Source organism: Erythranthe guttata, chromosome 5 (assembly GCF_056151865.1).
Source record: "Erythranthe guttata isolate IM_541 chromosome 5, IM_541, whole genome shotgun sequence".
NCBI classification, from domain to species: Eukaryota; Viridiplantae; Streptophyta; class Magnoliopsida; order Lamiales; family Phrymaceae; genus Erythranthe; species Erythranthe guttata.
In genome coordinates, this window is record NC_142537.1 from 5,563,774 (window position 1) to 5,707,952 (window position 144,179).

The 144,179-nt window shown below is 37.5% G+C and overlaps 10 protein-coding genes and 1 non-coding gene across 14 annotated transcripts; 6 read left to right on the plus strand and 5 right to left on the minus strand.

Moving 5' to 3' along the window:
- The first annotated feature begins 4,030 nt into the window (after positions 1-4,030).
- On the plus strand, positions 4,031-11,237 carry LOC105976479 (cysteine-rich receptor-like protein kinase 29). The gene is made up of 7 exons (XM_013001719.2): positions 4,031-4,929; positions 9,321-9,458; positions 9,557-9,699; positions 9,826-10,036; positions 10,121-10,358; positions 10,444-10,597; positions 10,778-11,237. Exons 1-7 carry the CDS (start codon positions 4,125-4,127, stop codon positions 11,051-11,053), a joined length of 1,965 nt encoding a protein of 654 aa, XP_012857173.2. The 5' UTR covers positions 4,031-4,124; the 3' UTR covers positions 11,054-11,237.
- A 13,717-nt stretch (positions 11,238-24,954) lies between these two features.
- On the plus strand, positions 24,955-27,104 carry LOC105976488 (protein WHAT'S THIS FACTOR 1 homolog, chloroplastic). Its single transcript, XM_013001728.2, has one exon. The coding sequence runs from the start codon at positions 25,192-25,194 to the stop codon at positions 26,362-26,364; it is 1,173 nt and encodes a 390-aa protein (XP_012857182.2). The 5' UTR covers positions 24,955-25,191; the 3' UTR covers positions 26,365-27,104.
- Positions 27,105-32,066: 4,962 nt separating this feature from the next.
- On the minus strand, positions 32,067-81,790 carry LOC105976687 (cysteine-rich receptor-like protein kinase 26). Its single transcript, XM_088818723.1, has 8 exons — positions 80,644-81,790; positions 44,831-44,959; positions 44,601-44,719; positions 44,305-44,515; positions 43,912-44,152; positions 43,630-43,780; positions 43,184-43,507; positions 32,067-32,200 (listed from the first exon to the last, which is right to left on the minus strand). Exons 1-7 carry the CDS (start codon positions 81,554-81,556, stop codon positions 43,199-43,201), a joined length of 2,073 nt encoding a protein of 690 aa, XP_088674849.1. The 5' UTR covers positions 81,557-81,790; the 3' UTR covers positions 32,067-32,200; positions 43,184-43,198.
- LOC148770488 (uncharacterized) lies at positions 32,960-34,633 on the plus strand. Its single transcript, XM_088817870.1, has one exon. It carries the CDS (start codon positions 32,960-32,962, stop codon positions 34,631-34,633), a length of 1,674 nt encoding a protein of 557 aa, XP_088673996.1.
- LOC148770489 (cysteine-rich receptor-like protein kinase 29) lies at positions 46,601-47,510 on the minus strand. Its single transcript, XM_088818279.1, has one exon. It carries the CDS (start codon positions 47,486-47,488, stop codon positions 46,601-46,603), a length of 888 nt encoding a protein of 295 aa, XP_088674405.1. The 5' UTR covers positions 47,489-47,510.
- Positions 63,740-63,846, plus strand: LOC148770490 (small nucleolar RNA R71). Its single transcript, XR_016031473.1, has one exon. It is a non-coding gene; the product is annotated as a small nucleolar RNA R71 (small nucleolar RNA).
- Positions 69,522-77,801, plus strand: LOC148770491 (protein WHAT'S THIS FACTOR 1 homolog, chloroplastic-like). The gene is made up of 2 exons (XM_088818726.1): positions 69,522-71,051; positions 77,618-77,801. Exon 1 carries the CDS (start codon positions 69,791-69,793, stop codon positions 70,964-70,966), a length of 1,176 nt encoding a protein of 391 aa, XP_088674852.1. The 5' UTR covers positions 69,522-69,790; the 3' UTR covers positions 70,967-71,051; positions 77,618-77,801.
- A 1,344-nt stretch (positions 81,791-83,134) lies between the features above and the next one.
- On the minus strand, positions 83,135-85,854 carry LOC105970667 (DNA-directed RNA polymerases II, IV and V subunit 11). Of its 3 annotated transcripts, none has more exons than XR_016031390.1 (7): positions 85,683-85,854; positions 85,257-85,344; positions 85,041-85,130; positions 84,858-84,936; positions 84,403-84,498; positions 83,254-83,443; positions 83,135-83,210 (listed from the first exon to the last, which is right to left on the minus strand). XR_016031390.1 is itself a non-coding variant. In XM_088818722.1 (6 exons), exons 2-6 carry the CDS (start codon positions 85,307-85,309, stop codon positions 83,396-83,398), a joined length of 366 nt encoding a protein of 121 aa, XP_088674848.1. In that variant the 5' UTR covers positions 85,310-85,344; positions 85,683-85,825; the 3' UTR covers positions 83,135-83,395. The 3 variants fall into 3 exon arrangements, 1 of the variants encoding a protein (XP_088674848.1); XR_016031391.1 differs by having other exon boundaries at positions 85,257-85,341; positions 85,683-85,823; XM_088818722.1 differs by having other exon boundaries at positions 83,135-83,443; positions 85,683-85,825.
- Positions 85,855-88,689: 2,835 nt separating this feature from the next.
- On the minus strand, positions 88,690-96,690 carry LOC105970664 (cysteine-rich receptor-like protein kinase 29). Of its 2 annotated transcripts, none has more exons than XM_088818724.1 (8): positions 95,989-96,690; positions 90,934-91,234; positions 90,553-90,687; positions 90,328-90,449; positions 90,015-90,228; positions 89,689-89,926; positions 89,413-89,563; positions 88,690-89,201 (listed from the first exon to the last, which is right to left on the minus strand). In XM_088818724.1, the coding sequence occupies exons 1-8, from the start codon at positions 96,502-96,504 to the stop codon at positions 88,884-88,886; spliced, it is 1,995 nt and encodes a 664-aa protein (XP_088674850.1). In that variant the 5' UTR covers positions 96,505-96,690; the 3' UTR covers positions 88,690-88,883. The 2 variants fall into 2 exon arrangements, with proteins under 2 accessions (XP_088674850.1, XP_088674851.1); XM_088818725.1 differs by having other exon boundaries at positions 90,553-90,701; positions 91,056-91,234; positions 95,989-96,641.
- Positions 96,691-109,553: 12,863 nt separating this feature from the next.
- On the minus strand, positions 109,554-115,181 carry LOC105976706 (cysteine-rich receptor-like protein kinase 15). Its single transcript, XM_088818727.1, has 8 exons — positions 114,636-115,181; positions 111,996-112,320; positions 111,190-111,312; positions 110,945-111,066; positions 110,651-110,864; positions 110,322-110,559; positions 110,024-110,174; positions 109,554-109,908 (listed from the first exon to the last, which is right to left on the minus strand). Exons 1-8 carry the CDS (start codon positions 115,155-115,157, stop codon positions 109,591-109,593), a joined length of 2,013 nt encoding a protein of 670 aa, XP_088674853.1. The 5' UTR covers positions 115,158-115,181; the 3' UTR covers positions 109,554-109,590.
- A 5,838-nt stretch (positions 115,182-121,019) lies between these two features.
- LOC148770492 (uncharacterized) lies at positions 121,020-123,296 on the plus strand. Its single transcript, XM_088817871.1, has one exon. It carries the CDS (start codon positions 121,020-121,022, stop codon positions 123,294-123,296), a length of 2,277 nt encoding a protein of 758 aa, XP_088673997.1.
- The last annotated feature ends 20,883 nt before the right edge of the window (positions 123,297-144,179 follow it).

Consider the following 144,179-nt stretch of genomic DNA (forward strand, 5'->3'; position numbering starts at 1 on the left):
GTAACGTCGTTCTAACAATGGGAGTTACAGGTATCGAGAAAATTGACAATGTGAAGATGCGGATCCTTGCCTGCCAATCCACTAAATAACCCACATCGTCAGAAGGCCGTGCTTGATCTCGAAATTATGCACCTCGATGAGTGGATACTGGATGCTTGGGCTGAATTCATCAAGAGTAGGGACTATGTAGTCTTGTAAAGCCCGATTATCGCCTTCTGGCGGTAGTAATGGACGTCGTGGAATTGGTGGTTGATCATGGATTCGACCTCCCGTAGCATCGAGCAAATTCCATTCTTAATCTCGTAGCTGATTATCTCCCATTATGTTGTTTTCGCGTTGAAGTCTTCTAGTTGCTCGAAATGTTCGTTCGATTTATGGGTCAAACGGTTCTCTGTTGAGATTGAGTCTCCTGCGCATAAAACAGTACCTAAAATTAAAATAAAAAGAAAATTAAAATTAAAATTGGGTGAATCGTGAAAACTGTTCAAATCTAGAGCTAGAATAAAATAAATAATTAAAATAATCCTCGGTAACGACGCCAAAAACTTGTTGATGGTAATACCTACATGCAAGTGCACGTATTGAACAAGTAATATAGTGGACAATTAAGTTCGAATGCCGATCCCACAGAGAATATTTAATTACATAATCCTAGACAATAAATTCTACCAATTATTATCAAGCCCACCCCACACAGTCGAAAGTTGATTAATAATTCTAAATTAAACGAAATTAAATTAAATCAAATTAAAGAAGCAAGAGGAAGAAAGCGACTAAACACGAAGATTTGTCAGAGTAAACAAGCCTAGGATTTTATTCTTCCCCCTATGTGATTATTAATTCCCCAATTCCTTCAATTATGCAATTTATTAAAGCGGATTACTAATCTAAGATGCTAAATTAATCATAAACCGCTTCCGCGTGTATTACGATTCTAATACTCTAGATTTAATTAATGTATTCATACGCAATTAATTCTAGAAAATAACATGAAACACAAATCTCAATAATAGCTACCTAAGAGATTAACTATATTCCTATGTTAATACTACAAATGCTCTTCTACCCAAGTTCTAATTATTAACCCGATCTTCCGATTCATCCGATTAACAATAACAAAAAAACACAAAAAGTGGCCAGCTTCATGCACTTTATAAAACAAGTAGAAGAAATAATCCGGAATTAAAACTTGCATAAAATCATGGAAAATAGTTCATAAATCTCACATAGGGTTCAAAATAAAATCCTAAAATTAAAGAGTTTAACTACTCATGATTAAATTGAAAGCTAAATAAAAATAAGTCATGGAAGATAAAAACTATGCTTGAATCTTCAAAGTCTTCGTTATTGTTTCTTTGCTCTTGAATTTGCGTAAAATATAGGACTCATAATTGTGTGCTTGATATAGCTTTTTATAAGGTGGGAAAAATTGAGGAAAAGACAGTTTCCTTGTAACTTTTGGAAGTTTCTTTTCTTTCGCAGTCTTTCCTTCTCGGATGTTTGACTTCTCCAATTTTTTCCACATTTTCTTCTAAATTGTAGTTTTAGCCCTCAACTTATTCAATTCTTCAATTTGTGCCTGAACACAATAAATCAAAACTTTAAGCACCAATTATCAATAAAATATACTAAAAGCTCCAATTAAAAAATATGATTAAGTGTAAAAATATACACTTAACATCTACCTGGGCAAGTCTCTCGATCTAAAGTTCTCCTCTATTAATTATCTTACTGATGAGATAATTTGATTCAATATGTGTTTGGATTTTTTGATGAGACCTTTTGAAAGCATACACTCAATAGTTGAATGTAATTTCGAATCCAAACTATTACGTTTGTGTCATCTAATGTCGCGGTATATTAAGTTCTGGAGGTGGAATCCATCGTCATGTTTCACTTGGAACTCATACGGCACCTCGTTAATAAGCATGAACATAAATCCCGACGTCTTTTGACTCGTCCACTTCCGATTGAAACACCAAAGTCGACGAACGACTTTATTTTCAACTCGGAATCCCCATAGATTATCTATGAACACATCATTAGTACTTCGCAAGTATTTAAGAAATTCTTTCATAGCTATCAAACTAATTTTGTTGGGATTAGACTGATATGTAAGTGACGCTTCACTGCATACGTTATATCATGTCTATAGTATAGATTAGGATAATTAAACGACATCTTCTATTTATCTCTATAGATACATATTCTCTAGTATGTAGGAAGCTTATCCCGAATTCATTTATTGAGAAATTTGTGGACAACCACGCTTTAGTTGACTGGAGCATCCCTATATCATTCCCAGTGAGTAGGATTGTATCAACACAAAGTACTAAGACACGTAATGGCACTCCCACTAATCTTCTTGTAAACTCAAGGCTCTTTCGAATTCATTACTAAATTAAATTGCTTGAGTTTTGCGTCGAACAAAATATTTTACTCTATTGGATGATAGGTTTAATCCATATATGGATCACTGAAATTACAAATTAATTTGATTTGAAAAGTGGAATGTGGAAATTTGATTTGTTGACGTGTAAAAATGGAATGTGGAAATTAATTTGAAAAGTCTGATTGAAATGGTCAATGGTGTTAAACGCGTCTGGTCCCATTGAGTCCTGTCACATTCGTGTTAATTGTGTGGAAAGTCAATCAAGGAAAACAAAACGATTGCCTTCTTTGAAAGATTGTAAATTTATATGATTTTGGTTTTCTTTTTTTTCCCAGTAAATGAAATCCACTAAAAGCTTATATATTTATTTAATTCTTAGCGCACTAAAGTTTTCAAATACAAGCTCACTCTCTCGATTCACTGAGTGGGTCTTTTGCTGCCACGTGTCTTCTTTTTATTTTTCTAAAACTTTTAAAGGTAAATCCTAGTGGGGGAATATATTATAAAATACAAAAAATGACACGTAGTGGCAGAAGACCCACCCAGTATTTATCACTGAGTGTAGGGTCGAAGAAGTCGACTGTTGACACCATACTTTTTTAAATTCAATGATACAACATTTATTATTATACGGTTATTATTTGTTTTTTGAAATAACGAGTTCATTCATAAAATGTTATAAGCAACACTTCACTCAAAAGAGAATTATCAACTATGTAATATAGAAACTTCAACTTCTTAACATATTCGCGTTTCGGACACGTTCTGTGTCCGACGCTTGAGGTCTCGATGACACATTCCGGACACCTTATGGGCCATTTTATAATTTCTAAAAAGTTAGAAATTAAAATTTCAAATTATTTTGTTGTTTTCCCAATTAATTACATGATTTAATGATCAATTGCAAATTGATAGTTGATAATAATATTTAATTTGAATATATTTGTATGAAATAAATAAAAATTTATATATGTTTATATAGAATATTTATTAATATACCCTTATATTTATATGTTTTCCACAAGTTTTCGTATTCTCATTTTTTGGACATACCGTTTCCTCGTGTATGTTTCCCCGTATCACCGTTTATGTATCTGTGCTATATAGATTATCAGTGATTAAGGGTAGACCGAAGTGAAGTTCACATTCCACGATCGGATGTTTGCAAATACAACATCAAGTATCTCGTAAGTTTTCACATACAAATTACAGTTTATTTAATATACAAAATTTAGACTACTCACACTCATGAATACACACAAACATGATTAATACAGTTCTGCAATGGATGATCTAGATGTTGGAGTAAGTAAGCCCGTGTCAATTGACCTAGATTTTAGTCTCCTCGCCAACGATCGCTAGATCGAGTTTGTCACATATGATTAGCCTAGTGTAGTTTACGTCTCTTATATAGTTTATAATCTATTATACGAGAGTGTATGTTTACTTACTTCATCTATATTATTGGTTGTAATTCCTCAACCACTCGTTCATTCGCAACAAATATTTTCTTTGTGCGTCGGTAAAAAATTCAAACCGCATATAGTTGCCTTCCCATTTCTATGGGGAATTAAGTAGTAGCGAAATAGGGACCACTACATAATTCCAGTCAGACAACAAAACCTTGTTAAATGACACATTTTCTTCTTCCACATTTTCATTCCAATTTTATTTTTATTTTTTTTAAATAAAAAATAAATAAATAAACAGTTAGCAAAACAGGAAAAAAGGCATGAATTCCCAAAATTGGGTGTGGTTCACTCTCATCCTCACGCGCGTTTGCGCACTCGCCACAGCGCAGAACTACTACTGCTTCAACAACGGCAACTACACAAGCAACACCACATACAGCAACAACCTCAACACCCTCCTCTCATCACTCTCCCCAAACCTAAACGACACCGGTTTCTACAGCGCTTCGTCGTCGGGTGGTCAACCGGACCGGGCCTACGCCACGGCCGTATGCAGAACCGACATCCAGCTCGACCCGTGCCGCACGTGCGTCCAAAACGGCACCGTCGAGCTCCTCGGTCTCTGCCCCTACCAAAAACAGGCCATCCTATGGAGAGAGTTCTGCACCATACGGTACTCGGACGAGCCCGTTTTCGGTATCCGGGCCGACAGCCCGGCCGTGTTGATTCACAATTCTATGAACGCGTCGGGCGCCGCTCAGTTTAAGGAGGATCTGAGAACGCTGATCGACGATCTCCGTAGCCAGGCGGCGTCCGGCGGCTCTCTGGTGAAGGTTGCGGCGGGGAATATCTCCGGCCCGGATTTTCAGACGATTTTCGGGATGCTGCAGTGCTCGCCGGATCTCTCCGCCGACGATTGCGACGGATGTCTGATTAGCGCCGCGCAATATATTCCAGGGTGCTGTGATGGTTCGAGAGGAGTGAGAATTCTCGCTCCTAGCTGTAATCTTCGTTACGAGATTTCGCCGTATTACAATATAACTAGGATTCGACAAGTGCAGCAGATTGTATCACCTCCTGTCGCCGCCCCTGCGCCGCCGCCATCAACAGCTTCTCCGACGGCAGGTAAACTAATTCATTTGATTTCAGCTAATCGTTGATTTTTAATTCAGATATCTGTACTGGTTTGGTAAAGTAAATTAACCGTCGATCTTGTAGATAAGATAGGATAAGATTGATATTAGCTAAATTACGGTCACCCATGGTAATTACGAAAAAAAATCAATATTGTTTGCATAATTACAACCACCCATCAATTATATATTGTCTAACATGTCCATTTTTACGATGTCAAATATACCTAGGGGTGTTCGTTCGATCAGTTAACCAATCGAATCGAACTGAACAAAAAATCGTATATGCCGATTATCGAATCGTTACTCCAGTGTGGTATATATATATATATATATATATATATATATATATATATATATATATATATATATATATATATATATATATATATATATATATATATATATTATCTAAACCAGAATTAATGATAAAAATTAAAAAAATTCAAAACATTAAATATTTTCAATAAAATTTGGTAATTCAGTTATTTATCGAAACGATATAAAATTTTGGCGTGCCGCGCAATTTATGAACAATTTACCGAATAAACGCCCATAAATTTATCATCAGGAGGAATTTTTTCGTAAAATAATACATAGTTAAGGGGATACTTGTAATTATGCAAATATGAAGGGGTTTTTTCATAATATGTCCTTACCTTAGAGGTGGTCGTAATTTGCCCTTGATATTATGATATATTCAGGTCTCGTTTGGTTGGCAAGATAAGATTAGCCAATATAAGATTAAATAATCTAATGAGACTCAATTATTTTATTGGAGCTAGAAACGTCCAATAAAAAAAAACTTATTAGAAGGCAAGATAAGCCAAGATAAGGCAAGATAAGTCATGATTATATAATTTTGGCGGGTCGACCCGGCAATTTATTGAGGGTACCAAACACTAAATTAAGTCAATTATTTACTTAATCATGGCTTATCTTGCCAACCAAACGGGGCACACGTCAGACAGGACGGTTTGAGGCCCATTTTATAAATTTTAGCGCCCAATTTTCATTTTTCTTTTTATATATTATATATATTTAATTAAATTAATATTTTTTGTAAATTATTTTTTGGCACATATTTTCAAAAATACCAATAAAAAGATTATAAAATAAACTTTCAAAATCTATTGAGTATTAGGAGCCTGTTTGGTTAAGCTTATAAACTCCTAAAAATATCTTATAAGATGTTTAAGAGCTTATAAGCTGTTAAAAAGTGTGATAAAAAAATTAGAAAATATCTTTTTTTTTCCAAAAATAAGCTGTTAGGGAGCTTATAAGATGTTTTTAAAAAAATACATCCACCACACCTTTTTTCTTTAAGATCTTATTTGCTTCTTTACTAGAACACCCAAAATAAAAAATTACCTCAAATACTTTTTATTATATTACATGAATACTAATAACATTTATATTTTATCAAAACAACTTATTCTTGTAATCAAGATTAATAATTAGTTAAAATATAATTATCATAATTATCATAATAATTGTAAAAAAAATAAAAAAAAAATATGTTCTCTATTTATGAATACCCGAATATTCTTATTATCTCAATAATAAATTATATTTCTTTTATCTATAAAAAATTATATTTCTTTTACAACCTTTATTTTATATTAATATATTAATGGGACAAAAAATTAAAACTTTCACAAATCTGTTTCATTAAAATATTTTATTACACTTCATTTTATTTTAAAAAATTGTCAAATGTCATATCAACATACATAAAAAAAATTATTTAGTTTATTTAATATATAATTTTATATTATTATTTTTATTTGAAAAATTAATTTGTAAATACTATAATAATATTTTAGGAACAAAGTATTCGACTCGAATTAGTTTGACAGTTATAATGGCGTCATGTATTTTTTTGTCATTAAAAAGCGATAAACAGACCTTTCATTTCCAAACGCCTGAACAACTTATAAAAACTAAAATAACTTATAAGTTACATATCCAAACACCTTAAAAAATAATTTTTAAAATAAGATCTAACAGCTTATCAGCTCCTAAAACATCTTATCAGATGTAGTAGCTTATAAGATGTTTTAAATAAGCTTAGCCAAACGGGCTCTAGACTGTTGGCTATATTTGTCTCCGAATTTCAAATCTTTTTCACTCTTTCCGCGAAATGAAATTATTTTTTTTAAAACGTTTTTCCAAAGAAAAAAAACAAATTTTTATGTCTCCTACAAACTTCTACAATAAAAAAATATTTTCACAAATAAAACCAAACAAAAATCACCTTGTTTTTCAAATCATTATTCTAAAATATATTTTTTTCCAACATCTTCAAACATTATTTAATTGCTACCCGTAAATTGTCTCTTTTAAAATACCAACAAATATTACATTATTTTCAAATTCTTCTCCCAAAATAGGAAGAACTACATTTTTGGTCCTTAGTGTTTGGTATGATTTCACTTTTTGTCCCGTCGTTCCAAAGTAGACAAAATACACATTAAAAGGTCATTTTTAACACATTTAGTCAACTATGTCCCACACCTATCAACAACTAACCGGAAAATATCATGTGCATCGCTCGTGACCTCCAGTATGTCTGAATTGGGACAAAACGAGGGAAAATTATACATTTGGTATGATTTCACTTTTAGTCTATGTTGTTCCAATCCGTTGTTCCAATATGTTGTTCCAAGGTTAAACAAAATAAAAAGATTTTTTGCACTCACCACCCTTGTGTAATTAATGTCTAATTGCCGAAAAAAATCTTCGTCGTGCTACAAAAATTAGCGAAGACCCACCTGTAAATTTTAGTTAGAGCCACGAAGCCCCTATCACATGGCATGTGATGCACTCACGTATCGTGTGACTCATTTTATGTTTTAAAACCCAAAAGAAATCAAATACACTTCAAAGTTCAAATTAGCAATTCGAATATTATAGGTTCACGCTAAAAATATGTACGACCCAAAATGAAGTTCTTAAAATTTTCAATTGAGACCCTATAGTACATTATTCAAAAAATCCCTACCTTTCCAATCATCTAAATCAACCAAAATCCGTCACCCCAACAATAAATTTCTTCTAACTTCTCTGCCACACCTAATTCTTGCCAAATTACCCATGGATCTATCATTATAGCCTGAAAACTAGAGTAATCAAACTTCGAGATTTTTTCCGTAAATCTCTTCCAAAAAAACCACCTCATTTGTATACTCGTCCCGAACCGGGTCATTCCCACACAAAAAAAGGGCTAAGAAAATCCATTTGAAAGCAAGTCATGATTCGTTGTACGCCGTCGATAGTAGGTGCACCGACGCCATTCTCTAGAATGCGTCAACCTTTTACTACAGCTACTCCAAAATGGTGAAAACCCATCATCCAGCTGGGAGAAAATACGGATGTGCAAGGGCTTCAAATGTTTGTGTGGAGGTCGAGCGCGGCGCCGATGTTTGAATGAGGTCTTGGCTAACTTTTGCTAATTTTTATAAAACGAGGATTTTTTGGCAATTAGACATTACATAGGGATATTAAGTGCAAAACACCTGTGTATTTTGTACACCTTTGAACAATAGGGACTAAAAGTGAAAATGGGGCAAACATTAGGTACCAATAGTGTAATTTTCCCTCATTTTGCCCTTATTCAGACATATTGGGGGGTCACACTCGTTGCATGTGACATTTTCCATTAGTTGCTGAAGGACGGGAGGGAGTGGACCAAATTTGTTAAAAATTGATCTTTTAATGCGTATTTTGTTCACTTCGGAACAATGAGGACGAAAATAGAATTGGTCCCAACATCAGGGACCAAAAGTGTAATTATCCCCCAAAATATCATTGTCAAAAAAAAATGAAAACGCAAGCCCAAAAACTTACCAAACATAGTTATTCTCACTTCCTCTTTGCTTTATTGTTTGTTCGAATTCAAAATCATAAATTCCAATAAATCATTTAGATCTCTGATGACACCATAATAACTTTTTTATGAAATATGAGTAGTTAGAAAAATTTTGCCTTGAAGAAATGTGATGGATGATAGATTTCTGAATGTTTGGGCTACAAGAACTAATCTAAAGAACCGAACATGTTAAGTACTAACTAAATAATTTAATTAGTCACAAGGAAATTAATCCAATCTCGTCTAATCTAAACTAATTCAATATAGGTAACAAACGAGCCCTATTAATACTAACTATCAAGTAGAAGTTAATAAAGATTAATAAGAATAGTTATATTATATATTGTCTGAATAACATTTTCCGAAAACCTTGGTTGCACTATAATTTACAGCTGGCCCCGAAAATCTCAGGAACGAGACTGCTTTGAAGTACTTACACGTCATGTTTAAAATCAAATAAAGCGTACGTGTATATATATATGTATTATATATTTATATGTTGGTTTATGCAGGAAAAAATGGTGGGAATAAAACTCGAACTGTCATCATCGTTGTGGTTTCAGTTGTTGTGTCTTTAATAATAGTTGCTGCTCTTGTTTGCATCTGTCTAAGAAAGAGAATAAAGAAGCAAGCCGAGGAAACAATTGCCGGTAAAACTTCTATCCCCTACGGTATATAAAAAATCTCATGTATTTATACGACCAGGAATTTGACTATAGTGTTAATTTTTTTGTTAATGCTATGTTAGTTGCCCGACTAGATGATGCGGAAAACGATGACATGAGCACCGCCGAATCTCTGCAATATGATTTGGGCAGAATTAGAGTTGCCACTGATGATTTCTCTGATGCTAACAAGTTGGGAGAAGGAGGATTTGGTATTGTTTACAAGGTATATACATACATAAATATATATATATAATTGGACATATATATGGTCATTATATCGTACACTATATAACAAACAACTTTCATATATTATGAATTAAATCAAGTTTAGTTAATTTATATATATTAGGGAAAACTTCAAAATGGTCAAGAAATAGCAGTGAAAAGGTTGTCGAGGAATTCAGGGCAAGGAGATCTTGAATTCAAGAATGAAGTGTTGTTAGTTGCCAAACTTCAGCACAGAAACTTGGTTAGGCTATTGGGATTTTCTATCGAAGGAACCGAAAGGCTTCTAGTATATGAGTTCGTTCGGAATGCCAGCCTAGACCTCTTCATATTTGGTAATTTATTATTATTTTGTCTCTTGCTTGTTGTAGTTTCGATTTGCTGATTATATAACTTAAATTAATCTTTCGGGCATGTAGATCCGACTAGACGTACGTCTATGGATTGGGACAGACGTTACAAGATCATAGGAGGCATCGCAAAGGGACTTCTTTATCTCCATGAGGATTCCCGTTTTCGTATTATACATCGTGATCTCAAAGCTAGCAATATCTTACTAGATGGAGATATGAATCCGAAAATAGCAGATTTTGGTATGGCGAGATTGTTTCGGCAAGAAGAAAGTGAAGGCAATACCAGCAGAATCGCCGGAACCTAGTAACTACATAACGAAACAACATTTACCCTTAATTCTACTTAATTGTATATATATACATCTAAATATATAACTTATCTATTGCAGTGGATACATGGCGCCAGAGTATGCAATGCATGGTCAGTTCTCGGTGAAATCTGATGTGTTTAGCTTCGGTGTGCTAGTCTTGGAGATTATTACTGGGCAGAAAAATACTGCTTTTCGGAACGAGGACAATAATGTAGAGGATATGCTAAGTTGTGTAAGTAAAATTTATTTATTTTTTGACTCAAAATTTTGTTGCAAATTGGAGAAGTTGGGATGGGGCGGGATTCAAACCCTAAACCTCTACTGTAATAGTAGTAGATGCAGGTACCAATTAAAAAACATATTTCAATGGTGTAAGTTAAAAAAAATAATAATTACTTCATATCTAAATCAGGCATGGAGAAATTGGCGCGAGGGAAGATCGATAAACGTGGTAGATCCGGTTTTGAGGTCGGGTTCGGGTTCAGTGAGGGACATGTTGAGATGCATTCATATTGGCTTGTTGTGCGTTCAAGAAAATGCAGTCGACAGACCTACAATGGCTTCGATTGTTTTGATGCTGCATAGCTTATCCATAACATTGCAAATGCCGTCGGAGCCTGGATTTTTCATGTCTAGTAGGTCTGGACAAGAAACTCCACTTGCTTCACCACAAGGTCGATTCGAGTGAGTCGGAGTTGACTAGGTCTTTAGAGGCTAAGTTTGGTAAATATTCGAGTGAGTCGGATTTATACCCACGCTAATTATTATTTTTTTGAACTTTCACATAGTTTTGTATTCGAACTAAATAATATTTGTTTTATGTCTTTTCATTTTTTCCAATATTTATGTGTATGTGTGTTTTTTTTTTTTTTTTCCTTTTCCTTTTTCTATTTTGAGGAGATTCTTCTCTTGTATGATATCTCGTTGATATTTTACTAGCTAGGTGATCTTGGGCCAACAAAGGAACATATATTATGTACATTGTAATATTGATAGATTTCTTAATTTTTTTTATGTCCAATGACTAAATTAATGTTCAAATACATGATTGTGTGTTATATTTTGAAAAATACATGATTGTGTGTTATTATGTGTAAATCAATGGTACAAAATCCTCCGATATAATTCAATCCATTCTTCTCACCGGGTGTCGCACCTCATAGACCGAGAAGAACTGTTCACGCATTTAAATGAATTTAACTTTCACTTTTAAATATAACTCTCGTGTTTTTCAAAATATAAAAGAACACCTATATGTATATTTCAATGGTTGTTGCAAATTTGAATATTATTTTTGGAATTTGTTAAAAAAAGTTAATCAAACCCACTACCTCTCCCATACAAATCAAGTTTTCTACCACTTCAACTAGAATTGTGTGCACATCCGTCATTGTGTTGATCTACTCCTCAGTTAATCTTCGTCGGTGGTTTTGTGAATTAAAAGAAATGTATGTAACAAATAACGGAAATACATGTTGTAGTTGATTATTTGTTTTACTTCCGCTGCGTCCGATCTCAATTTTGATCGTTTCCAATTTGTTTCACAATTTGATTTTGTTTGATTTGCGATGTGTTTCTTCGTTTCGTTTCTTCATTTTGTGATCCAGTTTTTTTTTCTGTTGATTCCTCGCTTTCTCGATATGACTGGTTTAATGGCGGATAATTGTATTCGTACCATGGTTGATGAACCCCATGGTCCACATTTTCTTCATCCTTCTGATGGCCCATGCCTTATTCTGGTCTCCATGCTGTTTCAAGAAGTCAATTATGACTCGTTGTGTGGAGCTTTTGTCTTTGTCTTTGCAAGTCAAGAACAAATTCGGTTTTGTGGATGGTTCCCTTTCTAAGACTGATGTTGAAGAACCGATTTTTTTGTAGGCGTGGTTGCGCAATAACAATGTTGTTATTTCATGGCTTTTGAATTATGTGTCTAAGGAAATTCAAGGGAGTATTATCTACTAAGTTTCAGCTCATAAAATTTGGGAAGATCTCAAGGCACGGTTTCAACCTTCTGGCCCTCGGGTGATTCAATTGAGGAAAATTATGGCCAATCTTGTGAGAGATTCTCAGTATGTCAACATTTATTTCACCAAGCTTAAGTCCGTGGGATGAGCTTTCCAATTTTAGGCCTAAGTGTTCATGTAGAGGTTGTTCTTGTGGAGAAGTTCTCAAAATTGGATTAGTACTATAATGTTGAGTACATTAGGACTTTTGTTTAATGGCTTTACAAGATTCCTTTCAACACACTTGTGGTCAGATATTGTTAATGGATCATATTCCATATATCAACAAGGTTTTTTCCCTCTTTTTTCAAGAAGAACGAGACAACACATTTCCATGCTCGACCAATCTAATATCATGGCTTTAGCTGAAAGAAATGATTGTTGCATGGACCATCGCAAGCCTGTTAACCAGTACTACAATACCACACTTAAGAAGAAAGACATGCTTTAATGGTCCCACCGTGGACAAATGTTATCGGCTTCATGGTTTTCCACCAAGTTACAAACCTAGGCCTAGGTTCCAGCATCAAGTTGTTGTTGTTCACCAAGTCTCTGGTTCAGATCACCTAGCTCCTGACTCCTTTGGCAATTTGCTTTTCGGGACTCACTCCTTCTCAATGTCAGCAGCAGCTGGTTACTCTCTTCTCTAGTCAAATGCAATCCACTTTACAACAGTCTCCTTCTAATCTTGATCTTTGTGATCTTTCTACTGCTAACATTTCTTATGTTACTGATTTTATGGCTAAACACTGGATCATAGATTCATGTGCTACAAAACACAGTTGTCATGATTTAGCACTCTTTTCCAACATAAGGTACACTGCCACATCACAGGTTATTTTGCCTGATAGTCCAGTTCTTTCTGTTGGACTCATTGGGGGTATTGAGGTTACTTCATATTTACTTATGAAATATGTATTTTACATTCATAGTTTTAAATTCAATCTTATTTCAGTTAGTGCTCTCGTGGCCACTCAAAGGGTTATAATCAGTTTTTTCTATTATGAGTTTCTTATACAGGATATGATGAGCCAGCTGATTGACAAGGGTAATAAATTTTAAGGACTATATTTGCTGGACAATGAAGAAAAAGATTTTTCCAATGCTGCTTTTTGGAATAAAGTTTCTACTATTATTTGGCACAATAGGTTAGGCAATATGCTATTTAGAAAATGTCTTTGATCAAAGATAGTATTAGCGTATATATATTACATATTACGTATATATTATTATTATTATTTATTCTAGTTACCTTGTGTAATAGGTTAGGGTTTCCTACATGTAACTATATATATATGATTAATATACGTGAGAGACATAATTCTCTCTTTCTTCAACTCTATTTCTCCTATATGGTATCAGACACTAGGTTAACCTAGCCGTCACCACCATCCTTCCCTTTTCAGCCGTCGCCCATCTCCTTCTCCATGGCCGGCGACGCTCCTTCTCCCTCCACCACCCCTCTCAATCCTTTCCACCTTACTCATGCCATCTCCAATATCAAATCTCTTATCCTAGTTATTCTAGATCTGAAAAATCCCAACTATCAAAAGTGGAGCCATTTTTCCACAATTACCGTCGGTCGTTTCTGCCTCTCCGATCTTCTCCATGGAAAAACCTGACCGGATTCAATTTCCGCCGATGAATGGCAACGCGCCGACTATCTCCTCCAATCTTGGATCTACGGCACCATCTCCGATGATTTGTCCAGGATGGTTCTCTCCAAAACCTCCACCGCCAGTGATCTATGGATCGCCATCTCTTCTCTCTTCACCGATAATAAAGATTATCGGGCCATTCAACGTGAAGAAAAATTCAAGTCCCTCAAGAAAGGCACTCTCTCCATTCACGATTATTGCCAAATAATCAAAACCACGGCGGACAGCTTGGCCGATGTCGGAAATCCAATCTCCGACAAACAACTCGTCCTACAAACCCTACACGGCCACCCGAAAAATTACGGGACCGTCGCCAATCTCATCTCCTTTCAGAATCCCCTTTCCACTTTTCTACATACTCGATCGCTTCTTCAGATGGAAGAAACAATACTTGCTGAACCTGAGCAGACCGCTGCTGTTTTCTACGCCTCTAACGCGAACTGTCCATCCAACAGTTGCAACAGTTCCTGCAACAGTTCCCGCGGAGGTGGTTCTTCGCGCTATCAGCGCGTGGGTGGCCGATCCAACCGTCGCGGAGGTCGCGATACTAACCGTCACCCCATGCAGCACTACGACTACAATAGTGCTCATAGCGCTTCTCAACTCCGGCACGCACCTTACCGACAACAGTCGTTCCCGTCAATTCTAGGACCCGCTCCAAATACATCGGGCCACTCAAGCGGCTCAAGCCTACTTTACTGGACCACCCGAACCCTACACCGGCCACTTGGTCCCTACTCAGGTTCATCCGCCCCAGCAGCCATGCCACAGCTCCAACAGTTTCATCAACTGTTGCAACAGTTCATGCAACAGTGCCAACGTGGTAGATCTCGCAAATCGTTTGAAAACGGTGACACTTCAGCAGCCTACCGAGTCACAATGGTTCATGGACAGCGGGGCGACCTCTCATATGACACCACACTCAGGTAATTTCAACTTTGTTTTTAATCCTAGCAGTAATTTCCCCAAACATGTCGTCGTCGGTAATGGTTCCACCCTCCCCATCACCCACATAGGCCACACAATTCTTCCCACCACTCATTTCCGCCTCACAAATGTCTATGTCACACCCAATATCATCAAACACCTAATCTCTGTTCGAAAGTTCACCCGCGATAACTCATGTTCGGTTGAATTTGACCCTTTTGGTTTTTCTGTGAAGGATCTTCGGAGTCGAGTCGAGATTTTCAGGTGCAATAGCCCCGGTGACCTATATCCATTTGGCATCCCTCATCCCACCTCATCTCCCGCTGCTTTCCTCACTGTCTCCACACCTTCGTCTCAAATTCTTTGGCATCGGCGTCTAGGCCATCCCGACAAATACGTCATGTCCCGTTTATTTTCTAGCACTTTTCTTTCTCATAATAAAGACCCTAGGGAGTCTCTTTGTAATGCCTGTCAATTAGGCAAATATTTTCGTCTACCATTTTATTCTAAAAAATCTATACTGTTGCTCCATTTCAAATTATTCATGCTGATTTATGGACTTCTCATGTCTCTAGTCTTACGGGTTTCAAATACTATCTTGTCTTAGTTAATGATTTTACCCATTATTTATGGACTTTTCCTCTTTGCAATAAATCTGATGTTTTTACAACCTTTGTCAATTTTCATACACTTCTAAAAACTCAATTCCAACATCCCCTAAAAGCCTTACAAAGTGATAATGGAAGTGAATTAAAAAATGCGGATTTTCAAAACTACTTCACTAAACAAGGCATCCTAAATCGTTTTTCGTGTCCCCACACCTCCCCTCAAAACGGACATGCAGAACGAATGATCCGCACTATAACCAACATGATTCGATCTCTCATCTTTCAAGCTCATCTCCCTCCTACTTATTGGGTTGAAGCCCTTCATATGGCCACCCACCTACTCAATATCTTACCTACCAAAACCACACAAAATCAGACCCCTCACGAAGCTCTTTACCTCACCAAACCTACATACTCTCATATTCGAGTATTCAGCTGTCTTTGTTATCCCAACCTCACCACCACCACACCACATAAACTCGCCCCCCGCTCTACTCTTTGTGTCTATCTCGGTCACCCTTCCTCTCACAAAGGCTATCGTTGCCTTGATAGATCCACTGGAAAAATCATAATTTCTCGTCATGTTACCTTCGACGAAACTCACTTTCCTTTTGCTAAGTCAACTCCACCCACAAACACACTTCCTACCTCTGCCTTGGACGAAAACAGACCCTCCATGTTCTTCCTCCCTCAGAATTCGTCTAACTGTTGCAACAGTTCCTCCAACTGTTCCAACAGTGATCCACCCTGTTCCAACAGTTCGTCCAACAATCCTTTAACACAGCCAACTCCTGTTTCACCTGCAGCACCACCTCTCGACCACAACCCGCTCACAACCCCTTCTCCTACTCCCACATCTCTTTCTCCTAGTCCCACATCTCCTTCCCATACTCCCACACCTTCCCTACCTCCCCCTGCTCACCCAATGGTGACTCGCAGTAAGGCGGACATCCACAAACCCAAAGTCCCTTTCTCTCTAGTTGCGTCATCTACCTCTTCCATTCCCACCAACTATCGCCAAGCTCTTCTTGACCAAAATTGGCGCAACACCATGATTGAGGAATATACTGCTTTAATTAAAAATAATACTTGGAATGTTGTGCCCCGCCCCCGTTCACTAATTTTATTTCTGGTTAGTGGATATACAAACATAAACTCAAGTCTGATGGCTCCCTTGAGCGATACAAAGCACGGTGGGTTGTTCGCGGTTTTCACCAGCAGGCTGGCATCGATTTTGACGAGACTTTTAGCCCAGTAGTCAAAACAGCCATCGTTCGAACAGTTCTCAGTATTGCTCTCTCACGATCATGGCCAATCCACCAACTTGATGTGAAAAATGCCTTCTTACACGGCAATCTCTCCGAAACTGTCTGCTGCAAGCAACCTCCCGGATTCGTCGATCCATCTCGCTCCACTCACGTGTGTCGTCTCAACAAAGCACTCTACGGTCTCAAGCAGGCACCCCGTGCTTGGTATAAGCGTTTTGCCTCTCACATTACTACCATGGGGTTCAGAGAATGCAAGTCAGACACTTCACTCTTTGTGTACTGTCGCAACAGTTCACGCGACTGTCGCAACAGTTCATGCGCCTACCTTCTACTGTATGTCGATGACATTGTACTTACGGCCTCCACACCTGAATTGCTCCGCTCCATCATCGCTGCACTCAATCAGGAGTTCGCAATGAAGGATCTTGGCGATCTTAACTACTTTCTCGGCATCTCAGTTACTCGCTCGTCGAATGGGCTATTTCTCTCTCAACGCAAGTACGCCGACAAGATACTAGAGCGTGCACACATGGCTTCCTGCAACCCTTGTCTTACGCTGGCTGACACAAAGAGCAAGTTGTCTTCAACCACTGGACCCCCCGTTGTTGACCCTACTCTTTATCGCAGCCTTGCCGGTGCACTGCAGTACCTCACGTTTACTCGTCCCGACATTTGCTATGTTGTGCAACAAATATGTCTATTCATGCATGATCCGAGGGAACCTCATATGGCTGCTCTCAAGCATATCCTTCGCTACATTCGTGACACTCTCGACCACGGTCTTCACCTCTCCCCCAATCCGGACCTCTCTCTTATCGCTTACTCCGACGCCGATTGGGGTGGGTGTCCTGACACTCGTCGTTCGACATCGGGCTATTGCGTTTTCCTCGGCAACAACCTCATCTCTTGGTCCTCCAAACGACAGGTCACTACTTCTCGATCAAGTGCGGAGGCTGAATATCGAGCTGTCGCAAACGCCGTCGCTGAAACGACTTGGTTACGCAACCTACTTTCCGAGTTGCTCTGCTCACTTACGAAAGCCACCATTGTCTACTATGACAACGTCAGTGCCGTCTACTTATCCAGCAATCCCATTCAACACTCTCGTACGAAACAAGTGGAGATCGATATCCACTTTGTCCGAGACAAAGTTGCTTTGGGCCACGTCCGAGATAAATCCACTTTGTAAATCTTTTAATATGAAAATTAAATATACGTTATTTCTTAATTAGAGGTATAATGGTGATAATTGTTTTTTTTAATTAATAAAAACTGTTTTGGATTTATCTTAAAAATTTAAAATAAAATTGGGCTCATTGTAATGACACTTGTGTAATGAGGGGTTTTGTCAAATTATCCCTATGAAATAACTTGTCCAACTACCATATTTTGGTTTTGGGTTGGTAAATAGGTACAAGATCCTAGGATTGACTGACAACCGCAGCGTGAGAATTGTAACTCTAATATGGTTGGTTCTTTGTGGGCACCATGCTCAAGTCCGCTACCCTAACGGACCCTTGAGTTACTATAATTTATATCCTTCATCAAAGAAGTCGGACCAGGGGATTAGGGCCGAGCGAGGGGTTTGGACTTTTGGTTAAAATCAATAAAAAAAAAAAAAAAAAAAAAAAAATCAAAACTTGGTCTAGCAAAACAATTACTCAAACATACAACTCCTGATTGTGATAATTTAGTTCTAACTTTTGAAAGTAGTTCAAAAGAATTAAATATTTTACGATGAATGTTATGACTTGTGGGAGTTTGTTAGTTCGGCACTTATTTATTTGGGCATATTACAAATAAGCCCATCAGTGGGAACTTATTCATAAAGAGATCCAGACAATATTCTCCTTTACCAATAAGTCCACACATGGTCCAGATTTATGTAAAGGACTAAAATAACCCCTCTTACTTTAATATGCTCCAATTTCATCCTTAACTTACTTTAACTTCAATTTGACCCCAACTTTCACAAATTATTCAATTTTGACCCAAAACTTTTTTTTTTTCACAAAAATTTTTTTTTTCAAAAACTTTTTTTTCCGCCGGATTCCGGCGTTGACCGGCGGTCAACGCCGGTCTCCGGCGTTGACTTTTTATTTTTTTTTTAATTTTTTTTTTTTTATTTTTTTTTTCTTCCGGATTTTTTTTCCGGATTCCGGCGTTGACCGGCGGTCAACGCCGGTCTCCGGCGTTGACTTTTTAATTTTTTTTTTTTTTTTTTTTTTTTTTTTCCTTCCGGATTTTTTTTCCGGATTCCGGCGTTGACCGGCAGTCAACGCCGGTCTCCGGCGTTGACTTTTTAATTTTAATTTTTTTTTTTTTTTTTTTTTTTTTTCCTGTAACTTTTTTTTCCGTTTAAACAGCAATATTGCTGTGAATGACAATAATATTAACTATATTACTGTTAAACACAGTAAAATTAACTAAACTATAGTTTAACACAGTGATATTGCTATATTAATCTCTAGCACATTAATATTAACACAACAAAATTCATTATCATTGTATAATAAAGTAATATTACTATGTTGTCCGTTCAACAAATGTAAACAAAATAAAAAAAACCAAAAGAATTACTATTACTGTGAGTGACAGTAATATTACTATAGCAACAGTAATATTACAATAGTAGACAGTAATATTATTACGTTACTCCGTGAATAACTCAAACAAACAAAAAATCCAAACAAAATAATAATATTGATGTGGTTGACAGGAATATTACTATAACAACAGTAATATTACCGTCAACCACAGTAATATTATTGTGTTTACAGTAATATTACAATAATAGACAGTAATATTAATACGTTACTCCGTGAATAACTCAAACAAAACAAACACCCCAAAAAAATAATAATATTGATGTTGTTGACAGTAATATTATTGTGTTTACAGTTATTTTACTGTCAACGACAGTAATATAATTACGTTGACTTGTCAACAAATCAAAAAAATAAAAATAAAATAATAATAAATAAAAAAAATATAATATTGCATTAATTTACTGTCAACGGCAGCACAATTACATAAATGTAATGTCAACGGCAGTACAATTACGTTAATTAACTATCATTGACAGTATAATTACGTTAATTTACTGTCAGTGACAGCACAATTACGGTCAACGTTTAGCGGCGGACGTGGAAAAACAAAACAAACCAAACAAAAAAAAAAAACTTTAAAAAACACTAAAGAAAGAGACCGCCGGAAACCGGCGAAAAAATCCGGAAGAAAAGAAAAGAAAAAAAAAAAAAAAAAGTCAACGCCGGAATCCGGAAAAAAAATCCGGAAGGAAAAAAAAAAAAAAAAATTTAAAAAGTCAACGCCGGAGACCGGCGTTGACCGCCGGTCAACGCCGGAATCCGGCGGCAAAAAAAAAGTTTTTGAAAAAAAAATTTTTTTGAAAAAAAAAAAAATTTTGGGTCAAAATTTAATAATTTGTGAAATTTGGGGTCAAATTGAGATTAAATTAAGTTAAGGATGAAATTGGAGCATATTAAATTATACTCCAAAAAAAAGTCAAAATTGAATTTTTGTGGTCAAAATTGAACTTTTATGGACAAAATTGATTAATTGGGGTTACAATTAAGAATTGGGTATAAATGGTTGAGGGTAATATTGGGATATACATGAATGTTTCCTTTAGTTATAATAAATATTAAAGGGATGGGCTTATTGGTGAAAGAGATATGTCCCCTAAACCTAGAATAATAAACATGCTTGGTTGGGGACTTTTGCATAAAAATCCCTATTTATTTTTTTATGAATGTTATGACTTTTCGGAATTCTTTTTTATTTCCTTGGTAATTACTTTCTTTTTGAGAAATAATATTTCCTCTAGGGAATGAAATTTTCGTTTTCCATTTTTTAGGCAAAATTTGGAATTTTTCAATCCTTATCCCAAATTCTCGACATACTAGAATCTAAAAGTTTGGGGGGGGGGGGGGGGGGGGGGGGGGGGGGGGGCAAAAATCATCCCTGTTTAATCTCGAATAGCTAAAAAAGCTCGTGTTAAAACAATTAGCACGAAAACTCCTATAAAAATTAGTCAAAGCCAAAAAAGCCCTGAAAGCATGTTGTGTGACCCACACACGGATTGTGCGACTGAGAGTGTATTTTCTGACATGAAAAGTCAAAAATACCCTATGAATTTCCTCTATAATAAGGGTAAATTACACCCACACCCCTGAGGTATACTTAAATAACTTTAAGGTCCCTGTGGTATCGATAATTACACTCACCCTCTTGAAACGTAGTTATAAACTCTAATGGGATAATGCATTGGATAAGTTATTACGATAGAGTTCTAATGGACTATTAGTTACAGGAAGTGGTGGAGACAACAAAGAGTTATGGGTGATTTAAGAAATATTGGGGGAGCCATGTCACCTCATAATTCCCCATAACTCTATGTTATCTTCACCACAAGCTAAAAGTAATAGTCCATTAGAACCCTATCGGAATAATGTATCCAATGCATTATATATCCCGTTAGAGTTTCTAACTACGTTTCAGGGGGTGAGTGTAATTATCGATACCACAGGGACCTTAAAATTATTTAAGCATACCTCAGGGGTGTGGGGGTAATTTACCCCTATAATAAAGACAAATCTAATTGAGTCTCAATATAAATAATTCAAATTTTTTGATCAAATTGCGATTTTCAAAATTTCTTAAAATAAATAAAAGAATACAGAAAAAAATAAAAAAAATAAAAAAAATCTGAAGGAATATACGTCTTGGGGACGGCTAAAACTAATACCATTTTTTTCTCAATTCAATACCACTAAGTTTAATACCATATTTTATAGAAATTTTTCCATTTTTTTTTCTAAGATTAATACCACAAATATTTTTTTTATTAGCAAAGTACTAAAATACCCTCATCAAACAAAATGCAATTTATACAAACAAATTTTGTTTTTTCTTATTTCAATACCAAATAATAAAAAAACAAACAAACAAACTCTCTTCTTCTCCCCCAAACCCAAACTCATTAAACCCACTCTTCTTCTTCATCTTCTTACAAACCCTCCAAAAAAGTCTCAAAATTCAAAAAAATCAAAACTCACAAAACTTATAAAATGGAGTCACAAGACAACAAAATTGTAGTTTGCATGGTAGGAGAACCCATTAAAGTATGTATGCATTTCTTTTTTGAGCTTGAAGTCGATTTTGAAGTTTTTATTTTTTTAACCCCGTCGACAGTTTTCGACACATACAAATCATTTTTTTGTCAATTTTCGACACCAACATGTCGAAAATTCTCAAAATTTCGACATGTATGTGTCAAAATTCGGTATTTTTTTTAATATATACTTTTGGATAAGTTGTTGTCGAAAATTGACAAAAAATTCGACTTGTATGTGTCGAAAATTGTAGGCGGGTTTAAAAAAAAAACTTCAAAATTGACTTCGAAGCTCAACAAAGACATGGATACATACCTTAATGGGTTCTCCTTGGTCGTAAACTATCATTTTGTTGTCATTTGACTCCATTTTGTAAGTTGTGTGAGGTTTTGATTTCTTTAGTTCTGAGATTATTTAGAATTGTTTGTTGTGAGGAAAAAGGAGGAGGTTGAGGGGTTTTGTGTGTTTGGTATTGAAGAAAGAAAAATGAGATGTTTAATGTTTTTGTGGTATTAATTTTCATTAAGGGTATTTATGTCATTATCTATTTATTATCTAATTTTTATTTTGGTGCTATTGAAGTGAGAAAAAATTGGTATTATTTTTAGTTGCCCCCATACGTCTTCAGTCTTCTTCCCCAAATTTCTTCTTCCACCTCTGCCCCTTTCCTTCCGGCAACCGCCTCCTCCACTCTTGTCGCCGGTGACACCATCCTTAGCAGAGGTTATTCCCTCTTCGCCTCATGACTATCTCCTCCGTTCCAAAATGAGTCCTTCCAAACGAAATGAATCGAGATTCACCTGCTGATCTTGGGCAATACTTTGAAATTCAAAATATTGCTTGGCTTGGAAAATCCATTCCGTTGCGTTTTCCGCGGCAACTTTTGGAATTTGTTGTTTGAGGTTTGTATTTGGGACAAGGTTTGGAGTTGAGTGTGTTGTAGGTATATTATTATTTTTTGCTTGACCGGTAATGATGTTTCTCCCACAACAAAGAGGTTGACATCATTTTCGGGTTTGGAAGAGGCTCTTAGAGCTCGAAGATCGGTGAGAACTGGAGGGTGTTGTGTATTTTGTCGAAATTTGATCTGTGTCGAGCTAGGGTTTCAATAACCTCAGCACGAAACTCAACATCTGATTGGTTACGTGCCTCCATGGAACGTAACGGCTCTGATACCATTGTTACGTGGTAATTTGAGCAAAGAAACATAGTTCGGGAATTAAGAAGAAATCGAGAGATATGAATTAGGAGAATTAGAATTAGGAGAATAATTAGAGAAGACAAAAGGAAGATAATTGGTTCATAAACTTCATAATACGTAACTTTCCAATTACTCTATTTATAATATTCATAAATAATAATTAAACTACCACCCCACTAACGCCTTAACCACACTATCCTACTAATTTAATTCATGCAAACTAATTAAAAACTACCTACTAACATATAATTTGACTAATTCTAACTAAATTAAATAATAAAACATATATTTCCCGCCCGCTCGAAATATCCTTCCTTGTCCTCAAGGATATAGTCTTGATACGTGTATGGGATCATTTTGCGAATTCTGTTGGTCGGGTGATCCATCAATTATTTGAGAGAGTTGCTCGAACTCCTCACGATAAATGGCATCAATGAGTGCTTGTTTCATGAAACGAGTGAGGGCTTCGGAAGGATCGTCAAATTCGGTAAGGCTAAAACGGTAGAACAACGCCTTAGTAAAATCTTCCCCTGCCGACGAGCCCTTGAACTCAATTAACCAGCGATTCCGTTCCAAAGTGAGTCCTTCGAAACGAAATGAAGCGAGGTTCACCTGCTGATCTTGGGCGTACTTTGAAATAAATCAAAACTTGGTCTAGCAAAACAATTACCCAAACATACAACTCCTGATCGTGATAATTTAGTTCGGACTTTTCGAAATAGTACAAAAGAATAAAATATTTTACGATGAATGTTATGACTTGTGGAGTTTGTTAGTTCGACACTTCTTTATTTTTTTTTTTTATGAATGTTGTGACTTTTCGGAGTTATTTTTAATTTTCTTGGTAATTACTTTCTTTTTGTGGAATAATATTTCCTATTTCTAGGGAATGAAAAAAAAAATTTCTCCATTTTTAGGCAAAATTTGGGATTTTTCAATACGTGTCCCAAATTCCTGATGTACCAGAGAATCTAAAAGTTTGGGTTTTCTTTTTTCAAAAATCACCCATGTGTAATCTTGAATGGTTAAAAAAGACCATGTTTTAAAACAATTAGCATTAAACCCCCTATAAAAATTAGTCAAAGCCAAAAAAACCCATGAATGATAAATGAGTTCTTGATGATTTAAATGAAGAACTATCATCTTCTTTTTCATTCTTTTGCAGTCCCTTTTCGTGTTTTTTCCCTTTTTCATTTTTTCTTTTCATTTTTCATTTTTTCTTTTGTAAGGGTAAATTAGTCATTGCATGTAAGTCAACAACCAATTTTGAAGAAAGGGGCGGTACGCTATAATAGATAACATAGGAGGGTATGTGCTAATTTTTTAAACACGGGGGCTTTTTGAGATTACACAGGGGTTATGTGCAATTAACTCAAGTTTGGAACAAAATATTCTACCCCAAATTTCGAAATCCCGATCCGAATATCACGAACACCCGAAATCCCGTTGCAAACTCACCCCTATTTCAAACAACCATTAAAGATAAAAATGTAAACAAACTTCTATCAAATAAATTACATTTTGGACAAATTGCACTTCACCCGCTCAAAAAATGCATTTTTTGCACTTTCCCCCTCAAAATACAAAAATGATACTGTCTTTGAAATATATATTTTGAGGGGGGAAGGTACAAAATAGTCATTTTTTAAGGGGGTGAAGTGCAATTTGCCCTTACATTTTTAACAATATTGACTGAAATTTTGTGATAAACTTTTGTTAAAGTTTCAAGTGATAGAATGTAACACTAAAAATTAATTTTACGGAAAATCAAATAATAATAATTGACAAATGGGCTGAATCTGATACCCTAATTCTCAGTCTCTAACCACAATCACCACTACCAACCGCCCACCAGCAACTCCTACACAGATTCTTGAACAATCAGTCAATCCTCAAAGTAAGGTTTGTTATTCATCTTTTTGCTATTGATTTGGTATGGAAGAAATGAAAATTTTAGTCTGTAATCGATATTAATGGATTGCCGCCGAATCAACGGCGGCGCCACCTTTCTTCCACTACCACCGTCATGGGCCTTCTCCACCACCTCCTCTCCCGAACCATCTCAACCCCGTCAAAATCCCACCATCTATTCACCCAATTCTCCCACCAATTCTCCACCTCCTTCCTCATCACAAAAACCCCCAAAAAATTCAAGAAAAAACGCAAGAAAAAGGAAAGCCCACGAACCAAATTGGTTCAAACCGAACCAAACCTAATCTCCCACTTCGAATCGATCCTAACCAGAGATGCCCATTTCAGATTCCTAACCAAAACCAAAGAATACCTCTCCAAACAGCCCCAACAAATCCTCCGCCTCGACGACGCCGGCAAGCTCCACCAGCCGCTCGGCTTCCCCCGCGGCCGCAAAGTCCTCAAATCCATCCTCCGCCACCCTCTCATTCTCCAGACCTACCGCCACTCCGACAACAAAATATGGGTCGGTTTCACCGACTTCATGGACCGTTTGTTGCTCACCGAATGGGAGATCGCTAACCACTTGGAGCGGCAGAGGGTGGACGTGGTCCGAAAACTATTGATGATGTCGGCGAATAAGAGAATACCATTAAGCAAGATTTACCACAACAGGCTCTTGTTCGGCATACCGGAAGATTTTAGGGATAGAGTCGTGAAATATCCCGATTATTTTAGAGTAGTGGTCGAAGAAGACGGAAAACGAATTCTTGAATTAGTTGATTGGGATAGTTCGTTGGCGGTGAGTGTTTTGGAGAGGGAGTTTTTAGTGGACGAGGACAAAGTTAAAAGGGCTTTCAAATTCCCGGTAAAACACGGCAAGTTATTGGAGTTGGATTTCGAGGACGAACGGAAGTTGAATTTGTTGAACACGTTGCCTTTGGTTTCGCCGTATTCGGACGGGAGTAAGTTGGATTTGTGGACTTTGGAGGCGGAGAAGTATAGGTTGGGCGTCGTGCACGAGTTTTTGAGCTTGACGTTGGAGAAGAGGGCGTACATACATAACATTGTGGAGTTCAAGGAGGAGTTTAGTCTGACGAAGCATACTTATCAGATGCTTTTGAAGCAAGCGCGGACTTTTTATCTGGCCGGTACGGAGATGAATTGGTGCGTGTTTTTAAAGGATGGTTACGGTGGAGACGGAGAGCTTGTGGATAAGGATCCGCAAGTTGTGTTTAACGAGAGGCTTTATGAATATGCGGATATGCAAGAATTGGAATCCCGGTGAAGTTTTGGATTTTTGAAATGAGTTGTGGGAGCATAGTCGTAGAACTGCTCATCGTGCAATTGGTACAATGTGTAGACTAATGTGGGTATGTTTGTTTTATATTGTGTTGCATAAAGAACAGAAGTGTTTTAGAAGGGGGCGGCTATTGGCAATACCATTTTTTCTTTCGTCACTGGCATTTGTGTTTGTGGTCTTGTGTTCGTTAATGATAGGAGTGTAGTTTCTTTTGGATGGTCTCACACTAAGCAAAACTGGTATTTCGAATAGCTGCCCCCCTTTTAGAATGCCGTATTTGTATTTCTCTATAGTAGATAGTATGTTGGTAACCAACGGTCAGTGCCTTGGTTTTTTTAGTTTTTAATACTCAATTCATTCATTAACAATGAGCCCTCATCAAGATCTGCAGCCCATTAACAGTGCGCGTCGAAGAGAGACGAAAATGTAGAATCTGATGTATGCAGCAGAGTTTCGCAACGAGAATCCACACGCAAACAGAACACACATTGGGAAACAACATCATCACAAATGTACATACTCATCCTCAATTTTAAAAATAAACACCATATACTCCCCTCTTTTCATAACAACGGTCTCATTTTAAAAATATGTTGTTCTATATTATATGTCACTTTAGACTTTCAATATTCCATTAAATGCATTTTTTCATGTTTTAACCTTGTTAATTCAACTATAAGTATTAACTCTCTTATCATATCATTTAGTTATTTTAGTCTTTCTAATGTATTTTGCCTAAAATTAAGACACGTTTATTGACATTCTTCTGTAATGCTAAAAACGACAAAAAACGACAGTTAATTAGGAACAGATGGAGTAATAGTTGATAATGAAAAAGACTATTCATTAACAACGGTTCTAGGCTAGTGTTTCAACACAAAATCCTCATTTTGTTATGACGAGACTACAAACAAGAGAATAAGAGTTTTTAGCAAGCGTTACCTCTGTGATAAGTCTAATTGCCGGAAAAGCCCCTATGTAAAAACAATTAGCATTTGCCCTCCTATGTTAACAAGTCAAAAGGCACATGCCCCATTATCAGCAAATCGTGTATTGCACGCGCAGTTTGTGCGGTATGTGTTTGTTTTTATGATGTGAAAAGTCTTAAATGCCCCTTGAAATACTTTTTTTTAATAAATAAAAATCCAATTGAACTTAAATATAAATGATCCAAATTATTGGATCCAATTGCAAATTTTAAAAAAGTCTTCAAAATCCTATTCTACTTCTTCTCAAAGCCTGACCAAGTGCAACAGTGATGCCGCCCCCTTTCTTCCGTCACCGTCTCCATCTCCCCAGGCGGCAGATACAGTGTCGGCACCAAGCACAAAGCATGGTGCACCAATCATTTTTTTCTCTAATTACATTATGCCAATAGAAACTTCGGATCTGCCTTTGTCAGGGATTTCCAAAGGGTTTTTTTTGCTGTCAAAACTCCATATTCAAACCGGTATGAATCTAGAGATTCAAGAGTACATGTTTCTTCAACTGCCGTTCCTCTTTTTTCATTTTCCTCTTAGAATTGATGAAATGAAAATAGAGGGTAAATAATTGAATTTTTTTAAGATTAATGGTTGGCATGGGGCAATGGTGGAGATTGGCAGTATATATATCGGTCGTGATTGAAGAGATCAAATCAATGGCGGAGAGACTTGTTTTTTCAAGAAACACCGTGTAAGTTGCAGGTTGGTGTTGTGGTTTGCAACTTGGGGATTTCATCGGGGCTGAGGACTATGCTCTTGAAGTGAAATGAGCTGGTGGGCGTCTCCGATTTGCAGCGGCAATGGCGGAGGTTGTGGTGAGAGATGAAGAAGATGATGACGTGTTTTTTAAGTATTTTCTGTATTTCTAATGATGGGTAATTTAGTCATTTGATCTAAGTCAACGGGATTATTTTGAATAGGGACTATTAGTCATAACCCCTCTAGTGTTTTTTTAATAATGAGGGATCTAGCCATATTTTCAATATTGGTGGGAAACCCACTATTTTAATTAATCCCGAAAATAGCCTTTTTGGAGCCACGTTATTTCTAAACAAAAAAGTCACACGAAATCAGGAAAATAAACAGCTGAAATCGTGTGAGATTTTATCCCCAAAATCTCGCTCTTCCAAATCTTTCCATAACTCCCACTGGAAAACCTAAATCTGCTAAACGACTACGCCGGTGACATAACCTATGGCTCAAAAATTTGAATTCCTGAAAAATTCCTAAACTCACCCACCAAAATCTGCGAAACGACTATATTGTATCGTTCCCTGGGTAAAAAAAATAGGCGACGAAGCTACAAAATAAGTGAAATTCTTGAAGCAATGGACACCAACGCATCGCAATCGAAAAATAAAGCGACGTCTGCGAGCAGTAAGTATCCGAATGAAATAGTCATGTTCATTAATATTCTATCTTCGATTCTACCAAGAAACACCATCTACAGATGTGTTTGTTTAACATTTTGTTTTTGTGAACAGGAGAACGCAAGACAAAAGCATTGAACGACATTTGGCAAACCGACGCAGGTAATTAATCTGTTATTCTTGCTGGAATTAGTGGGTTTTGTATGTAGAACTTGTTCAGTCAAAAAAACACATAACACGCTGTGAAACACAATAGACTATTTGGCTGTTTGTCTTGAATGTTCCTGGAGCATTAATTCGACTATTTGTTTTGAATGTAAATAGACTATTCTGTAAATAGTTCATTGCGAATTGTTGACTGTGAAAATCGTGGGCTTGAAGTTTATTTATGGGGCAATTAATATAATTTGAAATAGATGAATTTGTTAAATAGTTGTTTTGTAATTAGCTAAAATAGAAATAGTTGAATCTTACATATATGGTTTTGTTGGTATATAGTTAAAATAGATGACTTTGAAAAAAACAGTGTAATCATGTTTGAGTATACTGCAAACAGACTATTTTGTAAACAATTGCTTGTAAATTATGTAATTGTAGAATATATGACTGTATCGTAGATGTTTGTTTAAATAGTTCATTAAGAATTGTTATTAATCTGTTATTCTTGCTGGAATTAGTGGGCATTTGCATGTAGAACTTGTTCAGTCAAAAAATCGCATGACACACTGTGAATCAAAATAGTCTATTTGGCTGTTTGCCTTGACTGTTCTTGGAGTATTAAATGGACTATTTGTGTTGAATATTAATAGACTACTATGTAAATAGTTCATTAGGATGTAAATAGACTATTCTGTAAACAGACTATTCTGTAAATTGACTATTCTGTAAATAATTGGATTTCAAATGAAGCATGTTAATTAGAAAGGTTGATAACTTAAATTGTTTCTTTGTCAATATTGTAACTTAATTGAATTTTTCCATTAGACATTGTTTTTAAATTACAAGAAAATACACCTTTAACTTACATAATGTACAATTTCAGAGAAAGGCCCTGGCAAAAACAGCAGAACATCACAACCTAATACTCGTATGTCCAGAAGAGCAAATCGTTTCACTCGCTGAAGCGCCACAACAAAAGGATGATAGTGTTGACTGCGGTGTGGTGGTTTTGTATGTGATTAAAAAACTTTTCGAGCAACAACCAATCATAAAGGACAAAGCTGAATCAGAATACCCAACAATGCGAACTAGAATTGTGCAAACTTTTCTAGATTGGGGAAGCAAAAAGATGAATTTGAGTAAAAACATCGCTTGATTATTTTAGTTCAATGTAGTTGTAAACTTGCGTATAATCTCTTTTTTGGTATTATATGTTGACATATTATTACTTTTGGGTAAAGTTGTTTTTTTAGCAAACTTTTAGTTTAATGTAGTTGTAAACTTGCGTAGAATGTTTTATTTGGTATTTTATGTTGACGGTGTTTAATTTCTGTAGTGGCTGGTATTGGTTTATAATAGATGTTCATTAATAGTTGTATGTTTTTTTTGTTGCTGAAAGCACAACCGTGTGTTGTAGTGGAAAGGAATAAGCATAAGGATGTTGAAAAACAACTATAGGTTATGTAACCAACTATTTCATAGTTCTCATGTCATGACAAAGTGTAATGTTAGTTATATATGTACGTATTTTATACCTAGTTTTCATCTATACACTTTATGAGAATAATTACTTTGGATACAACTATTATTTATAAAAAAAAAAATAGTTGATAAATTTGTACACTGAACACCATATGTTGAAAACATCACACAAACAAAAGCATATCAGTGAACTGAACTATACTTGAATATAAGGTATATTCGATCTATTTAATCGAACTAAACTGAACTATACTAACAATAGTAAACCAGTCAACAACAACCACAAACTTGAAAAACTTGAAAGGCATATATTCGAATTGTTTCATCAATGTACGAATAAGATTGTAAACAAAACCAACTACAATTAAAAAAACGGATAAATTATAAAAATTCCACCCGCATGCGGCATGTTTTCTTATTATGATTTCCAAATCACGATCTTCCGTATCCTCAACATCTTTGTCATAGCCGATCATTGGCAGCACCATTTGCGCGTGGACATGCCGAATTGGTGAAACCACATGTTGAATTGGTCGAATCACAATGCCAGTTGCACCATTCACCACGGCATTGATACGCACTAAAGATAATTTGCGCATCAATGCAAACATGGATATCAAGTCTTGATCATCCGTAATAATGCATTCTCCACAATCTGCCACCATATATGTGATGCTTATATTAGATACATTCAGACATTACCATTTCGAACACGCAAAATCAACCAATGCTTGGAAAGTATGTACAGAAGATCGCTTCAAAGCAACCAAACCCCCGTACTTCACAAAAATATTAACACTGCTATCCATCTACAACAAACATAAGATTTAAATGAAAATGCAGTTAATAGAGAATACACATGAAACAACCATGATTAGTTACTGCATAAACGACTATAAGTAAAAACGATTATAAGTAAATCAACTATAATAATATTTAAATTACGAACATGTTACTGCAAAAACAATAGTCGTGTTACCTGCATAACACGACTTTAAAATCTCAACATAATCAGCAAAAAAAAAATCCCGCGTTCATACATAACAACATAAACGATCCATATGCTATCGTTCGCACAAACAACAAAACAGCAGTTTGCATTTATGACATCAATTACAAACCACTTTCTGCAATTAGATCGGAATCACTATAGATATGAATCCAAATTAAATGCATCGAATCAGCGCTCAAAACATCTGCGTTGCAAACAAAAAAAAAAAAAAAACTCGCCTTCTTCAATTACAGTCGCCGACTCTCTGAACAGAATCAGATATGAATCTCAACGTGCGCCTTTGAAATGGTTCCAAAATTAACACGATGTTTGAGAGAGATGAGACGGTTCAAAAATTAACACGATGTTTGAGAGAGATAAGACGGTTATGGAATATGCTGATATATCGTGATCTCAGAGATTTTCTTTAAATCACGTGTCTAAAATAAATTAATTACACAGGGGTGAATATGTAAATGTCAATTATCTAATTAATTATTAAAAATTGAATTTAATAAAAGGGGGGTTCTCACTAATTATAAAAAAAAGGGTTATATACACCCTAATATATGTAAATGATGTGGGGGGTTTTCACTAATTATCCCTTTTGAATAAGGAGCGGTGGGGCTAAATAAAACCCATCATAGAGGGTCAATGCTAATTGTTTTAAAATAGGGATTTTTCTGGTAGGGATCTGTGCAATTAACTCAAGAGAATAATTACCTCATTAAATATATAAAAAAAATATATTACAAATAAAACAACAACATTGAAGACGAACGATGAATTTTTGGGCTCCAAAATGATTGGGAAAATACACACTAACAGTTAAGGATGTTGATATACCTAAATGGGCCGGCCCAATGGGCCCTCAAATATATCTACTAATTAGGCTCATTACACGAAAGCCCAAATACCTTCAAAGTAAGGCCTGGGCCCAACAAAGTAAGCCCAATCCAATCACCGAGATATAAATAGGTATTTTACTCATTTGTAAAGGTACGTTCTAATTATTGACAACCAACCACGAGTTTTATTCTCTCTGCTATCTCTACGATCCGTACATCTGACTTGAGCGTCGGAGGGGTTTCCGCCGGATCAACCCCCGGCTTAGTTCACGTGTGCTTATTTTGTAGGGACCTCAGGATCATCGAGTTGACTAGCTACTGATCAGCTTTGCTCTCCCAGCCCGTTTTCTATACTACTCCGGTGAGCTATATTTTAGCATCATCATTTTGGCGCCGTCTGTGGGAACGATGCAAACCAGATCACGTAGCCAACAAGATCCTCCTGAGGCGTCAGCTCGGAGAGAAAATGACACGGCTAATAACCTTCCCGTCCGTGGAGGATCTGGCATACCACCTCCTCCACGCGCCGCGGAGCCGCTTCCTCCACGTGCCGCGGAGCCAGCTCCTCCACGTGCTGCAGATCCACCTCGCGAGGTTCAGGTGATCCCCCATCGGGACCCACCACTCGCCGATCCACCACTCCCTGCTCCTCGAACGGTTCAAATAACCGAGGACGCGCTCCAACGTATGATAGCGGAAGCTTCTACTCGCGCCGCCACGGAGGCCGTAACTCAATATATCGCCACGATGGGAGCAAACGCTCCCAATGCGATACCAGCGCCAGCTCCACCTGTAGCGCCACCCGTGGCCCCACAGCCAATACCGAATCAAATAAGTGTTTCCTCCTCTACCTCGGATCCACGATCCCGAGTGCAATTATCTACCAACCACCGAGGGGCACAGCCCAGACAACAGCGTCAGCGCTCACCCCCAAGGGGGAATGCGTCACCACAGAGAGTCCCTCTCTTTAATGAGGGAGAAGGCGAGGTAAACAGCAGAATGTCTCGCCAAAATCTTTTCCCCCAACCAAATAATCAAATGGGTGAAAGAATGCCTCTCCCAACAAGACGCAGTCCTTTCACCATAGACATTCTCAACGAGGTATTACCTCAAGGAGTGAAGATCTCGGGGTTACCTCAATTTGAAGGGACCACCGACCCACAAGAACATATAGAGAAATTCAGTGCCATGGCGGATTTATATGGCCCGACGGATGCTGCTATGTGCAAAATGTTCCGTACCACTCTCTCCAAGAGAGCAATAATGAACTGGTTCAACTCCCTGCCCATAGGGTCGATTGACACCTTTGCTCGGCTGTCAACCCGGTTCACCAACCAATTCGCCATCAACAAACAATATGCCAAGACCCCAGCTCATCTTTTCTCAGTAGTACAGAGAGATAACGAAACGCTCCGCAACTACATTAAGCGTTTCGTAGAAGCCGTCCATGAAGTCCCCAGTGTGGGGCAAGACATGCTCTCCGGTATTATGCAGCAGAATTTGAAACCGGGTAGATTCAAGGAATCTATTGTCGGAAGACCCCCGGGCAACCTAGAGGAATTGTTAAATCGAGCCGAAAAGTACGTCCGGATAGAGGAAGCCTCTACCCATGCTCCTCCTAAAAGGAAAAGGGAAGATGACCGTCAGGACAATAGGAGACGTGATGACCAACGTCCACCACTTCCACCTCAAAGCCAACCCTCCTCCTCCTACAATAGATTCACTCCGTTAAACGCTCGCCTCACTGAAATCCTTCACGTGATAGAACAGAGAGGTTTAGCGGAGCCTCCACGTCCTATGCAGCCGAATGCAAAGCGAGAAAAGTCGGATCGTTATTGTCGATTCCATAAGGACAAAGGGCATACTACAGAGGAATGTGCACAACTCAAAGCGGCAATTGCGAGACTGATCAAACAGGGCCATTTAGGCGAATACATCGATAAGCCGCGAAATAAACGCCGTGATGATCCCCCACGCCGAGATAACAATCGAGATCAACAACAACGACGAGAAGATGGGGGTCATCGACGTGACCTAGATAACAATGATAACCAGCCTACCCGGGGAATCATCTCATTTATCTCCGGAGGACCGGCGGGAGGCGATTCACAAAACGCAAGACGCACCCTCGCTCGATCAGCACGTATGAATCAAGAACGTGCTTCTCCATCCACACGCATATATCAAATACGAAGATCCGATCACAGCATAGTCTTCAACTCCTCCGACCTCGAAGATCCAGATGAAGACCATGTCGATGCACTGGTAGTAACAACAACGGTGGCCAACTTCTTGGTAAAGAAGATATTAGTGGACGGTGGAAGCTCAGCTGACATCATGTACCTCCACGCTTTTAAGCAGCTAGGCATAGATAATGCCCGGTTTAATCCCGTCTCCACACCCCTGAAAGGATTCACATGAGAAGGCATTTTATCCATGGGAGAAGTAGAGCTGCCCGTCTCCTTAGGGGAAGACCCTTGTCGAATCACAAAATTAATTAAGTTCCTCGTCGTCGACAGGCCATCACCCTACAACATCATTCTGGGGAGGCCAGCAATACACACATTCAAGTCAGTGCCCTCCTCCTATCATCAGAAGTGGAAGTTCCCTACTCCCTATGGAATGGGGGAAGTACTTGGAGACAGGCGTCTCGCTCGAGAGTGCTATGCAAGGGCCCTACGAGAACCTTCCAAGAAGCCTAAACCACCCGGAAAGGGAGACGACACCCAAAAATCCGACAAACGGAAGTGGGTCAATGCGATCATCGAGGATAATAAAGAAATCCTCATCAGCGTACCTGATGACAACATCAAGCTAGCGGCCGTCGAAGAACTTAAGCTCATAGAGCTCACTCCCGGAGATACCTCCAAACTCCTACGCATCGGATCCGATTTAGATCCTGAGATGGAGACGCAATTAGTCAAATTCTTGCGGCACAATGGAGATGTGTTTGCTTGGAAAGCTCAAGATTTGTCGGGCATTCCCCCTCAGGTAGCCCTACATCGGCTTAACGTCGACAAGAGGTTGAAGCCAGTCAAACAGAGGAAACGGACATTTGGTCCCGAGCGCAACAAGCATATCAAAGCGGAAGTGGCAAAACTCCTTGAAGCGGGCCACATACGACCAGTTCAGTATCCTGAATGGTTGTCGAACGTCGTACTCGTTCCCAAACCCGGGGGCAAGTGGAGACTATGCGTAGACTTCACCGACCTCAACAAAGCTTGTCCTAAGGACCCTTTTCCTCTACCTATAATCGATCAACTCATCGATTCGACCTCAGGATGCGAGCTCCTCAGCTTCCTCGATGCATACCAAGGGTATAACCAGATCTTACTTGCGCCAGAAGATCAAGAAAGGGCTAGTTTCATCACTGACCAAGGTATCTACTGCTATCAAGTCATGCCCTTCGGGTTGAAAAATGCGGGAGCCACTTACCAACATCTAGTGAACGCCATGTTCGCGGATCAGATCGGTAAGAATATGGAGGTGTATATCGACGACATGCTCGTCAAAAGTATCAAGGTCTCGGACCACCTAACTGATCTGGATCAATGCTTCGCTACCCTGCGAAAATACAAAATGAAACTCAACCCCCTCAAATGCTCGTTCGGAGTTCGAGGTGGCAAGTTTTTAGGATACATGATTTCACAGCGGGGAATCGAAGCTAATCCCGCAAAAATCGAAGCAATCACCTCCATGGCTCCGCCAACATCGATCAAGAAAGTTCAACAGCTCAACGGCTGTTTGGCATCCCTGAACAGATTCATTTCAAGATCAGCAGACAAGGCTCTCCCCTTTTTCAAGATTTTAAGGGGAGGAAAAAAGTTCGAGTGGGATGAGGCATGTCAAAAGGCCTTCACGGAGTTAAAGTCATATCTCGCATCTCCACCCCTGCTTACAAAACCTCAACCGGGAGACATCCTCATGCTTTACTTGTCTACCTCGGCTGATGCCATCAGCGCAGTCCTCATCCGAGATGGAGGAAAAGGTCATCAACCCATATACTACATAAGTCGCGCTCTCCAAGGAGCCGAACAACGCTATACCAACATGGAGAAGCTCGCTCTCGCCCTCATCAACGCAGCCCGGAAGCTTCGACCTTACTTCCAGTCACATCAAGTGGTGGTTCTCACCAATTATCCACTGAAGCAAATACTAAGGAGTCCCGAAACGTCCGGACGATTAGCAAAATGGGCAATAGAGCTAAGTGAATACGGTGGAATTCAAACCCCGCCCAGCTATCAAAGCGCAAATATTGGCTGACTTTCTAGTCGAAATGACCTCAGTAGAAGAAATCACCTATCTACCTACTTGGTCCGTCAGCGTCGATGGATCTTCCACTGCCACAGGAGGTGGAGCGGGCATCGTACTAACGAACCCCGACGGAGACGAATTCGAGTATGCTCAACGCTTCGAATTCACAGCCTCGAACAACGTCGCTGAGTACGAAGCACTGATAGCGGGAATCCGCCTCGCCCTAGCAGCCGGAGCGCGCAAGCTCCTAATCCAAAGCGACTCTCAACTCGTCGTCAACCAAGTACTTGGAGCTTACGAGGCTAAAGAAGACACCATGGCCAAATACTTAGCTCTCGCGCACACTCTCTTATCTAAATTCGAGAGCTACGAGATAAGACAAGTACCTCGCTCCAATAACGTCCATGCTGACAAATTAGCTAGGCTTGGAAGCTCCATGGCTAGCATCGGAAGTCGGAAGGTGACGCTCCTCACCTCACCTCAGCCAGAGATAACTTCACCCACTGAAGTACAGTACACCGAGGAGGAATCAGCCATGCTGGTTCACTCCAATCCTGAAGTATCTCAAGAAGGGAGAACTTCCAGCGGATTCCACCGAAGCACGAAAGTTAAAAACGAGAGCCGCTCGCTTCATCATAGTGGGAGAAGAGTTATACAAACGAGGGTTCTCATTCCCTTACCTCAAGTGCCTCGACCCGACCACAGCGGATTACGTACTTAGAGAAGTACACGAAGGCATCTGCGGAAATCACTTAAGCGGGAGAACTTTAGCTCTCAAACTACTGAGACAAGGCTACTATTGGCCAACGATGCATGAAGACGCGAAGAAGTTAGTCCGGAAATGTAAGCCCTGCCAAGAGCATGCAAATATCACTCACCTGCCAGCGGCATTAATGCAACCAATTGACAGCCCCATCCCTTTCGCCCAATGGGGGATGGATTTAGTTGGACCATTCCCGCCCGCTACAGGAGGACGCAAATACCTCATTGTAGCAGTGGACTACTTCACCAAATGGGTGGAAGCTGAACCCTTAGCACGCATCCGAGAAAAAGAAGTCATCCAATTCCTATGGAAAAACATCGTGTGTCGCTTTGGAATCCCACGTTCCATTATCTCAGATAATGGAACACAATTTTGCGGTGACAAAGTGAAGAATTGGTGCCTCGGTTTAGACATCAAACAGTTCTTCACATCCGTAGCCAATCCACAGGCTAACGGCCAGACGGAGGTCACGAATCGCACCATACTCCAACACCTTAAGACAAGGCTTGGAAGTGCCAAAGGGAAGTGGGTGGACGAATTGCCTAACGCACTATGGGCTTATCGCACAACCCCACGAGCAGCAACCGGAGAGTCGCCTTTCAATCTAGCTTTCGGAACAGAAGCTATAGCACCCGTTGAAATAGGTGAACCATCTTGGAGAATCACCAACTATGATCCAGCAGCTAATGAAGAAGCTATGCGAGGAAGCCTAGACCTTGTAGATGAGCTACGAGAGATCGCATACATCCGGCAACAGATGTACAAATCACGCATGGCCAAGGCATATAACTCAAAGGTCCGTCCCCGCTCCTTTCAAGTTGGGGATTTAGTCCTCCGGAAAGCTGAAGCCTCTCACCCCATTGGCAAGCTCGACCCAAAGTGGGAAGGACCATATAAAATCACAAAAGTGGTCAACACTGGAGCATATCGCCTCGAGAACATTGATGGACACCCTATACCCAGAACATGGAATATAGGGAACCTCAAACGGTTCTACGCCTAAGGTATACATCTGCCTTACTTCAGATCAGTTGAGGTCACCATCCATACCCCTTCTATATGAAAGATACTTACAAATTGTCACATCTGCAGGCTCCGCGACCTTTCACGTAACTCGTCTTGTAAGTTGTTTCTACATGGTTAGAAATTTTCTACTACATAACTAGGTGCGTTAACATCCTACCTAAACTGGGGGGCTAGTGAATTTATTTTCACCAGCAATTCATCATCACATCCCACCATCTTATTAAAGATTGAGAGCCAATTACGAGGGGATGCATATTACTCAATCAACGGCCCAAAGAGCGAGAACACTCCATACCACATCGCCAAGGGTAACTATACTTCCACTAGCATTCAACACACGGATGATCTTATTTACTCCTACTAACGTGAAAAAATAATTCCACTAGCAGGCATGATCGCATAGTAACTCGCAGCAACTCACGAGTTGATTTCATATCTCGAAGTGCGAGGAAGAAAAAACATCCCCGTAGTATGGTACGTAGATCGGCAATGCACATCCCCTCAGCTTCAATTACTAAGTCTTCAATACAAATGCTTAGAAAAAATTCTTTTTTCTCAATTATATTTGACAGGCATAGAGACGCCAAAGGAATTCATTTTACCATCAGCACAGCAAAACGAACGAGTACAAGGAAGACGGGGAAGAAGAACAAGTGTAGTACAATCACTTAGGACAATTTTTATCAAGTCAAATTTTTTTTTTTTGCTCCACCAGTAGTTATTTACCTTCGCCTCACGTAGGCCTATCGCATTAGTCATTTACTTACATTCGCCTCACATAGGCATGTAACAACTCTCCTTTGCTATCGTTGAATAAATAATACTTTTCGCTTTACTATCTACGCCTTTACGTCTATACAAATTACCTCTTACCATGAGTTCAAGTCAATACCACCCTACAAACACTTAGAGAGATTTAGATAATCCGTATAGCCTGGCCAGCTGGATTAGCTAAGTCCTTTTATTTGTTTCACGAGGTGTTAATTTTAAAACGTGGCCACGGACAAATATATTTAAGACCCAAGCGGTCCGAACAAAGGGCACGACCCTTAACAAAAACCTTGGGAGACTGATCCCCTCCTCAAGTACATCGCGTACAATGCTAAGTGTAAATACATATAAGCAGCGCATTAACTCTTGACAATGTCAAAACAAATAATTCAAGATATCAAACTTCAAATGTCAAACAAGGAAAAAATTCAAACGAAATAGTAGAGGACATACCCATCTACATTAGCGAGAAAAATAAACTAAGACTCCAAACAAAAAAAAAAAATATATAAGTTTAACTATCCTAGCAAATAAATCTAAACTCCCCTACTGCGGGCGGAAGACGTCCCCACAATGGGATCATCTGCAACAATATCAGCCACAAGCTCTGTGCCTGTCCCATCGACATCTACCTCATCATCCTCTCCATCCGAGACACCAGCCTCCATACCTCGAATCACTTTCTCACTGATACCACCCGCATCGCGAAGATATTTGCGACAAGCACGCACTAATGGCTTATAGACCACAACCAACGCATGTTCCTCAATCATAGCAGCACACTCATCACTACCTCGGAAACTAGCCTTGGTCTCCTCCACAATGGACTCCCTATAAGCTGCACCACCAGATGTCGTGAGGAACCTCTTCCCCGTCGCCTTCTCAACTTCATACTTCTCTTTGAGCTGGTCGTAGCGTCGGATAACCTCGAGCTCATCTGTCTTCTGAACAAGCTCATCTGTCCTCCGAGCGTTCAACAAGATCGGCTCGCGCTACCTCCAACTGGCTTAGAAGATTATCCTCACGCGCCTGACTTCGAGCCCGCTCCTCTTCCTTCCTAGCTTCCACGTTCCTACCGTGCTCCATGAGATATCTCCAAGTCGCTACCAACTACAAAAAAAAAAAAAAAAAATTTACACAAGGAAGAGAGGGAGTAACATCTAATCTTGTTCTAAATAAACAAGGACTCACCCGACATATGTCCCCACCGGCTAACTCTAACATGTGAGAAGGGCCCTTACCAGACATCCGAGCACGATCATACTCCCGAACGAATCCCTCGGTACTCAACATAGGCAGATCACGGTCCGACACATCCCAATACGACTCCTTACCGTCGCGATTCACACCATAGGTAAACAATTGTTTCCTTCCCCCACCATGGAAAGCATAAGTCTCCTCTGGGTCTACCCGGGGACGCTTAGGCACAGCCACATACTCGGTATCCACCCTCTTTCCCTTGCCACGACCCCTCGTCGGCGGAACTTCACCAGCACTACTACGATCATCTGCGACTACTCGAGGAGTTTCTACATGGACCTCCCCACGAGGCACACCACTTGAAGAACCTCCCAATGTAGAGGGTACCTTCTTCGATGCCTTCTTCGACGTCCCATTCGCCTTAGCTTGAAGTGCTGCAAAGGTGATACCCCCATCTACAAAAGATAACAAACACATAAGAGACATGAGGTATACACTACCAACGAACTACACAAAAAAAAAAAAAAAAAACACACACACACACACAAGTCAAGGCAACAAAAAGAAATACGGTGCTGACCCTTCGCCTTTGGTATCAAAACCCTCGGGTCAAATTCCACATCACACAATCCCGACTCTTCAATCCTTTTCGCCATATTCGCAGTTATCGTGAAACTCTCGCAAGTAGGATTCCAAACTACGGGAACGACAAAAGTGGGAGCCCTCACATAAAAAAAATGGGTCTTCCATTTCCCCAAAGATAACTTCACACTCTTCACGAATTGGTAAGGAACGCGAGGATGAAAACAAAAGAAAGGCGTCTGGTTGGGCCGATGTAACGTAAATAACGCCTTGAACAAACTCACGGTCATAGGCAAACCCACTAGAGACACCCTATGGTGAAACGCCTCGAACGTCAGAACGGCAGTGGGAGTGAGCTGACTATACCCTATCTTGAACTCTTCGCAAACCTTCAACAAGGTTGGGTGCGGAGTAATCTGAGATGTACACGTCAAGTAACCCAAAAATACCGTATGAAACCCATCGGGTGGCAAGTACAAACGGTCGCCCTTCTGAGGCAACAGCAACTCGACATTACTTGGCGCTCCAGATAAACGCCGAATAGAGTGCAAATGCTCTTCCGTCAACACACTATCAAAATTAACTAAGTCCAAATTAATTGGCTTCTTTTTCTTTTGCCTCCTCTTATCAACCTCAACATCACCAGACGGAATATCATCTTCCTCCCCCTCCTCATCCGTCGGCTCAATTCCACTACTTGACACAGCATGATCACTCGCCAAAGGGGCGTGGTTAGAATCGTCACTATCGCTCCCAAAATCCACAATTTGACGTCGAGAATAACGCCTACTAGCCACAACTCCATCCACTTGCCCACTAACGTGAATACTCGCTTCTACATCGTCACTCCAAGATTCAATGATTTCTCGCCTCTCGGCACTCCGAACATTCACACTATCTTCGACATCAATTTGCTCCTCATGTTGCTCGACTTGATCGAAAAAACCGCGCCGAAAAATAGCTCCGGACGCGCCCTCACGCGCGCGCGTCCCCTCGGATGACGCGCTCTCACGCGCATTCACCCCCCCTTCCGACGCGCGCTCACGCGCCACAACACTTCCCAGCGACGCGCGCGGACGCGCGCCCTCAGAGGGCAGCCCGCGCGCGTCACCAACACCACCACTCTCCTCCGACGCGCGCGCACGCGCCCCTCCATTGGGCAGCGCGCGCGCGTCAGCACTGCCCCCTTCACCAATCCGCACGCGCGCGTCGGGACACGGCCCACTCCCGCGCGCGTCCCCCCAAACCCGACGCGCCATGGACAGCAGCAGGCCCACGTGGCCTGCTCTCTCTCTCCCTCCTCTCCTCGGTCCGAGTGCAAGCCGTCGGCTCCGCGGCTTCACTCGGCTCCGACTGTAAATTGAAGCGCGCGCTCCTACACTGATTTTGCTGCTCGGCTACACGGCTCGAGCCGACTCCGGTCTCCGAGCCACCTACTTTACACCCCTTCCCCATAGTCCGTGCACCTACTACTGCAGATCCGATTTTTGCACACGGTATTACAAACGTCTCGCGTTCCATGCCCACGGAACTAAAAGTTTTCTCGCCCCCTTCTACCGGATCTCGAAGTTTAATTCGCAAGGATTTCGACTTACCCGGATTCGACATGAGTAATAATTTTCCCGAAGAAAAAATCAAGAAACAAAAAATTTCTACTCTACAGCAAAAAAGTTTTCAAGAGAAAAATAGCACAGAAGAATACCTAGTGTTAAAAGTACATACCCATATTTATTACGCAGGAGATGAAGTTTAAATTTTTCCACCGCAAAAGGAGTCTATTTATCTGGCCCTGGTATAATATTTAAAATCCTTAAATATATACCTCGCTGCCAAATAAACACAATTATCCCTTATTTAAATCAAGAAATAAATTCACCGCCAATGGAAACTATTCAATCCACGACGCAATTAACTCTCGACACGACCCGGACCCCTCTACACAAGTCCCCGTCTCGAATCGAGAGTTGGGGGGCTTAATGATATACCTAAATGGGCCGGCCCAATGGGCCCTCAAATATATCTGCTAATTAGGCTCATTACACGAAAGCCCAAATACCTTCAAAGTAAGGCCTGGGCCCAACAAAGTAAGCCCAATCCAATCACCGAGATATAAATAGGTATTTTACTCATTTGTAAAGGTACGTTCTAATTATTGACAACCAACCACGAGTTTTATTCTCTCTGCTATCTCTACGATCCGTACATCTGACTTGAGCGTCGGAGGGGTTTCCGCCGGATCAACCCCCGGCTTAGTTCACGTGTGCTTATTTTGTAGGGACCTCAGGATCATCGAGTTGACTAGCTACTGATCAGCTTTGCTCTCCCAGCCCGTTTTCTATACTACTCCGGTGAGCTATATTTTAGCATCATCAGATGTCTAGCGGTCTTAGCTACCGTGGATATAACTCTGTAATCGATGCTTCGTTTATGGATTGATCTTTACGTTTTTTCAACTCCATGTCTCTTGAATTGGGTACGAAAAATGCAGGTTGTAATGGCTCTGACAAAGTTGTAGAGACGTTGTTGAGCAATTGAACAACCGAAGCCATTATTGGTCTTTCAATTGCATTTTCTTGTACGCACAACAAACCGATATGAATGCATCTAAATATTTCACGCATATAAGAACCCGAACGATTCGTAGTTAATGTCGGATCTATCATTGCTTCCGGTGTCCCCTCTCTCCAATTTCTCCATGCCTGCAAGTATATATATCTTCTTAGCCAATTACACCTTAATTAGCTTATATGAAATTATATGTTTAACACTAAGTTGACTTCAAATTAAATAACATCTTAAATTTGCTATAACTTTTACTTACAAAACTTAGCATGGTCTCCGAGTTCTCTTCGTTTGGGAAAGAGTTATTATTCCGCCCCCTAACAATCTCCAGGACTAGCACACCAAAGTTGTACACATCCAATTTAACAGACAATTCACCACGCCTGGCATACTCGGGCGCTATATATCCACTGCATTATATGATAAATACGTTATATACGTATTTGGACAATATAACAGAGAAATCGTCATTTTCGAAGGGCATAGGTATTGTAGACTTGATATGTTTTTTGAACTATACGTATATAAGTAAAGGACTTACCGGGTTCCAACAATTGTACCGGTATTACCTAATAGAGTTTCGTCTCGTGGAAACAACCTTGCCAACCCAAAATCAGCTATTTTAGGGTTCATTTCAGCATCTAGTAGGATGTTAGCAGCTTTTAGATCACGGTGAATAACACGTAAACGAGAGTCCTCGTGCAGATAAACAAGTCCTTTCGCAATACCCTCTATGATTTTATGACGCATTTTCCAATCAATATCACAATGTCTCGTCGGATCTACATGCCCAACAATTTCAAATTATTATTATTGATAATCTTCCAAAAAACATAGTAGTGGTAATCACAACTAATAAAATATGAAAAAAAAATGAAGAAAGGTTGTTTGTTAATTAAAGAAAAAAAAAAGAAAATCGAAATAGAAACATTACCAAAAATATAACGATCTAGGCTTCCGTTCTCAACGAATTCATATACAAGAAGTCTTTCAGTCCCTTCCTGCGCAGATCCTAAGAGCCTAACCAGATTCCTGTGCTGAAGTTTTGCAACTAACAACACTTCATTATTGAATTGCGAATCTCCTTGTTGTGAACGCACGGACAACCTTTTCACCGCTATTTCTTCGTCATTTTTAAGTTTTCCCTAAGATAAATTAAAAAGAAAAATCCCTGAATTAACAAATCACATTTTTATTTTATTTTTATCTAGTTATACTTTATGTTCCTACCTTGTACACAACACCAAATCCTCCTTGCCCCAATTTGTTAGCAATAGAGAAATTATCAGTTGCAGCACGAATTGTGCCAAAATCATATTTTTGGAATTCTGAGCTGTTATCATCGTCGTCTAATTCAGCAAGTAAAAATGGGGCAAAGACGACATTAATTAGTTAAATTATTTGAAATCGAGTTGAAACATATCGTAAATAGACAAAGAATTTACTGGCAACTGTTTCACCTGGCTTCTTCGTAAATATTTTCTTTCTCAGACAGACGCCGATGCAAGCACCTACTATCAAACACACAACTACAGAAACAACAATGATGATAATGACAGCCCCGTTTGTATTATCGTCAGAAGCGTTTCCTGCAAATTTCATAGAAATAATATTAGCTTGTCTTATAATTTTTTAAATTGTGTTTTAAATAAGGGTAAATTACAACTACCCTTGATGTATGGTTAAATTACGAAAACCCCCCTCCTATTTAGGTAATTATAACCACCCCTCAATTATAAATCTTCTTACATGTCCACCCTTGCGGTTTCAAATTTAGTGGAATTTTCGAGATTATATGGAATATTATCACTTTTGTACTCGATTTAGCCCATTCGAACTCCACTTTTTGAAATAAGATGAACATAAAATGTGTTTTTTGGCTTGTATATATCAGATTGAGGTGCATCAGAAACTGTATTTTTACAAAAAACGAGTACAAATTACTAGAGCACATTCCACGAAATCTAGATGATTATGTTGAATTTGACACCATAAGGGTGGAAGTGTAAGAAAAAATGATAGTTGAGGGGTAGATGTAATTATCCTAACAAGAGGGATTTTTTCATAAATTGACCATACACCAGGGGTGATTGTAATTAACCCTTTAAATAAAGGGGTCATACAAATAAGCCCATCAATGAGTATTTATTCATAAAAAAATCTAGACAAAAAAAAACTCCTTTACAAATAAGTCCATACACATGGTCCAGATTTTTGTAAAACACTAAAATAGCCCCTCATACTTTAATATGCTCCAATTTCATCACTAATTTAATTTAACCTCAATTTGACCCCAAATTTTACAAACCATTCAATTTTGACCCCAAATTTCACGAATTATTCAATTTTGACCCATTTTTTTTTCAAATCTTTTTTTGCTGCCGGATTCCGGCGTTGACTTTTTGATTTTTTTTTTCTTCCGGATTTTTTCGCCGGTTTCCGGCGTTGACATTTTTTTTAAACAACAATATTGCTGTGATTGACAGTAATATTAACTATATTACTGTTAAATACAATAAAATTAACTATACTACAGTTTAACACAGTAATATTGTTATATTAATCTCTAACACGATAATATTAACACAACAAAACTCTTTATTATTGTGTAATAGAGTAATATTACTATGTTGACCGTTTAACAAATGTAAATATAATAAAAAGCCAAAAGAATTAATATTACTGTGAGTGACAGTGATATTACCGTCAACAACAGTAAGATTACAATAATAGACAGTAATATTATTACGTTACTCCGTAAATAACTCAAACAAACAAAAAAATCCAAACAAAATAATAATATTGATGTGGTTGACAGCAATATTACTATAACAACAATAATATTACCATCAACAACAGTAATATTATTGTGTTTACAGTAATATTACAATAATAGATAGTAATATTATTACGTTACTCCGTGAATAACTCAAACAAAACAGAAAACCCAAAAAATAATAATATTGATGTTGTTGACAATAATATTATTGTGTTTACAGTTAGTTATTTTACTGTCAACGACAGTAATATAATTACGTTGACTTGTCAACAAATCAAACAAAATAAAAATGAATAACAAAAAATAAAAAATAATAATATTACGTTAATTTACTGTCAACGGCAGAACAATTACATAAATGTATTGTCAACGGCAATACAATTACGTTAATTAACTGTCATTGACAGTATAATTACTTTAATCATTTAATAGTTATATCTCCAACATGAAATTAATTACCTGGGAGAGGAGGAGACAATAGTGGCATAGGTGGAGGAGAAGACAATAGTGGCATAGGTGGATAAGATGCATGTGCAGGTGGAGATGCAGGTACTGTCGGTACTGGAGGAGGTGGTGGCGGTGGCGATATAATCGCTCGTGCTTCCTGAATCCTACTTATATTGTAAAACGGTCCAATCTCGTACCGAAGATTACAGCTGATGGTAAGAATCTTCACCGACCCACCACTATCACAACATTCCGAGATCTGTCGATCGGCCGCGACCAAGCAAGCATCGCATTCCTCGGAAGATATATCCGGCGTACACTGCAGCAGCGCGAATATCGTCTGGAAATCCGACACGGTACGGTTCCCGGCGGCAACCTTCATCAGATTGCCGCCGGAAGCCGCCTCCCCGCGGAGGTCGTCCATCAGCAGCCCGCGTGCCTGCCTGAACTGATCGGGGTTCGAAACTTCAGTCCCCTTTTGCTTGTTGACGAAGTAACTACCCGTGGGGGTGATCCGGTATATGGGTTCGTCCGAGTACCTTAACGTGCAGAATTCCGCCCAAAGAATCGCCTTGTTCAGGTTCGGGCACGAATCCAAGATCTTCACGGTAGCGTTTCGGACACAAGCACGACACATGTCGAGATTTATGTCGGCTCGGCAGAGAGCAATGGCGTAGGCTGTGTCGACGCCTCGGTTTTGACCAACCGAAGCGCTGTAGAAACCGGTGTCGTTTATGTTCGTGGAGAGCGATGAGAGAAGGGTGCCGAGATTGTCGCTGTAAGTGCTGTTACTTGTGTATTTGCCGCTCTGGAGGAAGCAGATAAAGTCAGAAGAAGTTGTATCTAATGTGATATTTAGCTGGGCAAAGGTGGACATATTTTTCAGTATCATGACCAAATATGCAGGATTTATGATTTTATTTTACCTATATATACTCTAAAATTGCCTTTTCTGCCAAATAAGAATATTAAATGGTACTCTCCCGAATTTCAAATTTATTCATGTTTCTAATTAGGGGTGGTAAACCACCCGAGTAGGGATGGCAATGGGTACGGGTTTGGCGGGTCTTGGACCCGGAACCGACCCGTTTGAGGCGGGTCTGGGTCGAGTTACGGGTCTTATTGGAACCGACCAAAACCGACCCCGAATATATATATATATATATATATATATATATATATATATATATATATATATATATATATATATATATATATATATATATATATATATATATATATATATATATATATATATATAATTTTAGATTTCTATTTTGTCTATTCTCATTTACCTATTTTCACTGCTTTATTTTTCGAATCTCATTTCTCGTGAGTAATATTTATCACTTGTCGACCACCCCTAATTGTCTTGTATTTTGCATTTTACTTATTATCAAAGTTAAATATAATTAATTGTAATTTTATTGTTCATGTTATGTCAATTGTAGAGATTTTTTAAAATATTGTATTTTAGTATTGAGATTATTTCATAAAAATATACAAGCAAAATGTTATAAAAGTTAAAAAATATTAAACTTTTTGTATGTTAATGGGTCCAACGAGTCTGGCGGGTCAGAACCGTTTAGTTAGGGTCTGGGTTGGGGCGGATCTGGGTCTAAGCTAAAGCGGGTTGTGGCGGGTCTTGGGTTTATATATTTTTCGTGGGTCGGGTTTTGGGTTTAGGCGAACCCGGCCCAAAACCGACCCGTTACCATGCCTAGAGCCGAGTGACTCGTGAGCTCGATGAGTCGGCTCGAAAAAAGCTCGAACTCGAACTCGAGCTTTCTGACGAGCCGATCTCGAGCCTGTTTTTAGCCGTTCGTGAGCTCGCGAGCCTTATTTATTATTTTTTATATACTATTTTTTATTTAAATAATGTATTATAATATAAAATATTATACAAATAAATAAAAATAAAATAAAAATATTAAAAAATACATATATATAATTACAATTTATTGTTTATTTTGTGAGTTTTTTTTAAATAATTTTTAATAATATAAGATAATAATTAAGAAAATATTAAAGAAAACAAAAAAAAAACAATAAAATGAGCTTGGGGTCGGGGTCGGGCTCAACAAAATGGCACGAGCTCGATCTCGAGCAAAAAAAGAACGAAGTCGACAAGCTCGAACTCGATCTCGACAAAATCGACTCGAGCTCGAGCTCGAGCCTACCAAAAGAGGCGAGCTCCGCTCGTTCACACCCCTATTTCTAATTTCTTCCGAGCAAATTGTCATATTTAAATATTTATTTTTTTCCACTTGCATAATGCCAGATCATAGATGGCCAAATATAATTATTGAATATTGAATATACACTTTTCCACCCCTTAAGAAAGACTGGCCTTAATAAAATTACGTTTTTGTCTGATTTTTTTCGATTTTCAGTCCTTTTGTGTAGAAATACAGTAGAATATCACGAAATTATTCAAATCGTTTCGTGGTGTTTTGTACGAAATTAACATCATATTCGTGTTTACCGGTAATTTCGTACAAAACACTACGAAATTATAACTAGTATTTAGTGTAAAACCACACGAAAAAGCAATAAACTGTTTTTGTTATGAGTTTGGTACATTACTAGAGAAAAAGAAAAATGACCTTGACTAGAGACCCCCCTGCAGCTGCCTTTCCGCGAAGTTCGTCGGACAGCATCCTCAGATTCTGCTTGTATTGGTCGGGACTGTATACAGCCCCGCGCCGCACCATGACGAAATAACCGTCGGCCCGAACTCCGAATATGGGCTCGTCTGAGTATCGTAAAGTGCATGTACCTTTCCACAGTATCGTAAAGTGCATGTATTCTTTGGCAATATTATAATAATCAAGAACATTATTAATACCAATGGAATAAACCATTTTTGAGAATCCATATATTAATTATAAGGTTCTTTTTGTTTTTTTTAAGGAGAAGAGAAATGGGATGATTTTTTGGTTAACTGAAAGGTATTAGAATATAATTTAAGAAACTTTCCGCGTAAAATTGCCTTGGTCCACTACTTTTCAGTAGAGGAAGAAAAATAAATAAAAGAATTAATGGCGATCGATCTGTGTAATAACACTAGACTTGGATCTTGACTTTGATTATGCATGAGAAATTTCCGAACACTTGATGTGAATGTGACATGAGTCAATAACATCAAGGGGTAAGTTGAAGGATTTAATTCACACCATTCACCACTTCAAAAAGACCTTGCTAATTAATGTAAGTAGCTTACTATTCATAATGCAATTTTTTCCAGTTACAGTACGAAATAAGTCATTTGTCAAGAAACCCTTTAACATTTTTCGAAAGGGGAAATGTAGTCCTATGGATTTTTCTTTCCTAGTCAAAAACCCAAATTCTAATATTAATTTGATAGACCCCCTAAACAAATTGAAATACCCGTTTTGCCCTTTTCATTATAATTTAAAACCCTAAACCCTAGCCTTTTTTTTTCTTTTCCACTCCCACATCTATCTATCACCAGCCGTCCCCTCCCCCACTTAGACACGGCCACGGGCCAGTTCGGGCCGGTTCCGGGCCGGTTCAAACCGGTTCACGGTTCACATTTTCCGGAACCGGAACCGGCCCGTAGTATGGGCGGTTCAGCGGGCCGGGTCGGCCCGCCGGTTCGGGCCGGTTCCGGGTCGGCCCGGAAATTTTGATTTTTTTTTTTTTTTTTGAAATATTTTATGAATAAGTAAATTAAAAGAAGTACTTTTAAATAGAAAAAAGGAAAAGGAAATAAATGAAAAGACTTGAACTTAATTTTAAATTCAAAATTTTAAAGATTTCGAATTTTAAATGATTTTTTGAAATATTTTATGAATAAGTAAATTAAAAGAAGTGATTTTAAATAGAAACAAGGAAAAGGAAATAAATGAAAAGACTCGAACTTAATTTTAAATTCAAAATTTTAAAGATTTCGAATTTTAAATGATTTTTTGAAATATTTTTTGAAAAAATGGGGGGGGGGGGGGGGGGGGGGGGGGAAATTCAAAAATAAATAAATAACGGCCGGTTCGGGCTGGTTCACTAGCCGTTATTTGCTTTTTTTTTGATTTTTTTTTTTTTTTTTTTTTTTTTTTAAATCCGGGTGAACCGCCGGGCCGGCCCGGCGGTTCACGGTTCACCAATTCTCAGAACCGGACCCGTCCCGGGTAGGACGGGCCGGTTCACTCGGTCAACGGGCCGGTTTGGGCCGTCAACGGGCCGGTTCGGGCCGGTTCCGGGCCCAAAACCGGCCCGTGGCCGTGTCTACCCCCACTCTCTTTATTTCTTTCTCTCTCTCTCTCTTCATCTCCCTCTCTCTAACTCTCTCTCTCTTTTCTTTCTTTCTTTCTCTCTCTTCATCTCTCTCTAACTCTCTCTCTCCCCACAGCCCTCCACCGCCGCCGTTGCTTTCCTCACCTCCTTGTGCCGTCGTCGCTGCTCCCCCACCTCCTTGCGCCGCCGCCGTCGCTGCTCCTCTCACCTCCTTGCGTTGCCGCCGGCGCTGTTCTGATCCACCACTGCCTTGCGCCGCTGCTCCGCCGCCGCCTTGCGTCGCTGCTTCGCCACGGCCTTGTGCCGGCCGTCGTTGCTCCTCCCACCGCTTTGAACTCCGTATTAAACCATCCACTTCACATTTTTAAGTTATTTTTTTAATTTATGAATGTCCATCCATTTTTAATTTATTTTTTTAAGCTCTGAATTCTTACTATTTCACCTTTTTTAATTGTTTTTTTTTTTTATGAAAACCAACTTAATTCGAAAATTTCAAATCGTGATTCGACAATTTGTAGTCAGATTTAATGGTGAATTTCAGATATGGAACCGGTGGTGTTTGATTTGTACATATTTACTGCATTTATAAAAAAAAACCCAGATCTACTATGTTTTTGAATTAATTTAAAATCTTTGGATTAATTTAATTTTTTAATTTATTTTTTTGGATTAATTTATCAAAAAAAAAACCAAATCTACTATGTTCTTGAATTAATTTAATTTAAATTTTTTGGATTACTTTATTTTTTTATTATAAATATATGTAAATTCATTTTTGTATTTATTTGAAGATGATTCAAAATGCCTCAAGTGTGAGATGTTTGTTTGTCTGTAGTAGAAATTTAATGAGTAGTGGTTACTTAGTCATATACAGTCATATGTAGTCATGTATAGTCATGGCTACATATAACTATACATGATTATAGGACCTGTACATATACAGTCATATGTAGTCATGTATAGTCATGGCTACATATAACTATACATGACTATAACACTTGTAGTATACTATAGTCATTTGTAGTCAATTTAAGTTCAGCAAATTTATCCAAAAAAAAAATTATTTTCTTTTGTATTTTTCATGTAATCTTACTCGCATGTTCCATTTTGCTATTTAACTCGTATTTTTTTGTCGCAGGTTTTGCTTATATTATAATTTTACACATGCAGAGAATAAGATGCGATGAAGTGTCTTGTGAAGTTGGATTCATACTACAGTAGTCTAGACTTTATGTCACTATATATAACTACAGATAATTGTGGATAACTATAGTCACATGTAGTAACATACAGTATATGTATGCTATATTCATGTTTGAAGAATATATGCATGTGATTGTATTTTTTCATTTTTTGTTTGTTAGTTGATTTATAATATCAAGATCTAAATTGTGAATTTTTTTTGTTGGTGTAGATGAATTTTGGGGTAAAAAGACAGTACATGACTACATATTATACATGACTTTTGAACTTGTAGTACACTGTAGTCATGTGTAGTATACTTTCAGTTCAGTAATATTACCAAAATTTGAATTTAGAAAAAAAAAAAATTAAAAAATTAAAAATTAAAAAAAAATTAAAAAAAAAGTAGAAAAAATAAAAAATCGAAAAATTAAAAAAATCGAAATATTAAAAATTATTTTATAAAAAAATACATATATACAAGAATAAAAATATTAATAAATTAAAAATGATGATATATGCAGTACAAAAATACTAAGTGCAGAATGATAAATGCAGTTGGTGAAAATGTTGAATGCAGTTGGTCGAAAATTGCAAATAAGTGCACAATAGTATTTTTGCCTCTCCAGGGGGCTATCTCAGAGGAATATTTTTAGGGGTGGACCTATCCCTATATATTTTTCATATGAGGGGTGTATATCAAATGGACCCTTTTCGAAATCCTCTCAACCTCCAAGTATACCAACTTTTGTAGATCGTGATTTGTTTTCATTACAATCAGTTAAAACCCAACAATTATCAAGATGGCCAACATCGATCCCGTAAATGAGATAAAAAAATTACGTTTTTGTCTGATTTTTTTCGATTTTCAGTCGTTTCGTGTAGAATATCACGAAATTATTCAAGTCGTTTCGTGGTGTTTTGTACGAAATTAACATCATATTCGTGTTTACGAGTAATTTCGTACAAAACACTACGAAATTATAACTAGTATTTCATGTAAAACCACACGAAAAAACAGTAAACTGTTTTTGTTATGAGTTTCGTACATTACTACACGAAATGTATATACTTATTTCGTGTACTTTTATACGAAATCCCTAGTTATTTTTATGTTTTTTTTTTTTTTTGTGTGCAAGTATCTAACTTCTTTTTTACGCAGCCATATGAAGACAATTTGTATTTTGATCCCTTGATTTTGGAGCGAAACGAATATGAAGATTTCTCTCACTTCTTCCAAGTTGATATTGTGTTCGATTATAGGGAAGAATTAATCAAGTGGGCCAAAGAAACTGCAGTTAGTCATTGTCACCGTTTGATTTGTCAGTCTAGAAGGGAGAATGCACAATACTTGACGTGTGACAAATACGGACATGGCCGATAAACGAATATTGATGTGGAATATCTTAGAAACATTGGAACAAAAAATGTGGTTGTTCGTTCAAATTGATTGGCAAAAAGTCAAGGTTTGATGAATTATGGCGGTTAACTGTCAGCAATGGCAGGCATACTCATCCTCCGGCTTTGTTTCCTCACGGACATGGTACGACTAGTCGTATAACTCCACAACAGAAAGCACGAATTAAAGAATTGAGAAATTCTCACGTAAAGACAATGCTAATCATGGATAGATTGAGGAAAGATGATCCGACGATACAAACCTCTATGAAACATGTTTACAATGAGTTGACCAAGATTAAATCTGAGGAAATGGAGGGCGTGACTGTTATTCAGTTTATGATGCATAACTTTCAACAAGGCGAGTATCGATATTGACATCGCGCCGATAGTGAAACGAGCAACACAATAACAGATGTTATGTTTGCATTACCCGAATCTATTAAGTTACTACGGCTCTTCCCGTATGTTATATTGATGGACTGCACATACAAAACCATTAAGTAAGTAAAAATTACGATTGTTTAAATTATGATTGTTGTGTTTTAATGTATTGTATTGTTTAAATATGTAAAAACCATTGTTGTAAGTATGGAATGCCTCTTTTGGAAATAATTGGGATAACTCCAGTTGGGAGGAATTTTACGATTGTTGTTGCATTTATGTCGCATGAAGATGCAGACACCTACTAGTGGACATTGAATTGTTTGAGAGAGTTGCTAGATGGTGTCGAATTGGAAGCGATCTTGACAAACAGGGAGTTGGATCTTTTGAAAACACTGCCAAATGTCTTCCCAGTTTCGTATCATATGTTGTGTATATTCCATATAAACAGAAATGTTGAGGCAAATGCGACGAAATTTATGGGAGGCAACAAAGACCAATGTCTAATATTCCGACGTGTGTTGTGGGCTAAATTGGTGAAATCAGAAATCGAAGAAGAGTATCATTACAATTACAATGAAATTCTTGGACAATATGCAGGGTATCCTAGACTGATACAATATTTGAATGATAAGTGGTTGATATACAAGGAGAAGTTTGTTCGAGCCTATACCCGCAATGTGTATCATTTTGGCAACACGAGCACCCACAGGTATTACATGTTTTAGTTATTTAAATGATAAAATATATGATATAAAAATAATATTTATTTTGTAATTTGATTGTCGTTGTATACTTTGATTGTTGTTGTAATCGGATAGGGTGGAGAGTGCTCATTCTTCTGCGAATGGTTGGTTAAATGCTTCGACCGGAGGTCTGGATAACGTGCAAGGCAAACTTCGGGACCAAGTTTATATCCAAATTAGTCAGCTGAAGTGTGATTTTTCATTATCATCCAAGATAAGGAAGCATACTGCAGCATGGCCGTGTTTTCAGGGTTTGATTTGTTATGTTACGCATCTGGCATTAGAGAAATTGGATCAAGAGTTGGAGTCCCCGGCGAAGCAAGATCCGAGTATTTGCACACACTATCTTTGGAATACTCATGGGCTCCCTTGCGCATGCAAAATTGTGCAAAAAATGGAAGATAATGACACGTTCGTCATTTCAGACTTGTATCTATTCTGGAGTACCATGGCAGTTGAGCATTCGAAACTACCTGAGTATCAAGTAAAACACGAGGAGATTGTGGATAGACAGATTGATGACCTGAATTGCAATTTGAAGAAGATGAATTGCAGGAGTAAGATAAATGACGTGGCCTCATTGTGTGGCATCATTTATCCGTCTACATCGCATCTGTTTGAGCCATCATTTGTTAAGACCAAAGGACGACCAAAGAATAACTCGACAAAGAGAGACCCTTCCGGATGGCAGTATCATATTGATGAGGAGACAATTAAGTGTCTTGTGATTCCAAGGGTCGCCAAACCTCATCTGGTGCAAAGATTCCTAATGCACTGACGGAACGCGTCAATCGAAGATGAAAGGTCGTGGTTCTTGTATTCCCACACAAGAATCTGATGCCCCTACAATACCTGCACATGAAGGAATTGACTTTTATTCTTTCGTGCCCAGATTTATGGTCTGTCTTATTGAAGATTATGTTAACGTGATGGCAGATGGCAACTGTGGGTACCGGTGCGTTGCTCAAGCCGTGTACGGGGATCAAGAAAGATGGCCGCAAGTGAGAGGGGAATTGCTTATTGAGTTATACGAGCATGCTCATGTGTACACGGCGATGTTTGGCAGTACTGGATACGTTGAGGTCATAAGCAAGTGTGATTGGACCTCAGGGCCTTGTCCACAAGCTTATTGGATGGACATGAATGAAATGGGATTGGGCATTGCTACCGAATACAGTGCATTAGTGGTACTTTTGACCCAAGTCTGACTTACCTTCCTATGTTTGGCAGTGGTCACTTATCATGTATGATTGTTGTGACATTTCACAACAATCATTTAATGTTTGTTAATTTGGTCGCGAATAGTCCTCTACCACCTATCCATCCGGCATGGCTACATCATAGAGCTAAAAACCTGAAGCACTTACTCAAAATGTTCAAACCCCGACTACTCTTGTACGAACAATTAAAGTATGGTCGGTAGTTCAATTTGTATTTGTATTTGAATTTTAGATCAATTTGTAGTTGTATTTGAATTTTAGTTCAATTTGTATTTGTATTTGAATTTTTAGGTCGATTTATTTTTTTTACTTGAGTTTAAGAATATTTATGTTAATGTATTTTATTTATTTGAGTGTCTGAAATAAGTTGGTTAAATTAAAAAAACAAATCAATTAGTGATTTCGTACTAAATTTTACGAAACATTACCTTATATTTCGTGGAAAAATCCACGAATTATAAAGTGTAATTTCGTGGAAAATTCCACGAAATATAATGTGTAATTTCGTGTTTTATGCTACGAAAGAGGAGATTTTTTTCAATCCAACAGTTTCGTCCTTCATATTCTATAATAATAAACACGTACATTTCGTGTAAAAATACACGAAATTCTTGAGTGAATTTTGTAATATAACAAACGAAATAGCGGGCGAATTTGAGTTTATTTTTTAAGAAAAGTTACAAATGAAATAAACCGCACTGCAAGGCGGTAAAAGTTGCACTATGAATAGCATTTCAATTTGGATATTGACACAAGGGACCAAGTAAGAGGTCTCATATCATTGACCATTTCAACAACCCCATGAAATTATGTACACACTCAATTTCATTATGCGAATAAAATTTAAGGAAAAATTAGCAAACCCCTTATTTTGGAAATTCATGTAAGGGACAACCTTCGTTTTCTCATAACTAGTAACTTTATCGGTGCGATGCACGGGATTGAAAAAACTTATCCGAAAGATCAACCGTGAAAGTGCTTACTTTACAAATGAGAGTCGCGTTTTCATCTTTAATTTTTGCAATTGCACTTTGCAGATCTGTGACCTCTTTCTCTAAGCTTGTTTTCTCGAATTCAAGTTGTGCAATTCTGCTGTTAATATTTGAAGTATGTTCTTGTACACTCGAAGGCGATCCATGTTGACGATAACTGAGAGAAAATTGTGTGATGTCATTGTCGGAATCTGCATCTGTTCTACCATATGACTTTTTTTCATTGTTTGACGGTGAGTTGGGCATTTTAGAAACATCTACAGTTGTTGCCAATGCATCCAATCGTCTGGTATTTGCCTCTTCATTATTACCACAATGATTGTCTTCTCCTTAACCAGGGGAATTTTTTTCTGTTTGATCGACTAACTTCTTTTTGCCCTTGACTTTTCTCTTTGAATCAGATTCATCGTTCTTATGGGGCAAAACTCCTTTAGTTATTCTCTTCCTTTTGTTTGCTTTCTTTTTCCCAACTGGTTGTTCTTGTTGCTCGTCACCAACTTCACTATCCTCAATGTCATCAACGTCATCTTCTTCATCTTCAAGTTGTCCCAGAGTAGTAGCTTCGAAATCTATTGGTGCCAAAGTTTTAACAGAAACATGTAATGATACACTAACATTGTTTTATATTACTGTGACTGGCAGAGAAATAGTACTTTTTATTACATCAATGTCAACTACACTGTCACTGACAGTGAAATAATGTTTTTACTATCTTACATGGTATGTTAATACAGAATAATAGATTGTTTTATGGTTTTCTTTTTACCTGGTCTGGTTCTAAATGCTTTATCGAAATTTTGTTGGCTTTGCGACATACATCTTTCAAGTTCCATTTTCGATTTCTTGGAAACCTTTCATTTTTTTCTGGATCAATTGATGATGATCGCTCAAGAAACCAGTACTGTAAACAAGAAAAAATTAATCAGTAATATAAAAAAAATTGGGTTTTTAAATTTCGAATTTTTTATTTTACATACTAGTGAGGGATATGTTGAGATGCATTCATATTGGGTTGTTGTGCGTTCAAGAAAATGCAGTTGACAGACCTACAATGGCTTCGATTATTTTGATGCTGAATAGCTTATCCATAACATTGCAAATGCCGTCAGAGCCTGCATTTTTCATGTCTAGTAGGTCTGGTCAAGAAACTCCACTGCTTCACCACAAAATCGATTCGAGTGAGTCGGAGTTGACTAGGTCTTTAGAGGCTAAGTTTGGTCAATATTCGAGTGAGTCGGATTTATACCCACGCTAATTAATATTTTTTTGAACTTTCACATCGTTTCGTATTGGAACTAAATAATATTTGTTTTATGTCTTCTCATTTTCTCCAATATGTATGTTTATGTGTTTTTTTTTTTTTACTTTTCCTTTTCTGTTTGAGGAGATTCTTCTCTTGTATGATGTCTCGTTGATATATTACTAGCTAGGAGATCTTGGGCCAACAAAGGAACATATATTATGTACATTGTAATATAGATAGATTTCTTAATTATGTTCTATGACTAAAATGATGTTCAAATTAGGAACTACTATTATATTTCGTTTGGGACAGCTGAACTTGTATTCATTTCCGGTTGGAAAAAAATGGTTTTAACGCATTGGTTGGGCTTGAGATTTGACAAAATATTAAATTATATTAAATTAATTGTTGCGTTGTATGTTGTTTATGGTGGATGATGTGCAGAAGTGTGCTATGAAGTGAAATTCATGTTATAGACGACACCATTCGACCATAATTTTGGTTGTAAAGAAGAAACATGATGTTGGAAAAAAAAATCATTGCCCACATAGTACTCTGTTCTTCTCATAATTGATTTTTGAGATTGGTTACCATTAATTCTTTTCCATCATCATGTTCCTTCTTATGAATAATCATCCACTAAACACACATATACAGATTGCGTATTATTATGTCTAGATCAATGGTACAGAATCCTCCGGTATAATTCAATCCATTCTTCTCACCAGGTGTTGCACCTCATGGACCGAGAAGAACTGTTCACGCATTTAAATGAATTTAAGTTTCAGTTTTCAATATAACTCTTGTATTTTTCAAATATAAAAGAATACTGTTGGGTGCTAAATACCTAACACGCAAGTGCACGTATCGCAAACAAGTAGTAAAAGTGGACTCGTGAGAGTCGGATGTCGATCCCACAGGGAATACTCAAATTATCTAATCTTAAGTACCAAATTCTAACAATTATGATTTTTATCCAGCCTACGCAAAGTTGTCAAATTTAATCAACTAAATAATTAAACTAAATTATGAAAGCAAATAAACACGAGAAAATATCAATGAAAACGGACCTAGGATTTTATCTTCCTCCTATGCAAGAATTGCTCACCCAAAACCCCTCAATTATGAAATATATGATTCGTGATTATTAACCCGAGACACTAATTTACTCATAACCCGCTGTCGCGTGTATTATGAGTCTATTATTCATAAACGGTTCACTATATGTCTATGCAAACAAATTATGAATAAAGCATTAACTAACAAGTCTCGTAAATGGCTACCTAAGGTGATATCTGTATGTCTACGACACCACATGCAATTGACACACTCATCCGGTGAAAACTACTCGAAGGTTCTTATACTTACCATCTAATTATCAAAATAACTATGTCGAGTCAATCCCAATAATCACAGATAAAGCACATAAATTGATCAAGTTCATGCACTAACAATCATAACAAGTATAAGAAATAATCATAAAATCATAATTGCATAATCTCAAGAAAACGGGTTCACCATCCCCACATAGGGTTCCAACAAAATCCTAGATTAAAAACTTAGCTACTCATGTTCTCTACGAAAAACATAATAAAAATATAAAAAGACATAGATTAAGAAAAGATAGATAAAAGAAGAATTGTGATGAAGAGTTGTCAATTCTCCGTCTTCGATTCTTCGTTCTCTCGCTCCTCTCGCTCCAAGGTTGTGTCAAAAGTCCTCTAATTCGTGCTTGGTTTGGGCTTAAATAGATGTCCCAACTTGGTAGATGATTTTAGGTTTCCTTGTGTGATTAAAAGTCCAAAATTGTCTCCAGCGTGTGTTGGCACGGCCGCGCGAAAATCAGTGCAATTCTCACACGGCCGCACGAGAATCGCCGAAACCTTCTGCCCAATTTCTGCATTTGGCACGGCCGTCCCATTTTTAGGTGTGAATTTGGGACGGCCGTCCCGTGCCAATTTTTTCAGATTTTTGATTATTTCACTTTTAGCCCATATTTTCTCCAAAATTTCAGTTTTGACCCCAAACTTTTCCAATTCTTCAATTTATACCTAAAATACAATAAATCAACTTTTTAAGCACCAATTATCGTTAAATCACACCAAAAGCTCAAATAAAAAGGTACGATAAAGTATAAAAATATATACTTAATATATACTTAACACACCCCCAAACTTGATCTTTTGTTTGTCCTCAAGCAAAAACTAGCAACTTTCACAGCAACACTCTCAACAAATGCCTCTCATCACATAGATTAATGATCAACTTTCATTTTTTCAGAACTTGCAATTATCATGACAATTCTCAAAAATTTACAAGCTCGTAATTCAAAGATACGTATTCACTCACCATTGCTAAAAACCACAAACCATGCTATCGCTTCAAGTATCCCATATTTGTACGTTAAAAATGGAGAAAATTTATACTTACATAATAATATTCAACTCCAAAGACTCACCAAATTTCTTTACTCGGCTAGTATCAAATAATTGAGCTATTGAGATCATTGGGACTTTTTGGCTTTCAAATGTTGGGCTTTTTGGTTCGAGGTAGAAGATATGGGTAAAGGTGGCTATGCTTCTTGAATTGAGGTGATTACGCCAAATTTTGAAAGATAGGCGTTTGAAACAATGAATTCACCTCTAAGGACTTTAATTAACTCGATTCTTAAGAGTTCAAAAGTCTCCACTTTTGCTCTTAAGACAATGGATCGAGCTTTCAAAATAATTCAACAACTAGTCCTTACTTCCCCTTCTAGTCTCTTCTTCTTCTTTTTCTTTCTCTTTTTTTTTTCTTTTTTTTTTATTTCTTTATTTTTTTTTTTTTTCGAAGAAGAAGAAGGACCTTAGTAAAAAATTTCGACCGAACTTCAAGGGTTAATTTTTCAAAAATCTCCACTTATTCTACCTTATACACATTGGCTAAAAGAAAGAACACCGTTTCTCCAAGGCTCAATCAAGGTTCGAATGATAAAAATTTAAAGGTAGGCTTGAAAGGCTCAAACGGTTCAAAGATGGCCCAAATCACTTCCCAAATTGCTCAACAATGTAATATTTCACTTTGTAAATTCATAAGACAAGTTCTAAAACCGAATAGCATATGATATAACATAAATTAACTCAAATTTTAAAACACAAAACTTTCAACCAAAGCAACGTATAATTCGAGATTCCTAACAATGACTCCTTCTTACGACACTTTGAATCAAAAGCTCACCAAAATTCGATCAAAATCAAGATAAAGCAAGCAATTTCATCATTAAACATCGACCATCTTTCATCATCATGATTCATCGAAGCATTTATCTCAAACACATTTTTTTTTTTCGAAAGCAATCAATAAACTAAAACAACTAAAAAAAAAAAATCCTAAGGCATGCAAACTATTAAATTAAAGCACATAAAAACAAGCAATTTTTCGCATGCAAACTATTAAATTAAAGCACATAAAAACAAGCAATTTTTCACCCCCAAACTTAAAATTTACATTGCCCTCAATGTAATTAGCACGAAGTTCAAGGATAGAATACACCTGAATAAGTCGTTTTGGCCATGTCCGGGCTGCTCTTCCACCCGCGCCTTTATTATGCTTCTGTTGAAGTTCGCACGGCCGTATGAGATTTTGAACTGTTTTCCGCACGGCCGTGCGAAACTTGAATTCTGGGCAGTAGCCTATTGTTTCTCGGACGGCCGTGCGAGAATTTAGTGTAAATTCCGCACGGCCGCGCCCTTCTCAATTTTGGGCAGTAGCCTCTCCGATTTTCCACACGGCCGTGTGAAGTGCGAAATTGCACTTTGACCCCTGAAAATAAAAAAAAATGCTTATTTAATTAGCTTGCATGCTTATAAAATAAATAAATAAAATAAAACAAGAAACATAAATAAATAAATAAAAACGAAAATCTCGGGTTGCCTCCCGAGAAGCGCTAAGTTTACAGTCTTCAGCCAGACTTTGTTCCTGCTCTTCAATTCCTTAGCTTTTGAACCCATCTCCTTACATCCTTTTGGAGAAAGTCTTGAATAAATGGGTTGATCCGATTCTTCTTTCGACTGGTTCGCTTAGGAATGCCCTTGAATTTATTCTTCTTGATGTCATGAGGTTTGCCAACATCGTCTTTTATTACGGTGTTTTGAGTAGGTGTTGTAACCAACTCAACCTTTTTCTCTTGTTCTCCTACATGCACGTTAGTATCCACAAAAAAATTTAAATCATGTAATTTAACAGGAAAAAGTTTAGAATCACTTACCTCATCAAGAAGATAACATCCATTAGCCGTAATAGGCTTTTCATCCACCCGGTACACCTTGAAGATCACCGTTTCGTCCCCCACACTCATTCTTAGCTCTCTCTTTCCTACATCAATAATTGACCTACCGCTCGCTAAGAAGGGGCGTCCTAAGATAAGGGGAATATTTTCATCTTCCTCTATGTCTAGTACTAGAAAATCGGCCGGGAGTATAAACTTGTCTACCTTGACCAATACATCCTCCACTATACCTAAAGGGTGAGTAAAAGATCTATCGGCTAGCTGCAAGGTCACGGAAGTGGGCTTAATTTCTCCTAAATTTAATTTCTCATAAATTGATAAAGGCATTAAATTTACGCTCGCCCCTTGATCACACAATGCCCGCCCAAAATACCTAGTACCTATTGTGCATGGAATGGTACAACTCCCCGGATCTCTAAGCTTCGGTGGATTTTTATTTGAAATGATAGCACTACTTTGCTCATTGAGGTCTACTATTGCTGCACATTCCGGAAGCCTCAGCTTCTTCGATACAACTTTCTTTATAAACTTAACCCAATTCGGCATATGCTTAAGTGCCTCAACAAAAGGAATATTAACATGCAATTTTTTAAGATAATCCAAAAACAACTGAAATTGCATATCAAGCTTAGAATTTTGCAAACGTTGAGGCAATGGTACCTTGGGAGTAGGTTCACTTACTGTGATCTTTGTGTGGCTTGGCTCGACCTCGGTTTTTTCCTTGGGCTCCTCTGCAATAGACGGTGGTGCTACGGCCTTTTTAGGTTGTTCATCTAACTGTCTCCCATTTTGCAAACTTACTGCATTGCACTGCTCGATTTTGCTCTTTCGAGGATCTTCCGTATTCGACGGCAGTGCTCCCAATGGCCTCGCGTTTAGCTGGGTTGCAAGTTGACCCATCTGCGTTTCCAAATTTCGGATGGAGGCTTGAGTGGTTGTCATAAATTGCGCCAATATATTTGCGAGATCTCCACCTTGAGGTTGAGCTTGAGGCGGATTTTGGAATCCGCGGGCCTTTGTCCTTGCTGATTTCCTCCCCATCCAAAGTTGAGGTGATCTTTCCATCCCGGATTATACGTGTTGGAGTACGGGTTCCTCTGTTGTCGGTTGGTGTCATGCACATAATTCAGAGACTCCGTTTCTTCTACGCGCTGGTCGGGAACTTGGTCTGCGTGGACTTGCTGAGTCTGCAATGCCGCTACTTGCTTTGATAGCTTCTCTAACTGGCCGTGATTGCAGTGACACCGTCTAACTCCAAAATTCCTCCCGTCTTGACTGCTCCGCTGTTCGACCGGTCCGATGCCCGCATGTATTTATTTCTGGCGATTCGCTCCAAAAGCTCGTATGCTTCGTCGTAGGTCAAACTCATGAACATGCCTCCAGCTGCAGAGTCGAGCACGGTTCTCGAGTTGTCTTGCAATCCATCGTAAAATATTTGCAGTTGGCGCCACTCTTGAAGTCCATGATTTGGGCACCTCCTTATTAATTGCTTGAACCGCTCCCACGTTTCGAACAATGCTTCACCGGCTTCTTGTATGAAATTTTGAATTTCTCTTCGGATTCTCTCAGTTTTTGTTGGGGAGTTGTATGTGTTCATAAAGAGTTGTGCTAGCTGGGGCCAAGACGAGATGGAGTGCGGTGCTCGAGTTTGTAGCCATTCCCGGGCTGCGCCTTGTAAGGAATGCTTGAACAGGCGGAGTTGCAGTGCTTCGGGTGATACTCCGTTCATCTTGTGCGAATCACACGTCTCGAGAAAATTGACCAAGTGGAGATGTGGATCTTCATGAGCCAATCCGCTGAATAACCCATTGTTTTGGAGCATAGTGAGGAGTCCCGCTCGAATTTCAAAATTGTTGGCTTCAATGGGGGGCTGCTGGATGCTTGATTGAAACCCATTGAGTGTTGGGACGGTGTACTCATGCAGTGCTCGTTGACGGGGTGGTGGATTAATTAGCTGGCGTTGTTCTTGCTCATTGACGATTTCTCCTAGCGCATTCGGTAGGCGTCCTTGACCCTCTCCCTTACGATTAATTTCTTCTTCCATCGTTGCGGGAATGTTGCGAGTTAACCGTTGATTTCTCCTGGCTTGCCTAAACCTTCGCTCAATTTCGGGGTCAAGAGGTAGCAACCTCGTGTCGTATCCTCTTCGCATAAAAAGTACCTAAAGCAAAATAAAATAAAAAAAAATTAAATAAAATAAATAAAACGGTTGAAGTAAGAAAAATTGCTCAAATTTAATATTAGGATAAATAAATAATTTAGCCGTATTCCCCGGCAACGGCGCCAAAAACTTTTTGGGCTGCTAAATACCTAACACGCAAGTGCACGTATCGCAAACAAGTAGTAAAAGTGGACTCGTGAGAGTCGGATGTCGATCCCACAGGGAATACTCAAATTATCTAATCCTAAGTACCAAATTCTAACAATTATGATTTTTATCCAGCCTACGCAAAGTTGTCAAATTTAATCAACTAAATAATTAAACTAAATTATGAAAGCAAATAAACACGAGAAAATATCAATGAAAACGGACCTAGGATTTTATCTTCCTCCTATGCAAGAATTGCTCACCCAAAACCCCTCAATTATGAAATATATGATTCGTGATTATTAACCCGAGACACTAATTTACTCATAACCCGCTATCGCGTGTATTATGAGTCTATTATTCATAAACGGTTCACTATATGTCTATGCAAACAAATTATGAATAAAGCATTAACTAACAAGTCTCGTAAATGGCTACCTAAGGTGATATCTGTATGTCTACGACACCACATGCAATTGACACACTCATCCGGTGAAAACTACTCGAAGGTTCTTACACTTACCGTCTAATTATTAAAATAGCTATGTCGAGTCAATCCCAATAATCACAGATAAAGCACATAAATTGATCAAGTTCATGCACTAACAATCATAACAAGTATAAGAAATAATCATAAAATCATAATTGCATAATCTCAAGAAAACGGGTTCACCATCCCCACATAGGGTTCCAACAAAATCCTAGATTAAAAACTTAGCTACTCATGTTCTCTACGAAAAACATAATAAAAATATAAAAAGACATAGATTAAGAAAAGATAGATAAAAGAAGAATTGTGATGAAGAGTTGTCAATTCTCCGTCTTCGATTCTTCGTTCTCTCGCTCCTCTCGCTCCAAGGTTGTGTCAAAAGTCCTCTAATTCGTGCTTGGTTTGGGCTTAAATAGATGTCCCAACTTGGAGATGATTTTAGGTTTCCTTGTGTGATTAAAAGTCCAAAATTGTCTCCAGCGTGTGTTGGCACGGCCGCGCGAAAATCAGTGCAATTCTCACACGGCCGCACGAGAATCGCCGAAACCTTCTGCCCAATTTCTGCATTTGGCACGGCCGTGCCATTTTTAGGTGTAAATTTGGGACGGCCGTCCCGTGCCAATTTCTTCAGATTTTTGATTATTTCACTTTTGGCCCATATTTTCTCCAAAATTTCAGTTTTGACCCCAAACTTTTCCAATTCTTCAATTTATACCTAAAATACAATAAATCAACTTTTTAAGCACCAATTATCGTTAAATCACACCAAAAGCTCAAATAAAAAGGTACGATAAAGTATAAAAATATATACTTAATATATACTTAACAAATACCCATATGTATATTTCAATGGTTGTTGGAAATTTGAATATTATTTTTGGAATTTGTTAAAGAAGGTGATCAAACCCACTACCTCTCCCATACAAATCAAGTTTTCTACCACTTCAACTAGAAGTATGTGTAGATCTGTCACAGTGTTGATCTACTCCTCAGTTAATCTTCGCCGGTGGTTTTGTGAATTAAAAGAAATATATGTAACAAATAACGGGAATGCACGTTGTAGTTGATTATTTGTTTTACTTCCGCTGCGTCCGATCTCAAATTTGATCGTTTCCAATTTGTTTCACAATTTGATTTTGTTTGATTTGCAATGTGTTTCTTCGTTTCGCGATCTGTTTTTTCATTTCGTGGTCCAGTTTCTTTTCTGTTCATTTCTCGCTTTATCGATATGACTGATTTAATGGCAGATAATCGTATTCGTACCATGGTTGATGATCCCCATGGTCCATATTTTCTTCATCCTTCTGATGGCCCATGCCTTATTTTGGTCTCCATGCCGCTTCAAGAAGACAATTATGACTCGTGGTGTAGAGTTATGTCTTTGTCTTTGCAAGTCAAGAACAAATTCAGTTTTGTGGATGGTTTCCTTTCTAAGCCTGATGCCGAAGAACCGGTTTTGTTGTGGCGTGGTTGGGCAATAACAATGTTGTTATTTCATGGCTTTTGAATTATGTGTCTAAGGAAATTCAAGGGAGTATTATCTTAGTTTCAGCTCATGAAATTTGGCAAGATCTCAAGGCACGGTTTCAACCTTCTACTGGCCCTCGGGTGATTCAATTGAGTAGAAATATGGTCAATCTTATGAAAGATTCTCAGTATGTCAACGTTTATTTCACCAAGCTTAAGTCCCTGTGGGATGAGCTTATCAATTTTAGGCCTAAGTGTTAATGTGGAGGTTGTTCTCATGAAGAAGTTCTCAAATTGGATCAGTACTATAACGTTGAGTACACTACGACCTTTTTTGATGGCTTTACAAGATTCCTTTCTTGAGCACACTTGTGGTCAGATATTGTTAATGGATCATATTCCTTATAAATTCCTTCTCATAGAGATCATAAGTATTTTGCTACCATTCTTGACATTGATGGCCCTGAGCCTATGATGCACAAGCAATGGCTTTGGGCCCCACTTTTTAAGGGGGCCCCCAAATTAAAAAAAAAAAAAAAAAAGTATATATATACATATATAAATAGCCTTGTGTTTTAGTAATTTAAAATTGAATTTTTATAAATCACAATATTGAATTGAGTTTTAGGGTCTATTTTCAGCCCGTTCAAATTAATTGCACAATTTTCTGTCAAGCATTGGGAATGAAAAACAAAATTCCCTACTGCATCAAATTTAATATTTTACTATCCATCATTAACGGGAAAAAAAAGAGAAATAATTCATTTTTTTTGTCATAACTTATGGTGCAACTACAAAAATTATAAAAAATAATATATATATATATATATATATATATATATATATATATATATATATATATATATATATATATATATATATATATATATATATATATATATATATATATATTTCAATGATATTTAGTGTAGGTTTATGCATTTTTATCCTCATTCACTAATGTCATAATATATTTATTTTTGTTTGTTTTATCAAGTTAAATAAGTATTAATTATAAAAGGATCATCTTTTAAAAGTTCGCTGGCCCCGAAATGCCAGGACCGCCCTTGATTCTTGATGATTGCACTAGATATACTTGGATTTGCATGTTAAAAACCAAGTCTGATATTACTACTCTTTTTCCTAAGTTTTTGCAAATGATCAGCACTTTGGTACTCAAGTTAAGTATTTTAGGTATGATAATGCCCATAAATTACAGTTTCATGACCTTTTTTAAAAACTTGGTATTTTATTTTTTGCATCAGTTTCTTATGTCCAAACCTCTCAACAAAATTATGTGGTTGAAAGAAAGCATGAACATTTGTTAAATGTAGCCCCACTTATTCTGTGTTCATGTTTCAATAGACACATATAGGGAATGCAAGTCCTAGTAATTTATGAAATAACTTGTCCAACTACCATATTTTTGGTTTTGGGTTGGTAAATAGGTAATACAAGATCCTAGGACTGTAACTGACAGTCGTAGTGTAAGAATTTTAACTCTAATATGGATTGATTATTTGTGGGCAGCAGACTCAAGTTCACTATCCTAATGGACCCTTGAATCACTATAATTTACATCATTCATCAAACATGTCGCACCAGGGGATTAGGGCCCGGACGAGGGGTTTGGGCTTTTGGTAACAAAAAAAATAAAAAATCAAAACTTGGTATGGCAAAACAATTACTCAAAAATACAACTCCTGATCGTGACAATTTTGTTATGACTTTTGAAAATAGGTCAAAAGAATAAAATATTTTACGATGAATGTATGACTTGTGGGAGTTTGTTAGTTCGACACTTCTTTATTTTTTATGTATGTTATGAATTTTCGGAGTTCTTTTTTATTTCTTCGTAAATTACTTTTGTTTTGTGGAATAATATTTCCTATTTCAAGGGAATGAAATTTTTTTCTCCATTTTTAGGCGAAATTTGGGATTTTTCAATCCTTATCCCAAATTCGAGTCTAAAAGTTTGGTGGTTTTTTGCAAAACCCATCCCATTGTAATCTCGAATGGCTAAAAAAACTCTGTATTAAAATAATTAGCACAAACCCCCTATAAAAATTAGTCAAGACCAAAAAAAGCCCATGAAAGCATGTTGTGTGATCCACACGCGGATTGTGCGACGAAGAATGTATTTTCTGACATGAAAAGTCAAAAATACCCTCTCAATTTCCTCTCTAAATAAAGATAAATCTAATTGAGTCTCAATATAAATAATTCAAATTTTTGGGTCAAATTGCAAATTTTAAAATTTCTTAAAACAAATAAAAAGAATACAGAAAAAAGAAAAAAAAAAAAAAAATCTGAAGGAATACGTCTTCAGTCTTCTTCCAAATTTCTTCTTCTACCGCAGCCCGTTTCCTTCCGCCAACCGCCTCCTCCACTCTTGTCGCCGGTGACACCATCCGTAGCAGAGGTTATTCCCTCTTCGCCTCATGACTATCTCCTCCTCCATCGCCAATTTCTCTTTGTTGCCGCAAAGTTCTTGAAGAACCTAAGCCCTCCGCCATTCGTCGATAATGGAGGATCTTCATATATTCGTGATTACACAGGGGTTATGTGCAATTAGCTCAAGTTTGGGACATGATCGAGATTTAAAATTTCTAACCCAAATTCCGAAATCCTGATATCGAATATCACGAACTCCTGAAATTCCGTCCCTAACTCACCCCTATTTCAAACAACCATGGGTAAAAATTTAAACAAACTCCTATGAAATAAATTACATTTTTAACAATTTGACTGAAAAAATTGGGGTAATCGGGTACCCTTAAATTACATGTCTTTGGCACTTTGCACCCTTAAATTGAAACAATAACACTTTACACCCTGCAACTGCAATTTGTTGGCATTTTGCACCCTTAACTCATGTCTAATTCAAGGATCCAAAGTGCCAATTAACCGAAAATTTGTGATATCTTTTCTTCAATTTAATGTTGCGAGTGATAGAATGCAACACTAAAAATTAATTTTACCGAAAATCAAATAATAATAATTGACAAAAGGGCTGAATCTGATACCCTAATTCTCAGTCTCTAACCACAATCACCACTACCACCCGCCCACCAGCAACTCCTACACAGATTCTTGAACAATCAGTCAATCCTCAAAGTAAGGTTTGTTATTCATCTTTTTGCTATTGATTTGGTATGGAAGAAATGAAAATTTTAGTCTGTAATCGATATTAATGGATTGCCGCCGAATCAACGGCGGCGCCACCATTCTCCGACCACCGTCATGGGCCTTCTCCACCACCTCCTCTCCCGAACCATCTCAACCCCGTCAAAATCCCACCATCTATTATTCACCCAATTCTCCCACCAATTCTCCACCTCCTTCCTCATCACAAAAACCCCCAAAAAATTCAAGAAAAAACGCAAGAAAAAGGAAAGCCCACGAACCAAACTCGTCCAAACCGAACCAAACCTAATCTCCCACTTCGAATCGATCCTAACCAGAGACGCCCATTTCAGATTCCTAACCAAAACCAGAGAATACCTCTCCAAACAGCCCCAACAAATCCTCCGCCTCGACGACGCCGGCAAGCTCCACCAGCCGCTCGGCTTCCCCCGCGGCCGCAAAGTCCTCAAATCCATCCTCCGCCACCCTCTCATTCTCCAGACCTACCGCCACTCCGACAACAAAATATGGGTCGGTTTCACCGACTTCATGGACCGTTTGTTGCTCACCGAATCGGAGATCGCTAACCACTTGGAGCGGCAGAGGGTGGACGTGGTCCGAAAACTATTGATGATGTCGGCGAATAAGAGAATACCATTAAGCAAGATTTACCACAACAGGCTCTTGTTCGGCATACCGGAAGATTTTAGGGATAGAGTCGTGAAATATCCCGATTATTTTAGAGTAGTGGTCGAAGAAGACGGAAAACGAATTCTTGAATTAGTTGATTGGGATAGTTCGTTGGCGGTGAGTGCTTTGGAGAGGGAGTTTTTAGTGGACGAGGACAAAGTTAAAAGGGCTTTCAAATTCCCGGTAAAACACGGCAAGTTATTGGAGTTGGATTTCGAGGACGAACGGAAGTTGAATTTGTTGAACACGTTGCCTTTGGTTTCGCCGTATTCGGACGGGAGTAAGTTGGATTTGTGGACTTTGGAGGCGGAGAAGTATAGGTTGGGCGTCGTGCACGAGTTTTTGAGCTTGACGTTGGAGAAGAGGGCGTACATACATAACATTGTGGAGTTCAAGGAGGAGTTTAGTCTGACGAAGCATACTTATCAGATGCTTTTGAAGCAAGCGCGGACTTTTTATCTGGCCGGTACGGAGATGAATTGGTGCGTGTTTTTAAAGGATGGTTACGGTGGAGACGGAGAGCTTGTGGATAAGGATCCGCAAGTTGTGTTTAACGAGAGGCTTTATGAATATGCGGATATGCAAGAATTGGAATCCCGGTGAAGTTTTGGATTTTTGAAATGAGTTGTGGGAGCATAGTCGTAGAACTGCTCATCGTGCAATTGGTACAATGTGTAGACTAATGTGGGTATGTTTGTTTAGAATTTATTTCGTGCAGATATAAATTATTTGTGTCAGATTCAGTTTTTCGTTACTGTTGCGTGAAGTGTTGCAACAGTTCGTGAAACAGTTTGTAAAAACAGAAATAAACGAGACACAAATTTTAATGTGGTTCGGATACAATTGTACCCTACATCCACGGGGACCTGCAAATAAAATTTACTAATTTTTAGTTTTACGAATACAATAGTAGGACTTAATCAAAATACAAAGACTCCCTCTTTGTTGACGCCGTTCTTGTAAACTACGCTGAATTATAAATCTTCAATTTGCAGCACGTCCCTTGCTCCGCACGGTTGAACTCCCTTCAACGCTGAGTCCCTCAGTCGGCGGATCGATCTCCTCCCGAGATCTGTTTAAGCCCCTCTCCCGAAGAACCGATCTTCTTTTTGTATAGAAGAAGCAAACTTGTGATACTCCTTGAATCTTGGTGTCTTCACCACAAAGCCTTGAAGCCGGTATATTTCTATGAAAATCACGTATCACGATGGAGCAATAAATATGAGAGCAAATAATATTTTCTCTGTGAATTTTTCTCTCGATAAAAAAGACGCTGGAAGAGCGACACAGAAAAGAGAAAATCTTTCTCTCCAAAAAGCCGCGCTCAATCACGTTGAATGTCTTCCCTTTTATATGTGATTGAATCTTCCTGTACAAGAAAAATAATTAGGTTAAAGAGTCATGGTCAAGAAGGAAAAGGAATTTCATAATATAGAAAATTAAATATTTATTCCTTATCTAATCTAATTTCCACAATTAACAAAATACCAATTAATGAAAATAGATGAGAATACGTAAGATGAATTCTTGACTTTTATTCCTAATAGAAGACTCCTTATAATAAATAATTCTTAATTAATGACAAACAAGAAAAATATCAATATATAAAAGAAATATCTTTCTCTTTCACAAATCACACGTATGTGTGTAATATATGGCAAGAAGGAATTCTTCTTTCACAAGACTTCTACACAAGTCATTAAGTTAAGAATAAATCTTTTTAATTAATAAGATAGTTTCCTATATAAAAGAAACAATTAATGACAAATTAAAGAATTTGAGTAAACAAGGAGACTTCTCTTTTGTGTTTCACGGTACATAAGGACTTGTTGCACAAGTCTTTACTCATCCCTTGTTTATTAGAATCCAATTAGATTCTAACAATCTCCCCCTTTGTCATTGATTGATTCTAATCATTTTCTCCCCCTGAATAAAATGCCTGAAAATAAAACAATAGAGGATATAAGGAAACAATCAAACTAAAGATCATCCTCAGCATCAAAAGAACAACTCATCGTCATAATCTCTTTCAGCAACAAGAGTGGCATGAACTGCTGCAATAGCAAGTGCCACAGTTTCAGCAACTGTTCCCACAGTAGTGGCTTCGGCGAATGGTTCATAATGGAGTCAGCTCTCCCTGCATGCGTTTCTCCCCCTGTAAATGATCCTTAGGCAGCTTCTCTTGTAAATGACTTCACTCTTCCCCTTGCTTACTTGGGTTGGTAGACTTTCGAAGGCGACGTGGTATATCATCCACGTGATAAAAGACTCAGCAAATAACGTAAGCATTAGCTCCTCCTTTTATATTCTTGTGAAGACCTAAACCAATTAATGACAATAAATACAATATTAGAAAAAGTGAAATTTCTTCTATTTTGGATACACACGTTCAGGTGTTAATATGGAGAGATAAATTATTTCTTCTCAAATTATCTAATGAGATAACTAAGGGAAATATGTTTCTCGTATTAATACACATCTCCATAGAATTCCACTTCGTGTTGTGGACTTAGAATCCCACCGAGATTCTAACACTCTCCCCCTTTGGCATTGATTGGTCAGAATATTTACTCCCCCTAAATATATGATACCGAGATTCTAACACTCTCCCCCTTTGGCATTGATTGGTCAGAATATTTACTCCCCCTAAATATATGATACCTGCATGAACAAGGGTTAGCAAATTCAGAATAACATCTGCACATATAAACTGTTGCAACAGTTTATCAAACAGTTCAGCAGATAGTGTAAACCGTAAATAAACCATAGTTCCAAAATACAAGCAGATGATTCATTCAGATAAGCACGAGATAAAAGGATATGCAGTAGCAGAAACAACTTCTCTGCACAATGCTTATTATTTGTCCTATATTTCTGCCCAGCAACTGTCTGATACACTGTAGCAACAGTTGTCGGAACTCCCCCTGTGTTCATGCCATCGTTACTGTTCTTTTCTCCCCCTTTCTGGGCAATCACCATGCATAGATAACGCAACATGCAAGCTGTTCAAACACTTAACAAAAGGATCAAACGAAGAGAGAATCTTGAAAGTAAGTGAGAAGAGTCACCATACACAACTTGCAAACAAAATCACAAACTCAAAAACTCAAAACCACACGATAATTGCAATTTGAAAATCAAAGGATAATGATATCAAATTCAACATTAAATAACAAAGACAACAGACTTTGCCAAACTTCATACGAGACGTGGAAATGCGAGTAGTAGGCCCAATAGATCCGGTTGCAACAAAAATCAAATTTAACCGGCACATAAACAAAAATCCCGTCTCTCTCTCTCTCTCTCTTTTTTTTTTTTTTTTTTTAAATGCCTAATGCAAGACAAGAAGTAAACATGAGAAATAAACATGAGTGAAGAGACATATGTGAATAGGATACTGCATGGACAAACAAAACATATGGGGTTTATCTTCACATTTACGACAAGCGCAATCCCAAAAATCCGACTGCCAATGCAACCAATAAACTTAATAATCCCAAGTCAAACACAAAGATGCTCTTATTAGGTAGCGTACACACACGTCTAATGGTAGCTTTTTCCCATGAAAAACAGAGCAATTAAAATAAAAGGAACGAGATTATGGTGGTCGTGCAATGTGTAGTCCCCTGGGCTTTCTAATTGAGCTTTGTAGTAAGTGTTCGGTCAAGTGGTTTACTGGCTCGACTCAACTAGGCTTCGAACTATTCACTGACCATATATATATAATTTATATTGGCCGTGCAATGTGTAGTCCCCTGGGCTTTCTAATTGAGCCTTGTAGCGAGCTTTCGGCCACGTGATTTACTGGCTCGACTCAAAAAGGCTTCGAACTATTCACTGACCAAATGGTTGTAGTGTAGATATATATATTAGTAACAGTAGTTCAAGAGTAGCTTTCACTCATTAAAAGAGGTAGCTTTTCCCTATAAAAACATCCAACCATGACAAGACTATTCAGAGAAATAAATAAGTTGGAGCCTTTTAAGTAATCATTTTGGGAATTGGTGAAGTTCTACCCCACAAAATTTAGAAATACACAAAGTATCAAATTCACATTTGTCTCAATCATATGCAGTATGCTTAATGCAGGTCCTATATGAGATGCAAAAACATATGAAGTGTCCTACCTCTAAAAGTTGCAAGTCTGGACACACAGACTGTTGCAACAGTTCATGCAACTGCATCAGATTAAACAACATAAATTCCCAGCGATTTTCGCAAGGAATCAAATTTCTGTGCATCAAGGGTTTTTGCAAAAGCATCAGTTAATTCATTCTCCGTTGCAGCATAATCAATTGATACAACCCCCTTTTCGACCAAGCCCCTTATGAAAAGATGACAAATATCAGTAAGCTTAGTTCTCGAATGCTGAATTGGATTCATAAACTTATTTTTCACATACAAATTATCACAATTCAGATTACCAAGTTTTTTATTCCCCAAACTAGTTTTGTCACCAGAACTGTTGGAACAGTCAGTACTATCATCACATGAGTTTAAAGAAGTAATGGCATATAAACAATTAAGATCAGACTTTTTTACCCAGATTTTTTGTTGAGTTTTATTCACTAAATCAACCTTTATCTTGGGTTTTTGAGACGACACAAAAGTATGATCAATTTTAGCGGAAAGTGGTGAGCGGGCCATTATTCTTTTAACTAATTTCAAGTACTTAAAACACCTAGGTCGTATATGACCAGGAGCATGACAAAAATGACAGGTAGGGACAAAACGTTTTCTTTGAGATGACTGAGTTGATGCAACTGTCGCAACAGTTTCTGAAACAGTGGATTGTTTAACAAAATTGATTTTTATTTTTGGATCTTCTTTCTGTTTCAATGCATCATTAGATAGATGATTACGTCCTATACATGTACGACCGCAATTCGGCTGATTTTGGTTCAAAATTTCATTCAAAGTTACCCTACCAGTATTAAACTTAGAAATAGCATCTTGGGTTTGAGCAAATTTAGCCTTCAAGCTATCTGTTTCTCTACTAGCAGAAATAACATTTTGTTCCAGAGTAGAAATTTGTACCTTCAATACTTTGTTTTCCTCAATTAGGACAAGCTTCTCTTTTTCTAAGAATTTATTTGACTCACACACCTGAAGAAATTTTTCGTACATCTTTTCATAGCATTGCTTTATTTCTTCCAAGGTTGACACGTCATCATCGCTGTTGTTTTCTGAATCCCCATCATCACCTGCAAGATTTAACGGAGTTGATCTTTTATCATGTATTGAATGCAAATTATCATACCTAAGGTCTCTCTGAACTGTCTGTCCAACTGTTGCAACAGTTTCAGCGACAGTCTGTTTGCACTCATTTATCTGAGTAGTTCCTTCGTAGGCCTCTTGTAGAACATCCCATGCCTCCTTTGCTGATTTGCACATTGATATCAATTTGAATTGGTCTTCATCGATACAACTCAAGATAGCATTGGTTGCCTTGGAATTATAATCTGCGATTCGTACTTCTTCATCACTCCACTTCTCTTTTGGGGTTTGAATGATCTCGTGTGACTCATTCATTGAGGTAGGAGGTGTCCAACCAATTACAATCGCGCGCCAGGCCCATTCATCGATAGATTTGATGAACATCTTCATCCTTATTTTCCAATCAGAGTAGTTCAATTCACCCAAGAGAGGTGGTAGGAATGCGCCTTCACGATGATTATTCATGTCTGCACAAAAAAATAAAAAAATAATTAAATCCCAAAATCTCACTAAGTGTATCTAGTGACAGGCTCTTGATGCCAATTGTTAGAATTTATTTCGTGCAGATATAAATTATTTGTGTCAGATTCAGTTTTTCGTTACTGTTGCGTGAAGTGTTGCAACAGTTCGTGAAACAGTTTGTAAAAACAGAAATAAACGAGACACAAATTTTAATGTGGTTCGGATACAATTGTACCCTACATCCACGGGGACCTGCAAATAAAATTTACTAATTTTTAGTTTTACGAATACAATAGTAGGACTTAATCAAAATACAAAGACTCCCTCTTTGTTGACGCCGTTCTTGTAAACTACGCTGAATTATAAATCTTCAATTTGCAGCACGTCCCTTGCTCCGCACGGTTGAACTCCCTTCAACGCTGAGTCCCTCAGTCGGCGGATCGATCTCCTCCCGAGATCTGTTTAAGCCCCTCTCCCGAAGAACCGATCTTCTTTTTGTATAGAAGAAGCAAACTTGTGATACTCCTTGAATCTTGGTGTCTTCACCACAAAGCCTTGAAGCCGGTATATTTCTATGAAAATCACGTATCACGATGGAGCAATAAATATGAGAGCAAATAATATTTTCTCTGTGAATTTTTCTCTCGATAAAAAAGACGCTGGAAGAGCGACACAGAAAAGAGAAAATCTTTCTCTCCAAAAAGCCGCGCTCAATCACGTTGAATGTCTTCCCTTTTATATGTGATTGAATCTTCCTGTACAAGAAAAATAATTAGGTTAAAGAGTCATGGTCAAGAAGGAAAAGGAATTTCATAATATAGAAAATTAAATATTTATTCCTTATCTAATCTAATTTCCACAATTAACAAAATACCAATTAATGAAAATAGATGAGAATACGTAAGATGAATTCTTGACTTTTATTCCTAATAGAAGACTCCTTATAATAAATAATTCTTAATTAATGACAAACAAGAAAAATATCAATATATAAAAGAAATATCTTTCTCTTTCACAAATCACACGTATGTGTGTAATATATGGCAAGAAGGAATTCTTCTTTCACAAGACTTCTACACAAGTCATTAAGTTAAGAATAAATCTTTTTAATTAATAAGATAGTTTCCTATATAAAAGAAACAATTAATGACAAATTAAAGAATTTGAGTAAACAAGGAGACTTCTCTTTTGTGTTTCACGGTACATAAGGACTTGTTGCACAAGTCTTTACTCATCCCTTGTTTATTAGAATCCAATTAGATTCTAACAATATTGTGTTGCATAAAGAACAGAAGTGTTTTAGAAGGGGGCGGCTATTGGCAATACCATTTTTTCTTTCGTCACTGGCATTTGTGTTTGTGGTCTTGTGTTCGTTAATGATAGGAGTGTAGTTTCTTTTGGATGGTCTCACTAAGCAAAACTGGTATTTCGAATAGCTGCCCCCCTTTTAGAATGCCGTATTTGTATTTCTCTATAGTAGATAGTATGTTGGTAACCAACGGTCAGTTCCTTGGTTTATTTAGTTTTTAATACCCAATTCATTCATTAACTATGAGCCCTCATCAAGATCTGCAGCCCAGGGCTGGTGCGCGTCGAAGAGAGAGAGAGAGAGAGACGATAATGCAGAATCAGATGTACACAGCAGAGCTTCGCGACGAGAATCCACACGCAAACGAAACACATTGGAAACATCATCACAAAAGTACATACTCATCCTCAATTTTAAAAATAAACACAATATACTCCCATCTTTTCATAACAACGGTCTCTTCTTAAAAATATGTTGTTCTATATTATGTCACGTTAGATTTTCAATACTGCATTAAATGCATCTTTTCATGTTTTAACCTTGTGAATTCAACTATAAGTATTAACTCTCTCTTATCATATCATTAAATGATCAAGGGTATTTTAGTCTTTCTAATGTATTTTGCCTAAAATTAATACACATTTATTGACATTCTTCTGTAATGCTAAAAACGACAGTTAATTAGGAACAGATGGAGTAGTTGATAATGAAAACGACTAGTCATTAACAATGTTTGTAGGATAGTGTTTCAACACAAAATGCTCATTTTGTTGTTATGAGACTACAAACAAGAGAATAATTACCTCATTAAATATAAAAAAAATGTATAAAATAAAACAAACAACAATGAAGAAGGAAGATGCATTTTTGGGCTCCAAAATGATTGGAAAATACACACTAACAATTAAGGATGTCTAGCGGTCTTAGCTACCGTGGATATAACTCAGTAATCGAGGCTTCGTTTATGGACTGGTCACCTAATTTGTCCTCGTGACGTTTTATCAACTCCATGTCTCTTGAATTGGGTACGAAAAATGCAGGTTGTAATGGCTCTGACAAACTTGTAGAGACGTTGTTGAGCAATTGAACAACCGAAGTCATTATTGGTCTTTCAATTGCATTTTCTTGTACGCACAACAAACCGATATGAATGCATCTTAATATTTCACGCAGATAAGAACCCGAACGAATCGTAGTTAATGTCGGATCTATCATTGCTTCAGGTGTCCCCTCTCTCCAATTTCTCCACGCCTGCGAGTATATATATATTTCACACCTTAATTAGCTATATGAAATTATATGTTTAATAATAAGTTGACTTTAAATTAAATAACACATTAATTTTGCTATACTTTTACTTACAAAACTTAGCATGGTCTCCGAGTTCTCTTCGTTTGCGAAAGAATTATTATTCAGCCCGCTAACAATCTCCAGGACTAGCACACCAAAGCTGTACACATCCAATTTAACTGACAATTCACCACGCCTGGCATACTCGGGCGCTATGTATCCACTGCAATATATGGTAAACACGTTATGCATTGAAGATTTGATATGTTTTTTGAACTATACGTATATAAGTAAAGGACTTACCGGGTTCCAACAATTGTACCGGTATTACCTAATAGACTTTCGTCTCGTGGAAACAACCTTGCCAATCCAAAATCAGCTATTTTAGGGTTCATTTCAGCATCTAGTAGGATGTTAGCAGCTTTTAGATCACGGTGAATAACACGTAAACGAGAGTCCTCGTGCAGATAAACAAGTCCTTTCGCAATACCCTCTATAATTTTCTGGCGCATTTTCCAATCAATCTCACAATGTCTCGTCCGATCTACATGCCCAACAATATCAACATATTATTATTGATAAGAATCTTCCAAAAAAAAAATAATAGTGGCGATCACAACTAATAAAATGTGAAAAAAAATGAACAAAGGTGGTTTGTTAGTTAAAGAACAAAAAGAAAAAAAGAAAATCGAAATAGAAACATTACCAAAAATATAACGATCTAGGCTTCCGTTCTGAACGAATTCATATACAAGAAGTCTTTCAGTCCCTTCCTGCGCATATCCTAAGAGCCTAACCAGATTCCTGTGCTGAAGTTTTGCAACTAACAACACTTCATTATTGAATTGCGAATCTCCTTGTTGTGAACGCATGGACAGCCTTTTCACTGCTATTTCTTCGTCATTTTTAAGTTTTCCCTAAGATAAATTAAAAAAAAAAAAATCCCTGAGTTAACAAATCACATTTTTATTTTATTTTTATCTAGTTATACGTACTTTATGTTCCTACCTTGTACACAACACCAAATCCTCCTTGCCCCAATTTGTTAGCAATAGAGAAATTATCAGTTGCAGCACGAATTGTGGCAAAATCATTATTTTGGAATTCTGAGCTGTTATCATCGTCGTCTAATTCAACAAGTAAAAAGGGGGCATGCAAATACATTAATTAGTTAAATTCTTTGAAATCGAGTTGAACGTATTGGAAATAGACAAAGAATTTACCGGCAATTATTTTACCTGGCTTCTTCGTAAATATTTTCTTTCTCAGACAGACGCCGATGCAAGCACCTACTATCAAACACACAACTACCGAAACAACAATGATGATAATGACAGCCCCGTTTGTATTATTGCCAGAAGCGTTTCCTGCAAATTTCATAGAGAGATAATAATATTAGCTTGTCTTATAATTTTTGAAATTGTGTTTTAAATAAGGGTAAATTACAACCACACCCCTGATGTATGATCAAATTACGTAAAACCCCCTCATGTTTGGGTAATTACAACCACCCTCAACTATAAATCTTCTTACATGTCCACCCTTGCGGTTTCAAATTTAGTGGATTCTTCCAGATTATATGGAATATTATCACTTTTGTACTCGCTTTATCCCATTTGAACTCCACATTTTGAAGCAAGATGAACATAAGATGTGTTTTTTGACTTGTATATATTAGATTGAGGTGCATCAGAAACTGTATTTTTACAAAAAACGAGTACAAAATAGAGCACATTCCACGAAATCTAGATGATTATGTTGAATTTGATACCATAAGTGTGGAGATGTAAGAAAAAATGATAGTTGATGGGTAAATGTAATTATCCAAACAACATGGATTTTTTCATAAATTGACCATACTTCAGGGATGATTGTAATTTACCCTTTAAATAAAAGTGCAACCGCTAAATCTCTAAATCACCAACATTAAGTCAAAAAACAATAGATATGCTCTAACAGAAAATCATTTAATATTTATATCTCCAACAGTAAATTTAATTACCTGGGAGAGGAGAAGACAATAGTGGCATAGGTGGATCAGATGCATCTGCAGGTGCAGATGCAGGTACTGTCGGTACTGAAGGAGGTGGTCGCGGTGGCGGTGGCGGTGGCGATATAATCGCTCGTACTTCCTGAATCCTACTTATATTGTAAAACGGTCCAATCTCGTACCGAAGATTACAGTTGATGCTAAGAATCTTCACCGACCCACCACTATCACAACATTTCGAGATCTGTCGACCGGCCGTGACCAAGCAAGCATCGCATTCCTCGGAAGATATATCCGGCGTACACTGCAGCAGCGCGAATATCGTCTGGAAATCCGACACGGTACGGTTCCCGGCGGCAACCTTCATCAGATTGCCGCCGGAAGCCGCCTCCCCGCGGAGGTCGTCCATCAGCAGCCCGCGTGCCTGCCTGAACTGATCGGGGTTCGAAACTTCAGTCCCCTTTTGCTTGTTGACGAAGTAACTACCCGTGGGGGTGATCCGGTATATGGGTTCGTCCGAGTACCTTAACGTGCAGAATTCCTTCCAAAGAATCGCCTTGTTCAGGTTCGGGCACGAATCCAAGATCTTCACGGTAGCGTTTCGGACACAAGCACGACACATGTCGAGATTTATGTCGGCTCGGCAGAGAGCAATGGCGTAGGCTGTGTCGACGCCTCGGTTTTGACCAACCGAAGCGCTGTAGAAACCGGTGTCGTTTATGTTCGTGGAGAGCGATGAGAGAAGGGTGCCGAGATTGTCGCTGTAAGTGCTGTTACTTGTGTATTTGCCGCTCTGGAGGAAGCAGATAAAGTCAGAAGAAGTTGTATCTAATGTGATATTTAGCTGGGCAAAGGTGGACATATTTTTCAGTATCATGACCGCCACAGATACAAAGGGAAGCCATGCAATAACTTGAATATTCATAACAACTGTATTATTATTATTATTATTATTATTATTATTATTATTATTATTATTATTATTATTATTATTATTATTATTATGAGATCTAGTAGAGGAGAAGAAAAGCTTTCACTCAGACGCAGATGCAGGATTTATGATTTTACCTATCCACTCTAATATTGCCTTTTTCTGCCAAATAATAATATTAAATGGTTACTCTCCCGAATTTCAAATTTCTTCCAAGCAAATTAATTGTCATATTTAAATATTTATTTTTTGCCACTTGCATAATACCAGATTATAGATGGCCACATATAATTAGTGAATATTGAATACATTGTTCCCCCCCCTTTAAGAAAGGCAGGCTTTATAAGATTCCCTTGGTTGGATATTGACACAAGGGACCAAGTAAGAGGCCCTCAAATTATGTACACATTTGATATAGACTACTTTGTCCAGCCTAAGTGACTTTGGGGAGTGCCAATGCGAGCATGACATGTGTAAAAGAAAAGATGAAATGACTAAAGTCTTTATACTCCGTATTCTAAAACGAGGAAAAACAACAAGCTCGTTTTACAAGTATTGAGTAGGAGGAGTAGTTGATATAGACTACTTCGTCTGCCCTAAGTGACCTTGGGGACCGGTTCGGATTTTTTGTCCAGACCGAGGAACTAGTTCGAAATTCGGCCTAACAGGGATGCGGCAATCCACACCTCGGTATATATAGGTATTTGGGAGGAGCACGCATTAAAGTAAGGAAAGAACGAACTGCGTCTATTAGATACTTTCAGAAAGCCCAACTGTGAACTTTGAGCCCAAGAAACCATTGAGGAAAAACCCTAATAAGGAAACCTTGGAGTTCAAGGCAGGGGATTTGACATCTATAAAAGAGAGTCATTTTTCTGTCTTAAAATCTAATGAATATAGACGATATTATACACATAAAAAAAAACCATCATTACTCTCAACTGACTTGATTGTAGCTTTCCCGCCGGGAACCTCTCCCGGCGTTACAGGTACCTTGACCGTTCAAATTTCCGGCGTTGAAGAGGAGATCCATTGGCGTTTCATAGAAGCAACTACAAAGGGACGAAATCAACATTCAATTTCATTATGAGAATAAAAATTAAGGAAAAATTAGCAACAACCCCTTATTTTGGAAATTTATGTAAGGGAGAACCCTTTTTGTCTTATAATTTGAGTGAACTTCCTTAAGTTATATTCTAACTAATTTTTAGATATTAAATTTCAATACTACAGAGTTCCATCTGAATATGTATTCATTGGTGACAATGGTTATCAAATTTGATGGTGTTTTTGGGGTAAAAAACTGGCGAGTTTAATTTTGAAAATTTAATAGGTTAATATCAACGCTAGGTGGAATAGATTAAACCGAAATGAGTGGTTATGTCTTATAATTTGAGTGAACTTCCTTAAGTTATCCAAGTGTCCTTGTCCAATTTGCCATTTGCCCTTAAAAACACACACACACAATCTCACTAAAATTAAATTGCATTTTAATGCAATTTTTGAAGTTCTACAATCCCACTATTTTAATCTACGAATAACTACAAACTAAAAAGAAAAATGAAAACAACGAACTTAAGGGTATTAGTGCATTTAATTTTACACAAAAACTCAAAGGTTTTAGTGCTTTAATTTAAAAATTGAGGCGCTTGCATGTTCATCTTCTCAATTGATCCATACATTTAGTTTACGAGATCATATTCCTGATTTGACAATGGAATAAACATGCATAAAGCTTCCACCTAATCAACGTTTACGATAAACAAAGTTTCATCGACCTATCACAAACCGCAGGTACATACAATTTACTACAAGTAACGACAGACATGCAGCTTAATACTCCTGCGTTTGCTGTTTTCCGGTGTGCCTTGCCAATGCCACCTGTGAAACATTTCAAACAGACAATATTTGTAGTAAATATAATAAACAGTATGATACGTAATGAAATATGAAGCTAAGTTCGTAACTATGAAGAAGGATCATATTCGGTGAAACTGTCCATACATGATACAACACAGGGACTATATCCTACAAAGGCCTTGAAAAATATCTCCAGCCAACATAAGTTCCTATCCAAATTCAAGAACTCTATTACGTACGATGCAAATAAACAAGCAGGACTCTTCTTTTCAGCTTTGTTGTACCTAATCTCATAAACTTAACCCATATATAATAGGGCAAATTATGGCCAACCCCCTGAAGTAAGGCCAAATTACAAAAAACTCCCTTATGTTTGGGTAATTACAACCACCCCCTCAACTATGTATTGTCTTACACGTCCAACCTTACGATGTCAAATTTACCTACTAACTGAGGGGGTTTTTCGTAAGAAAATACATAGTTGAGGGGGTGATTGTAGTCTACCTCAGGGGGGTTGCCGTAATTTGCCCCAATATAATAATATAAAGCAAAACTCATTATCCAGAACATACATTAAACTTAGACAAACTGAAAGAGCTGCAAGCTTTTGGTTCTGTAATACTTTTACGGCTACTTTTTAAGCCCGAGAGTTTCCAGAACATTATGTGGCAGTTTCTATCTAAATTTACACGAGAGCAGCATTACATGCCAAATAAGGAAAACAATTTGCACATTGTAACTGAGGAATTAGACTAATAAACGTATAGCATTTGATTACGCATAGATCCATTTGATGTTGCAGTCACCGACCAACTTTTCTATATTATTATACACCAAGACTTTACAGCTCAAAATACAACAACCCGGGAAAATATCAAATAACTATAGAACGAATTAGTTGAATTTACTAAAATAGCCCTCTATTTGGGATTCATCCCCACAATAAATAGAGTCGAACAACAGTGCTAAAAGAGCATTACCTCGAATTCATTCTTGAGATGATCCAATTCCTTGTCCAAATCATTGATAGCCTGATTATATGCCTGCATAGGCGAAGACTGGCTTGTAGTGTGTATCTGCAAATCAATTAAATAATCAAACACATCAAAACCAATGCAAACCGAAATATGAATATGAAGAAAAAATAAGAAATTTGTGTAAATTTTTTTGCTCGATTAGGATTTACGACATACAGTTAAACCTCTATAAATTAATAGAGTCGGGATCAGCCAAATTATTAATTTAGCGAAATATTAATTTAATATAATATTTTTTAACACGTTGCCTTCGAGTTGGGACCAGGAAAACATATTACTTAAACGAGGTTATTAATTTATCGAGTATTAATTTATCGAGGTTCTACTGTACTATGATTAAAACATTGTCTGAATTAAGAAGATGAGGAACAGGGAAATATGAAATGATAAATACAAACCCTTAAAAGTATCTTGTACTGAAGAGGGTGCGGCAACTTATAGCCAGCAAATAGCACGTTCTCATCCCTGTGCAATTGCCTGTTTTTCATTCGACAGAAACGATTAGGGTTTTCAAGAAAAAAAGGTGAATACTGAAACTATTACAAAAACGAAAAAGAAAAAATAAACATATAATCATATACATGCGGACAATGTTGCCGATGGTGTGGTCCTCACGCTCGACTGTAAACGACGCCGCGTTTATGATTTTCGTGTCCCTCTCGTACGACACCCTGTTTTGCCAATCAAATTTCCATCATCCCAAAATTTAAACAAGAAAACAAAAAACAAAAAGGGTAAAATATATGTTTGTGTGTGTGTGTGTGTGTGTGTGTGTGTGAGAGTGAGAGTTTGAGTACTTGGAGACACCCTCGGGGACGACGAATCGTTCATAACGATCGGGGGCATTCATTGTCGCTTCCTCGCTGCTTTTTGCTTCGGCTTCTACTACAATAAAACCAATATGTTTTTTAAACACGATACCGGATTTTAATTTTTTTTTTCATACAAAAAAATCCATCAGATAAACAACAAAAACTAAAATTACAACATTCTACTATATATTTTTGGTAAATAAAAACACCAATGTTCTTAATATTCATAGAATCATTCCTATTATCGGTGTGTTCTATTGATTGATTTTTTATTTATTTTTTATTTCATGGTATTAATCCCATTCCTGCTTTATAACCCCCAACCAAACGCACCCCCGCGGAATTTCGTTCCTCCGGCGAATCAAATTCAACACAAGCATGAAATACAAATAGTTTACAGAGATGGCTTACAGTGGCTTGTGGCGGTGGGTTGTGGCGGCGAATTGCGGCAGCGGCGGGAATGGTGGAAGCCCTAATATCGCAGGGGTGGTACCAGTGAAGAAGAAAGGAAAATTGCAATTGACTATTTGTGCTACACTGCTATTGCATTTGCTGCGCCATTTGTGAATTTCATTATTTATTTTAGTTTTCTTTTTTCATTTTTCCCTGAACATCGACGTCGTTTCATTACTGATTTTCACTCTTTTTTTCTTTTTTTTTTTTTGTAAAATTAAAACGCATCTAATGGGCTCGTTTGGGGTTTCTAAATAAATTAAGAATATATATGATAATTGGGAAATTATAAATACATGATGATTTTTAGTAGGTCATTTTTTTAACTTCAATTTTTAATCTCACTTCACACATTCATCATTTCTTTAAATTTATTGTTCTAAATAAAGTTTTCATGTTTCACTTTTATTATATTTGACGCTGCTCCAAAATGGTGGGTCAGCCCAATGGTCTTGAAGCCCGTAGATCTCTTAAGTTCGGGAATCTTTAAGTCCATTATCAAGAATGTCGAGGGTTCTTATCACGTGTTCAAAGGGATCAAAGGTGTGGGTCTGCCGAATAACATATAAAACAAATCAAGACACTAGTGACTCATCGGGTGGGCCCGTCGATTATTCTTCGACGCTCAAGTTAGATATTGGAAGTGATACCTTGTCTTTATAGGAGGACTTGATTACTAGTTTCTTGTAAACTTTTAATGTGGAACACGTGTAGAAGTGTGAAACTTCTTGTACATATTCAATGTGGGAGAAAATTATAGAAGTGATGCTCTAATTGAATTTTTCCCTTAATTGACATTTAATGGACCGGGTTTAAGATCCAATTAGACACATCAATATTTACATTTAATTAAATTTTGTGTTGTTGAATTTTCAATTTATTTTTACTTTTAGAATTAAATAGGGGGATTATCTACACTCAAAATATGTCTTGAAATTAAAAATATAGGTTTCAACTTAGAGTAAGAATTTTGGGCTGATTTGTAATTAAAAACAGAAAAAAGTGTTGATAAAATTCGAGCTGGAAAAGTTTCACAAATCCTGAAAAACAAACGTTTACGGTAGTCTGACTTATGTTCAGTACAAAATTGTGTTTTAATGATTAATAATGCAATATCTTACAAAATAAAGGTTTGAAAGAAAAAGATGGAGTTAGTCCTAGGTTTTAATTTATTAAATAATATATCCTACATTTACTAAAAGATATCCTGTATTTATCAGCACCCATGATAATTTGAGTTTTTTTGGTAGTATTTGATCAAATATATTACATCGTCTCATCTACTATTATATTGGGGGCGGCTAAAATAAATCTCATTTCTTTCTTAATAGATGGTGTTTGTAAAAGCTTATTTAAAAACAAAAGTTATGAATTGTGTTAAGTTAGTTTTAAGTGTTTATTTTTAAAAGTTGGGGGTGTTTGCAATTTTGTTGGAGAATAAACTTAAATGAAAAAGCAGGGTTGTGGATACTTAACAAATCATAGTTTAAAGTTGCTTATTTTAAGAGAAGCAAAATCAAAAATTCATTTTGCAAACACTTAAAAGTAGATTATGAGCAAAAAAACAGCTCATAATCTATTTGTAAATGTTTTTGCATACACCATCCTAATACCACCCCCAATAAAAAAATAAATTATAAATAAATAATAAATAGGTAATTACATCAATACCCTTAATGAAAATTAAAACCACATCGGCACAAAAAAAGCTTAATCCCACTTTGCACCCTTTAAATATACAATTTTGGCATTTTGCACCCTCGAAATAAATTAATAGCACTTTGCACCCTCGAGACACAAATTATCATGCATAATGCATTCCACATGAGTTTTAAAGCTAATAAAGTTAATTTAATATGTTTAGTGGTATTTAAAATTAATATTTTTTTATCACAAAAAATAATTTACGAAAAAAAAATCAGCTATTTTGTTATCAAGTTATCTGAAAATCATATTTTCTTCCAAATATTTCTACCAATTACAGTAAAAGATCTATAAATCGAATAATTTAGTGATAAAAGTTTATTAGATTTTATTTTGTAAGAAAATATTTTTTATTTTCAGTTATCCGGTGTAATTTTAATTTTTTTCGCACTTTGCGGGCTCGAAATTAGGTTAGAGGTTGAAGAAATTCCAATTTAATTTGTTATTTTGCACGCCGAAAAAAAAAAACCAATAAAAAATAAATTATCCTTTATTATTCAATTAAGGGTGCATTGCGAGTGATTTACTGTGTTTTGAGGGTGCGAAGTACTACTATTATTTTTCAAGGGTGCAAAGTGCCAAAAGGCTATATTTCAAGGGTGTAAAGTGGGATTAAGCCGCATAAAAAATATCAAATTTCTTTCTTTAATACCACACACACAAAACGTAAACGCACCTCTCCATTTTCTTCACAAATACCACATTCTTCTTCTTCTTCTTCTTCTTTACAAACCCTCCAAAAGCTCTCAAAATTCAAAGAAATCAAAACCTCATGAAACTTATAAAATAGAGTCACAAGACAACAAAATGGTAGTTTACATGAGATGAGAATCCATTAAAGCACATACAAATCGATTTTTTTGTCAACTTTTTCGAGCTCGAAAGTTGATTTTAATTTACTTTTTGGAACTCGTCCACAGTTTTCGACGCATATAAATCGATTTTTTTGTCAACTTTCTATACCAACTTGTCGAAAAAAATAAATAAATAAAACCTGGCTACAAAAAGTGCATATATAGATATAGGTATATAATGTATCTTGTTTTGCATTTTTAACCAATTATGTTTGATATAACTTTAAAGAGTTGAATATATGCCATTCTAGTTAAAATCCATAAATGTTTACATATTTTATGATATTTTCTATGAATCTAAAAGAATAAAATTCGACGGTGCTGCCCTTGAACCTCATATATTTTAAGCCAACCCTGTTCGAATTTCTTGCTCCGCCACTGACCTACCCCTACCACTAAAAAATATAAAAAGAAACATATTTGAATAAAATCAGAATGTGGAAGACATATGTGAATTAGAAGTCTTGACATTTTCTATTTTTTTCATGTAAAATTGAACATACACTAAGTTATATAATACAAAATAACAGGGCAAATTAAAACAAAATAAATCTTTTAATTAGAATCTTGTCACAAGTGCTCGGAGCAAATACGTGGTCGATTAGCGCGGATATAAATCCGTGATCGAGGCTTCATTTTTGGATTGGTCAGCTAACTTACTATCCGAAGATTTGCTCAATTCCACATCTCTTGAATTGGGTATGAAAAATGCAGGCCGAGAAGGCCTTGCTAATGTTATAGAGAAGCTCTTGAGCATTACAACAACCGAAGCCATTGTCGGTCTGTCAACTGCATTTTCTTGAACACACAACAAACCGATATGAATGCACCTCAATATATCACGAAACGAACCCGAACTCGACTTTAAAGTTGGATCTATCATCTTTTTCGCTTTCCCCTCTCGCCAATTTCTCCATGCCTATAAATATAAATATATTTAGTCAATTACACCTTCCTATAAGTAGACTTCCAAATTAAATAACATCTTAATTTTCTTAATATATATATATATATATATATATATATATATATATATATATATATATATATATATATATATATATATATATATATATATGTGTGTGTGTGTGTGTGTGAGTGTGTGTGTGTGTGTGTGTTTAATTACTTACGAAACTCAACATGCTTTCGGTATTCTCTCCCTTGTTGAAGGAGTTATTTTTCTGCCCACTAATAATCTCTAGGACTAGCACGCCAAAACTGTACACATCTAACTTAACGGAAAATTGTCCATTTCTTGCATACTCCGGTGCCATGTATCCACTGCAATAGATACATTTATATATGTATATATTATTAGATATGAAATATCGATTTAAAACGACGAGAATATACAATGAAGAAAATATATATACATTTAAACTATAGAAGTAATTAAAACGACTTACTATGTTCCGACAATTCTTCGAGTATTGGCTCCACTTTGATCTTGTTGAAACAACCTTGCCGTACCAAAATCGGCTATTTTAGGGTTCAATTCAGCATCTAGTAGAATATTTTCGGCTTTGATATCACGATGAATAATGCGGAAACTAGAGTCCTCGTGTAGATAATGAAGTCCCCTCGCAATACCAACTATAACTTTGTAGCGCTTCTCCCAATCGAAATAAAAACGCTTGATTGGATCTAAATGAGCATATGCATATAATATCATTAATGTTAATTAGAGCTAAAAAAGATTGTTCGATAAAGATTGAAGCGAAATATATATTACCAAATACGAAGCGGTCTAGACTTGCGTTCTGTACGAGTTCATATACAAGAAGCCTTTCTTTTCCTTCCAATGCAAACCCTAATAGCCTAACCAGATTTCGGTGTTGAAGTTTCGCAATTAATAATACTTCATTCTTGAATTCCAAATCTCCTTGACCTCGACTACTCGTTGATAATCTTTTCACTGCTATTTCTTGGCCGTTTTGAAATTTTCCCTAAGATAAATTTAGGGAGAAAAAAAATAATACAAATTAACCAAATATGAATATATCCTATGTATACTCTAGATCAATCGATTATTGTCGTATGAGTACCTTATAAACAACTCCAAATCCTCCTTGCCCCAGCTTGTTAGACTCGGAGAAATTATTAGTGGCCGCTCTAACTATGCTAAAATCATGTTGTAAGGATTCTACCGCACTTACCTCATCGTCATCTATGTAATAGACAAAAAGTATGTGAAGTCGAAGTTATATACATAAATAAATATAGATACATATATATGTATATTAATTAACGAGGGAAAGAGATTAACGTACTTGCAATTGTTTCGCGATCTTGCTTTGTTTTCCTTTTCATTCTCAGGCATACGCCAACAGAAGCACCAAATATTAAGCACAAAGTTAATGGAATGACAACGATGATGACAGTTCGAGTTGCGTCACGTTTTTGGCCTGCGAAACCCAAACTAATGTTTTTATATCATGCATGCATGTCGTATATGCCATTTTAATTAATTATCAACTTATGTTACGTCATTATATTGCGTTTCAATCGAAGAATGCAACAACACTAAATTGCTAAATATCACATATATGCATGTGTGTGAGTATATATATATATATATATATATATATATATATATATATATATATATATATATATATATATATATATATATATATATATATATATATTACCTGGCGAAGAAGGTACTAGTGGGACGGGGGCGGGCACAGGCACAGGCACAGGCGACGGAGGAGAAACGATGGCTTGTACTTGATGAATCCTAGTAATGTTGTAAAATGGTAAAGTATTATACCTAAGATTGCAGCTTAGTGCAAGAATGATCACGAAGCTCGAACCATCACAACATCCGGAAATTCGTTGCGCGGCATCCATCAAGCAGTCATTGCATTCATCGGAAGAGATATCTGGCGTACATTGCAAGAGGGCGAAAATTGCCTGAAAATCAGGCGCCGTTGAATTCCCCGCCGCAACCTTCATCAGAGAAAAACCACGCCACCAAGACTTTAGTCCACTCATGACAGATATTGATGTCCACTCCACGCGTGAAACACATCTTGATAGCATTTTGATAAAATACATAATATATACACATAGGTACGGTTGTAGTGGCGGAGTCAACATATAGCCAATGCCCTCACTAGTTTGAAAGAACCCTCATAGTATTACATAGAGATATATTTCTCTCCTAAATTATGGATGAAAATCAAATCAAATAGTACTACTAATTAAGTAGGATAGTATATAAAATCAGGGCAAATGGCAAATAGTGACATGACAATAGACTTAAATGGACATTGGCCCACACAAAAAACAGTCTTTCAAATAAACTTATCCATGTCTTTAGTCTAAAATATCCTCCATAATATATTTTTTTATCAATTTCATCCATTATGCTCTAACTTCCTCAATATTACACATTGACCCCGGATTTAAACAAATATATCACATTAACCTCCATTTTAATAATTTTTTGAAAAAAATATTTTTTTTTTGAATTTTTTTTTCGGAGTTGACTTTTTTTTTTTGAAAACGTTTTCTGATTTTTTTCCGGTCGGTCAACCGCGGGTCTCCGGCGTTGACTTATTTTTTTGATTTTTTTTTCTTAAAACAAATTATTTTAATTAATATTATTGTATTGGCTACTAAATTATTATCTCAGACAGTAATATTGCTGTTTAATTTGGGACAGTATTATTATGAATATTACATTTTTTTGAACAGTAATATTACTAATATTACTATACCAAACAATAATGTTATTGCTTGAGACAGTAATATTACGGTCGGAGACTGTAATATTACGTCCGACCGTAATATTACTGCCGAAGACAGCAAAATTGCAGGCTAAGACGATAAATTAATTAATACAGTAAAATTACTATCTCATACAGTTAAATTACTGTTTCAGACAGTTAAATTACTGTTGGAGACAGTAATTTAGCAACCAAGACAGTAATATTAATTAAAATATTTTCTTAAGAAAAAACAAAATTAAAAAAAAAAAGAGAGAGAGAAGTCAATTAACAGTTAAATTCCTGTCTCCGACAGTTACATTACTGTTGGAGACAGTAATTAGCAGCCAAGACAGTAATATTAATTAAAATACTTTTTTTAAAGAAAAAAAAAAGTCAATTAAAAGTTAAATTATTGTCCCCGACAATTAAATTACTGCTGGAGACAGTAATTTAGCAGCCACGACAATAATATTAATTAAACTATTTTTTTTTAAGAAAACAAATAAGTCAACGCCGGAGACCGGCAGTCAACGACGGCTGACCAGCGGTCTCCGGTGGTGGCTGGTCAAAATTGGTGCCAAAATTGGAATTATGGTCAAAATTGGTTGATTGGTGAAATTGTGCTAAATTGACGGGTAAATCATCAAATTGGAGTTGAATTGAGTTTCAAAGAATTTGGGGTAGCTTTGGTATATATAAAAGGGTTTTCCTTATTTGCAAATAAGTTTAAATGAGCTGGAAATATTAGAAAGATAAAAAAGTTAGATGTCCCTTTGTTTTTTTTAATTAAGTGCCCTTTTCATGAACATCTTTGATAACCCATAAAAATAAGGGGAAAAAATCTATGTAGCACAAACACGATACGCGGACACCGCGGTACCCGAATACGGATAAAACGATACAACATTTCTAAAAAACTAGGATATGGAGACCGGGGGATACGCGCAAATATAAATAATGTAGGGGTATATTTATTATTATAAGAGTATATGGGTATATTTGTATATTGCAAATAATATATATATATATATATATATATATATATATATATATATATATATATATATATATATATATATATATATATATATATATATATATATATATATATATATATATATATATATATATATATATATATATATATATATATATATATATAGTAGAACCTCGATAAATTAATAACCTCGCTTAAATAATAAATTTTTCCGGTCCCGACTCGGGGACAACGTGCTAAATTAATAATTCGCTAAATTTATAAGATAATACACATTCAAAAATTTTAAGAAGCCCCATGTAATATATAACTTAATAATGCATAAAATTAATTTTTAAATTACATGGTACAATACATATTTTATAGATCCATGAAGGCTTAACACAATATAATTTAATTGTGGCTTGTTTCTTGTTGAAATTCAGATTACCATCAATATCGCCCCTCACTTTTCTTAACATGGTTAGAGTTTCGGTATAGTTTTCTCATATCTCAACATAAATTGTTATATACCATGGCAGCTCTAAGAGCTTCCGTCCATGAAACGAGCTCTATAATGCATTGAACTAACAGTACAATGAATAATATACACGTGAAATTTAAAAAAAAAATGTATTTATTGAAAATAATAAAAAAAGTATAATAAGTTATTAATTAATATATAAATTAATAATTATTAATTAATCGATAAGTTAATATTTCGCTAAATTAATGAAATTTTGATGGTCCCAACTGTATTAATTTATAGAGGTTTAACTATATATATATATATGTAAGAGTTTCAATATTTTTAAAATAGAAAATTCTAAAGCACAGCCCAAAGTAGGATCTTTGGTTTAAAAATATGTATATGTAATATAAAAAACAATTTGGAAAAAATCGGAACTAATTTCGGAGAGGAATTTGGAAATTCCGAAATTTTGATATGTATTTCCGATTTCAATCCGATTTTTGTCGAAATTTTCGGATATCCGAATTGTTGAATTCGGAATTGAAAAAATCGTTCCAGAATCGGAATTCTTCGATCAGATTTGGTGGAAATTGGGAATTTTATTCCAAAGAAATATAAAAATACTTTTTTTTTTTCCTTAGGTTATTTAAAATGGAGCTTATTGTAAATACCTCCTCTGTAAAAGTTGAAAGTCGCAACTGCACTTTTCCCCTCGTCATAAAAAAAACTAGCAAATACCCCATGCATATTTTTAGACATCACATTCAACCCAATTACGTTTCATACATAAAATGAAGGAGTTTCTTTGAGGTTTGTTAATGTTATATCTCTATATGTATCAAGAAAGAAATCATAGGAGAAATATTGAGTATTTGACTATTAATCTATATGAATTCTATGATACTATATTTAAAAAGTAAATTGCAAAAAGCACCGATGTATAATCACTAAATAGCAAAAAAAAAATGTAATAAATAAATTAGCAAAAACTCCCCTATTAAACTATTTATATAGCACACTTCGCTTATTATTCATTTGACTGTTTACTTGATATAAAAAGACACAAATATCCCCGAAGTTTTGCAATTAATAATTTCTTATATTTTATAAATATTTTAATTATTGTATTTTTGTTATATCTTAATTAGAAAAGTACAATAGTGTCTTTTATTTGTATTTTTATTATCAGATACTTTCTGTATATATTTTATATTATTCATACGGAAAAAAAAAAAAAAAAAACTTAAATTCCATTATTATGTATTTTTTTATTTAATATTTAAGAAAGCATATACTTAATTTGATTACCAAATTTTTAATAATTTTTCAATTTAATTGTTTACTATTTTTTTAATAATATTTTAATTTCCAAACAATCAAATTATATATATATATATATATATATATATATATATATTGAGGGATAATTTTATCATTTCACGCAGTGGCGAATCCAGGAATTTAGCCAAGGGGGTGCGAAAGTTTACGAGGGTTCGGGGGCAGCGCCCCCGATTTTTTTTTAATAATAATAATACCAGCATAAAATAATATTAATATGTAGGAAAATCGAAATTTTAAGACCAATTGCAATTTTTTGTAGAATTTTGGAAAAATGAGAGAAAATGTTAGAGTATAAATGGATTTGTAGAGAGAAAATGTGAGTAAATTTTGGAAAAATGAGAGAAAATGTTAAGTATAAATGGATTTGTAGAGAGAAAATGTGAGTATAAATGGATTTGTAGAGTTTTGGAAAAGCTATAACAAATTTGATGATGTTGGGACTCGAACCTATGACATTTCACAAAAAATTAAAGCTACTTACCAGGTGAACTACCAATTACGTTTGTTAAATAATCACATATAATATAATATAACAATATATATATATAAGGAATTTTTTTTTTTTAATTTCAAGGGTGTGCAGCTGCACACCCTAGACATATAGTAGATCCGCCGCTGATTTCACGTCCAAAAATCAGCTACCAGTCGCACATCCAGTGAGCGAGCCACACGAAAGTCAACCAGGGGGGTTTCTGCCGTTGACTGAATTTCACGGGGGGTTTTTGCTACTTTATTTATCATACGGGGAGTTTTTGCTATTTGAAGATTACACAGGGGTACTTCTTGCAATTTACTCTATATTTAAATAAACATCTATATACTTTAATTTTTTAAAATTTTGTGGAAGAATCGTTAATATCTGCTACTTTTAGGTTGCATTTGGATGGAGGGATTTGTAGGAGGGATTTCAAATCCATAATAACAATCCCTTTGACTTTTTTGGATTGAGGGATTTGGGGATGAATTTCAAATCCACACCCCTCATTTTTTGTTGTTTTTTGAGCAATTGGGGTATAGATTTCAAATGATTCCAAAATTTGTGTCATTTCAAATTCCTTTCCTAAATCAAATCTCCCTCTAAATCCCTCCATCCAAACGTACTTTTAGATTAAATAATACCGGTTGAACTTCTTGTAATGATGTAGCATAAAAAAAAAATCTAGAAAAGGACTATTAATTAATAATTAAAAAGAAAAAGGACCTTGATTAGAGATCCCCCTGAAGCTGCTTGTCGGCGAAGACCGTTCACCAGCACCCTCAGATTCTGTTTGAATTGGTCGGGACTCGAGAAAGCCCCGGCCCGGCCCATGACAAAATAACCGTCGGCCCGAACTCCAAATATGGGCTCGTCTGAGTATCGCAAAGTGCACGTATCTTTCCACAGTATTGACTGCTTTCGATTCACGCACAAATTTGCAATCTCCACTGAAGCGTTTACTACACAAGAACGGCACGAATCGAGCTGGACGTCGGTTCTGCAGAGAGCTGTCGCGTAGGCTCGGTTCGGGATCCGGCCCGCGTAGGCACTGTAGAAACCGGTGTCGTTCATGTTTGAGGAAAGTGACGAAAGGAGAGTTCGGAGATTGTTGTCGAACGCGCTGTTATTTACGTAGGTTTCGTTTTTGAAGCACCCGTAATTCTGGGCCGAAATCTTTGGCGATATTACAATCAAGAACATTATTAATACCAATGGAATAAACCATTTTTGAGAATCCATATATTAATTCTATTTTTTTTTTTCCCTAAGTCGAAATGGGATGATGATTTACTTAATTGAAAGGTAGAATCTGATTTAAGAAACTTTGCGCGTAAAACTTTGGTCCACTGCTACTACTTTTCAGTAGAGGAATAAATTGAAAAAGAATTAATAATTTAATGGCATTTGTGGAAATACTAGACTTGGATCTTGAATTTGATCATGCATGAATTTGTGGATACAAATTTATCCAACACTTAATGTGAATGTGACAGGAGTCAATAAGGACAAGGGGGCAACCATTGACCATTTCAAACTGACCTTTGCAATTTAAGTTTATACGTTTACTATTCATTTCATGCATTAATACATAGAGATATCCAATTTCTGGATTAAAATTGGAAAATTAAATTTTATTAATGTGTAATATCAACATAAATATTTATGAAAATTTCCCATTTTATACGTTATTGAAAAATAAATTTTGGAATAGAGTCAATTTACTCTTTTTTTTTTTCTAATTCTTATTATATGTTTGACATTTATCATGTTGATAGATTTCAACGACCCAAACATCATTCTAGAAGGGAGAAGTTTTAATTATCTATTGTAAGAAATATGGATACGTTTATCAAATTAAAGTAATAGTTAAATTGTTATTTCTCCAATTATATATTTTTAAAATAGGATCTACAGATGATAAATTAGCTGGAAGTCCCTCTATGATATTTTTTTTATAGCTACAGCCATAAGAATATGCTGATTTTGTCATTTGGCTAAAAGTCCTCATGGGCTGAAGCTGATGCTAGGTCTGGATTCTTTTTTACAAAATTACTTTACGTAAACTAACAGTGGCGACGTACTGATTTGGACAACTTAGTTATATTAATAAACAACAACTTTCTTATAAAAATAAGCAACCATTTAGTTAGATTAATCACATCAACAAATTAAAATAAGAATGGATACATCTCACAACTCATACACAACTTACACAGATAACTTATAAACTTATTTACAGAGCTTAGTTACATTAATGAACAAAAATTTAGAAAAAAAAATACTTATTACATATAATTTTACTATGAAGTTAGACAACTTAGAAAACTTATTTGCACAACTTAGTTAAAATAAACTGAAAGAAAAAAAACTTAAATCTCTGGTGCATACATCACCACCAGCATTACCATCTGCCATCACCAAACAATCCTTCATATTTTTCCTTTTTGGTTTCCATAATTATGAGGTTACAACGAAGGGGAAGGGGAGTAACCAAAACCGTATGTGTGTGCGTGTGTGTGGTTCCGTGTGTGTGCACGTAGGTGTGTGATTATGTGTTTGTGCCTGTGTGTGGAGCTTATATGATGGCAGCGGCAGAGAGTAGGGATGAAGCATCTTTGATGGAGTGAAGCAGGGTTGGACGGACCTGACGGAGAGAAGCGGTGTTAAATGGATTTGACGGGAAGAAGAACAAAAGGCTTTTAGCAAATTGCCAAAATCCGCTTGTCCTCATTTAAAAAGGAATTGGTGCGCATAGGAGTTTAGCAAATTACCCGTTCTATCAAGGTCGTTTCTCAGAAATTGGGGGCCCTAGGCGAATCTAAAAAAATTGTAAAAATGGACCCCTATTTGTATTGTATAATGTACACATTAATGTTAGAGTAGGTGACCAACAAGCCAACATGTGGCTGTGGTCTTTCGTATTTATTATTGTAATAAACGAACCTTTATTCGTATTAATGATAAAACACCTTGGTATTCTATATCTTTGTCCCTTTGTCACAAGCATAGATATAGTCCTTACAGTTATTACAAGTACTAGTAATTGATCGTTAGGATCGTGAGATATTTACTTAAAGTATTATAACTGTTAAACGTGTTCCTAGTCGAAGGGTTACGCCACTAATGAGGATATCGGCCTTTCCCATTAAGACTAGCACTTAGTGTATGTGTACTGCATCTCATCAGTAAACGGTATTGTGATATCGGCATACATAAGTGGGTCCTCGTAAGTTGACGAGTTCACTGAACTCCCTCACCCTAGAAATCTCTAAGTGGTTCCCAATAATCGAGTAGAGATATCTATGGTATAGTTGTACACCATTAGTCCTTATGACCTAGACATCACCGTGACTTCACTAGAGGACCAGTTGTATCGTGACCTGTCCCTGAGTTCCACCGAGGACCATCCCAAGGGCCAGTGTTTGTGCAGTCCGAAATCTAGTGGGAGGTCTGTGCATTGTAGTCGGGGATTCGATCGCTAGAATAGTCTTGGATGTCCTGTGTGCTCTGAAAGTTTGTAATCATTCTAAGTCTCTGGCCAGAGCTGACTAAGTGATGATTAGAGAATTCGATTCTCTAAGTCATGCACGTAAGGATTACAACACTTAGAACGATCGCACCGTCATTGAACAAATAAAGAGGTCTCGATGAACCAATGCCTCTAGTTCAATCGGGACATATGTATCGAAGGGACCGTACTGTACGTTAACTATATCTGAAGGTTCTTGCAGGCACTTCATTTGTATCTAGGGAATCATGACGCGTAGTTGCTAGACGCCAATCTTGATTCGTTGGGTGATTAAGGTGAAACGAGTTTCATCTTAATCGTAACTCTAAGGGACGAGTTTTGACCACAAAGGGTTGTGGGCCCACGGCTAGCTTACACCTGAACCATCGAGGGTCACACTGCTCGTGCACATGAGATCTTTGAATAAACGGTCAGAGATAAAATAGTTTATCTTTGCATAATTGGAAGTCAATACGATTGAGTCCAACATTCGTAATTTGGAATTACGAATGAGAATAAGAAAAGGAAAAGAATAGGCGAACGTTGTAGTGGACTTTCTAAATCGGGAAGTTTCCAAATTTAGAAAGTGCACTGAACCAGGGTTTCCACTTTTAGAAAGTTGGAAAATGAGAATTGACACTCGTAATGACGAGGACTTTATAATGATTCCGAAAATGTAATCGTTGCAATTTTTCGGTCATTGGATTGAGAGAAACGAGCAAGTAAAAGTACTAGCAAGCTTAAGCTGTTGGGCCCGGTCCAACTTAAGCCCGCTAGGGTTTTATGCAAGACACTATAAATACAAGATTTATAGGTCTTGCACACAATAAGTGAAAACCCCTAACCCTAGCAGCCGTTCTCCCTCTCTCTCTCGCCCTCTCCCTGCGGCCGTCACCGGCGCCGTCGCCGGAGCTTCACCGGAATCGGCCGTTCGTCGGCCGATTGTTTCGGTAGTTTCTTTCCTTCTCTTTTTCTTCCGTTTTTCTAACTATTACGTGTCTAGTGCCACGTGTTTAGTTGATCGAAGTATACGAGGTGAAATCCGAGAGGAGGAAGACCGAAGATCGAAGAATCGAGGAGCGGCGCACGAGCCGAAGCCGCACGCTGCCCCACGCGCCGCCCCGGAAGACCGCGCGAGAGATTCACGCGCCGCCGTGGCCGTCTCACCGCCGCTGCCGCTGCACCGCTGCTGCCCCAATTGTACGGATTGGTTTCCATAGCAATCTCGACTTGCTTAGCGCTCCTACCTCACGCTTCAACAGGTAAACACACGAACTCGAAGTTCTTGTTTCGTTTAAACGCTATATATATTCATGTTTGCTTTCGTATGATTTTATGTGATTATGTGTAATCGTTTTAAATCATTGCGAGCATGTTATTTGGTTTAAACGCGAGTATATTAATTGATTTATATTCGGTTAAATTAATTAGCATGTATGTTGTTTTTAATTTCGCTGGAAGCGCAAAGGTACGCAATTAATTGATTTTAATTTGTCGGGCATGTGCTTATGTGCTTTAAAGTCGTTTAAATCGCATTAAATTTTTGTTTTCCGCTGCGTACACGTGCCCGAAACCCAACAGTGGTATCAGAGCTCGTTGCGCAATTAATTGCGTTCGTTTTAATATGCTATGATTTTATGCATGTTCGATTTATTAAAGTAGTGATTGTTGTATTATGTAATTGGGAGTTTTCGTAAGTTTAAAATATTTTTGAAATATTGTTTAGAATTTTTCCAGCTTTAAAATTGTTTAAAATTGGAAAATCGGATCTGAAATTATTTTTAAAGCGTCGGTTTTTAATTATTCGGATCGAATCGGTCGAACCAACCGGTTCGATGGTTGTGCACGATCTAATCGACCGAATCCAAGTGGATTCGGGTCGGTCAGACCGGTTCTCGGTCCGACTGACCCGGCCCACTGATTTGGGTCAATTGGACCGGGCAGAACCGGACCGTTTCGGTCCGAACCGGTCAGACTGGTCGGCCGAACCGGTCAGACCGGTCGGCCGAACCGGTCAGACCGGTCGGCCGAACCGGTCAGACCGGTCGGCCGAACCGGTCAGACCGGTCGGCCGAACCGGTCAGACCGGTCGGCCGAACCGGTCAGACCGGTCGGCCGAACCGGTTCACTGAAAAAAAAAAAAAAAAAAAAATTATTTCAGATTTCTAAAATTAAACTTAAAACAAATTGATTTTAATTTTTGGAAAATTATTTTCAATTAATCCCAATTAGATAATTGGATCGACAATCATCTATTTTAGTAAATAGGTGTTAGATTAATTAATTAATTTAAATTGTTAAATTGATTTCAATTAATAGAACACATGTATAATATTGATTATAAATTCAACTTAATTAGTAGTACCTCAACATTATTTGAATGATTTATGCTAGTTGAGGTTCTATAATTATTTTGAAAACTCGATAATTAATTAATGTAATTAATTATGAAATTAGGTCGTATGTTCCTCTTAGGACAATATGCGCTTCCATATACCTTTAGAGAACATAGATGTAGGAATCACATAGACCAATCCAAAACCTTCTGATGAGATAAAACATTTCAATAAAAATAAAAATCCCTCATTCTTAATTCAATTAAGAATCATTTCAAGCTGTAAAGAAAAACCCAATCTGTTGAGTTATTTCTTTCCTTCTGCCAACGGTTGGATTATGTGTAGCCCTTTACTATAGTGCAGTAAGCCGTGTAGCGGGGAGTGCTATGGTAGAGTAAGCTGTAATTCAATTGACATAGTGATGAAGGTAGCCATAGAAAAGGGTTATGTTGAATTAACGTGGTCGGCTAGATTAACTAGGGACTGCATTAGTTTGGCATAATCGAGTTCTATGAGCATCTTTGATTGGTAGGTTAGACTTGACACACGACGATTTTGATATTCGCGAGATTAACTTAGGTCATTATCAAGTGTGAGGAAAATTAATTTAGGGTCATATTGTGGATATGATTGATTGTGATCTACCTTTGGGCAAATATAATCGGGCTAGATTAACTACGGGTTATATTTGTCTATTGGACCTAAAGCCCATTAAGAAAAATCAGTTTTCTCGTTTGTCTACTAGAGGGAAGTGGAACTCAATAAAATTAGTGGGAGAACAATTAAATAACATAAGTCCAAACATTTAATTGTAACAATCATTTAACGCGAATCTCTAATAATCCTCTTCTCTATATGTCTCAGATAATCATGTCTAAGAATCCCATAATGTCAATCCTCGACAATAAACTCAGTGGCCCTAATTACCTAGATTGGTTGCGTAGTCTTAAGCTTGTACTAACCATTGATGGGCGTCTCTATGTTTTGAACGAGAGACTTCCCGCCACTATACCTGACACAGCGACTGATGCTGAGAAGGAAACTTATGAAGTTTGGAAGAAAGATGACACTCATGCTAGGTGCTATATGATAGCCGCCATGGAGCCCGCGCTTGCGAGGAAATATGAGTCTCACTTGCATGCTTTCGATATAAAGGCTCATCTCGATAGCATGTATAGTGAGAATATTAGGGCATCGAGGTACGCTGCTACAAAGGAGTTGATCACAGCGAGACTGCGCGAAGGGACTTCGGTCCACGAGCACTGTCTCAAAATGATCACTCTCCTTGAAAAGCTAGTGAATCTTGATGTCACCCTCCCGGCCGAGCTCTCGTTGGATTTGATCCTGTTGTCCCTTCCTAGTTCCTATGAATCGTTCATAGTGAACTTCAACATGAACAAACTAGATCCTCCCTTGGATGAGTTAATGAACATGTTGGTCAGCTTCGAGTCCACCATTAAGAAAGAGAAGTATGTTCTCATTGCTGCTACTTCTGGAAAGAAGAGTTCTTTCCAAAAGAAGAGGAAGGAAAGAGTTCCCTTCCCAAACAGCAAGTTCGAAGTGGGTGAAGGTAGTGGGGGCCCCAAAGCAAAGGTTAGCAAACAAGTTGATGATGCTTGCCATCACTGTGGAAAGAAAGGACATTGGCGCCGCAACTGCAAGGCTTACCTAAAGCAGAAAGGTTCTGAAAAGGGTACATATTTCATTGACGTAAATTTGTCTGTCAACTCTTCTTCTTGGGTATTGGATACAGGCTGTGGCTCACATTTGTGCAATGATTTGCAGCTAATGACAAGAAGTCGAAGACTTAGAGCGGGTGAGACCTTCCTAAGGATGGGTAATGGAGCAAGAGTTGCTGCTGAAGCCATCGGCACAATTTACTTAAATGTTTTGGATTCTAGTTTTCCTATTGTTTTGAACGATTGTTTATTTTTTCCGTCCCTCATTAGAAACCTTATTTCTATTCCTGTATTAGACATTGAAGGTTTTACTTTTGTTTTTGGAAATTCGATTTGCATTATACAAAAGAATGAGAATTTGATTTGCAAATGACGACTATTAAACAACTTGTATGAACTAAATCCAAGTGAAATACCTATTAATGTTACATCAGCAAAACGTAAGGAGATAGATCAAAACCCCGCACAACTTTGGCACGCTAGATTAGGTCATGTCTCTTTAAGAAGGATAAACGATTTTGTTAGTGAAGGATTGTTCTCTTTGGAGGACGTGAAATCACTACAAACTTGTGAATCTTGCCTTAAAGGGAAAATGACTAAGTCACCCTACAAAGGGAAAATGGAACGAGCCGAGGGTCTTTTGGATTTGATCCATACAGACGTATGTGGTCCACTAAGTGTTAGTGCGAAGGGTGGATATAACTACTTCGCTACCTTTACCGACGATTTTTCTAGGTATGGGTATGTGTACTTGATGAAGTACAAGTCTGAAACATTTGAAAGGTTCAAAGATTTTAGACACGAAGTGGAAAAGCAACTCGGACGAAGTATTAAGAAGTTGCGATCCGATCGTGGTGGAGAATACTTGAGCATCGAGTTCATTGACTATCTAAAAGAAAATGGGATACAGTCCCAATGGACTCCACCGGGAACTCCTCAACTTAATGGAGTATCCGAACGTCGGAATCGAACTTTATTAGATATGGTTCGATCCATGATGGGGTTCACAAACTTACCGGCATACTTGTGGGGTCATGCACTTCGTACTGCCGCGTATTTGCTGAATAGAGTTAACACCAAAGCAGTTAAATCCACACCGTATGAACTTTGGCATTCCCGGAAACCCAACTACAAACATATTAGGATATGGGGTTGTCCCGCTTATGTGAAGCGATTAGTGGGAGATAAGTTGGATAGTAAATCCGACTTGTGCTATTTTGTGGGGTATCCCGAAGACTCGATGGGATACGAGTTCTATTATGTCAAAGAAGCAAAGACGTTTGTTTCAAGAAATGCCACCTTTTTGGAAAGGGAGTTTCTATCCGATAGAAAGGGCAGCATGATAGAACTTGAAGTAGTTCAAGAACCACAAAGTGAAGTTCAAACGGAAGAACAAGCAATCGAACCAATACAACAAACCACTAATATACCTCCTGAACCTACGGTGCGTAGATCCGAAAGAGTTCGGAAATTGCCGGATAGGTTATTCCTCCTCGAAAATGATGAAGATCATGTTGATCTTGGACGAGATCCAAGAACATACAATGAGGCCGTATCGGATGCGGACATGGGACATTGGCTAACTGCCATGAAATCCGAAATGGACTCCATGTACTCCAACAAGGTGTGGACCTTGGTAGATCCACCTAAGGGAATTGTTCCTATAAGCTGCAAGTGGATCTATAAGAAGAAAATTGGAGTGGATGGAAAGGTATCGACCTATAAAGCTAGATTGGTAGCGAAAGGTTACACTCAAAGGCAAGGCGTTGACTATGAGGAAACTTTTTCACCAGTCGCGATGCTGAAGTCCATTAGGATTTTGCTGGCCATAGCTGCGTGGTACGACTACGAGATATGGCAAATGGATGTGAAGACCGCCTTCCTTAATGGAGATATTGAGGAAGAAATTTACATGGCGCAGCCGGAAGGCTTCATATCTTCTGGAAGTGAGCAAAAGGTTTGCAAGCTCCAGCGATCCATTTATGGATTGAAACAAGCATCCCGAAGTTGGAACATTAGGTTCGACTCAACTATCAAAGAGTTTGATTTTGAGAAGAATCCGGAGGAACCTTGTGTATACAAGAAGGTTAGTGAGAGGGCAGTGATATTTTTAGTGCTTTACGTTGATGACATTCTACTCATTGGGAATGACGTAGGAATGCTGCAACAAACGAAAGCATGGTTGTCCACACGTTTCTCAATGAAGGATTTAGGAGAAGCATCTTACGTATTAGGAATACGCATCTATAGAGATAGAGCAAGGAAGATGCTTGGCTTATCCCAAAGCCTGTACATAGACACCGTTATGAAACGGTTTAGCATGGAAGAATCCAAGAAGGGATTCTTGCCAATGTCCCATGGGGTTCGTCTCTCGAAATCTATGTGTCCGCAAACACCTAGTGAAGTCGAGGAGATGAAAATGACGCCCTATGCTTCTGCCATATGAAGCATAATGTATGGCATGCTATGTACGAGACCCGATATTGCGTATGCTGTGAGTGTCACAAGCAGATATCAGTCTAACCCCGGCCCGGCTCACTGGAAAGCCGTGAAAGATATCCTCAAGTACTTGCGAAGAACTAAGGATATATTTTTGGTCTATGGGGGTGCCGAGTTGAAATTAAAGGGTTTTACTGACTCTAGTTTTCAATCGGATGTGGACGACTCAAAGTCGAATTCTGGATTTATATTTACGCTTAATGGTGGTGCCGTGTGTTGGAAGAGTTCCAAGCAAAGCACGACGGCCGATTCCACTACCGAAGCGGAATACATTGCAGCGTCTGAAGCTGCAAAAGAAGGGACTTGGATAAGGAAATTCATCCAAGAGTTGGGTGTCATTCCTGATGCTAGTGATCCAGTACCATTGTACTGTGATAACACCGGAGCCGTGGCGCAAGCTAAGGAGCCACGATCTCATCAGAAGTCGAAGCATATTCTGAGGAAGTATCACGTGATCCGAGAGATCATTGATAGAGGTGAAGTTAAGGTTGAACGAGTCACCTCGGAAGAGAACGTTGCAGACCCCTTCACGAAGCCTTTGCCGAGATCGGTCCATGAGAAACATCGAGAGTCGATGGGATTGCGATTTATGGGTAGTTGGCTTTAGGTCAAGTGGGAGATTGTTAGAGTAGGTGACCAACAAGCCAACATGTGGCTGTGGTCTTTCGTATTTATTATTGTAATAAACGAACCTTTATTCGTATTAATGATAAAACACCTTGGCATTCTATATCTTTGTCCCTTTGTCACAAGCATAGATATAGTCCTTACAGTTATTACAAGTACTAGTAATTGATCGTTAGGATCGTGAGATATTTACTTAAAGTATTATAACTGTTAAACGTGTTCCTAGTCGAAGGGTTACGCCACTAATGAGGATATCGGCCTTTCCCATTAAGACTAGCACTTAGTGTATGTGTACTGCATCTCATCAGTAAACGGTATTGTGATATCGGCATACATAAGTGGGTGCTCGTAAGTTGACGAGTTCACTGAACTCCCTCACCCTAGAAATCTCTAAGTGGTTCCCAATAATCGAGTAGAGATATCTATGGTATAGTTGTACACCATTAGTCCTTATGACCTAGACATCACCGTGACTTCACTAGAGGACCAGCTGTATCGTGACCTGTCCCTGAGTTCCACCGAGGACCATCCCAAGGGCCAGTGTTCGTGCAGTCCGAAATCTAGTGGGAGGTCTGTGCATTGTAGTTGGGGATTCGATCGCTAGAATAGTCTTGGATGTCCTGTGTGTTCTGAAAGTTTGTAATCATTCTAAGTCTCTGGCCAGAGCTGACTAAGTGATGATTAGAGAATTCGATTCTCTAAGTCATGCACGTAAGGATTACAACACTTAGAACGATCGCACCGTCATTGAACAAATAAAGAGGTCTCGATGAACCAATGCCTCTAGTTCAATCGGGACATATGTATCGAAGGGACCGTACTGTACGTTAACTATATCTGAAGGTTCTTGCAGGCACTTCATTTGTATCTAGGGAATCATGACGCGTAGTTGCTAGACGCCAATCTTGATTCGTTGGGTGATTAAGGTGAAACGAGTTTCATCTTAATCGTAACTCTAAGGGACGAGTTTTGACCACAAAGGGTTGTGGGCCCACGGCTAGCTTACACCTGAACCATCGAGGGTCACACTGCTCGTGCACATGAGATCTTTGAATAAACGGTCAGAGATAAAATAGTTTATCTTTGCATAATTGAAAGTCAATACGATTGAGTCCAACATTCGTAATTTGGAATTACGAATGAGAATAAGAAAAGGAAAAGAATAGGCGAACGTTGTAGTGGACTTTCTAAATCGGGAAGTTTCCAAATTTAGAAAGTGCACTGAACCAGGGTTTCCACTTTTAGAAAGTTGGAAAATGAGAATTGACACTCGTAATGACGAGGACTTTATAATGATTCCAAAAATGTAATCGTTGCAAATTTTCGGTCATTGGATTGAGAGAAACGAGCAAGTAAAAGTACTAGCAAGCTTAAGCTGTTGGGCCCGGTCCAACTTAAGCCCGCTAGGGTTTTATGCAAGACACTATAAATACAAGATTTATAGGTCTTGCACACAATAAGTGAAAAACCCTAACCCTAGCAGCCGTTCTCCCTCTCTCTCTCGCCCTCTCCACGCGGCCGTCACCGGCGCCGTCGCCGGAGCTTCACCGGAATCGGCCGTTCGTCGGCCGATTGTTTCGGTAGTTTCTTTCCTTCTTTTTTTCTTCCGTTTTTCTAACTATTATGTGTCTAGTGCCACGTGTTTAGTAGATCGAAGTATACGAGGTGAAATCCGAGAGGAGGAAGACCGAAGATCGAAGAATCAAGGAGCGGCGCACGAGCCGAAGCCGCACGCTGCCCCACGCCCCGCCCCGGAAGATCGTGCGTGAGATTCACGCGCCGTCGTGGCCGTCTCACCGCCGCTGCCGCTGCACCGCTGCTGCCCCGATTGTACGGATTGGTTTCCGTAGCAATCTCGACTTGCTTAGCGCTCCTACCTCATGCTTCAAGAGGTAAACACACGAACTCGAAGTTCTTGTTTCGTTTAAACGCTATATATATTCATGTTTGCTTTCGTATGATTTTATGTGATTATGTGTAATCGTTTTAAATCATTGCGAGCATGTTATTTGGTTTAAACGCGAGTATGTTAATTGATTTAAATTCGGTTAAATTAATTAGCATTTATGTTGTTTTTAATTTCGCTGGAAGCGCAAAGGTACGCAATTAATTGATTTTAATTTGTCGGGCATGTGCTTATGTGCTTTAAAGTCGTTTAAATCGCATTAAATTTTTGTTTTCCGCTGCGTACACGTGCCCGAAACCCAACAATTAATTCATTAAGGAGCACGACATGACAAGAATTTTTTTGATTAGCAGTAAAGAATTTTGGGGAAAATATGACTAAAATATTGACGAAGTTCAGATAAATCAAAAGTTTACACGGTTCGGGGTAGAATACCAAGTTTTTTTGAAAATAGTCATAGAAATATTATAGAACAAGTAAATATATGTACAAAAAAATATAATAAAATAAATTATAGTATTTCAGCTTGCCAAAACTCTTTGAAGTTAGAGTTAGCAATGTAGAATACTAAAAAATGCAAAGATTACTGGGGAAAAAATTAAAATTTTGAAATAGATAAAAATTTGATAGACGAAGTCAATATCTAATTAATTATAATTGATCTAAGATATTTCATTCACATCAAATACAATAATAATTGAAAATTTCCAACAAATACTTAAACTATGTGAAATAATATAGTATGGTAGTTATTCAAATTGTTGAACTATTTATGGATTTTAAATATCATTTAATACTATGACTAGTATATCTAAATAGTACAAAAATTGGGGACCCTATTTTTTTTCTAAAAATCGGGGGCTCGAGGCGACCGCCTCTCTTGCATATAGTCAGAACCGGCCCTACCTTCTATAAAAGAAGTGAAGTATTTATAATGTCGAAAATTAGATAATAATTAATTTATATTTAAAAGAAGTGAAGTATTTACATACGACTTATTTAAAATTTCCAATTTCTTTTCTATTTGAAAGAAAGAATTCAGAAAGGCAAAGAGTTTCTTTTGTTACTATTGATTCGTCACTAGATACAATAGAGGATCATCGTACAAAATATTATTGGCTTATGAAATTCTACACCTGATGAAATATAATACACATAAATGTGTATATTATTATGTGTAGATCCCTGGTGTAAAATTACATGGTGTATTTCACCACGTAGTTCTACAAAACCCAATATTCCGTGTAGAGCTTAAAGGGTTTTCAATTGGTTTTAAGTTTTAAGCCATCCGTTAGAATTGCAATCAATCTAAGTTTTTAAAATTTTGTTAGGTTTTCCTCGTTCTATTTTTCATATTTCATTGCAGTTCTCAGTTTTGTAAAATAATGTATCCTAGTTTAACTTTTAAAGAGTTGAACACATGCTATTCTAGTTTAAGCCTATAAATTTTTACTTATTTCATGTTACTTTCTGTGAGTGAATCTAAAAAACAAAAAATCGGAGGTGCTACCGTAGCTCGAACCCTGTAAATTTTAAGCAAACCTTACTCCAAATTCCGGCTCCCCTACTGACCGTTCCGCTGAAAATCGTAATTATTTATTGAAATAAAATAAGAATATGGAAGCGAAATGCGAATTAGAAGTCTTGATATTACCCATACACACTAAACTATATAATACAAAAATCAAAATGACAGCGAAAAAAAAAAGAAAAAAATCTATTAGTTAGTATCTTGTCACAAGTGATTGGAGTATAAATATACATGGTAGATTAACGCGGATATAAATCCGTGATCGAGGCTTCATTGTTAGATTGGTCACGTAATCTAGCATCTGACGATTTGTGGCATTCCACATCTCTTGAATTGGGTATGAAAAATGCCGGCCGAGATGGCCTTGGCAATGTTATAGAGAAGCTACTGAGCATTAGAATAACCGAAGCCATTATCGGTCTGTCAACTGCATTTTCTTGAACACACAACAAACCGATATGAATGCATTTCAATATATCACGAAACGAACCCGAACTTGACTTTAGAGTTGGATCTATCATCTTTTTCGCTTTCCCCTCTCGCCAATTTCTCCATGCCTAAAAGTATAAATATATGTAGTCAATTACACCTTCATATAAGTTGACTTCAAAATTAAATAACATCTTAATTTGTTATATGTATATATGTGTGTGTGCGGGCGCGCGCACTTACGAAACTCAACATGCTTTCTGTATTCTCTCCCTTGTTGAAGGAATTATTTTTCTGTCCAATAATAATCTCTAGGACTAGCACGCCAAAACTGTACACATCTAACTTGACAGAGAATTGTCCATTTCTGGCATACTCCGGTGCCATGTATCCACTGAAATAGATACATATATATATATATATATATATATATGTATGTATTATTAGATATAAAATATCGATTTAAAACGACAAGAATATACATTAGTGAAGAAAATGTATATGTGTTTAAACTATAGAAGTAATAATTAAAATGACTTACTATGTTCCGACAATTCTTTGAGTATTGGCTCCACTTTGGTCTTGTTGAAACAACCTTGCCGTACCAAAGTCGGCTATTTTAGGGTTCATTTCAGCATCTAGTAGGATATTTTCGGCTTTGATATCACGATGAATAATTCGGAAACTAGAGTCCTCGTGTAGATAATGAAGTCCCTTCGCAATACCAACTATAACTTTGTAACGCTTCTCCCAATCCAAATAAAAACGCTTGATTGGGTCTACAAACCAAATATCATTGTTAATTAATGATCATATTCAAACAAAAAAAATTGTTGTTTGATGAATAATATTGAAGCGAATATATATTACCAAATATGAAGCGGTCTAGACTTGCGTTATGAACGAGTTCATATACAAGAAGCCTTTCTTTTCCTTCCAATGCAAACCCTAATAACCTGACCAGATTCTTGTGCTGAAGTTTCGCAACTACTAATACTTCATTCTTGAATTCCAAATCTCCTTTCCCCGAACTACTCCTCGATAATCTTTTAACTGCAATTTCTTGGCCGTTTTGAAAAATTCCCTGAGATAAATTAAGGGGGAAAAACCAATATTAAATACCTAAACATGAATCGATATTATGTTCATATGTGATTGGATTACCTTATAAACAACACCGAATCCTCCTTCTCCCAACTTGTTCGACTCGGAGAAATTATTAGTGGCTGCTCTAATTATGCTGAAATCATGTTGTAAGGATTCTGCAGCACTTGCCTCATCGCCATCTAAGTAGTAGAAAAAAAAATATTTAGCTGAATTCGATCGGGGTTCAAGTATGTAAAGTTGAAGTGATATACATAAACATAAACACATATATTATTAATTAACGGAGAAAAAGATTTACGTACATGCATTTGTTTCCCGTGGCTTCGTTTTCCTTTTCATTCTCAGGCATACGCCAACACAAGCACCAAATAGTAAGCACAAAAGTAATGGAACTACAACGATGATGACAGTTCGAGTTGTGTCACGTTTTAGGCCTGCAAATCCCAAACTAGTGTTTTTATATCATGCATGCATGTCGTATATGCCATTTTAATTATCAACTTATATTATCTACTGGCTTGAGACGACATCGAGTTTCAATCGAAGAATGCAACGCTATATTTCTAATCATATATCTACATTGGTTTTTATGCATAAGTCTCTGACCTATCATCTTTAATTTATTATTCAAGGTTCATGGGTTATATCTATTTCGCCCAATAATTTGCAGTAGAATGGGGTCCAGCGCCGGTCAACGACAGCAGAAAAAGAAAAAAAAAGGAAAAAAAATCAAAAAAAGTCAACGTTGGAAACCGGCGGAAAAAGCAGACGGAAAAGAAAAGAAAAAAAAAAAGATAACGCCGGAGACCGGCGGTGACGGGCGAAATTGTAGTCAAAATAGGTTAGGTGTCAAAATTGAATAATTTGGGGTCAAATTGAGGTTAAATTGCATTGAATGAAATTGAAACATATTAAAATGTGATGGGTAGTTTAATATTTAACACACCTCTGAATACTGTTTGGATTTTTTTGTAAAAGATTTTTTGTCTTGACCTTTTTATGAATAAGTAGCCATGATAGACTTATTTGTAATAGACTCGTGTGTATATATATATATATATATATATATATATATATATATATATATATATATATATATATATATATATATATATATTACCTGGCGAAGAAGGTATTAGTGGGACGGGGGCAGGTACAGGCACAGGCACAGGCACTGGCACAGGCGACGGAGGTGAAATGATGGATTGTAGTTGGTTAATCCTAGTTATGTTGTAAAATGATGAAGTATCGTACCAAATAGTGCAGCTTAGTGCGAGAATGTTCACGAACTTCGAACTATTACAACATTCGGGAATTCGTTGGGCGGCATCGGTCAAGCACATATTGCATTCCTCGGAAGAGATATCCGGCGTACATTGTAGCAGGGCGTAAATTGTCTGAAAATCAGGCGCCCTCGAATTCCCTGCCGCAACCTTAATAGGAGAACATCATCGCCATGCACAAATACTTTATAAGTCTACTGATGATCATCATCATATTTATTGACTTTCGAGTAGTATCTCCTAAATTTATGTTTAATTTAACAATTTTATTATGCTTGGAATTTGAATCAAATGGTCCTAAATCCTAATTAAGTAGGATATATTATACAGAATAAAAGAAAAATCGTTTTCTTTTTCCTTTTACTTTCCAAGTTAATCAATTTAAAAAAAAAAAAAAAGTATATATATATACTAGAGATATATTGAATATTCTAGATAATATATACATATATTTCAAGGGCAAATTACGGCCACCCTGAGGTATGACCAAATTACGAAAAAACATCTCTTGTTTGGGTAATTAGAGTCACACTCTCGTTTTAAATATTTTTACATAAAATTTATGTAATTCGATTATTCATCGAACCAAATCGTATATTCCGTTCGGTAAACGGTATGAAATGTTGGCGTACCGAAATTTCGGTTTGGTTTTATCGGTTTAACATCTCTAAATTTACTTATGGAGGTGTTTTTTCGTAAGATAATACATAGTTTATGGAGTGGCTGTAACTACCCAAATAGGAAGGGGTTTTTGTAATTTGACCATAACTCATGGGAGTAGCCGTAATTTGCGCCCTATTCTTCAATGCATAGTGTTAGAGCGAGCATTTTCAAGAATGAATAACGGTGGTATATAAAAAGAAGGGTTAATCTCAAAAAGGCTAGTGACAAGGACACTTAATTAAAAAAGGGACATCCAACTTTTTGATCTTTCAAATATTTTCAGCTCAATCAAACTTATTTGCAAATAAGGAAAACCTTTTTTTTTTTTTTTTTTTACGGAGGAAAACCCTTTTATATATACCAAAATTACCCATAATTTATTGAAACTCAATTCAACTCCAATTTCACGATTTACACCACAATTTAGCCCAATTTCACCAATTAACCAATTTTGATCATAATTTCAATTTTGACCCGCCGCGACCGGTTCCGGCGGTCTCCGGCGTTGACTTTTTTTTTTTCTTTCTTAAAAAAAATATTTTACTTAATATTACTGTCTTGGCTGCTAAATTACTGTATTCATCAGTTATTTAACTGTTGGAGACAACAATTTAACTGTTCATTGACCTTTTTTTTCTTAAAAAAATATGTTAATTAATATTACTGTCTTGGCTGCTAAATTACTGTATCCAGCAGTTATTTAACTGTTGGAGACAATAATTTAACTGTTAATTAACTTTTTTTTTCTTAAAAAAAATATTTTAATTAATATAACAGTCTTGGCTGCTAAATTACTGTTTCCAGCAGTTATTTAACTGCCGGAGACAATAATTTAACTGTTAAATGAATTTTGTTTTTGAAAAAAAAATTTCCCTTAAAAAAAGTTATTTTAATTAATATTATTGTCTTGACTGCTAAATTACTGTCTCTAACAGTAATTTAATTGTCTCAGACAGTAGTATTAGTGTATTAATTAATTTTATCTCTTGGCCTGCATTTTTGCTGTCTTCGACTGTAATATTACTGTCTACGACTGTAATATTACTGTCTCGTGCAATAATATTACTGTTCGGGACAGAAATATTATTAGTAATATTACTGTTCGGGAAAATAATATTCATAACATTACTGTCCCAAACAATAATATTACTGTCTGAGACAGTAATTTAGCAGCCAAAACAGTAATATTAATTAAAATATTTTTTTCTAAGAAAAAACAAAATTTCAAAAACAAAAAAAAATGAAAAAACAAAGTCAACGGCGGAGACCGGCCGGAAAAAAGTTTCAGAAAAAAAAAAGTCAACGCCGGAATCTGGTCGGGAAAAAAAATTATATTAAAAAAAATTATTTTCTGAAAAAAAAAATTATTTTCTCAGAAAATTATTAAAATGGGGGTTAATGTAATATATTTGTTTAAATCCCGGGGTCAATGTGAAATATTGAAAGTTAGAGTATAATGGATGAAATTGATAAAAAATATATTATGGAGGGTATTTTAAAGACATAGGATAGGTTTATTTGAAATTAAGACTGTTTTTTTTGTGGACCAATGTGCATTTAAGTCCCTTGTCATGTCCATTTTTGCCATTTGACCTAGAAAGAAATAGGTGAAATATCCAGTATTTTTCTCTACATGCATGAATTCTATAAAATTTAAGAAACATTGTATGTTTTTTTTTTTTTTTTTGTTTTTTTTAATATTTTGTGGAAGAATTGTTTAAACGAACTTTTACGGGTTAAATATTACAGGTCGCATAAAATAAACCTAGATTGTGTACGATTATTAATAAAAAGAAAAGGACCTTGACTAGAGATCCCCCTGCAGCTGCCTTTCCGCGAAGATCGTCGAACAACATCCTCAGATTCTGCTTGTATTGGTCGGGACTGGACACAGCCCCGGCCCACACCATGACGTAATAACCGTCGGCCCGAACTCCGTATATGGGCTCGTCTGAGTATCGCAAAGTGCAACTACCTTTCCACAATACTGACTGCTTTCGATTCACGCACAAATTTGCAATCTCCACCGAAGCGTTTACGACACAAGAACGGCACGAATCGAGCTGGACGTCTGTTCTGCAGAGAGCTGTCGCGTAGGCTCGGTTCGGGATCCGGCCCACGTAGGCACTGTAGAAACCGGTGTCGTTCATGTTTGAGGAAAGTGACGAAAGGAGAGCTCGGAGATTGTTGTCGAACGCGCTGTTATTTACGTAGGTTTCGTTTTTGAAGCACCCGTAATTCTGGCCTGAAATATTCTTTGGCAATATTATAATAATCAAGAACATTATTAATACCAATGGAATAAACCATTTTTGAGAATCCATATATTAATTCTAAGTTCTTTTTCTTTTTTTAATTAGAAGAAGAGAAATGGGATGATTTTTTGGTTAATTGAAAGGTATTAGAATATAATTTAGGGTAAATTACAAACACCCCCTGAGGTATGGTCAAATTACAAAAACACCCCTCTTGTTTGGATAATTACAACCACCCCTCAACTCCTCAAATTTAGTGGAATCTTCGAGATTATATGGAATATTATCACTTTTGTAGCCGTTTTATCCCATTCGAACTCTACATTATGAAGCAAGATGATCATAATATGCGTTTTTTAGCTTGTATATATCAGTTTGTGGTGCATCTGAAACTGTATTTTTACACAAAACGAGTACAAACTAGAGCACATTCCACGGAATCATCGATGATTATGTTGAATTTGGCACCATAAGGGTGGAGGTGTAAGAAAAAATCATAGTTGAGGGGGTAGATGTAATTATCCAAACAAGAGGGGTGTTTTTGGAATTTAACCATACCTCAGGGGGTGTTTGTAATTTACCCTATAATTTAAGAAACTTTCCGCGTAAAATTGCTTTGGTCCACTGCTATTACTTTTCAGCAGAGGAAGAAAAATAAATAAAAGAATTAATGGCGATCTGTGTAATAACTAATAACACTAGACTTGGATCTTGACTTTGATCATGCATGCGAAATTTCCGAACACTTGATGTGAATGTGACATGAGTCAATAACGACAAGGGGGAAGTTGAAGGATTTTAATTCACACAATTGACCACTTCAAAAAGACTTTGCTAACTAATTTAATTTACACGTTCACTTTCAATATTACATATATTAAGATGAGTTTAAATTCTCACCCGATGAGTTGATTATGTACAATAATCGGATTCCATTCATATTATGCCACGTGGATGATTTAATTAACAAACTCTAAATCTAATTAAACTAAATTAAATTACCATACTAACATTTCAAAAATTAATAATAAACCTTATGTTCAACGGACGGGTTTTCGGGTTTTGGGTTTTTCGGGGTTTTGGGTTTTTCGGTGTTTCGGGTTTTGGGGTTTTGGATTTTTTGGGGTTTCGGGTTTTTCGGGGTTTTGAGTTTTCGGGTTTCGATTTTCGGGTTTTGGGTTTTTTTGGGTTTTTGAGTTTCGGTTTTCGGGTTTCGTTTTTCGGGTTTTGGGTTATTTTGGGTTTTTGGGTTTCGGTTTTCGGTTTTCGGGTTTCGGATTTTCGGGTTTTCAGGTTTCGGGTTTCGGGTTTTTGGAGTAATTTTTTTATATTTTGGACAATTATATTTTTTTTCCTAAATTGTTGTTGGCTGAATGATTTTGGAGAAAAAAGTTTTATTTTTTATTAGTTTTTGTGTCTTGTATTAAATGGGCAAACCCATTTGTTATAATATTGCCAAGAGAAATTTGAGATATGTCCACGTGTCAGTTTCTTAGTGGAATCCGATTATTGTCTTTTTTAGGCCCATCCGGTCTGAATGATCACCCTATTAAGATATATCCAATATTAGATACTATATACACTAGGTGCAGTACCGGCCAGTGTATTTAGGGGTCTGGGACGAGAATATAAATTGTATTCCCTCTGTTCCTAAATAAGTGTCTCTTTTCACTTTTCACAAAGATTAAGAAACTCAATAAATATATCTTGATTTTAGAAAAATCATATAGAAATGACTAAAACAACCTTTATTATTTAATGATTTATAAGAGAAAAATAATGATTAGAGTTTCATTAATAAGGTTAAATCAGGAAAAATGCATTTAATGCAGTATTGGAAATCTAAAGTGACAGATAATATGGAACAAAAATATTTTTAAAAAGAGACAGTTATTATGGAACAGAGGGAGTACTTCACTACTAGAAAAAATGCGATTTAGCGAAGGATTTAGCATCAGATCATATGTGTGTTTCTAAGACGGCCATTTCGCAACAAAATTAGTGACGGAGGAGAAATTCATCCCCGCGTTAAAAAACTATTCATGTAGCGACGGCTATTAGTGACGAATAAAAAAACTCTCTAAATTATATTTTTTATCTGCAGAATTAGCGACATAAGATAAATTCGTTTCCATCTACAAAAATTTATACATACAACGACGGAAAATAGTAACGAAACTAAAATCCATCTCTAAATTATTTTGTATCAACGGAACTAGCAGCAGAAGATAAAGTATGTTACTAATAATTATTATTTTCTAAATCTTATAAGATCCCTAATTAGTAAATAAGTTTCTCTCTTCTTCACTAAAAAGTTGCTCCCTCTTCATCTCTTGCATACACACCGCCTCTTCTCCTATCCTAAATTTCAAAAAATCATTACACTCTTTCTCGTCTCCTTCCCTTGATTTACGGGCGTGGTTTTTTTTCCAACTGCCACTGGTTGTTTTCTCTCTAATCTTTTGATACCCGTGAATCGTTTTGCCAACCGCCCTTTAGTGGCATTGGGTCTGCTCTAGGAGTAATTTTAAATACATTGTTCACTTTGTAAATTTTATCTCATGATTTTTAATATATACTTAAATTATGGGGTTTTCTTCTTTCTCGGCGTGTTTTAGTTGAAGACTCACCCTCCGTCGTAATGTTTTTTTTTTCTTTTCTCATATCTAAGTGCCGTAGTTGTTTTTTTATGATTTCGGGTATGTTTCAATGTTTGTTGTTATTTGCTAGAATTTTAAGAATTCGATTTTAAAGTTGATTCCCAAGAATTTTGTGCTTTTTTTTCTTTCGATAATCTATGTTGTTGCAGTTGTTTGGCGATTATAAAGTTGATTTCCAAGAATTCTGCATTTTGATATTGATTTTTCTGAATTATCTCAAGTTTCTTACTACATTGGTATATTATTGTTAGAATTGTTATTTTCCATTTGTTTATATAGACAATTGTTGCAGCTGAGACGTTTAATCGGAGCAAAAGTTTTGTGCTTGTAACTCGTGCGTGGTAAACACTATTTCTTGGACGCATCTTTTATTATAGAACTCTGTTTTATGCTTAATGTGTCTTCATTGAGAAGCATGTGATTGATTTTTTTGGCATTTCTTTTCATGTCTTGGATCAGAATGGTAAAGATTGGTGAATATCATTAGGATTATGATCTAATACCCAGTCCAAGGTCTCGTTATGATTCTTATGTCTATTTATGCATGTTTAAATTTTATATAGCAGTATGAATAAATATATACATAGACACACGAACATTTTATCTATGAATCGGCCGAAATATCTTTTCTTTTTCCATCACGAAATATCTTGTTGATTTTTTTTTTATTATTTGTTTAATGTGGCTTGGTTATTCAACTAATTTATTTCCTTTTTTCAAGGTTTTTGCATATTCTATTGTTTTTGTTTTTTGTTTTATTGTTTTATTCTTCATTACATCAGTTAACACTTGTATCTCTGGACCTGTAAAGACAAGTTTTGGTTTGAAATTGTCAGCAGAAATGAAGAAACAAATTGTTGATGTGGAAACTACTTAAATATTGCAAGCAAGCAGAAGTTTATGTGCATTGAATTGATTTATTCTCACTTCTATTTTTTTTCTGAAGTTTAATTATGAATTATGGGTCTACTGTCGATATTCATGGTTGAGGCATGAGAAGAGTAGTCATGTAGAATAAAATGTTGCTTGAATTTTATTCAAAAAACTCCCTTCATTTCACGTTTCAGTGGTGATTTTTTTTTAATGTTGTGAACATTAAGTTGAGTATACCAAATTTAGTTGACTGGTAGCAAGAAAGTCTTTAGATATAGCATTTTTTATTTCTTATAGTTGAAATTTATTGTTGATTCGATCAGTATCAGTTTGTTTGTTGGAGTACAGTTTTAACCATGGTTAAAATACTTGTTGTCTTTTTAAGTTTCATCTGCAGTGTGTTATATGCTAGTTTTTGGCAAACATACATGGTACATCGTTGAGTTGCTTTGCTTTCCTATTGCAGATACACAATTTAGTATGACTTGCTTGTAGAAAGTAACATGATTTATGAGAATGATCAAGATTTGATGATTCGATGTAGTGGTTTTATGAGTTTGTGGCCAAGTAAGTATTTACATATTTTCTATGGTTTTGTTGTCAAGTTAATATTTTACGTATTTAGTAATACGTGTCGTTGTACAATATATATGTTTGATTTTTTTTATTAGAATATAGATAAATTCTCTGTAATTCTTCATATCTTAAATTATGGTCATTGCTGATTGCATTTTGTATCTTCGGTTTTTTCAGGTTGTCATTCAAGCAATGCATCAAAATCACTTTCACGGATCTACTATAGATATAGAGTGGGTGTTGCTCGTCAATGGAATTTTAGGATAAGACTTAATGTGAGTGTAGTTCGTTAAGAATTTATAGGATATGAATGAATTTGTTTTATTTTAACTACGCATCAAACTTTGGCACCATTGTCAGAATGCATTCTATAATATTGTTGTTAGTGTATACTATAATAAATCATGTATTTAAAAATGGTATCAATCACATTTTTTTAAATTTTTTTTTTTTAAATTTTACATTATTTTTGCGACGGATTGAATGACGGATGTATCCCTTTCCAATTGAATTTTGGTCTCAATTGCTACGGATTTAGCAATGGAACTAACAACATATCTGTCGAGTAAGGCAACGGAAAGTTAGCGACGGCTACTAATCTATTGCTAAAAGTCATAAAGGCTTCAGTTTGTTGACCAGAGTTAGCGACACCACTATTATCATTAGTGACGGATTATTCTGTAGCTACATTAGCGACAAATGAAACACAATCGTAACTAAAATTTAGCGATGCGGCTTTTATCTACGGATAGGGCCAAGGAGCATTTCTGTCGCTAAATACCCATTAGCAACGGATTAATGTTATTTAGCGACAGATACGTCCGTAGCTAAAGGCCGATTTATAGTAGTGTTTTAATAACATGGGGTTTCGGGGCAACGCCCCAAAATTGTTTTCCCGTCATATATGTTTAATGACATAATATAAATAAATATTTTTAATATAAAATTCTATGTCAATAAAATATTAAAAATATTAATGTGTATCTAAATATTTTTTTTGTAAAACAAATGTTACATGAGTATACAATAATTTTTGTTCGAATAAAATAAAGATTTTAGCTTGTATATTTTTTAAACTAAGTTTTAAAAATTATAAATGGAATTTTTTTTAGAAAATATAGAAGAATAAACATCTTTTTAAGGGCAAATGGCAAATAGGCCCATGATAAGGGCGTTTAATTAAAAAAGGGATATCCAACTTTTTTGTCTTTCAAATATTTCCAGCTCATTTAAACTTATTTGCAAATAAGGAAAACTCTTTTATATGTACTAAAATTACCTCAAATTCCTTGAAACCCAATTCAACTCTAATTTCATGATTTACACCCCAATTTAGCAATTTTGACCCGCCACCACAAGAGACCGCCGGTTAGCCCCCGTTGACCGCCGGTCTCCGGCGTTGATTTCTTTTTTTTTCTGAAACTTTTTCCGGTAAGTCAACCGCCACTGACAGCCGGGTCTCCGACGTAACTCTTTTTTTATATTTTTTTTTTAATTTTGTTTTTTCTTAAAAAAATATTTTAATTAATACTTGCATTTTTTCCCCTTGCGATGCACGGGATATTATTTCAAAGTGAAAAAGAATAATCAATTTAATATATAATGAGAAAATATAGGACACTAATATAGAAAAAAATAATAATGTAGTATTATAAATGTTACATATTAAGATTTAACAAATCGAATTTCTATCTTTATCTCTTACACGGAATATTATTTCAAAAGTGAAAAAGAATAATCAATTTAATATATAATGAGAAAATATAGTACACTAACATAGAAAAATTAATAATGTAGTTTCGACCAGCTAAGTGCATGTTTTATGGATCACTTCGCGAGCTCAAAGAAGCAAAAGAGGAGCACCTTGACTCTGTTCGCGGTCAGACAGAGGGAAGGAGAATACCTGCGAAGTTTTATCAAGCGTTTCATCTCGGCGACCTTAGAGGTACCAATTACCTCAGAGGAAGTTTTGATTAGCGCTCTAGCACAAGGGCTGCGGGCTGGCGATTTCTTCACTTCGCTCTCGAAAAAGCCTCCCGCATCTTTTAATGCTTTGTTGAAAAAAGCCGAGCGATATATGAACGCAGAGGAGGCAGTGCATAATAAATTTGGCGATAACAAGGGCGGTCTCGAGGCGAAAAGGGAAAAGAAAGAGGAGAGAATGCAGAAATCGACTCAACTGGCGAGAAGGGAGGTGCAGAACGAGAGAAAAATAGGACCTCGTTTTGACAGCTATGCGCCGCTGGTCGCACAGCCAGGAGAGATATTGTTGGCCCTAGAGAATAACCCAAAGTTAAAGTGGCCTCGCACGTATGCAGAAGCCCCGAGGAAAAGCCCCACGCTGGGGAGTTTCTGCCGTTTTCATAATGATTATGGCCACACCACCAACGAGTGCCAGCACCTTCGTGACGAAATCGAGAGGCTCATACGCGCGAAGAATCTGCCAGAATTTGTGAAAGAAGGGAACCAGCGCCCGCAACAGTTCCCAGCTCGGCGTGCGAACGAGCCCCGCAAACCGGAGCCGGGAAGGGAAAAGCTAAATGAGAGGAAGGACCAGGTGGCGCCTGCCAACTTCATCAGCATGATTTTGGGAGGACCTTCAGGGGGAGACTCCAACAGGGCCCGGCGAGCGCACCTGAGACTGTTGCTAGAGACTGAGGAGTTATTTGGAGAGATAGAGGAAGCAGATCGGGCAAGCCGCGCGCACCTCCGACGCTTGTGCGAGATGGAAGCTCAGCTCGAGGAAGTGCAAAGAATATCTTACGTGCCGCCCATTATTTTCGGTCCCCAGGACGAAGAAGGAATCAGGCAGCCACATTCCGACGCCCTTGTGATTACTGCCATGGTAGCAAATTTTGATATCGCGAGGATATTAGTGGACACCGGCAGTTCCGCGGATGTTATCTACTATGACTGTTTCAAAAAGATGAATATGGATTTCGAGTTAAAATATGTAGAGACAAGCTTGGTCGGGTTCTCGGGAGAGTCAGTGCGGTCGGTCGGAGAGGTATGCCTGCCCATTTCTCTAGGAATGGAGCCGGTGCGAGCAACCCGATCCGTGAAGTTTTTGGTACTGGATGCGCCTTCTACCTACAACATCATATTGGGGCGACCGTCCATGAACTCATTTCAGGCAGTAGTCTCAACCTACCATATGAAAATGAAATTTCCCGTCTTAGATCAAATCGGGGAGGTCCGGGGGGATCAAGAGACCTCGAGGAGATGTTATTACGACGCCTTGAGAAGAATAGGAAACATAGATGCTATTCGCACTGTTTCCCCAGGTAACCAGGGGAAGGAGGACCGGATGCCGGAAGTAGACCCCGCAAAAGAAGAAGCCCACGTGAAGCCGATGGAGGAATTAATGGTAGTCCAACTATGCGAGAAGGATGCCTCTCGCACCACCCGCATAGGTGGCGGTTTAGATACAGACATGTCTCGACAGCTGGTTGAGTTTCTAAGGCAGAATCAAGATGTGTTCGCATTCACTCCAGCAGATCTCGGGAGTATCGACGAGCAGCTCGTGGTGCACAGACTGAATGTCAAGCAGAATGCGAAGCCGGTCAAGCAAAAGCGTCGGCATTTTGGAGCAGAGAAAGACAAAATTATACAGGAAGAAGTGCGGAAGTTGTTAGCAGCCGGACAGATCCGGGAGATCCGTTTTCCTACTTGGCTGTCCAATGCAGTTTTAGTCAAGAAGGGCGAGGGAAAGTGGCGAATGTGCATTGACTTCAGGGATCTCAACAAAGCATGTCCCAAGGACTACTACCCTCTGCCACGAATCGACCAGCTCGTAGACTCAACCGCCGGTTGCGAGATGCTAAGTATGATGGACGCCTCGCAAGGATACCATCAGATTCCATTGTGCCCTGGCGACCAGCCCAAGGTGAGCTTCATCACCTCCACTGGAACTTATTGCTACACGGTAATGCCTTTTGGGCTGAAAAATGCAGGAGCCACGTACCAGAGACTAGTAGACAAAATGTTCAGGGACCAACTCGGAAGGAACATGGAGATATACGTGGACGATATGTTGGTGAAAAGTCAGAAGGCGAGCACTCATTTAGAGGATTTAAAAGAAACATTCTGCACACTCTGACGCTACGGCATGAAGCTCAACCCCAATAAGTGTGCTTTTGGGGTGAAAACGGGAAAATTCTTGGGTTACATGGTAACAGAAAGGGGAGTGGAAGTGAATCCGGAAAAGGTGCAGGCGGTTTTAGATATGGAGGCCCCACGAAATATTAAGGAGGTTCAAATGTTGGCTGGAAGAATAACAGCTCTGAGTAGATTCATATCTAAGGCGGGAGAGGCTAGTCACCCTTTCTTTAAAATACTAAGAAAGGGGACCCAATTCGAGTGGACGGAAGAATCAGGAAAGGCTTTCGAGCAGCTCAAGAATCTTCTCGCTCGTCTCCCGCTGTTAGCAAAGCCTGCATCGGGAGAAAAGCTTTATGTGTATCTTGCAGTAGGAGAGTTCGCAGTCAGCTCGGTCTTAGCCCGGGAGGAGGAGGGAGTGCAAAGCCCGGTATATTATGCGAGTAAACTCTTGCGAGGGGCTGAGATGAGATACTCCGAGATAGAAAAGATGGGCCTGGCGCTAGTGACGACAACACGAAAGCTAAGACCCTACTTTCTTTCGCACGCAATAGTGGTCCGGACTAACCACCCTATGAAGACAGTGATGGGAAGGATGGAAGTTTCGGGAAGAATGGTCAAGTGGGCAGTAGAGATGGGGCAGTTCGATATCAGCTACGAACCACGGATCGCCATAAAAGGGCAAGCCCTAGTAGATTTTCTGCAGGAAACGACGAGACCAGAAGAGCAAGGAGTATGGAAGGTGTTCGTCGATGGATCGGCGAATGCATCAGGAAGTGGAGTAGGAGTGTTGCTGGCGGAAGCTGGCGAGGAGTTGGAATACGCGATAAGGTTGCCTTTCAAAGCCTCAAATAATGAAGCAGAGTATGAAGCAGTTATACATGGGATGAAACTGGTATCTTCAGCCGGGGGCAGGAAGTTGAACATATTTTCGGATTCACAGCTAGTAGTACAGCAAGTCAAGGGCGAATTCGAGATAAAAAACGAGCGAATGATGGCTTATTGTGAGATAGTACGGTCGATGATGAGCGAGTTCGAATTCTGCGAGCTAGCTCAAATACCCCGAGAGGAGAACCAGCATGCTGATTTTCTGGCAAAGGTAGGAAGCATGGCGGTAGGATACGAGTCAAGGAAAATACAGTTGCTAATGGGGGAGCCAGGTAGCGGGGGCGAGGAGCGTGTTGCAACAGTGACAAGTGGGGAAGATTGGCGCACTGAAATTAGGGCGTGTCTGCAAGGAAAGGCGCTCGCAAGTGGCCGCGCCCAAAAGTCCTGGAGCAGCGAGCAAGCAATTTCTGCCTAATCGGGGATATACTTCACAAAAGAGGTTACACTAGGCCGCACCTGAGGTGCCTATCTCTGGAAGAGGGCAGTTACGTGCTGCACGAGGTTCACCAAGGATGCTGCGGGGACCATGCAGGAGGTAGAGCATTAGTCTCGCGGGTACTAAGGGCAGGATATTTTTGGCCCACCTTGAGGAAAGACGCGGGGCAGTTTGTCAAGAGATGCGATAAGTGCCAGAGGCATGGCCCACTGATTCACACGCCGGGAGAGGATATGACGATAATAACTTCCCCTTGTCCTTTTGCACAATGGGGAATAGATATCGTGGGCCCCATGCCGCTCGCCAAGGGGCAGAGAAAGTTCTTAATAGTCGCTGTAGATTACTTCTCCAAATGGGTGGAGGCGGTGGCAGTGGCCAGAATAACGGATACAGAGGTCATGAAATTCATATGGCAAAATATCTGCTGCCGATATGGGTTGCCTAGGGATCTCATTTAAGATAATGGAACACAGTTTAACTCAGCCAAGATACGGGGATGGTGTGCAGGCCTGGGTATCAAGCAGAGATTTGCGGCCGTGGCTCACCCGCAGGCGAACGGTCAAGTCGAGGTGATCAATCGGGTACTGTTAGAAGAAATAAAGAAGCGTTTGGAGGGAGCCAAAGGAAATTGGGTTGAGGAATTGCACGCGGTATTATGGGGATATCGAACATCACCGAAAGAAGCGACCGTAGAAAGTCCGTTCTCATTGGTGTACGGGTCGGAAGCTGTCATACCAGTCGAGGTAGGAATGCCGTCTAGCAGAATTATGAATTTTCATGAAACAGCTAATAGCATGCGCCTGCGCGAGGAGCTGGACTTGGTAATGGAAATACAACAGAGCGCGAGAGGAAGGATGGAGCTCAGCAAAGCCAAAATTAAGGCAGCCTATGACAAGAAAGTAAGGCAGAGAGTCTTTCAAGTGGGGGACTTGGTCTTAAAACAGGCGGATGCGCTCAAAACGGTGGGAAAGCTAATGGAGAAATGGGAAGGACCATACAAGGTGGTAGCGGTTCTCGCAGGTGGAGCTTACATGTTGGAAGATATGAATGGCTTAAGGATAGCCCGCGCATGGAATGTGTGTCATCTAAAGCGCTACTATATATAGTGCTGATGTGTTATAATATTTTGTATTATTAGAATAGGCCATATTTTTGATTGCTCAGCCGTCTGCCGGTGGAACGAGCCATGTTTTTTAAGTAAGGAAAAAATAGAATATGAAGTGGCCTCTTTTGGAAAATTTGATGTCTAATCTATAAACTCTCACTCGCACATAAGCGAACAAAAAAAAAAAAAAAGAAAGTTAGAAATTATTGGAATATTTCCAAAACGAAGTGTGCGAGCAAGGATTTGCATTGAGCAAATCTCGCTAGAAAGCGAGAAAGAAAGTTAGAAATTATTGGAATATTTCCTGTAAACGAAGTGTGCGAGCAAGGATTTGCATCGAGCAAATCTGCTAGAAAGCGAGAAAGAAAGTTAGAAATTATTGGAATATTTCTTGTAAACGAAGTGTGCGAGCAAGGATTTGCATCGAGCAAATCTGCTAGAAAGCGAGAAAGAAAGTTAGAAATTATTGGAATATTTCCAAAACGAAGTGTGCGAGCAAGGATTTGCATCGAGCAAATCTGCTAGAAAGCGAGAAAGAAAGTTAGAAATTATTGGAATATTTCCAAAACGAAGTATGCGAGCAAGGATTTGCGTTGAGCAAATCTCGCTAGAAAGCGAGAAAGAAAGTTAGAAATTATTGGAATATTTCCAAAACGAAGTGTGCGAGCAAGGATTTGCATTGAGCAAATCTCGCTAGAAAGCGAGAAAGAAAGTTAGAAATTATTGGAATATTTCCAAAACGAAGTGTGCGAGCAAGGATTTGCATCGAGCAAATCTGCTAGAAAGCGAGGAAGAAAGTTAGAAATTATTGGAATATTTCCAAAGCGAAGTGTGCGGGCATAAATTCGCATCGAGCAAATCTGCTAGAAAGCGAGAAAGGAACATTATTTGGAGTTGCAGTCATGAGAATCTCGCTAGGAAGCGAGAGGGGGAATTGTTTGAAATATTTCCAATGTGAAATTGGCGAGCAAGATTTCCAACCATGAAAATACTCGCTAGAAAGCGAGAAAGACAGAATATTTGGAATATCCCAATACGAGGTTCGCGAGCAGGCACTCGCATCAAGCAAATCTCGCAATGGGAATATGCGTTGACCAGATCCCCGCTCGAAAAACAAAAAAAAAAAAAAAAAAAAAAAAACAAAGGAAATGAAGTGCGCGAATGAAAGAAACCATAATAGAGCCCAAAAAATGAAATGTAAAAATAAAAGCATGGTAGAATAAACTACTCAAAACGATAGATAATAAAAATATCCAAATAAAAATCAACATTGTTCAGAAAAGGAAAAACGAATTGTTCAAAGTTGTTGCAAGTAAAGGAAAATTAAAAAGCCTCATGAAGGAGGAATATCGGGAAGGGTAGAGGCAGAGCAGGTAGGGTCCAAACGAGCCATGTTGGAAGGGGCTTGTGCAGCATACTGGTTCAACTCTGCGAGCATCCCCTCGAGCACGCCAGCCCACCATGCATAATCTACGGGCTCAGTAGGATTTCCCTCCCAACCAGGAATCTCGTCGCCCAACAGGTCAAGAATGGTGTTGATCTCCTCAGAAGGATCATCAAGATTATGGCGAGCCGCGTACATGCGAATGCCTCGATCCATGAATCCCACGCCTATCGGTGCCGCAGTATTGGCAAAGTGAGCGGACGAAGGGTACTTGCTGCTTAGCCTCTCGCGATATCCCCGTAAGAACTCCTGTCCATCTATCGAGCACAGATGGTCATACAAACTCCTAGCCCGCTCCAAGGCTACGGTTCTCATGCATTCCGCCTCCAGGACTTCCTGTTTGCGGCGAGAGATGGAGATCAGCTGCTCCTTTTCCGCGTTCAGCCGGGCCACCTTGCTCTCAAGAGAGGACTTCATGGCATTGTATTTTTCATGGCCCAGGCGAGCGACCTCCTCTTTTTCGTTTGTCAGCTCGCGGACCATGTCCTGAAGCCGAGTCACTTCATTAGCCTTCTCGCTGGCTAGTCTTTTCATAAAGGCGAGCTCCTCAGCTAGGCGAGTGGGATCAGTTGAGCCAAGACCATGGGCAAGGAGTACGTTGATCTAAGAAAAAGGGATACATAAAGCTGATTAAAAAATAATAAAAAATAAAAAATAAAAAAGAGAGCTCTTAATGATTATGATGCGAGATGATAAGAAGGTCGTGTACCTGAGAGCAATGGAACAGTAGGCGAGAGTACTGCTGCTCAAAAGACATGCTCTCGAGAGCCTGGGCATCCTCCACGAGCTTGACTTGGCTAAAATGGTTGGATAACTCAGCCAGACTGCGATCAGGCGAGAGCGACGACAGATAGCCCCTGTCGTCCGCGCGGCGCCTCTTAGACATGGGGGAGGCCTGACCGCCACTAGCATCCCGCTTAGTGCGACCTGCCTCCAGTTGCGCGAGCTCCGGGGAGAGAAAGGAGTCGTGCGCCTCCGCATTCTCGCTACCAACGTCGATGATGGGCTCCCAGCGGACAGCGGGCGGCGGGATGGGGCTCTCGCGCCTATCTTCGGGGCGAGGGGTGGAGCCTCCCGCCGTGCTCGCAGCGCCGGTAGTAGGGGACTGCTGATGAGTGGAGGGAGCCTGACTGGTGGATTCGGAATGGGTGCGAGAGGATTGCGCGCGCTGCTTGGCGAGAGCAGCCTTCATGGCATCTCGAATCATTTCGCCTAAAACACGGCAAAAATAATATTGGTCATTTAAGAGAAGGTAAGATGATTTCTTAAGGAAAAAAAAAGAAAGAAAAAAATTTCTTTACAAAGTCGAAAAAATCATGGGATAAAATATGAAAATTAGTCCTAGAAAATACCCAGGGGGCGGGGGTCTGTCAGATACATATCCCACAGGCCGGAGCGGGCAAAAAGAGGGGGAGAAGCTACTATCTTCTCTACGTCCCACAATTCGGGGGGAGTGCGGGCTGTCAGGCGAGCGAGTGTCTCTAGGCAATCGGGAGACACCCCGACGGGGCGAGGAGCGGTTTCCACGTATGAGGGATCAAAGCCCCAGGAATTGGGCGATCGAATAAAGAGGAAGCGCTGGGGCCAGTTGTGCACTTTATTGGTCAAGCCCTTAAAAAGGCCTACGCCGGGGCGAGCTGTGAGGTGGAAGAAGCCAGAGGGGGAGCGATTTACCTTGAAGGCGGAATGGAACAGGTCGCCCGTGGGCTCTATGGAGGCCTCGGCGCAAATAATGAAAAAGGCCGACATAAATTTAATGGAATTAGGAAGAAATTGATTGATGGGCACGCGAAATTTGCGAGCCACATCCAGAAAAAAGGGGTGAACGGGCAATGGCAAGCCCGAGAGCAGTTGGTCGATGTGCCAGGTCAGGTAGCCTGGGGGAGGGTGAAGGGAATCTTGCGAAGATGAAGGAAGAGCTAAATCGAAGGAAACATCTAACCCCTGCCGGACGAGGAGGTCGCCAATATCGTCGGGGGTCAGAATCGAGTGTTGAGGGTTGGTCAGGATGCAAACGGAGGGTTCCCTCAATTTCGGAACCCTAACAACCCCCTTTCCCCCGCCGGAAGGGGAGGTCGCATCGTCCCCCCCTTTAGGGTGCGAGAGGGGGAGGGCTTTGCCCTTATCCTTTTGCGAGCGACCAGGGGTGACCGGCGGACCCCGGGTCTTGGACACCACGGCCCTCTTCTTGGGCCTGTTTCTCTGTTCCGACGGAGGACCGAGGCGGATTACGGGGGCGCGAATCTCCCCGGAGGAAGAAGAGGAAGACTCAGAGGACATGGGTAGAGGCAAAGGGAAGAAACACGAGAAAGAAAAAATAAAGAGAACTGAAGAAGCACAAAAATCGGGGTGGAGAAATGTTTACCTGGATAAAAGGGAAGAGGAGAGAGCAATTTCCGACGCCAGAGAAGAAGAGAAAGAAAGGAGGAGGGGCTGAAAGAGGAGGAACGTAAAGAAGAGGGGGAGGGGAACCCCTTTTTATAGCCATGGGGTGGGACTTGAAGAGGCGTGCGGGACTTGAAGAGGCGTGCGGGACTCGAAGAGGCGCGAGGGACTTGAAAAGGCGCCTGCGCTGCATTGATTGTGAGAGGACAGCGCAGGCGGCGTTTCAATTTCCGAGAAAAGAAAAAAAAAAAAAAAAAAAAAAAAAAAAAAGAAAGAAAAAAAAAATTAATCAAAAATTATTATTAACTGAACTAATAAAGCCAGTCATTTAATTACTCGGAATGTGTGCGGTTTTTTCTGCTGCGGAATATGAAACGAGGCACGTTATTCGAAACGGTGCAAATAATTACATTAGGAAGCGGGCCGCCGGCATGGAGCACACGCCTTCTCTCGCTAAGAGCGAACTCGCAGCTACTAGCGCCAGGTCGCAAATAACCGCGAGTGGGGGACTAGTTGATCCAACCCGGGATTACTTGATCGATCCAATAAAGACCAAAGGCCCAAACAAGATCAAAAGGCGCCATTCAAAGCCCATTAAACAGAAGGCCCATCAAACCGGCACCGGTTGGGCGAAAGGGACCCGGCCGCGGAGGGCGAGTAGCCCGCGTGCGAGAGGGTTCTCGCTAGGGCACATCTCTCGCCCAATCTCTCGCCAGGCTGCCAGTCTCTCGCCAAGATGTACATCTCTCGCCGGACTGCTCGCCCGACCGGAGGTGATCATTGCTACACATGGGGTATTTAATGCACGTCCAATCTACTGACAATGGGCAGAGGAATGTCTCTTCGACCCCTACTTTTTGCCTCTGCAGCCGCCAATGAAGTGACAGATTAAACTGCATTGAAGGTAATTTGAGGTCCGGATGCTTAATTACCGCGATGGGACAGGTAAATTAAATTGAAGAGTATTTGACGTCCGTCCCTTTTTTTTAGTATAAATAGGGGCAGCAAATGCAGTAAAAATAACCACATAAGCGTACATACTTGAATTACGCGTATAAACTAGTATCTTCTTCAGAAATTTACTGACTTGGCCGTCGGAGTGCTAACTCCGGCTTAAGTCCGGTTCTTTTCTTCCTTTGTAGGTTTGCTGCGGTCCCCCGGTCTCAATCCAGGCCCATTCTACTCTTTAAACCAACCCACCACAAATCCGGTCGGATCAGATATATATTTAGCCGTGTGTTTATTAATTAGGATATATATCAAGTATTTAATTAGTATAGGTAATTATCTTTCCTAGTTAGATTAGGATTCTAGGATTTTATTATCTTTAAATAGTCGTCTTGTGCTAGGGCTTTTAGAACGAAGAGAAATAATAAAGAAGAGTTTTCTTACGTTTCATACAGAATTCTTATGATACTCAAGAGATCGTATCAATTAGAATTCTTATGATACTCAAGAGATCGTATCAATTGGTATCAGAGCGAAGTTGCGATAACACCAACGCTTCGCTAGCGAAGCAGAGATTACATCAAAGCTAAGCTGGAGCAAAGTTGAGATCACATCAAAACTTTGTGAAAAATATGATGTCAGAAACAAGACGGTTGGAGCGATTGGCAAAAATCCGTAGAGAAATTACGGATTAATTTTTAGAAATTGCTCGAACAAAGTCAAGGACGACGTCAACGCCATCATCAAAGCCGAAGGGACCGCCGCCAAACACCCCCAACGCCACCGCCGCTGCCGTTGCCGAGCCTATTGTCAGAGGAAGAGGACGATGATGAATTTTTCGAAGAGCCACCGCCACTGCCGCTGCGGAGCCTATTACCGGAGGAACAGGAAGAGGACGACGATGACTTTTTCGAAGTGCCGCCGCCGCCGCTGCCGAGCCTATCGCCGGAGGGAGAGGAAGAGGACGACGATGACTTTTACGAATAACCCCAAATTTTTGTGAGTTCGCCGAAAGAAGAAGAATCAGATTCAACTGATATAAAGTGGGATGAAGAGCCGAAAGAAGAAGAATCGCAGTCAGCTGAGATAAAGTGGGACGGACACGAGAAATTAACCAGGGAGGAGAACGAAGAGACACGGTGGATATTAGGAGATTTCCATGGTGTTCAAAAGAAAGGAGACGAAGAACCGATGGTCAGTTTGGATGAGATAAAATCTAAAAAGACGATTGAAAAAGTTTATTTGTCGGGAAAAAGATTGAATATTTTAGCTAAAGTAGCCTATGGAATTTCATTGGATCAGCATGAACAATGTTTTAAAGTAGCATATGGAAGAAATCTTATGATACTCAAGACGGGTGGTTTGATATGATATATTATTTAATATATCGTTTATTTATTAGTTTAGTTAATATTTAATTATTAATTAATTAGGATAGTATATTTAGTATATATATTAAGCCGTGTGTTTATTAATTAGGATATATATTAAGTATTTAATTAGTATAGGTAATTATCTTGCCTAGTTAGATTAGGATTCTAGGGTTTTATTATCTTTAAATAATCGTCTTGTGCTAGGGCTTTTAGAAGGAAGAGAAATAATAAACAAGAGTTTTCTTACGTTCAGTAAAGAAATATTATGATACTCAAGAGATCGTATCAATTGGTATCAGAGCGAAGTTGCGATAACACCAACGCTTCGTTAGCAAAGCACATATTACATCAAAGTTAAGCTGGAGCAAAGTCGAGATCACATGAAAACTTTGTGATACTTATGATGTCAGAAACAAGACGGTTGGAGCGATTGGAAAAATCCGTAGACAAATTACGAATTAATTTTCAGAAATTGCTCGAACAAAGTCAAGGACGACGTCAAGGCCATCATCAAAGCCGAAGGGACCGCCGCTAAACACCCCCAACGCCACCGCCGCTGCCGCTACCGAGCCTATCGTCAGAGGAAGAGGACGATGATGAATTTTTCGAAGAGCCACCGCCGCTGCCGCTGCCGAGCCTATTACCGGAGGAACAGGAAGAGGACGACGATGACTTTTTCGAAGCGTCGCCGCTGCCAAGCCTATGGCCGGAGGGAGAGGAAGAGGACGACGGTGACTTTTACGAAGAACCCCAAATTTTTGTGAGTTCGCCGAAAGAAGAAGAATCAGATTCAACTGATATAAAGTGGGATGAAGAGCCGAAAAAAGAAGAATCGGAGTCAACTGAGATAAAGTGGGACGAACACGAGAAATTAACCAGGAAGAGAACGAAGAGACACGGTGTATATTAGGAGATTTCCATGGTGTTCAAAAGAAAGGAGACGAAGAACCGATGGTCAGTTTGGATGAGATAAAATCTAAAAAGACGATTGAAAAAGTTTATTTGTCGGGAAAAAGATTGAATATTTTAGCTAAAGTAGCCTATGGAATTTCATTGGATCAGCATGAACAATGTGTTAAAAAGCTTGGTCGTTCATCGTGTTCTTCGGAGTCAATCGGGAAGCAAGTCGATGAACAAGTCGATGAAGTCAAACATAGGTTGAAACGCAAAGGAGATGAATCAAATTGACGCAAACCTTGAGGTCCAGGTTCATTTCAAGAGGGGTGGTTTGATACGATATATTATTTAATATATTGTTTAATTATTAGTTAGTTAGTATTTTATTATTAATTAATTATCATAGTATATTTATAATATATTGTTTAATTATTAGTTAGTTAGCATTTTATTATTAATTAATTATCATAGTATATTTATAAGTATTATAGCCGTATGTGTATTGAGGGTTAGGAGGATTAGAAGGATTAGGAGGGTTATTAAGTAGTTAAGTAGTATAGGTAATTATCTTTCCTAGTTAAATTAGGATTCTAGGGTTTTCTTCTCTTTAAATAGTCGTCTTGTGCTAGGGTTTTATAATGAAGAGAAATAATAAAGAAGAGTTTTCTTACGTTCAGTAAAGAAATCTTATGATACTCAAGAGATCGGATTCAATTGGGAAGCAAGTCGATAAACAAGTCGATGAAGTCAAACATAGGTGGAAACGCAAAGGAGAGGGACCAAATTGACTCGAACCTTGAGGACAAGGTTCATTTCAAGAGGGGTGGTTTGATACGATATATTATTTAATATATCGTTTATTTATTAGTTTAGTTAATATTTAATTATTAATTAATTAGAATAGTATATTTAGGATATATATTTAGCCGTGTGTTTATTAATTAGGATATATATTAAGTATTTAATTAGTATAGGTAATTATCTTTCCTAGTTGAATTAGGATTCTAGGGTTTTATTATCTTAAAATAGTCGTCTTGTGCTAGGGCATTATAATGAAGAGAAATAATAAAGAAGAGTTTTCTTAAGTTCAGTAAAGAAATCTTATGATATTCAAGAGATCGGATTCAATTGGGAAGCAAGTCGATGAACAAGTCGATGAAGTCAAACATAGGTGGAAACGCAAAGCAGAGGGACCAAATTGACTCGAACCTTGAGGACAAAGTTCATTTCAAGAGGGGTGGTTCGATACGATATATTATTTAATATATCGTTTATTTATTAGTTTAGTTAATATTTAATTATTAATTAATTAGAATAGTATATTTAGGATATATATTTAGCCGTGTGTTTATTAATTAGGATATATATTAAGTATTTAATTAGTATAGGTAATTATCTTTCCCAGTTAGATTAGGATTCTAGGGTTTTATTATCTTTAAATAGTCGTCTTGTGCTAGGGATTTTAGAACGAAGAGAAATAATAAAGAAGAGTTTTCTTACGTTTCGTAAAAATTCTTATGATACTCTAGAGATCGTATCAATTGGTAACAGAGCGAAGTTGCGATAACACCAACACTTAGCTAGCAAAGCAGAGATTACATCAAAGCTAAGCTGGAGCAAAGTTGAGATCAAATCAAAACTTTGTGAAAATTATGATGTCAGAAACAAGACGGTTGGAGCGATTGGAAAAAATTCGTAGAGAAATTACGGATTAATTTTCAGAAATTGCTCGAACAAAGTCAAGGACGACATCAAGGCCATCATCAAAGCCGAAGGGACCGCCGCCAAACACCCCCAACGCCACCGCCGCAGCCGCGGCCGAGCTTATTGTCAGAGGAAGAGGACGATGATGAATTTTTCGAAGAGCCACCTCCACTGCCGCTGCCGAGCCTATTACCGGAGGAACAGGAAGAGGACGACGATGACTTTTTCGAAGCGCCGCCGCCACCGCTGCCGAACCTATCGTCGGAGGGAGAGGAAGAGGACGACGATGACTTTTACGAAGAACCCCAATTTTTTGTGAGTTCGCCGAAAGAAGAAGAATCAGATTCAACTGATATAAAGTGGGACGAACACGAGAAATTAACCAGGGAGGAGAACGAAGAGACACGGTGGATATTAGGAGATTTCCATGGTGTTCAAAAGAAAGGAGACGAATAACCGATGGTCAGTTTGGATGAGATAAAATCTAAAAAGACGATTGAAAAAGTTTATTTGTCGGAAAAAAGGTTGAATATTTTAGCTAAAGTAGCCTATGGAATTTCATTGGATCAGCATGAACAATGTGTTAAAAAGCTTGGTCGTTCATCGTGTTCTTCGGAGTAAATCGGGAAGCAAGTCGATGCAGTCAAACATAGGTGGAAACGCAAATGAGATGGACCAAATTGACGCAAACCTTGAGGACCAGGTTCATTTCAAGAGGGGTGGTTTGATACGATATATTATTTAATATATTGTTTAATTATTAGTTAGTTAGTATATTATTATTAATTAATTATCATAGTATATTTATAATGATTATAGCCGTATGTGTGTTTAGGGTTAGGAGGATTAGGAGGGTTATTAAGTAGTTAAGTAGTATAGGTAATTATCTTTCCTAGTTAGATTAGGATTCTAGGGTTTTCTTATCTTTAAATAGTCGTCTTGTGCTAGGGTTTTATAATGAACAGAAATAATAAAGAAGAGTTTTCATACGTTCAGTAAAGAAATCTTATGATACTCAAGAGATCGTATCAATTGGTATCAGAGCGAAGTTGCGATAACACCAATGCTTCGTTAGCCAGGCAGCGATTATATCAAAGCTAAGCTGGAGCAAAGTTGAGATCACATCAAAACTTTGTGAAAATCATGATGTCAGAAACAAGACGGTTGGAGCGATTGGAGAAATCCGTGGAGAAATTACGGATTGATTTCCAGAAATTGCTCGAACAAAGTCAAGGACGACGTCAACACCTACACAAAAGTCGAAGGGACCGCCGCCCATCACCGCCACTGCCACCGCCACCACCGCCATCGCCGCTGCCGAGTCTATTGCCGGAGGGAGAGGAACAGGACGACGATGATTTTTTCGAAGAACCCCAATTTTTTGTGACTTCGCCGAAAGATGAATTATCGGATTCACTTGAGGTAATTTGGGACGAAGACGAGGAATTTACTAAGGAAGAGAACGAAGAATTACGGTGGATATTAGAAGAGTCCCACAATATTCAAAGAGACGAACAAGATTTGGTGACTGTGAATGAGCCCGGATCTGTAAAGACGACTGAGAAAAATAAAAGCATGATATTGATTGTGAAGGAGATGAGATTTGAAAAGGCAATTGAGAAGGTTGATTTGTCGGGAAAAAGATTGAATATTTTTGCTAATGTAGCCTTTGGAATTTCATTGGATCAGCATGTACAATGTGGTAAAAAGCTTGGTCGTTCATCGTGTTTTTTGGAGTCAATCGGGAAGCAAGTCGATAAACAAGTCGATGAAGTCAAACATAGGTGGAAACGCAAAGGAGAGGGACCAAATTGACTCGAACCTTGAGGACAAGGTTCATTTCAAGAGGGGTGGTTTGATACGATATATTATTTAATATATCGTTTATTTATTAGTTTAGTTAATATTTAATTATTAATTAATTAGAATAGTATGTTTGCTGCGGTCCCCCGGTCTCAATCCAGGCCCATTCTACTCTTTAAACCAACCCACCACGAATCCGGTCGGATCAGATATATATTTAGCCGTGTGTTTATTAATTAGGATATATATTAAGTATTTAATTAGTATAGGTAATTATCTTTCCCAGTTAGATTAGGATTCTAGGGTGTTATTATCTTTAAATAGTCGTCTTGTGCTAGGGCTTTTAGAACGAAGAGAAATAATAAAGAAGTGTTTTCTTACGTTTCGTAAAGAATTCTTATGATACTCAAGAGATCGTATCAATTGGTAACAGAGCGAAGTTGCGATAGCACCAACGCTTCGCTAGCAAAGCAGAGATTACTGTAGCAATAAAATCTTATCTGCGATTTAGACAAACAAGAAAAACTTGCACAAAAATAATTTTATTGAATTAAAATAAAATATTGCGGGTTAAAAACTCTAATTTAATCCTCTGATTTTTCTCTCAAGAATAATATACGTTTGACTTTGAATTTCGGAGTCGGGTCGTTGACTTGATTTTCTCCGGATTTGATTTGGATTTGAATAACGTCTTCCAAGGGTCTTGCGACTTGAATCTCGGATCGAACGCTGAACTTTGACGGCTTTTGACTTGAAGATCTTGGAGTTCTTGATGGATTTGGCCCTTCAATCTTCCTTTGATCTTGATTTGTTGAACAACGCCCTCGATTTGATGAAGAACGCCTTGAATTTGTTGAAGAAGAACGCCTTGAATTTCCTTTGATCTTGATTTGTTGAAGAACACCCTCGATTTGATGAAGAACGCCTTGAATTTGTTGAAGAAGAACGCCTTGAATTTGATGAAGAACGACTTGAATATTGTAGAGAGAATTTTCTCTACGGTTTTTCTCCTTCTTGAGTTGTGTCTTGAATTGTGTAGGGAGGGTCCCTATTTATAGTGGTAGAATAAGAGTCCTACTTAAAGTATACTTTATGACGTGGAGCGATTTGATTGGCTCTCTTTAAATTGATATTTATCTCTTATAACTTGGAAGAGAATAAATAATCCTATTGGCCAATAATTAATTGATAATTATCTCCATAACTTATTTTGTAAAATAAATTATAATTTAATTTAGACACAATTTAATTGGCTAATTTAATTAACCAATTAATTAATTTTATGCGTCTACAAATGCCCCCTCGAGACTTGTTCACGGACAATGCATCTTGGAGTGAATGAGTCTCGATAATTGCCCAACTTCAATCGCATCTCGATCTAGCAAAGCACATATATCTTTTGAAATCATGACTGAACTTAGAGAGATTCTAAGTTGCCTACGTACCCTATAAAGGGATCAAGTCATAACGTAGTTCAAAATATATCATTTTGAGGGATGTCGTGCACAGTTTATACTCATGTTGACCAGGAGAAACATTTGCAGTTCAAGCTCGTGCTGAAGGAGCATTTGACTTGAATTTGTAGATAGTTTACGCTTGTATCAATGAGCCTTGACTTGACTTGGATATATAGATAGTTTATGCTCGTATCAAGGAGCCTTGACTTGATTTGGATATATAGATAGTTTATGCTCATATCGAGGAGCCTTGATTTGATTTGGATATGTAGATAGTTTATGCTCGTATCAAGAAGCCTTGACTTGATTTGGATATGTAGATAGTTTATGCTCGTATCAAGGAGCCTTGATTTGACTTGGATATTTAGATAGTTTATGCTCGTATCAAGGAGCCTTGACTTGACTTGGATATATAGATAGTTTATGCTCGTATCAAGGAGTCTTGACTTGATTTGGATATATAGATAGTTTATGCTCGTATCGAGGAGCCTTGACTTGATTTAGATATGTAGATAGTTTATGCTCGTATCAAGGAGCCTTGACTTGATTTGGATATGTAGATAGTTTATGCTAGTATCAAGGAGCCTTGATTTGACTTGGATATGTAGATAGTTTATGCTCGTATCAAGGAGCCTTCACTTGACTTGGATATATAGATAGTTTATGCTCGTATCAAAGAGCCTTGACTTTATTTGGATGTATAGATAGTTTATGCTCGTATCGAGGAGCCTTGACTTGATTTGGATATGTAGATAGTTTATGCTCGTATCAAGGAGCCTTGACTTGACTTGGATATGTAGATAGTTTATGCTCGTATCAAGGAGCCTTGACTTGACTTGGATATATAGATAGTTTATGCTCGTATCAAGGAGCCTTGACTTTATTTGGATATATAGATAGTTTATGCTCGTATCGAGGAGCCTTGACTTGATTTGGATATGTAGATAGTTTATGCTCGTATCAAGGAGCCTTGACTTGATTTGGATAAGTAGATCTTTAAAACTCGTGTCAAGGAGTGTTTCATTTAATTTGGACATGTAGACCTTTTAAACTCATGTCAAGGAGTGCTTCATTTAATTTGGACATGTAGACCTTTTAAACTCATGTCAAGGAGCGCTTCATTTGATTTGGACATGTAGACCTTTTAAACTCGTGTCAAGGAGTATCTCATTTGATTTGGACATGTAGACCTTTTAAACTCATGTCAAGGAGTGCTTCATTTGATTTGGACATGTAGACCTTTTAAACTCGTGTCAAGGAGTACTTCATTTGATTTGGACATGTAGACCTTTTAAACTCGTGCCAAGGAGTGTTTCACTTGATTTGGACTTGTAGACCTTTTAAACTTGTGTCAAGGAGTGTTTCATTTGATTTGACTTGTCATATTGCATAGGGTGTTGCTTCTTCAAAAGACTTGCCCCCGTCCTCATGATTTTCTTGTTCTTCTTCAAGATGCATTTCTTTGAGCTGGTACGACTTTTGGAATGGTGGTTCTTCAATTTGATTTGCAAGTATGCTCAACTCCATATCATGTGCTCGAGTGGCCAACTCTTCAAAACTTTTAGGTTGAATTACTTGAAGGATATATCGGAGTCCCCATTGCATTCCTTGGATGCACAGTTCAATAGCTGATGTCTCAGACAGTCGATCCTTGCAATTAAGACTCAAATTTTTCCAACGGTTGATGTAGTCGATGACAGGTTCCTTCTTCCATTGGCGGGAATTGGTGAGCTCAATCATGATGACTGTTCTTCGAGTGTTGTAAAAGCTTTTGAGAAATTCTTCCTCTAAGTGCTTCCAACTATCGATGGAGTTTGCCCCCAAATCAATGTGCCAATCAAACGCGTTGTCTTTGAGCGATCGGACGAATTGCTCGATGAGGTGATCTCCGTACGTCCCGGCATCATTGCAAGTCTCGACTAAGTGTGCCACATGTTGCTTGGGGTTGCCTTTGCCGTCAAATTGTTGAAACTTTGGAGGTATATAGCCCATTGGCATCCTTAGATCATCAATCCTTTGCGTGTATGGCTTGACATAGGTTGATGGAGACTTCGAGCTTCCTTCCAACTTGTCTTTGATGGTTCCACTGATTAGCGTCATCACTTGATCTACATGAATCATCCCTTCTGGAGAAACTTCAAGTTCTTGAGCTGGAGCCTTCTCGTTTTCAACTGGTTGTTGCTTTGTGGATGTCTCGACTTCGTCTTGAACCTCTATCTGATTCTCCACAGCTTGACTAGCATCGGCTTTGTCCATCTTGTTGATCAACTCGGCAATTTGAGAATCTCGTTGTTGAACATGCTTTGCGAGTCCCTCAATGGCCTTTGTCAAACTTGAAATTTGCTCATCCATGGTTGTAGCGTTTGTTGTCATGACGGATGCCACCTCTGAGTAGCTTGATGTTGAACGAGGCGTGGGCTGTGAAATCTCTCGTTTTGAACCTTCCACGTCTGCGCTTGTGTTGACAAGAGGTGGTAAGCATTTCTGAATGGTTTGAGGCGTCGAGTTAGTCTCGGAGAATGCTTGACTCGAACCTTGAGGACAAGGTTCATTTCAAGAGGGGTGGTTTGATACGATATATTATTTAATATATCGTTTATTTATTAGTTTAGTTAATATTTAATTATTAATTAATTAGAATAGTATATTTAGGATATATATTTAGCCCTGTGTTTATTAATTAGGATATATATTAAGTATTTAATTAGTATAGGTAATTATCTTTCTCAGTTAGATTAGGATTCTAGAGTTTTATTATCTTTAAATAGTCGTCTTGTGCTAGGGCTTTTAGAAGGGAGAGAAATAATAAAAAAGAGTTTTCTTATGTTTCATAAAGAATTCTTATGATACCTTAAGAGATCGTATCAAACGCACGATAAATGACAATCCAATTTCAAGCCCCCCTCCAACACAACGGGCTTATTAACAACCGTTGTCTCTTTTCAAGATAAAATTTTTCGTGAATTATGTGTTGTTCATCAACATCCTTGCGATATAAATAGTTAATAGCTAGATAAATATTAGATTGGCTTAATGACTTGAGCAGTTCGTTTAGCTTGAGTAACCACGAAGAAGAATCATCACTCGAATGCACATATATATATATATATATATATATATAAATTCCACTCTCTGCATGTTGTTGCAAAAGCGATGAGTGGGACAAAGATGCCTACATATTTAAAATGTAGTATGTTTGGGGCATCAATAATAAATAGCTTGATTTCTTTGAGTCCATCAGACCTACAAAGAGTAAGTGTTTGAGACTTTGGAAATTTCCACGACGACAGGTGGTCCAACGACGATCTGACGACAAATGACAAATGTAAACCATTGAGATTACAAAAATCCGCTCCTTTACTTAAAGTATATTGTTGGTTTCGAGAGATGGGGGATAGATTTCGATGCTGTAAGTTCCTCATCAATTCCAAATTTCTTACAAAAAGAAAATTTCTTGAGATAAAGAAGATTATTCACCTTAATGTTTCGTAAGGACGGCTTGTGATTATCTTCTGAAAAGTCTCGTCCTTGGTCTACAATTTCTAGAGATCAAGTTTTTTCAGATGCTTAGAGAGTATTGTCCTTTCAATGTCTTTTGGTTCAACATATGAATCCTTCCACATGCAAAACTTGGAGTGATATGGCCTCAAAGACTACAGAGGGCAAATCAATAGATCCCGACCTATGCTTCGAATAAATAAAGAGACAAACTCCTTCACACCCAAGTTGTGATCGTCATTGGGATCCATTTCTCTGGAAGCGAAACCGATTCGTAATTCGAATTCATTTAGCGATATATATATAAAAGGTGAAATTCCTGTAACACAACATTTGATCATAGTATCCCTGTAAAATGTCGTCCATAATGGATAGAAGATACCGTTTGTTACCTCTGAAGATGGTGTCTGAAAAATCAAGATTGGGGCGAGTAGACCAAATGTAACGCCGTGATTTTGACAAGACATATGTTTGGGCCGCTAGCTTCCTTTTGGGACATGTAGTACAGTATTCTTTACAAGATGTCTTTGGCAAAATCCTCGAACTTTTTTGGTCAAACTGCCTTTATAACTAACCTTAAATGAAATTTTCATACAACTTCCATTATATCATAAAAATTACAGCTTGTCCAGATCTGACAAATTTTTTGTAGATGTAGATTTAATAATCTAAGCATATAGAAGTAATTCTTTTACCTCGTACCAATTAGTATTCATATTGTACTGATATTCCTGCCCCCCTAGCTAATCAAGTGAGTCTAGCTTTGATGGCTCATTGATTAATGAATCCCTTCTCACTAGTTAGTTAGGATTAGAAAATACATAGTCGAGTCATGGCACAAAATACATTGGGCTAGTTTCAAAATCACGAATCTTTTTATTTTATTATTATTATTATTTTCTTTCATATTGAGTGACAACAACACTCACATATATTTAAACAAATTAATTCTTGAATTCGACATTCGAATTCCAATAATCGGCCCTGAAAACGAAAAATGATTGTCAGTATAGGCTAATTTATAAATAATGGAAAACATTATCAATCTAAAGTAGTTTATAATTTGTTATGACCTTAAAGAATTGAAAATAAAAGAAAAAATAAAGATATATTAAATATTTTGATATTTGGTACTGTATGGTATATCGGGTCGGGCATCAATACCGTATACCGTACCGAATACCGAAATTTCAGAAAATCTTAATGGAGTATCGAACCGAACGTTTGGTAAGGTTTGTTTACCGGCCGAATAAGAAAACCTAATGGCGCATCTTTATAATTTCTTATTTTTCATTTTTTAGCATTTAAGAAAACTTATTTCTTACCAACAGTAATACACGAATCCTCTCAAATATTTTAAGAACTCTCTCCGTCCAGTACTATAAACACCTCAACAGTCATACGATTGGCAAACATACAACAAGCTTTCATTAGAAAAATTATTTAAAAAAAATAAAAAAGGAAAGTCAACGTTGATCGTCGGGAAAATATTTCCATGAAAAAAAAAGTCAATGTCAGAGACCGTAGTCAACAATTTTATTTTTTTTAAATGTCAACGTCGGAGACCGACTCCGACGGGAAGAAAATTTGACATAAAAAATCATAAAATTGTGAAATTTGGGGTTAATGTGTTATATTTTTTTTTAAATTGGGGTCAATTCAGAATATTGGTTAAGTTATGGTTTTAAGGAATAAACTAATGTATGTTACATTTTGAGGGGTATTACCGGAAATATAAGTGGATGAATTTTTTTATAAAATTACTTTTTGCCATATATATATGCAATTAAGTCTGGACGTAGATGTAATTCGCCCAAAATAAAATGGACGGTACTCTTTATAAATTATAATAGTGCAAGCAAGTTCTTCACAGTTAAATTATAAATCTTCGCTTCCTCCAAAATAAAAAGTATTAATCTTCACGTCTTCGTCGGTCTATTTTATATTATACCGGGTAGATCTTTATCATTTATACAAACAAATACACATACAATACATTGGTATGTGTACACTAACGGTAAAAAATCACGCGATATAATATTCACTGAATGTAGCAGTGAAATAACCGTGTCGGTGTGATTCACTACGCTCATAAGCAACCGGTACGCTATGGTGAATTTCACAACATAAAAATCCAAGTTCAAAGCACCACTTATATTTTAGATAAAATTCAAATCATTAGCATATTGATGCTTTTCAATTTTCATATCATATCGGATATTTTGGATGCGTGACAATTTATTTTAAAAAAATAAGGTAATTTTTTATTAAAATATAGGCACTAAAATAAAATAATAATAAAAAAAATACACCACACTTGAGTATATCCAATAAAATAAGAGCAAATAGTGGGTAGGGTCTGGTTCGGATGTCATTTTTAACGCGGTGCTGCAACGAGCAAAACGTGCCTCAATAATTCAACATTTAATAATAATATAATCATTTTTATTATATTCTCATTAAAAAGGACAAAACTGTTCAGACAGCGAAGACAATCAAGTGTTCAACAGTCAAGGTTGTGTTCTCAGATGCCAATCGCCTACGCGGTACAAATATTTAATTTACTAATATTTTTATTACAAATATTGTAATTCTTTTCAATCAATAAACATTTCTTTTTTCTTGTCAAAATAAATATAAAAAATGAGATGCTGCAATGAAAAGTGTTGGTTTGGCTCCATAGATATATACAAATAAATATTCACTAAGCACATATGTACAGGGATTTTCGTGCTATTATGTGTAAATTAACAGTGGAAAATCATCCGTTGTATTTCATCGAGTTTAACATCTACAAAACCTAAATTGCCTATCATTATTGGTTGAATTTCAATATATGACATTCTGGAATTTGGATAATAACATGACTTTAGGTGATAAGATTAGGCATGAAGTATTTATTACATACAGTGCTTGTACGTTGTGATAGTAGTTGGTACGGGTGCA

Excerpts from the sequence above, each read along its gene's own strand:
- LOC105970664 (XM_088818724.1), bottom strand. The coding sequence starts at position 96,504 with ATGGATTCTCAAAAATGGTTTATTCCATTGGTATTAATAATGTTCTTG. Across the intron at positions 89,927-90,014 it reads TCTAGACCGCTTCGTATTTG|ATCCAATCAAGCGTTTTTAT; the intron begins GTAATATATATT and ends ATGCTCATTTAG. Across the intron at positions 89,564-89,688 it reads CGAAGAATTGTCGGAACATA|TGGATACATGGCACCGGAGT; the intron begins GTAAGTCGTTTT and ends TATCTATTGCAG.
- LOC105976479 (XM_013001719.2), top strand. The coding sequence starts at position 4,125 with ATGAATTCCCAAAATTGGGTGTGGTTCACTCTCATCCTCACGCGCGTT. Across the intron at positions 9,700-9,825 it reads GATTTGGTATTGTTTACAAG|GGAAAACTTCAAAATGGTCA; the intron begins GTATATACATAC and ends TATATATATTAG. Across the intron at positions 10,359-10,443 it reads AGCAGAATCGCCGGAACCTA|TGGATACATGGCGCCAGAGT; the intron begins GTAACTACATAA and ends TATCTATTGCAG.
- LOC105976488 (XM_013001728.2), top strand. The coding sequence starts at position 25,192 with ATGGGCCTTCTCCACCACCTCCTCTCCCGAACCATCTCAACCCCGTCA.
- LOC148770488 (XM_088817870.1), top strand. The coding sequence starts at position 32,960 with ATGGGAGCAAACGCTCCCAATGCGATACCAGCGCCAGCTCCACCTGTA.
- LOC148770492 (XM_088817871.1), top strand. The coding sequence starts at position 121,020 with ATGGATCACTTCGCGAGCTCAAAGAAGCAAAAGAGGAGCACCTTGACT.
- LOC105976687 (XM_088818723.1), bottom strand. The coding sequence starts at position 81,556 with ATGAATATTCAAGTTATTGCATGGCTTCCCTTTGTATCTGTGGCGGTC. Across the intron at positions 44,516-44,600 it reads GATTTGGTGTTGTGTACAAG|GGAAAACTTAAAAATGACGA; the intron begins GTAGGAACATAA and ends AATTTATCTTAG. Across the intron at positions 44,153-44,304 it reads CCTAGATCGTTATATTTTTG|ATCCGACGAGACATTGTGAT; the intron begins GTAATGTTTCTA and ends TTGGGCATGTAG.
- LOC105976706 (XM_088818727.1), bottom strand. The coding sequence starts at position 115,157 with ATGGATTCTCAAAAATGGTTTATTCCATTGGTATTAATAATGTTCTTG. Across the intron at positions 111,067-111,189 it reads GCCACGGGAAACAAATGCAT|ATGGCGATGAGGCAAGTGCT; the intron begins GTACGTAAATCT and ends TCTACTACTTAG. Across the intron at positions 110,865-110,944 it reads GATTCGGTGTTGTTTATAAG|GGAATTTTTCAAAACGGCCA; the intron begins GTAATCCAATCA and ends AATTTATCTCAG.
- LOC148770489 (XM_088818279.1), bottom strand. The coding sequence starts at position 47,488 with ATGATACTGAAAAATATGTCCACCTTTGCCCAGCTAAATATCACATTA.
- LOC105970667 (XM_088818722.1), bottom strand. The coding sequence starts at position 85,309 with ATGAATGCCCCCGATCGTTATGAACGATTCGTCGTCCCCGAGGGTGTC. Across the intron at positions 85,131-85,256 it reads GTCCCCGAGGGTGTCTCCAA|GGTGTCGTACGAGAGGGACA; the intron begins GTACTCAAACTC and ends TTGGCAAAACAG. Across the intron at positions 83,444-84,402 it reads ATCTCAAGAATGAATTCGAG|GTGGCATTGGCAAGGCACAC; the intron begins GTAATGCTCTTT and ends AATGTTTCACAG.
- LOC148770491 (XM_088818726.1), top strand. The coding sequence starts at position 69,791 with ATGGGCCTTCTCCACCACCTCCTCTCCCGAACCATCTCAACCCCGTCA.